At 42.1% G+C, this 102,163-nt stretch overlaps 4 protein-coding genes across 5 annotated transcripts in view; 3 read left to right on the top strand and 1 right to left on the bottom strand.

The window, feature by feature from the left end:
* Positions 1-5,985: 5,985 nt before the first annotated feature.
* Positions 5,986-16,091, top strand: LOC135461776 (cadherin-99C-like). The gene is made up of 25 exons (XM_064739005.1): positions 5,986-6,106; positions 8,085-8,187; positions 8,385-8,462; positions 8,936-9,135; positions 9,309-9,386; positions 9,711-9,800; positions 9,954-10,061; positions 10,308-10,433; positions 10,615-10,782; positions 10,934-11,054; positions 11,240-11,376; positions 11,612-11,815; positions 11,945-12,079; positions 12,226-12,393; positions 12,529-12,734; positions 12,887-13,016; positions 13,231-13,310; positions 13,417-13,510; positions 13,811-13,936; positions 14,051-14,118; positions 14,251-14,493; positions 14,646-14,772; positions 14,982-15,152; positions 15,550-15,696; positions 15,855-16,091. Exons 2-25 carry the CDS (start codon positions 8,115-8,117, stop codon positions 16,089-16,091), a joined length of 3,315 nt encoding a protein of 1,104 aa, XP_064595075.1. The 5' UTR covers positions 5,986-6,106; positions 8,085-8,114.
* Positions 15,907-64,258, top strand: LOC135480856 (uncharacterized). The gene is made up of 131 exons (XM_064760787.1): positions 15,907-16,040; positions 16,268-16,396; positions 16,523-16,705; positions 16,793-16,924; positions 17,041-17,235; positions 17,360-17,488; positions 17,603-17,788; positions 18,386-18,526; positions 18,646-18,831; positions 19,037-19,168; positions 19,337-19,522; positions 19,654-19,797; positions 19,927-20,118; positions 20,238-20,366; positions 20,493-21,668; positions 21,819-21,950; positions 22,093-22,284; positions 22,423-22,563; positions 22,704-22,904; positions 23,172-23,306; positions 23,442-23,633; positions 23,737-23,859; positions 23,988-24,179; positions 24,286-24,414; positions 24,521-24,706; positions 24,825-24,968; positions 25,085-25,276; positions 25,362-25,505; positions 25,617-25,802; positions 25,945-26,073; positions 26,185-26,361; positions 26,501-26,629; positions 26,756-26,947; positions 27,121-27,246; positions 27,424-27,609; positions 28,114-28,236; positions 28,350-28,532; positions 28,676-28,807; positions 28,913-29,104; positions 29,216-29,347; positions 29,626-29,811; positions 30,114-30,263; positions 30,385-30,567; positions 30,793-30,924; positions 31,065-31,250; positions 31,369-31,500; positions 31,621-31,812; positions 31,926-32,060; positions 32,196-32,384; positions 32,577-32,714; positions 32,863-33,054; positions 33,188-33,319; positions 33,549-33,734; positions 33,910-34,044; positions 34,189-34,392; positions 34,504-34,632; positions 34,786-34,968; positions 35,155-35,286; positions 35,430-35,624; positions 35,772-35,909; positions 36,050-36,235; positions 36,358-36,489; positions 36,597-36,785; positions 36,990-37,127; positions 37,246-37,434; positions 37,669-37,800; positions 37,940-38,119; positions 38,231-38,356; positions 38,521-38,703; positions 38,838-38,960; positions 39,185-39,370; positions 39,480-39,608; positions 39,716-39,901; positions 40,013-40,135; positions 40,361-40,546; positions 40,676-40,804; positions 40,976-41,158; positions 41,287-41,409; positions 41,563-41,748; positions 41,877-41,999; positions 42,132-42,317; positions 42,423-42,560; positions 42,678-42,863; positions 43,003-43,128; positions 43,408-43,590; positions 43,840-43,968; positions 44,088-44,273; positions 44,417-44,545; positions 45,281-45,466; positions 45,579-45,719; positions 45,874-46,056; positions 46,175-46,294; positions 46,436-46,615; positions 46,813-46,947; positions 47,198-47,386; positions 47,501-47,629; positions 47,782-47,970; positions 48,112-48,237; positions 48,530-48,706; positions 48,823-48,951; positions 49,066-49,251; positions 49,471-49,605; positions 49,827-50,012; positions 50,168-50,290; positions 50,403-50,585; positions 50,727-50,843; positions 51,295-51,480; positions 51,776-51,898; positions 52,035-52,217; positions 52,464-52,586; positions 52,800-52,982; positions 53,247-53,372; positions 53,548-53,730; positions 53,841-53,978; positions 54,128-54,310; positions 54,439-54,564; positions 54,688-55,182; positions 55,380-58,847; positions 58,962-59,093; positions 59,196-59,317; positions 59,473-59,606; positions 59,740-59,892; positions 60,193-60,371; positions 60,603-60,830; positions 61,101-61,189; positions 61,402-61,470; positions 61,612-61,683; positions 62,060-62,284; positions 62,412-62,520; positions 63,294-63,430; positions 63,609-64,258. Exons 2-131 carry the CDS (start codon positions 16,295-16,297, stop codon positions 63,658-63,660), a joined length of 24,879 nt encoding a protein of 8,292 aa, XP_064616857.1. The 5' UTR covers positions 15,907-16,040; positions 16,268-16,294; the 3' UTR covers positions 63,661-64,258.
* A 25,020-nt stretch (positions 64,259-89,278) lies between these two features.
* On the top strand, positions 89,279-97,267 carry LOC135482260 (bone morphogenetic protein 2-A-like). Its single transcript, XM_064762149.1, has 5 exons — positions 89,279-89,972; positions 92,966-93,108; positions 93,809-93,968; positions 94,787-94,951; positions 95,493-97,267. The coding sequence occupies exons 1-5, from the start codon at positions 89,630-89,632 to the stop codon at positions 96,056-96,058; spliced, it is 1,377 nt and encodes a 458-aa protein (XP_064618219.1). The 5' UTR covers positions 89,279-89,629; the 3' UTR covers positions 96,059-97,267.
* A 2,454-nt stretch (positions 97,268-99,721) lies between these two features.
* Positions 99,722-102,163, bottom strand: part of LOC135461745 (small ribosomal subunit protein mS37-like) — a 14,071-nt gene continuing 11,629 nt past the window's right edge. Inside the window, exons 3-4 of one of the 2 annotated variants that reach the window (XM_064738968.1) lie at positions 100,095-100,228; positions 99,722-99,883 (exon numbers count right to left, since the gene is read on the bottom strand). In XM_064738968.1, coding sequence (XP_064595038.1) covers positions 100,103-100,228 — 126 coding nt within the window. In that variant the 3' untranslated portion in view covers positions 99,722-99,883; positions 100,095-100,102. Of the gene's footprint in view, positions 99,904-100,094; positions 100,229-102,163 lie in introns of both variants that reach the window. The other variant, XM_064738969.1, reaches the window with a different exon arrangement.

Consider the following 102,163-nt stretch of genomic DNA (forward strand, 5'->3'; position numbering starts at 1 on the left):
CGAAGCCTCCTTACACTGACACCGGTCACAGTGGACACCTTTGTCGTGGGTTCCAGTCACAGCCATTCCGTGTCGGAGCACAGTCATCACAGCTCCTTGTGTACGAAGCCTCCTTACACTGACACCGGTCACAGTGGACACCTTTGTCGTGGGTTCCAGTCACAGCCATTCCGTGTCGGAGCACAGTCATCACAGCTCCTTGTGTACGAAGCCTCCTTACACTGACACCGGTCACAGTGGACGCCTTTGTCGTGGGTTCTACTCATTGTCACCTCAATTCCCATACAACAATCTGACGTAATTATGATACTATATAGTGAGTGAGTGCTTGGGGTTTAACGTCGCACTTAACAATTTTTCAGTCATATGACGGCGAAGGAATCCTTAGGGTGCACGTTATGTGCCTCTTTGCTGCAGGACGGATTTATCTAGTGCTCCTAGAAGGCAAGTAAGCCGCTTCACCCGAGCCATTATACTGATACCGGTCAACCAGTCGTTGCACTATCCCCTTTATGCTGAACGCCAAGCGAGAAAGTTACAAATTCCTCTTTTAAGGCTTTAGGTGTGACTCGACCCAGGATTGACCCTGGATCTACCGCTCACGAAGCAGACGCTCTACGATACTATATAATGGACATGGGCCTACATACATACTATTCCAAGAAGTATAGGGGCTAATGCAGTTCGTGTTGATATTTCTCGTCACGACGAGTCAAGATAATCTCCAAAACACACGATTACCATTCAGACATTTGCAGGACATCCAAGTGAATTTCGTCTCGGGTGTGTTTCGAACTTACATTCAAATTTGTCAGTTTGTTGCCCATGACTCGTGTATATATAATATTCCACACTTGTTTCAAATATTTATTTATCCGATTAATGTTTTACGCCGAACTCAAGATTTCACTTATATGATAGCGGCCAGCATTATGGTGGGAGTAAAACACACAACCATCCGCAAGTTGCTGATAGACCTTCCCCCATACGACTGGGGAGAATCCAGCATGTTGGGAATAGTGTATGCACAGGTATTATACATATAGTATGTATACATATATATTGGACCGTAAGTGGGAAGGTCTTCCAGCAACCTGTGGATGGTCGTGGGTTTCCGCCGGCTTCTGCCCGAATTCTTCCCACCATAATGCTGGCCGCTGTCGTATAAGTGAAATATTTTTGAGTACGGCGTAAAACACCAGTCAAATAAATAAACAAATATGTATTGGACACCGCAATCGACGGTTCTTGTCACTGCAATCTCGTGACCATGAATGAACAGTTTTAATCCCCACTTCTCAGCCGTCAAAACAACCGGTTAACCCTGGACACGTAGATTTTGTGCTCTGAATAAGTGTCCCTGCTCTTCGCTAACTTCTAACCTTCCGTTGTCCAACGCACGGTAAATATTTGTCCCGGGAGTATAGCCACCCTCTACTCCCTACACCTAGTGCGCCTTACCGGAACCGGTCTAGTTCTGTATTCTCATCATTGTTATTATTGTATTTCTTGTTCAAAGCCATGCTCAACATTTGATCACTTATACGATGACGGTCGGTTTCATTTAAAATTCTATTTGGGCCATGAAAATCCCGTATATCAACCTACATAACATGGCAGACTCTAAAGTCGAGGTCCAGGTTGAAGATATTATTACTGTATTACTGTATAATTACTGTAGTAAACTGTTGTATCAGACCGCTGAATGTATCACGATCACGGTCCCAAGTTGACGACAGTCATTATCTCTGATATCTACATCAAGTACTTCTTTTGTTTAACGCTCTGTATAGCCAAACTGTGTTTAAAATGTTTTACGCCATCATTGCCAGTTGGAGTAGACGTGTGATTTGTTTGTTTCACTATGGTTTATCGTCGTTTTCAGCATTATTACGGCCATATCATCTCGGTGTCTCCTTGTAGCAGGTCGATCCGAATGTCAACAGGTTGATAGTGCCGCCTCACTCGAACACCATGCGAAAGACACCATACACATTATAATGACACAAGGCAGACCAGTGCAGTGTAAACACCGTTGGAGAATTCCCACAGCTGTGAATCACACCCGAGTGTTTACTCAGATATGCATCTTTGAAATCCAGCACTCATGCCAGACTAAAATGGAAATTCCATTTGCTACATGTATGCTCAAATTTGTGTACGGAATTCATTTAATCTTATTTCATATCAACAACATGCATCCATGACTTTATTCATGAAGTAATTTGATTTGTATTTTACGCCGTACTCAAGAATAATTCACTTATGGTGGGGGGTGTGGGGACCGAGTTTATTCATTGGATTCATGTTTTACGCCGAGCACAAGAATGTTAAATGCAGCGATTTAATATGTTTGTGTAATATAAACTGCTTGTTTAACTTAAACAGTTCAAAATGTTAAACACAGGTTTAATTTTTGGCCTCGAACATCTACCATGTAATGGTAGATAAGCCATGTCTCCGCACACAACTTCATCCATATTCCAACGTCAGGTAATGACTAATGCCGTGGCCTCCAGCACGTCCCACTAGGGTATGGGTTCATTACAGAAGGAAATGTCGGTTACATTATTTGCTCTTAGCCTGGTCTGTAGGCACACATACAAATTTTGGCCACGCCTCAGAAATCCAGGTTAGAGTAACGGTTCTCCTTCCCACCCTTCCCTCGGACGCCCACTCTCCACTAAAACAGGCCCCTGACCCTGAACTCGCAGATTCGGTTGACTGACCTGTTCACTAGACCATGCATGCATGTTGATCTCTTGAGGAATTTCCCCTCTGGGCAGGAGTGGGTGGGTGGGAACGTGTTACTGGCGGTTTAGGTAGCATCTTCAGCTTTATGATGTGCATGAGTTTGTTAGCTCCACTACCGTGGGTGCGTGTATACCTGAGCAGGTCATTCATTTACATGTTTGAACAGCAACAGAAAACATACGCCGCTGTCCACACTTCCAAACTGCACACACATGACGTTACAGGTATATCTACGTGTATATTTCACTCATCCAAATAATAACACCGATCCAAGACTCAATCTGTATGGCCCTGCTGAGTTGTTTGACCCATTGGAACTATATAGCCGACAATAATTACAACAATCTTCATGAATGTTTATTCTCTTCCAAACGGTAAGCGATATACCAGTATACATGTGTACGAGCCGCATGAATCAATACTCCGTATCGTTGATAGATTCTAATTCGATCGAAACGAAATGTCCATTTTTAGTCGTCATTTAACCAGTGAAATGTCAGAAAATAGTTTTAAAATGTGATCGCAAAGTTTGAAATGCAACACATTTATACAGAAGCACGTGCATGTCGCGCAAATTACATGCACGTTACATATTTGTGTGAATGTTTTGACGAGTCTAAAGACACACCCTGACCAGCCTATATAACTACATGCATTGTTCCCGATTCATTTATTCATGCAGTGTTATACAGTCATATTTTCGAGAAGCATGAACACAAACTTGAATATCCCGGCTTCCCTTATACTTTGTTTTTAAAAGTACAGCCTGAATGTATTTACCCAGTCCGTATTTACCTGATCGGTAGTTTACTCTTCTCAGCATTACATCCTTCCCAAAAATGTTCCCAATCGTAGCTCACAAGTTTAATATATCGTCAGTAAGAAAGCAAAATATCTGCTATATTTTTCTCAAGAATTACACAATACATGTAACACAAACTAAATACATTTCGGTCTGTTTACTCGATTATACACTTTCGGTATTTACTGGCTGCTTGCTGTCGGCAAATTCTAGTATAGTATTCTAGTATAGTCGCACTGTTAGCATCTAAATGTATGTACACACATAGGCTAATATGCCCATCGCATAAAGTTTTAATACATACGTAGGCCTATAGACATGACGCATTTCGTGACATGTGTAATGTGGCAGAGGTAATGCGATGTTAGCTCCCGACATAGTAGTCCAATTTTGGTACAAACATGTCTAGGTACACTATTCAGGCTATAGTTTGAACACGTACGCACTTGTAGGCTTACGCACCGTACACAGGTTTTCCGAAATAGCCCATATATAATTGTTAAGCATAGGGTTTGTGGGAATTGTGAATAATTGTATATACAGTGACAAGGAGTACCAAAGAGATGAGAGTAAGCCGGCACAGATCTCGGTTATATATTTGTATAGCAGACCTATACACAATGTGACCTGATTACCGTACGTCTCCAACCGAATCCGGAAATTGCACAAAAGAATAAGAGAGCTGTTCACTTATCCCCACCCTCGATCAAATCATGATGCAAAATTGAATTTTGAATATTAAGTTGAAAATGTTAATATTTGATAATTGTTTGGGGGGTAAACGTTTGTATTAATGCACATGCAGGACGTATGGAGGAAAGGTTATCTTTGTGGAATGATGAGATATTGCCTGGAAATCCCCTAAACAATGTGAGCACGACATAAACCAGAGTTTTCTTCAGATGTATGTATGGCCATGCTGACAAAACATTTCACCATGTGAAACTTTATACAGGGTTGTGTTCGGAGCATTTAGCTCATAAATTTGTGATATTTCTAATACAAGCCTTTCCCGTGCATGCACGGTTGAGGTCCCAAAATTAACGACAGCTAAGTTACATATATGCATTTTAGTGTACAACCATTTTAGGCCTACCCATGCTGGGTGGGAAGGCCGTATCCCGCTGAGCAGGTTGCCTGCTGAGCATTAACTTGTTGAACAACTAAAAACAGAGAATCTCGTCCATCAGTTTCAGAACTCTATATACCCCACATGTTTTATAGCAGTTTAGCGCTAACTATTGTCGCCTATAGACTGTCCCCCAGTTCCGGGTTTAAGGCCACCCTCCCCCTTCACACAAGAGCTATTCAGTCAAGCGGATAGCAGAGAAATGTGTATAATGGTGGGGGTTGGGGCGTGGCTCTGCTCTTTTGGAGTTGTGTAACGGTATACAGAAAGCAAATCTTAGGCCCATTCGTCATAGCGCTTTGAATGTTATTTTGCGTAAAGCCGTGGCTTGTAGCCAAAAGCATGAATCATTCCGTCTTCGGACAAAAATATAAAAAAGTGCGATAAATTCCGTGAATAAGATAGAATCTATATACGCTTAATATACAATTAAAATTGAAGACAAACTCGTGCTGAAGGCACGTACTCTGTGATTGGGATTTATTCGTCACCCTATAGGACATGCGCCCAATACAATATCACGGTTACTTACATGTTGTATTGTACGTATGATAGGCCTGTTGATACCTGTACACACAACCTAGAGGATGGTTTTATCCATATTCCATGCGGTATGCCGTTGTCATGCTCAGGAGCTGTTTGTGAGGTTGTTATATTGTCAGAGATTTGAGGCTTTTAACAAATCGGTTGTTTTATTTGATTTATCTTGTCATTATTGACAAGATGATTCAGTTTACAAAGATGGATATAAATAAGATACACAAAACTATTTGATGGTTGGTTACATTTAGAGACCAACAACATTAATGGACGATAGACGAGTCATAAAATTGACACTCTATATTTGTTAGTCACATAGCTAAAAGTGAAGTGAATTAAATCAGACTACCAACAATGAAATGCCGCAAAAAATGTTTAATTTTCAAGTTGGACAATTCTTTTTTTATATATTTTTCACTTTTAGATAGAAGAAAGGAAAAAATTTTGACGACGTGGTATGGTTTTGCCGTACAAGCTTCTCTGATAGTAGCTATAAACTAGGCTGAAACCTTACCCAGTACATGATGTGCGAACGAGCGGCTGAGAATGGGCGCGTCCCCCGCCGTGCGGGACAACCCACAGACTGACGGCGCACTGGTATCACCCTGGGTCGGACACCTTGCAAAACCGGTTTGGTCACATCGCTCGATTGACAGGCGTGTATTGATATCTAAATGAGAAAAAATCTATTATGGCACTGCCTACTAAGGCTTGGAATAAAAGGTGTATAGACAGTGCGGGTTGCCTAAGGTGTGGTAGACTTCAGTTGTTGCTCAGCACACACGGGCATGACATCGCCTAAGTCAGGAATATACTAGAACTTCATCTGGACTATATTACCACAAAGTCACAAGTCCAAGAACGTTACGTGTTAGCAAAAGGTAAGGGAATCTGTTGACAAGTGTTCAGTAAGTAAAACATGATGTTTAAATTGGTGACTTGGACAATAACACTGTGGAGAATCTTGAATAGGACTCGAGCCTTCCCGATTTGTGTTCGGTTTTTACAGATCGGTAACTACTAATTTTTCACCGAGAAGGCAAAAAATTCCGACACTATATGGCATAAGTTTTCAGTTTCCCCTTTTTTTTTTACGGCTTTATTTTTATTTCCAGTCTCTGGATACAACACATGTATCAATATAATACACACCAGTGTATCGCTAGGCCTATCACTTTTATTTGGGCGATACCAGTAGGTCTACATGTATGTACAGTAGGTTATTGAGCTTGATCAGCATATATAAGCCTATGGGCCTACATATTCTGATTTTACTTTGCCCACATTTGTATAAATACCAGGGTATCGTACAATGTGCTGGTTACATCTTATTTGTAATAATTCGCAGGGAGCTAAATAATACTTCTTGGACAAATTCGTCTGTAGCTGTTTGACGGGGCCATATACCATTACATACAGATCCTTTATTTAAATATTCCCAAGAATATTTCCACCCCCCCTTTTTTTTGTAATATATACATTTAGATATTTCTGTTGTATACATGTAAATCTGGTTTGTAGTCTGTAGTCTATAGGCCTACGTGCCCTGTGCAAATTGTTAATTAAAATATAATAGCTACTGGAATCGCTATTACTTCATCAGGCCTTTGTAAAGTGACTGAGCTGATTAATTCTGGAGAAAAGTGTGAATTTGTTGCCCTGCATGGTCTCTCATTCTGGGAATAACCTGAAACCTTGTGATCGCCCAACCAGGAGCATAAACATGCGATACTCCATTCTCTCGGCTCTACCTTTGTTGGCCAGTAAATATTACGTGTATAAGGATGGTCCGTGAAAAGATACATGTATGTATCACTACATGTATTCTCAATTGATTTGTTTCGGAAGTGATCAAATCTTGGAGAAAGCCAGCAACCTTTCCATAAGTCCATATCCGTGACCTAGCAGGAAATCTCTTTTAAAAACTACCCTATGTATACAAGAGTGTAGGTCACTGACAAGGTAGGCCCGTACACATGTATATTTCTGACGTGTATATACAATAAGACAGTGATATACAATAGGTTTATGTGCACTGGATCCAGAGCTCACTTGCTTAATGTTCCTGGTGTGCTATCTAGGTAGGTATAGGTAGTGAAGAATTAAACCTGTGGAACATGGTTATGAAAACTATCCAGTCACGATTTCCAGATGTTTAGGGTAGTGTCAGGGCATGGAATAGCCGGCCTGCACATGTACATTGCATGGTTCTGTATAATTACCTTATCTGGTAAATATGCTTCGTGGGATGGGGTGGGTGCATGGTGTAGCCGCCTCTATTCAAAGCCCCTTGAAAGCCCCCCCCCCCCCCCCCACAACCACGCACACCCGCTGTTCATATACCTGTCTATCTACTAGCAGATTGACTGGTTACTCAAGTCTTAGGTAGGTGGGCCCATTTGTCAACACCAGTCCAAGTTAAGCTCTCAGTATTCCAGTAAATTTTTGGTGGATGTGATAGCCGTCTGGTATGTTCAGTTATTTATATGTAATGACTGTTATACCCCCAAAATTAAAATGTTGGCCTTGGATAATGTTAATGCTACACAAGTTACCCTGTATTCTTAACTATTTATATTTTCTTTTACAACCACTCTGCCAGTTTAAGATTCGATACCATGTAACTTGCCTGTGCCCTTTTCCACACACCTCAAACAGCCAATTTACCATACTAGGGTCAATGCTGACGGGAACTATTATTAAATATTATGTAATACATCTAAACACGCTAGACTGTATTTTGTATAATGACCATAGTTTTACTAGCCATTGACAAGATGAGCCTCAAGGAACCAAATTAGTGCATTGATGAACATCACTCATGAATCATTTTTAATGTTCTGATTTTTTTGTTTCCAGGGCATTGCGTTGCCCACCCGGAGTCTAAACATGACTCTGCCAGTGTTATCTGTGGTTGGGACCGTCCTGCTGCTGGCGGCATGGACCTCGGCCCAAATTCAGCGTAAGTTCTGTTCTATGTAATTACATCTTCTTTTGTTTATCAAATACATGTATCTCTTAACAATTATTTTAATAATTTTTGCCCAGTTATTTCTAGTACTTGAGACTGTTTAGTTGCCGTGTTTATCGATGTTTTACACATGTTTTTGTTAGTTGTCTCTTGTACATGCTGTAAATCTGACCCTGTTTTCATTGCAGCCTGTGATCCCCTGAACTCCAGCGGCGGGTCAGAGTTTCAAACGTTGTTTGTGTCCGTAGAGGAAGCAAGTGCTTTGGGTAAGATGGCTATTTAATCTAGTCATTAGAACAAAGTGTGATTTTGTCTATTCAACACACGTTAGCACTGACACACAGAATATTGTCTTGAACAACTTTAATCATATTTATGCAATGAATGAAATCCAAGAAAATGTCGTCTAACGAAACGCAAATTGGTGTGCTAAACCCTATCCATGAATTCACTAGTGTATTAGGTCTGGTTAAATTCGTGGCACAGATGGTATCTGATCAATTCCAACCTTGTACTGGAAATCCGAGCACCCCCTTCCCTTCAACTCTACAGTAATAAGCAGTCAAAAAGCACATGTGGGGTTGATTTAATTTATGAAATTCCGTGCCTTCCACCAATATGCTACAACTTGAGCTACTGTGCTCCGCTGGTTTCGCCCAATATCGAATTGACTGCATTGGTAAAATTGAGAAGTCTTAGTCTATGGCTTCGAATTAAAGGTTCATTGTTCATCTTGCAGCTTTAACCCAAGCCCAACAGAGTGGTTCAATGGATAAATATCGAGGGAGAATAGAAATTAGCGGAAGGATAAATGATAACATACAGCTGACTCTGCAAGACCAGAACGGAAGGGTTGGCTGTCTAGACAAATTCAGTATTGTTACTGGTAGTACTCCGGACGTTTTCTACCTCCAGCTTAAGGCAGGCGTGGATCGCGATGTAAGTATATCTGGATTTGGAGTGTGCTAGTTGCAGATTTTTTTCCCCTTCAAAACTATGAACATATTTTCATTTTACATACTTAGAAAGATGACTAAATATTTAAACGATGTGCTTTCCTAGCCTATGGGCATGTTTCATTCCGACTTTATACTTGTTTCTGCTTGTTTCAGGGTGCTACTGCATCAACATTAGACGACTTGGTTGCATATTACTGTACCATTCAGTGCAACACAGCTGGCAGAAACACTGTAAGTCGCCTCCTTGTTTTCATGTTCAGAACACAGCTTCCAGAAAGGTGTTGCATATCATAATTGTAACATTTTCTTAATTAAATTGGAATAGACAGTATCGAGCGGTATAAGACCACGCCAATATAAATTATCACCGGTAGAATAAATCTATTTTTTTTAAATGTTGAAAATTTTGGGAAAATGTGGATTATTCCTGCAGTTTGTCCTGTTGAAATTTACATGATCGGAAAGCCTTAAATACCAATAAAATCGGTGTTACCTAATTAAAAACAATATTTTATCCTCGGCATTTATCTAATATTTTACCTGTGTTTTTTGCAGATCTTCCTACCTGTGACGATTACAATTAAAGATATCAACGACAATCCGCCTGCTTTTGTTGATGCTCCCTACTCCAGAACGGTTAATGAGGTAAGTTGTTACAACAACAAATGATAGCGGTTGAAAGAATGATAAAATAAACGTGAAATTTGTTTTATTTTGATTCTTTTTAAGTATGGCTTTGCGGTGAGATTACCGATGAGGCGTTTTCTTTTAAGCTATGCATGTTTCTGCCTTATTCAGCTGACCCCAATTGGGACAACCGTGTTCAGAAGGATCTCTGCCACAGACAAGGATGGCGAAGGAAACAAAGAAGTGGACTTTACCTTTACCTCTAGTGTTGGAACACCAGTAAGTTCCTTTTTTGAATAGTTTATACATTCTTGATTTAGGTTTTTCTCTCAGACATCACGTAATAAAGTAGCTACTTTTTGACCATCAAGCAGTTTTGAAACAATTCTTATAGATGCTTTGTAATTGTCCATTACAAAGGTTTTTCATGGTTTTTGCCTGAAATCAATTGAAGAAATTTTTATACCAAAATTAATAATGGCATTTGGACAGTTTCTGAAGGATATCTGTATGTGTGTGTTACAGGGGGCGGACAAGTTTGCCATCGATTTGCCAAGGCAGGGATTTGTTACTGTTAGTGCTACTCTGGACTTTGAGACACTCTACTATCAGTACCAGACCGATACGTATAACCTGACCATAATGGGCAAGGTAAGCATGTACATGTGGCATTTGTCAGCTTGTCGCTTCACAAACTTTCCTGGCCACAGCTGTAATCAAGCGGAGGTGATATTAAACCATAATCCTCCATTCAGTCTTCCCCAGGTGTATCTGATGTCTGATCGTTCATTATGAAAACTATCCAGTGAATATTCCATTCCATTCCCTACAGGACACGGGGACACCGTCTCTGTCGGCTACCACACAACTTGTGATCACCCTAGAGGATGGCGATGATCTGGGTCCTATGTTTGTCTACACTGACTGTATCACCCACATCGGTCTCTATCCTATATGCATAGAACCAGAGCTCACAGCCAACGTTATTTCCAACACAGTGGTGAGTGAAATATTCGTAAGGTGTATCGACCAAAAGTATCTCTTTTTTTAATTATTCCTATTTGTATTTTAGCACTGATTACTGTGTATTGCGTGTACAATTGCCTGTGTGTAGTCACTTTAATAACTCGCCCGATCTTCCCGTGTTACAGCCTGCGGGTGGAATTGTCCAAACTTACCCATTAACTGGTAGGGTCACCGATCAACCAGTTGCCATCCGGGCCAGAGACCAAGATACCCTGAATGCAGCGATTGCCTTTTCCCTTGAAAGCAGTAAGTTAGGGGTCCTCTGTTGTGAGTGAGTGAGTGCTTGGGGTTTAACGTCGTACTCAACAATTTTTCAGTCATATGACGACGAGTCCTCTGTTGTGACAAATTGTAACCGTTATATTTACGTACATGGGGAGGGAGGGGGGAAAAGCCAGCACAATTTAACGTGATTTCTATTTTTGTTTCAGCGGACTTTTCCACCTACTTTTCCTTGTCAACACCAACAAAGGACTCTGTAGGCGGTGTAGATTTTTATGAAGTAAACCTGATTCAACAACAAGCAATTGACCGAACGATAACAAAGGAATTCTTTCTGATTATTAGGGTAAGTTTCTGTCAGGAATGCCCCATTCCCAACCCCCCAACGCCCCTCCAAACGACATATAACCAAACTACATATAACCAAACTACATATAACCAAACTACATATAACCAAACTACATATAACCAAACTACATATAACCAAACCACATATAACCAAGCCGATATCCAGTTTTATACTAGAAAATACGTAATGTGTGTGGGCTCAGTTACATTGTACCCATTTGTGTAATTTTTAGGCAGAAGAACAGACGACAAACCGCCGTTTTGCCACCACGAGAATAAGCGTTACTGTGAGTCCATCCAACCGTTTTGCACCCACGCTGAGCACCAACACTATTGCATTTACGGGCTATGTGCAGGAGAATGCCCAAGTTGGGACGATGGTCACTAATCAAGCCAGAGATCAAGTGCTCAAACTGACTGTCCTGGATCAAGATGTGGTAAGCCTTTTTGCCATGAACAACCAAATTTGAACCAGTACATGCATGTAATTGAAATTGACCAAGACATCCAGCGTGTGTTGACCAGGTTTTGATTCACTTGTGCTTTTATTGATTTTCGTTTTTCAGACTGCGGGAGATTCTCCGGGCACATATGACCTCTCAATTGTCGGTCCCTCCCCATTCGCCGTGTCATCCGATGGATTTGTAAGCGTGGCCAGCAGTGTTCTGGATTATGAAACCACCCGGCAGTACACACCTGTGGTGAGCGCATTTGTCTTACCCACTTATAGTTCTACAAGGCTGGCTTATTACAGATTGAACTACCTACCTTGTGCAAGTTATTCATGCTAAAATAGGAAAAAAGTAAGAATATTGTTCTAAAACGAATTTTGGTTCTTTTTTTTCAGGTTATGGTGCGCGAGACGGACACGACTGATCGGCTTAGCTCTTCAGTGACTCTCACCATTAATGTGCTAGATATGAACGATTATGCGCCAGTCTTTCCACAGGGAGGCTACAGTAGTAGCATTCCGGCCCGGGACTACAGCACTGCTGGAAGCCGTCAAGTCACGACAGTGAGTTTTCTTCTAACGTACAATATAATTCCTATGATTTATTTTTATTTTTTTTGACCAGAAGTGAGAAATGCAGTTTAAAGACAAGACCCCGTTGATGAAATTAGATCTGACCACTGTTTGTTACATGTGCAGGTTCTGGCTACAGACTCGGACTCGGGGCTTAATGGTCAGATCACCTATTCCATCACCTCTGTCACTAATGGTGGAGCAGGGAAATTCGCCATCAGTGATATCCCCAACAATAATGGAGCTACAGTCAACGTCATTGGCTCGGTCACTAGGGGTGAACAGTATGCACTTACCATTAGAGCTACAGACAAGGCTACTGTTGGAAAGCTGTAAGTTCTCTTCATATTTTTCCGAAAAGCAAAAAACAAAAAAACTGAAAGTTGCATATGGTCAAAGATTTGTTGAACGTGCTGAAATACCAACGATTTCAACTCCTGATTTGCGTTATAGGTAACAGGTATTTGTATTGTTTTTATGTTAGGAGTGGAGAGACTGTGCTTGTGGTTGATGTGGTTGCTGATGGAAACACTCCTCCTCAGATAGGTGCCAGTCGGTATGATGTCTTTGTCAGCGAAGGTGTCCCTGTTGACTCTCGGATATTCAGTATTCCGGTGGGTGCTAACATATCAGTTTTTGTACTTTAAATGTAATAATTGTAGTTTTGCCGATTATATTTAAATAAACTACATTTAAGAATTCAGTTGGGGCACATATTGAAATCATTAGTATTAGTATTATTAGTATTATTATTATTAGTGCACTTTTTGAAGTTCCAACATTATCATTTGCTTTCCGTGAAAGTACATGCTGCACTTTTCCCCCCAGGCCACTGATGAAGATGGAAACTCTCTCAGCTATCTTATAAGCAGTGGCAATTTGGCGGGAGACTTTGCCATTAGCGCTAGGTAAGATATCAAAACTTTTCTTCATTTGGCAAACTTTATTTCTGATGATTAAATATGTTCATCAGTCATGTGTACAGGTGTCAAAGTACTCTGCTTTTTCCTTCAGTGGAGAAATAACCAACATCGATACTTTGGACCGTGAAACGATTGCATCCTACTCTCTTGTCGTGCTTGTCCGGGATAATGCCTCACCACAAGGGGTAAGTCTGTCTACCATATTTGTCCATTCTCAGTGTTCAGGATGTTAGACACCACAAGGGGTAAGTCTACCATATGTGTCCATTCTCCTTGTTCAGGATGTTCGACACCACAAGGGGTAAGTCTGTCTACCATATTTGTCAATTTTCCTTCAGGATGTTCGACAGTTTTGTGAAACGGGTCCACTTTTAGCACTTTTTTTCATTTTTCCAATTTGCATCTTTTGTTTCAAGTTCTCGTGAATACAGCATTATAAAGATGGTCTTGAAGCATTCATTTGTTCTTTCTCTTCTCTTCTGCAGTCTGCATCGACTACTGTGAGCATATTTGTGACCGACATTAACGACAACAGCCCCAGGTTTAGCCCATCAACATACAGGTTCTCTGTACAGGAAGGACTGGCCGATGTTCTCGTGGGAACAGTTACAGTAAGCCATTACTTCTGCCTGTTACTTTCCCTTCCAGTTTAATACATGTAGATATTGGCTACACATATTTAGATGACAGATGCTTCTTGGTTAATTATTTCCCTTCGTTTTTAGGCGACTGATGCTGATCAGCAGAACACCGATCGTTCAGCCATAACCTACCCGCCCCTGGCATCATCAAAGTAAGTATTTATTCTTTTTGTTTTTCTCGTTTCTTGTTTTCATGAAATACAGTTGTCTTGCTCTCATCATTTATAGTGATAGGAACTACTTGTGATGACCTGTTAAATTTGTTCTCCCTTTCTTTTTGGCAGGTTTCGCATCGAATCCGACACTGGCAATATTTTACACCGTGTTGGTCTGGACTATGAGACCGAGCGTACACACATCCTGACGGTGGTCGCCAGTGACTTGGCCTCAGACGTGCGCTCTTCAACCGTCTCCGTGACGATCAGTGTTGTGGATGTGGCAGACTATGTTCCTAGATTTGTGCCCGTTGTCTACCAGGCGGTTGTGCCGGAGAACCAAGCAAATCTTTTTTGTTACTATGGTGGTCTGTAAGTAAACCCATTCAGCTGGTTGATGTGTGTTAGCTATGTTTTTTTATCTTTAAATCGTACATTATTGCTAGTTTTTTCCTTTTGCATATTTGACAGGCTGGGTTTGAAAACTCCTCTAAATTTATTTTTTTCTCATCTCCTCCTTCCAGGCTGTTGATCAGGACACCCAGAAAAGTGTGGGAGTACAAGTTCTTGACTGGAGATCATCGTTTCTTCAGTCTTCAGTCTGATGGGACAATTCGTACAGCGCAAGCACTTGACTACGAGACCATTAATGTATACGTTTTCCAGGTGGACCACTGTAGATGGGGAGAATTCTAACATAGCCGCAGCTACAGCCACGTCTCCGTCAGAGTACAGGTAGGTTACAAGCTACACGTTAAACGCAGTTAGTCCTTTGTTTTAAATAAGGTATTTATTTTTCTCTTTGCTCGACCTTAATTCTTTTGTTCTGTTTAAACTATTAAGGAGTTGTACACTTTCAGGACCAAACGACTTTTCCACCTGTGATTGGTTCCATACCTGGTGGGATAATTCGTCTGGAGTCGGCACCCGTTGGTAATGAACTTGTTCAGGTGACAGCCACAGATGGTGACCCCACCGGTAAGCTCCCGTTCTTCTGCGACCACCCACCCACCCACATGCAATTCATCTTGGTAATGTATTGCGGAAATATATATATATATATATATGATTATATATATATATACTGAATTGCTCACACTTTGATACACAAGTGGTTAAAGCATCTGTCAACACCGGATTCTTTCATTGTATGACTCCATTATCGGCAGAAAGGTGGTAGGCATACTAGCACACATGTTCCATTGTGTGTAAAGCGTGACATGTATAGGTTCGTTCCGATCTGGGGGCAGTGGAAATAGCTTAAATGTAGTATTGTGCTGCAAAGATCCATCATTTAGGACCCATATAAGGTACGATTTTAACCCCAAAACCCTGCCTTTTATGTGTACGAGATCTCCGTGGGCGAGGTAGTTCTTGTAAAAACACCAAATAAAATTTGTCGCACCGTTTTTGTTTTTTTTTTTAAAGAACACGGACAACAGCAGGATTCGGTACAGCATTGTCAGTGTCAACCCAGTTAGTGGAGGCGACCTGTTCTATATTGGCCCCGAGTCTGGTCGGCTGGTCATCCGCTCTCCACTGACTAGTGATGCCAACAGACCGTCCCAGTATCAGGTGAGCATACTGTCAAAATGTCAAATTTTAATACCAACAATATTCGACCTGGATTCTTTTTTTTCATTCCTACAAAATCGAGTGTTGTAAAACATTGAAGCGATTAACATGCTGTAACATCACCTTGCGTAATTTTATGTATTTCTTATGTCCGACAGATCAGCATTCAGGCTGAAGACTTGGGTACCCCGCCACTAACGGGCAACTCGGTGGTAACTCTTGTGGTCCAGAGAAACCGATACGCCCCAGTTTTCTCGCCATCAAGCTTCTCAAAAACCATTCAACACACCTTTCCAGTAGGAAGTGAAGTACTGTCTGTTAAGGCCTATGACAACGATACTGTGGTAAGACTGGCCTATGCCTTCCACATTAGACACAATGGATTTGATTATTGAGTTTCACGTGAACGTCCTGCAATCTTCATATTCCTCTTAAATACATGTATTATTGCAGCTAAATTTCTGACCTGTTGTGCAAAAAATAAAGCTGGTGCATAACATGAAGTTGAACATATGATCGTGATCGCAAACGAAATTGTTCTCGGATCAGCTGTTAATTTGTTGTATTTTAGACACCATATGGCGATTACGATTTCTCCATGAACCGTGTGGGAAATGGACCAGAGTACTTTGATGTTAGCCAGGCTGGCCAGATCACGTTGAAGAAGGACTTAGTGGCTGATTCCGCTCTGGTCTATACTGTAAGTGACTTTCCCCTATTTGTTATGGCTTTTGATCTGCATCTTTCCCCCAAAGGTTTTCTCAGCAACAGTGCTGAAGTTTTAAAGTTTAGGAATTTATTCCTTCATCTGGCTTTCTCGCTTCAGATGGAGGTTGTGGTTACTGACAAGGGAGGCCTATCGGACACTGCTTCTGTGACAATAACCGTAGAGAGAAATCTGAACTCCCCAGTGTTCGTGGGCAGTGGCCAGTACAGTGTTACTATAGTGGAAAACTTCCCACTGGCAACACCTGTTGTTCAAGTGTCGGCCAGGGACCAGGATTTAACTGTAAGTAGTTTCACAATATGATGCGACTAGTTGAAAATTGCTTCCTTTTTCTGATCATTTGGCTAACCTGTGTCCCCTCTTACATAGGCTCCTCACAATACGGTGGTGTTCAGCATTACATCAGACAGTCGTTCTCAAGAGTACTTCACCATCAACAACCAGGGAGAAGTCATGCTGAAGAAATCACCTACTTTGGACCGCACCATAACCTTCTTCCAGGTCAGTAACAACAAGCACAAACCAATCATTTTGTTGTAGAAATTTTTTGTTTCTTCCAATGCTATGAATTTAATTTGCTGCAATTTGTGCTTATTTCCTTTTTTTTTTTTTTGCAGATGACGATAGGTTTAAGAGATGCGGGTCTTCCAGCCCCACGAATTGCCAACAGCCAAGCTAGTGTCTTGGTGAACATCTCCCGTAATTCTGCATCCCCGCTGTTTTTCAACCAGACGTACGAGGCAACCATCGACGAGAACGTGGCCACGGGGTTTTCTGTAATCAAAGTATCTGCTGTGGACACCGATCAAGATGTAAGTGGGCTTCACTGACCAAAGTTTTTTTGTTGGGGGGGGGGGGGGGGGGTAAATTGTCGTCACCGGAATGTTTTATCCATGGATTATGCCTTCCATATATGTTATGTTTTTTTTTTTCCAGCCTCAGTTCAACCAAGTAAGCTATGAGGTGATTGGGGATGATACAGCTGGTAATTTCTTTGCCGTCGATGCCAATGGTCAAGTCACAACAAAGGCTGATTTGAGACTCGAACCCACAGACGAATATTTTGTAGGTTATTTTTTTCCTTTTTTCCCTAATACTGCATGAAATCTTTCTTAAATTTCCAAAACCATGATTGGATTACATTCAAATATGTATTTTCCTTTGTTTTAATTGTTGTAGCTGCGTATTCGTGCCAATGACAATGGATCTCCACCTCGCAGCGCAGAAGCCGTGGTGAAGATCAACGTGCGCAGGAACTTCCAAGCTCCTCAACTCAATCAGAACAGCTATAGCTTCCAGCTGATGGAGACCTTTCCAGTGGGAAATGTTTTCTTGACCATATCTGCAACAGACACAGATGCCCAGGTACTACCTGGTGTAACGTGCTGACTGAGAAATCTGCAATAATTGTACTGGTTTTTATTTCCTGATTTGCAACATACGGTGTGGACATACGATATATTCATATATATATAATGTTCATCGATCACCTCATTTCCACATATTTCTGGGGCCTCCGTGGCTCAGTTGGTTAGCGGGCTAGCGCAGCGCAATGACCCAGGAGTCTCTCACCAATGCGGTCGCTGTGAGTTCAGCTCATGCTGGCTTCCTCTCCGGCCGTACGTGGGAAGGCCCTCAGCAACCTGCGGATGGTCGTGGGTTTCCCCCCGGGATCTGCCCGATTTCCAACCACCATAATGCTGGTCGCCGTCGTATAAGTGAAATATTCTTGAGTACGGCGTAAAACACCAATCAAATAAATAAATTTCCACATATTTCTGACAACTGACGGAAAATATGCAAAAAGGGGCTTAGTAAATATAAAATATGCCTCCAAAAATTTCTTAACTATGCTGTTCGCTTTATTTTCTTACGTTTCCTTTTAAATGATTTGTATGAACGATTCAAAATGATCTTTCTATTTCTTGCTGTATCATCCCTTTGTTAATTTTTACTTTTCAGCCCCCAAATAATGTTGCTCATTTTGAGATAGTGAGTTTTGTACCCCCAGCTGAGGAATACTTCAGGATAAACAGTGTGACGGGTGAGCTCTCCCTTATCCGTTACCTGTTTGATGATCCTAACGGCACAAACGTATATCAGGTATGTCTATGATTTCCTTTGTCCTCTTTTCCAAATTTTTCTAGGCATGGTATGGTTTAACTTACTTCTAGACCACCCCAAACTACTGGACTGGGAAATTTTCTGTTTTCTTTTTGCAGTTCCGTGTGCGTGCATATGACTTGGGCAGCCCGCGCTTGACCAGCAGCGAGGCGCCCGTCAACATTGAGGCGTTGAGAAACCTGCATGCTCCAGCCTTTGTCAGACCCTACACCCAGGAGATTCCCTATGATGAGGCCGTCGGCACCTCTGTTTTAACCGTATCTGCCTCGGACAGTGACCCCCAGGTTAGTGCTGGCCACACACCTTACACACACTTTTTGAAAAATTGTTATCAGAGTTCATTTGTTCACATATACAATAATATCCAAAGTGAGTTAAAGGATTAAAGATTCTTTTTAAATGTGTGTGTGCTTTTTTTTAAATTTCCACCCCACATGCTCTGAGCTTTTTAGTTTCCATTTCATACATAAACCATTTCTTTTAACCCAGACTCGGTATGGCATCGTGAAGTACAGGATTCTGGGAGATGACACGGCTCCGAACTTCTTCAGCGTTGACCCTACTTCGGGAGAAATTACACTGGGTGCCTCCATTCAGACAGATATATTGACGAATTACAAGGTGCCTATGTTCACACATCTCCTTATACTAAATGAAACACATTTTTCTTGAAACAAGAAACCAGTACCATTGTTTTTATTTTTAAATGAGAATGAAGTCAAATCTTTAAGCTTTAATACAAGGAACTGATTTTCATTTGTAAAGGCGAGTCTTGTTTGTTCTTTCCAGCTGAGGGTTGAAGCCTATGACAATGGACAACCTGCCAAGACGGATGTTACCGTGGTCAACTTCATTGTGAACCGAAATTTGTATTCACCAGTGTTTCAGAATTTGTTTTACTCTGTGAATATTTTTGAGACGCAGAGTTTGGTGGATAATATCCAGACTGTGATTGCTGATGACCAGGATTCTCAGGTCAGTTTTATTATAACAAAAATACGTTATTTTTTTCCTTGCATTTTTGTTTTCTTGCATTTTTGACACAATGCTGTAAGTATTTCGTGGCCTGATTTAAATTTTTCATGATTTCTTCCCAATTTTCACAGGCACCCTTCAATCAAGTGACATACTCCATTGAAGGCATTGGCCAGGCTCCAACATATTTTGGTATTCGGAACACTCTTAACCAAGGTGAAATATTTGTCCGACGGCCACTTACAGAAGACACTCTGTCAACAAGGCAGTACACGGTTAGTTTCATTAAGACATTCTGGAATGTCTGGGGTTTTTTTTTATTTTTTTTGTTTTGTTTTTAGACGTTTCGTGTCTTCCGTGGTCATGCCCAGTGTTCTTACAGCTCGATCTTCTCTTCCTTCCAGTTAACTGTTCGAGCCCGAGATGGTGGAAGTTCCAGCCTTCAGTCTCCTCAGCTGGCCCAGGTTCTGGTCAATGTCACCCGGAACTTGTACGCCCCACGCTTTATACAGCAGACCTTTTCCACAGAAATCTCCCTCACCCATCCCCCACAGTCCAGTGTTTTTACCTTATCCGCTGTCGACGACGACACTGCTGTAAGTCAAAATCTTTTTGTAGTACGTTTCATTTTTATATCCCTTCAGCGTAAACTTTTATTTCTGCAGTCTGCAATACTTGTGCACATTTGAATTCTCCCACGTCTTGCTGTTTACAGCCGATCTATAGTACGGTGTCCTACCAAATAACTGGTGATGATGGTGCCCAGAATCTATTCAGGATCGACGCCACGGGAACCATTTTCCTACTCCAGAGTATACAGTTTTCGGGTGTGACACAGTACAGGGTATGTACAATTTTTTTTACAACTGCATATTGACCCCGACGAGCCTCTACTTTCTAAGACATGATCAAAATTTATATCTTGTATCTAGCTCTTGTATATAGAACCCGGTTTTATAATTGTCCACAGGTCCGTGTGAGAGCTTTTGACGGAGGGTCACCACCAAAAGAGAACTTCCAGGTTGTGACGGTGTTGGTAAACAGGAACTTGTTCCAGCCAGCATTTAACCTGCCCATTGGTCCTGGATATACAGACTCGGTGGCCGTCAGAGAAACCATAGATTTCAGCTATTTGGTGTATGTGGTGAACGCGTCTGATCAAGATGCTTCCTCCCCTTACAACAGCATCCGCTACTCAGTAGTCGGGGACGGAGATGCCACGGATGTGTTTGGTGTGAACTCAGCCACTGGTGCCATCACCCTGAAGAGGCTGTTGCTGCAAGATCGCTCGGTGTCTACGTACGCTGTACGCGTCAACGCAGAGGACGGTGGCTCTCCCCCACTGGCAGCTGCACAGCAGGCACTTATCACTGTCAATGTCATCCGCAATCAGTTCACACCTTACTTTGTTCAGCTGCCGTACGATCGTTCTATCAGCCAGTCGATCGCCCAGGGTGCTCCTATTGTACAGGTTTCGGCTAGAGATGATGACAGCAGCTTTAACAACGTGCGTTATGAAATCATGGGAGATGGACCAGCCACGGTGTATTTTGGCATTAATGAATTCACCGGTGAGGTGAGGACAAAGTCTGTGCTCGCCTCTGATCCCACGACCAGTTACACGATCAGGGTTCGCGCCAGTGATGATGGGAACCCAGCTCTCAGCAACACGACCACCTTCACTGTGATAGTGGATAGGAACCTGAACAAACCGGTATTTACACTGCCCATCCAGGTAACGGTCACTATTCCAGAGACCCAGCAACCAGCAGATAGCTTCTATGTGGTCTCAGCCTCAGATGCTGACACCCAGATACCCTTCAACCAGGTGAATTACGAGATTGTAGGAGATGCTATCGCTCAGGAATACTTCACTGTGGATGCCAGCACGGGAGCAATCTCGGTTAAGAAGACCCTTACCGAGGATGCTCTGAGGAACGGCTACAGCTTAGATATCAATGCTTATGATCTAGGCGATCCCCGTAAAGATTCCGATGTGGACAAGGTGATTGTGGTCCAAGTGGAGCGAAATGCTAATGGTCCAATATTTGCTGGCTCTCCCTACACAAGGGAGCTTAGAGAGGATGCCCCACTGTCAGGAGCCATACCCCTTATTACGGTCACCGCCACTGATGCGGATAGAACGGTATGTCCATTTCGTATTTCCCCCTGATAGTATTCATTTTTCTAAACACCATATTACAACTGTCTTGGGCTCGCACCTCAAGCAGAGTTTCATCAGCATTTCTCAGGACAGCTGTTAAAAACCAGAAAACCTTATTTTTATCTATTTCAGAGCCCCTTCAACAAACTGAGCTACAGCATGGTTGGGGATTCTCCAGCAGAGCGGTACTTCTCCTTCAATGAATCTGATGGTTCAGTGCGTTTGGTTAATGACCTCAGGGATGGCACGGACCTTGCTTATACGGTAAGCACAACTCACCTTTCCATCTGTCCATTATACTGTGTTGGTGCAGGATTTGCATGGTTGCAATTCGTGCAGCAGACCTGTGTGCAAAATAGGGTTGAAGTCTGAGCTACACGATTCTCCTTTTTTTTTCTTTTTACAGCTTCGTATCCAGGCTAGAGATGGTGGGTCCCCACCACGTCTGTCCTATGGGATTGTGAACATTGTTGTGAAGAGAAACCTCTATGCCCCGGCCTTCAACCAGACTAGCTTTACCGGGCAGGTGATGGAGACGTACGACCTGAACTCCAGTCCGGACATCCTCACAGTATTTGGTGCTGACCGTGACTTCAGAGTGAGTACCAACAAGGATTTTTGTACTCCTTGCCTTGTGGCAAGCTGATTTAAACTATTACTAGGATCATGATTACAAATGCAGACATTCTGCGATGTTTTAAATCCCAAGCACTCACTTACTACATGCTTTTTGCAGGCACCTTACAACACAGTGCGTTACTACATAAGTGCTGCTGCGGGCAGTTCGCTGGGTCGTCAATACTTCAGCCTAGATCCGGTGACTGGTGCACTCAAAGTGCGACAACCCCTGACTGGTGATACCACTACAACCTACTCGGTAAATGCATGTGCATTCTTATTGTTTTCTTTTTGTTCAATTGAATTGAATATGGTGGCAATTTCAAATAGATACATTTCGTGGTAGATTTTAAAATAAAATTGTGTAATTAGTATTATAAAATGTCTGCTTAACTTCAGTTTGACGTGACAATCAATGACCTGGGAGACCAAAGAGGCGAGACAAGACTGTCCGGATCCAACTCCAGAGTGACCATCCAAGTGATCCGTAACCTGTTTGCACCGGAGTTCAGCGGCTTGCCCTACGAGACGACTATGAATTACACTGCTAACCAGGGTGACACTATCTTCACTCCGACTGCTTCAGACAGGGACACAGTGGTAAGCCCTTCTGGTCATATCTTGTCTGGTCTAGGCTAGCTGCTTTTGGACGGGTTTCCTCACGCATAGGCTACGTGGCCTACTCATGTGTTACGGGATCTAACATGTAGAACATAAATTGCATAACCTGTTCGGTGATTTTTGTTTTTAAAACACTTAAAAGATGTAAAACAGCTCTTCCTTGAAACTGTTGGCCCTAATTTTGGATGTCCATGTGGCAATTGTTTGAAACCAGTGCCATGTGTGAAGTTTTTGATTGTTTTTCAGGCGCCATTTAATCAATACACATACAGAATGGAACCAGATGGAGTATCATCTTTGTTCTTTAACATGCTGGATGCATCAACAGGCACCATCCGACTGAGGCAGAGCGTTATTGATGACAGTGCCCTTCAATACCGGGTATGCAGCCTTCTCTACTCGTTACTGGCTCTAGCAGTTTTTGCAGTCGTTTGGTTTGTTATTTAATTTTGCTACATTCGTATTTGTGGCCCATGTTTGGTGTCACTTAATGTAAATTTTTGTTCTCCTTTCCAGGTGCGAATTGTGGTGGAAGATGGTGGCACTCCTCCGAAGACGAACACTGCCACAGCCACCATCAGTGTTAACCGGAATCTGTTTGCTCCGGTCTGGGAGGGGTCCCAATCTGTGGTAACGGTCACCGTGGACGAGACCATGAAGCCTGGGTCGGGAGTGTACACTCTACGAGCAACAGATAACGATCTCCGCGTAGGTTTTTACTGTTTTCTTTGACGTTTTAATTTTCACATATCCCATGTAGAAAAACTTCTTCTTTTTCTACGATTGGTATAAACCTATTATATTATTACAGGTCCCAGCTAACATCGTGAGATACCAGCTCCAGGGTCAGTCCGAGCAGTTCAGTGTTGATCAGTACACCGGTCAGGTATCTGTCCGCAGGCCGCTGACAGACTACCCCAGCAGCTCTTACCAGGTAAACAACCTTCCTCTTATTTATAGACTGATCACATTTCAATTGAGAATTTTCATAAATGCTGCTAGAGAAAATGAGGTATCATTTTTCTCTCCTACCTCAATTCCTATCATTTGTCTCGTTCACAGCTGGTGGTTGTAGCCAGAGATGAAGGACTACCAAATTCCTTGAGGAGTACCCCTCTGCAGTTAAACATCAATGTCAACAAGAACAATTTCCCCCCAGTGTTCTACTTGGAACCCTATGCCAAAATTGTTAGAATGGATCTTCCTCAGTTTTCATCAGTCATTGATGTGTATGCCAATGACTCGGATTCTTCCGTAAGTATCTTAACCAGTTGCACTAAATGTTTAAACCTTGATTTGCTTTTTTTAATTTAAAAAAATCATTTTGTCTTAATTGTTTTTTTTTTTTTATTATTATTAGACAACCTTCAACACAGTGGAGTATGCTATCGTGGGCGACAGTCAAGCTATGTCTATGTTCTCAATCGACTCGTCTTCTGGTCAGATTCAACTCCGCCAGCCATTGGTCAATCCCCAGGAAACTTACGATGTAAGTTGCAGTCGTTTAGTCTTTCATTGTCTTGGTTTTGGAGTTTTTTTATTTCTTTTTTATGAAGATATGTGCTGTGAAGTAATGGTTTGTGTTCTTCTTATAGCTTGTGGTTACAGCGTCTGACAAAGGCAGTCCCCCAAAAGAGGATGTAACGCTCGTAACGGTTTCCATCAGTACGAACCTAAACGCCCCGCGCTTTGTCACAGTCTCTCAAACCATTACAATCCTGGAAACGCAGACGCTTGGAGATACATTATTCACACTTCAGGCTGAAGATGCAGACTCTTTGGTAAGAACGATTTTCCAAAATTTGTACTTCTATCTTACCCATCCTCCTCCTCATTGTCGATCCTGTCTAATGGGTACTTTGCTGACCATTTAACTCTGGATTTACCTCCTTTTTTCAGTCTCCTAGTGATCAGGTGTCCTTCTTCCTCACTGGAAACACCGAGGCTCAAAATTACTTTACTGTAAATCAGTTCAGTGGAGAGATATCCCTAACACGCTCTGTGTTAGATGACCCGAACAGATTAACAACCCAGAGCTATACGGTATGTACCTTGTAGAAATAACTGGCCCTATGTATTTGATATCTCGTTTTCTTTATTAGCTAATTTTCTCCGCCATAGGCCATCTATACAGTTAGTCTTTCCTTTTTATCCAACAGCTAAATTTCCGTTGTGAGGACCGAGGCTCCCCAGTTAACCAGTGCACAAATCAGTTAACCCTCAACGTGAATGTCAACAGGAATCTCAACACACCTGAATTCTCCGGTTTGCCTTACCAAAAAACAATCCCAGAGACCTCTCCTACAGGAACGTCTGTTGTCCAAGTCACATTGTCTGACCGCGATACTGTGGTGAGTCACTTATTAGAAATGTTATCGCTCCTGTTCTTTGTTCCTTCATTTTTTTTTTTTTAATAAATCTAAATTTTTTCCGCAGGCACCGTTCAATTCTGTGATTCTGCGATTCATAGGAGATGGCAGTGCAACTTCCTTCTTTGACCTTGACTTTTCTTCTGCAAACCCCATAATCAGAGTCTCCAACCAATCCCAGTTGTTGGCGGACACAGGAGAGTTTTACACAGTGAGTGCATGGTCACATTTTTTACCAACGAAAACCGATTATCACTTTTTATTCATCCTCTGGTATCGTCTTTTTTGCACGTTTGTAATGAAAATGTTTGTTCTTCTGCAGCTTCGATTACTGGCAGAAGATGAAGGAAAGCCACCGCTGTCAGCCACGGTTTTGGTTGAGATAACGGTTGAACGAAACTTGTATGCTCCGGAATTTTTGCATGGAATACTAATTACATCAATCCCCATCAATTCTGTTCCATCTCGACCAATAATCATGGTGAATGCCACAGATCGTGACCGCTCGGTAAGCAAATTACACTTGCACAATACGTTAATACACTCAGACAATAAGAATCTCACTACATGTGAGGACAATAACTCCTTTTTTGTGCACCAACATAAATTGTTTTTGAAGATTATGTATTTGCATTGTAAATATTTTTCAGTCTCCAAACAACGTTGTGACCTATTCCGCTGTTGGCGACGATCGAGCACCCGAATATTTCTTTGTGAGAGGATCGGATGGACAAGTGCTTCTAACAAAGACCCTGCCCAGCACACCACTATTCTACAGGGTAAGTCCTTTTTGATCAAGGCATTTCCAAGAATGAAATAGTTACAAGCTATTATTTATCCGATATTATGTTTTTATTAAGTTTGGTAATTCATTATTTTTCTCCTGACAGTTGAGAGTTAGGGCGACTGATGGCGGTGATCGTCCACGTTCCAGCGAGATGACCGTGGAGATAAGCATTACCACCCGTGGCCAACCTTTAGCGTTCAGTTTGCCCAGCTACGCTGAGACGGTCACCGAGAACGAGCCCGTGGGGAACACCATCAGACCAATCACAGCCAGTCCAGGGGTAAGTTAGCAGCCTGCTGCGGTGCCTAATACATTGTGATGGTTGTCCGAATTCCCGTTATGCCGTGGAAGACTTTTTTTCATGCTGGGACTACAAAAATGTCAGAAAGACTAACATTTCTTTTTGTTTCCCTCTTCAGCCTGGAATCGTGTACAGTTTGAATGGGTACAGCTCTGGACCGGAGTTCTTTCAGATTGAGCCGGTGTCTGGCAATGTTGTTCTGGTGAAAGATCTCAAAGAGGATGCAGCAAAGCTTACACAGTATTTCGTGAGTTTATTTCTTCCATTGTCTTGTCTTTTTAGGAAATTGTTATCCGTTTTTTTAAAGATTGTCAGCATTAGTGTGAATATTTAGTGTGAATATTTCGTGAAAATTTTTGTTGTGCAATTTCAGTTGAATGTCGTTGCCACGAAGACTGGGTCTGTTTTTGGGACGGAGACGGCCACAGCTCAGGTGAACATAACAGTACAGAGAAATGTGAATGGTCCCCAGTTTACGGAGGCGAGCTACTACAGAGAAGTGCCCGAAACGCTGCAGCTGGGCTCCTCCGTGGTGCAAACATCGGCCACAGACAATGATGTCAATGTAAGACACCAGAACATCTCTCCTTAAATTTTAAGCAGTAAAAATCCAAACAGCATCTTTTCTCAATCCAAAAACCCAGCTAGCTACGCTTCCTAAGTATGTCTTACAGAAAACAAAACGCAAGCCAAACAATTGTAAATTGTACGAATATAATTTGTTTTTCTTTTTTTAAGGATAAATTAACGTACAGCATTGTGCCATCAGTGAGTGGGACGGAGAACTTCTTCTACATCAATCCCAACACTGGTTTGGTTTCTCTACAACGCTTGTTGACTGGTACCACAAATTCCCTACTAGAGGTAAGTGTGCTTCCCAAGGAACGCCTCCACTCCCTCTCTCCATCTTCCCGCCCGAGCTAACAGGCTCTAATTTCTTAAATCTGTTTTTAAAATTCAGAGGTTCATTTTTCTTTCCTGTCTCCATGAAGTTTTAATGCAATCATTGATTGTTTTGTTTGTTTTTCTTTTATATTTCAGTTTGATGTTAAAGTCGGTGACAACGGCCAGCCGTCCAGAGAAGCCTTGTCTCGTGTAGTAGTCAACGTGACCAGGGATCGCTTCCCTCCCATCTTCCAGTCGCTGCCATATTCTACCATCGTATCCGAGAAGACTGGCCTAGGTGTCTCTATCTACAATGTGCTGGCTACAGATGAGGATCTCCAGGTAAGTGGTCTCCTCATGTTAGATACTGACATAAGAACTGGGTACTAACAGTTGGGAATATATCCATGACCTTAACCCATCCTATTCCTGTTCGCTTCTATGGCCTAATGGTTAGAGCGTCAAACATGGGTCGAGTCATACCAAAGAAAAACGGTATTTTTTTGCTACCTCGTTGGGCGCTCAGCACTTAGGTTAGAGCTAGGAAGCATGACTGGTCGGTCCGCTGTCAGCATAATGTAACTGTGTGCGGTGTCATGTCTACTGTCTTGGCATGACACTTCATTGGCGGCAGCTATTTGCCGGCATGAACTCTCTCTGCCACAAGAAGACAGTGTATGTAGACTTAACCTCTTACACGCTCCTCGTGGTCATGACTGAAAACTTTATTCATTCATTACTTTCCTACTTTCTGCTGTCGTTATAGTCACCATGACGACCCACACGTATGTTTGTGCATATACTGCTGTTTTTAATGACGTTTTTTTTTGTCTGTTTCCCCCACAGGGTAGGATGATGTACGCCACTGATGGTTACTTCTCTGCTCCTTGGTACTTCTCTGTGAACTCAACCAATGGTTCCATTCGAGTTCGCTCCAATCTTCGTGACGACAGGCTCCAAAGCTACACAGTAAGCAGTCTGACAGATTTTTACAAAGAAAATTTGATTTAAGAATAATTATAAAACATTTTGACTCATTTCCATATGCCTGGCCTTTTTTTACTGATATTTTGTCTTTTCAGCTCGGTCTGTTAGCTTACGACTCTAACAACCCAAATGAAGTCGCCCGAGCAAACGTTACCATCATTGTGCGACGAAACGAAAATTCCCCCCAGTTTACTCCCAATGCCAAAACGACGACTATTCCAGAGACGTTTGGGTTGGGTCGTGTGATAGACACTATGACGGCCACAGATAATGACAATGTAAGTCAGCCTTCAAATTCACCTAATAAGCCATTTGCTCAATTTCATGGTAATTTCATTGTAAACTGAACTGATAACGATTTGAAATTATCTTCTTAACCTATACTAATGTCTTTGTGCTTTTTTTAAAAATTTCCTTGAAGGATGCTATACGTTACTTCCTGGATGGCACAAGTAGCTCAGTAAATGCCAGTCAGTATTTCCTGGTGCTGGAGGGAACTGGGGAAGTCGTTGCCTTTAAATCCCTAACTACTGCTCCACTGGACTCTTACACTGTAAGTACGACAAGCATTTTATATTGTCTGCATCGTCAACCTCATCAGCCTCGACCACTTGAACAAAACCATTTGCATTTATATTTCTTGTTTACCTTTTTGCAGGTGTCCGTAAATGCTCAAGACACGGGTTTTCCTATGAAAACTAGCGTGACCAATGGTCAGTTGACGATAATCATCACCAGGAACCAGTATTCTCCAGATTTCAACTCTAATCGGTACACGGTCACCATAAACGACACACAACCTGTGGACTCGTCCATTCTCCAGGTGTCTGCCACGGACCGCGATGCACCAGTGAGAACATTTACATTTCTCATCTTCATTTACAATATGACACAGTATTTTGTCTCCTCTGCACTTGTACATGTCATTTTCGTGTCTTAACTACTTTATCATCTCCCCCAGGGACCATTCTCGGATGTGCGCTATGACCTGCTAGGAGACGAAACCACACCTGTGTATTTCAGAGTAGATTTGATGACCGGAAACATCTTTGTGAAAAGTGCTCTGAGTACACAAAACACACCTGTCTACAGGGTATGTGTCTTAGTTCCTTTTGTCAGTGTATACAATCACATTCATTTTTCCATTGCTGGCTCGCTCAAATAAGTCATTATCCCACAAGATCACAGCTCTGTTTTATAAGTTCTGTTTATCTATTACTGGCTTCTGTTCCGTTTCCTCTGCTTAAGTCTGTAATATGGAGTACGGCTAAATAATTGGCGTGGTATTTTTTACAATTTCGCCAAAAACTGATTTTAATTACATGGATTTTTTTAAGTCCCCCCTTCCCTCCCCCTTGATTTCTTCTTCAGGCTCGGATCCGTGCCCGTGACTTGGGTAGCCCTGCTCGAAGTGCCACTGTCACTGCCATCATTAATGTCAACCATAACCTCAACACACCAGCTTTTGTGGATAACACTTACGAGCGAACCATCCCCGAGGAACAGGCAGTGGGTGTGTCCATCCTGCAGGTCTCCGCTCGAGACCAAGACGCATTCGTGAGTTACAGTTCTGTCCTACTTCGTCGTGAAACAAGCCTCGATCATGCATGTCAAATATTCATATTACAAACACTTCTGTTAAAGGTTTAAGATCTTAACTCGGTTGGTTTACAAATGCACATGTAATATTCAGTTTCTCGTTCTTCCGAAAGCCCTAATGACGACTGATGCAGTAAAACCCGGCTACTCTCGACGGGTGGAATGCATGCCGAGAGCCCCGCCTACTTTAGTATGTCATACTGATGGTTGATTTCACGTTATATAAATAATGGTGTTTCTTTATTATGTGCTTGTTTTAGTCTCCATATAACACGGTGACCTTTGGCCTGGAGGACCCTCTAAGGGCAGGCTCCAACCCAATCAGCTACTTCCAGCTCGACCCCACCACAGGCATCCTCTCCCTTAAGCAGCCAGTGTCTCTGGACTTAGCGGATACACCAGTCTACCAGGTAAATTGCCATTTTGACTGGATAACATTTTACGACGAAACAGTTAAACAGAGTTCAAACAACTTTTTTTATAATTTTCATTCCGTGCGTTAAAACATTGTCTCGATTTTGTCAATTTCAGTTTCAAGCCACAGTTCGTGACGGAGGGAGCCTAACAGGTCAACCAGCCAATATTATCATCACGGTGAACCGAAACAACTTCTCCCCAGAGTTCATCAACTTACCTAACACAACAGCAGTGAACTTCAACACCAACTTAGGTTTCCAGGTGTTCTCTGTACAGACCAGAGACCAAGATACTGTGGTGAGTTCTGTATATTCTGACGATTATTCAACTAGTTTCGGCACCAATATTTATATTTCGGGAATATTTATACTTTTGAATTATCGTCAAAATCTCGATTTTAATAAGACAACTATAGTATTATACCAAGTTGTGGTATAATTTCTTGAAGTATACAGCTTGTTACACTATCCCATATATTTAATCTTTTCTCTCTCTTTTTTTTTTTTTTTTTTTGACTTCCAGAACCCTTATGATCAAGTTTTTTACAGTATCATTGGTGATGACAAAGCTACTGGGTATTTTGATATTGGACGACAGACTGGGATCATCACTACCAAAGCTAATCTCCGCACGGACAACTCCCAAAGATATACAGTATGCATCATTCATTCTCAGTTTTTGGATTTACACCTCTAATGCATTTAATTATCCAGTCTTTCTTGAGGTAGAGTTTTTTTTATTTTTATTTTTTTTTTATCACGATATCAAAATCTAATATTTGTCTCTAATTTCAGGTGCGTGTGGTCGCACAAGATGGCGGTAGTCCAAGTCGCAGTGCTACAGCAACTCTGGCGGTAACGGTCACCAGGAATTTGTTCACGCCCATCTTCATCCAGCAAAACGAAACCCTGACTGTCCGTGAAAATGAAGATCTGGGAAGAACCCTTGTTACTCTCAGAACGGAAGACAGAGACATCTCCGTAAGTTATTTTCAGTTTACTTCCTACAATTTTCCGTTTGCTTCCTACAATTTTCCGTGAGTACTTACTTTCAGAATTGTCCCCGTAGATAACTGGGCGTATTGTGGATTTATTTCAGGCCCCGTATAACACCCGGATTTTCTCCATTATTGATGACGCGACTGTCCAGGAATACTTCCAAGTCAACAGCCTTGGAGAATTCTCGTTGAAGAAAAGCCTAACCCTTATCCCCAACATCAACAGTTTAATTGTAAGTGTTTTGTAAATTTTTCTGACGCTTCATATTTTTATTGAAGAATCAAGTGTGTGGAGCAGATTTTTACATATTTTCATTTAGCCCTGACCTCATCTGTTCAACTTTATATTTTAGGCCGAGATCAGTCTGAGAGATGGCGGCAGTCCTTCCAGAACATCCCCACTCAATGCCTTCATTTCAATCACCATTCTGCGAAACCGTAATGTCCCCTACTTTGTGGGTGAGCCCTACAGGCGTGACTTGGGCCAGAGCACGACAGCTGGCACCACAGTTCTGACAGTCACCGCAAGGGACAATGACCCTCCAGTAAGTTTGATAACCTATGCATTTTAAAAGATGTTAGATTTGTATCCCCCAGAGCTGTAATGAAGTATACTGATGGTTAAATGGTGTTGATTCCTGGTTTCTTTCTTCCACAGACCACACCCTATGGAACAGTTGTCTTTGACCTGATCGGTGACGATGGAGCTCAGACATTGTTTCAGATTGGACGCACCAGCGGAGTAATCACTATCAGGAATGATCTGGCCAGCAGCTCCACCAATAAATACACGGTATGACCTCTGTTTTTGTTTCTCTGGGGTTCTAATTGGATGTAAGCTACAGTTATCCATTATGCCCTGATGTTGGCTGCCGTGCTTTATTGTTCAGATAGATAATTCTGACCCTTGTCTTGTTTTGATATATAGCTGCGTGTGCGAGCGCAAGATCTTGGGGTTCCCAGTAACTTCAACACGACCCTTGTGACCATTACGGTGTCGACAAACTTCCAGAGTCCGCGTCTGGTAGACACCAATACCTACACTGCTACAATCCCGGAAACCACGAGCCTGGGCAAGGTGCTCATGACCATAAAGGCAGAGGACAATGACCAGTTTGTAAGTTCTCCTTGTTTTATATAAGGCTTTGCTTTTTTTCTGCAAAATACACGGACGTGCTTCCCAGAAACACTGCCCGTAGTTGTCGGGTGGGGCGAGGGGAGACGTAGAGATTTAGTAGCAATAGAAGAATTCGCTGGACTCTCAATGTTTTTTTTTTGTTTTCTTCTCATATCTGATATTTACTTGTAGACTCCAAACAATGAAGTTCGTTACGAGATCACTCAAGGTGCGGACAGCTTGGCGTGTTTGGACATCAATGACGTAACAGGCGAGATCTACCTAAAGAGCTCTTTACTCAAAGATCCATGCAAACAGTCAACATTCAACGTAAGTCCTACATCCTTCCCAAAGATCTTTTTTTTTCTTTTTACAGTTTTAGGTTCACAGCATTGTGAACAGCCAGCACCTGTACATATGCATTCCACATCACGCACAGGTTGGTGTACGTTCATTTTGTATGTTCTTGTTTGTGCAGATGAGAGTGAGAGCCCGAGATCTTGGTACCCCGAGTCTGTCCAGTTCCGAAGCCACAGCCACAGTTATTGTTCAGAGGAACTTGAACGCGCCCAGGTTCCTTAACCCCGCCAACTATGTGACTCTGATTAATGAGACTGTCCCTGTGGAGACCGTTGTGCTGGTCGTATCTGCACAGGATGCGGATATTGTGGTAAGTGAAGTCCTTAACACCTAAGTGTATGGGGGATCATTGCTCAGTATGTGGATTTTTTCCTTACAGATGTTGGAATGAGAATTTGATATATTCTGTTTTAAATATATCTTTTTTGGCCGTTGTGTTACAGGATCCATTCAACAAATTCACGTTCCAAATGGTTGGAGATGATGCAGCTCTGTCTTACTTCCGTGCCAACGAGACCACTGGGGCGATCATATTGACGAACAGTGTGCTTAGCGACACCAGAGTCCAGTATAAGGTAATTTAGCTACCAGTCTAAGCTAGGCATCGAAGCAAAACATTCGTGTACCAGTCGTCAATACATACCAATTCACAAAACTAATATTTAAAACAAACAGGACTAAACACTAATTTGTACAAAAGCATGCGAAGGGAAACAGTCATAGTCATGACCAACTTTACACCAGGTAAGTCTAAAATTGTCGGTTACTGGCTACTTCTCCAGGTGACTGTTTGTCTGTTTGTAGGTTCGCCTCCAGGTAACAGACGGTGGAATTCCCGCTTTGTCTTCCTTTGCTGTGGCCACCATAAATATCCAGCGCAACCTTTATCGCCCTGTAATCTCCCCGACTGAATATAACGTGGTCATCCTGGAGACGGTGGATTTGGGCGTGGAGATTGAGCGCGTTACGGCCACAGATTCGGACTCGCGGGTGATTATATACTCTTTCAGGATTTTAACATTTGTTATATAACTATGAAAGTGTTGCATCTTCTGAAGATGCAACTTAGCTCATAGGTGACATGACATCGTTAAATGTATTGCCATTGACTATCTGGAATGTGTAAGCGAGGTGTTTAATTTTGCCCTCTCTGCTGGTGTTCCAGGCTCCCCAGAACAGCATAACGTTTGAAGCTACAGGCTCAGCCGACGCGCTGGAGTATTTTACCGTTCGCTCTGACGGCAGCATATCCGTCAAGAAACCCCTTACATTGGACAGCAGAGACACACAGCTCTATGAGGTATGCATCACATTTTTATTTCAGTTGAAAGATATATTTGAAAAAGCTGTAGTACCACCGTTTGTTGTGATGTGAAATTGTGAATGTCTTGTATATGATCCACTGATTTGTTATTCAACGTTACGGGTGTATATTTTGTTGCAGCTGACGGTCCGTGCTCGTGACAACGGCATACAGAGGCAACTTACTAGCGCAGACTTTGCTCGTGTCCGCGTCACTGTGGTCAGGAATAACTTCTGCCCCCAGTTTGTAAACAACCCACCGTTTTTGACCATTCCACGCACCCAGCAAACCGGGCAGGTTCTCGTCAACATGACAGCTGTGGATCAAGACAGTCAAGATGTCCAGGTATGCCAAACTGCAGTTGCGTTGTGGCCTAATATTCATCGCTGTTGTATAAATTAGATTATGTTTTGTGTTTCTCCCTTTTTATTTTGTTTTTTTTTCTGTCCCTTCTAGAATGCATTTGGCTCGCTGACCTACAGTATTATAGGTGATGATAATGCCAACCTATACTTTGGTGTGGACAGTATTGGTGGAATTTTCGTTTCTAATTCCCTTGAGGGAGATACCAGCACAACGTACAGGGTAAGTCTCTCATACTCCACAGTAAATTATACATAACTCTACATAATGTCTTCTACGTTATTAGCTTTTTTTCATTTTCACTTTAAAATAATTTATTTTCATTTATTCTATAAAGCTAGATACATGTAACATTTTGATATGGTTCATTTACAGATTCGACTTCAAGTCACTGATGATGTATGCAGCCCGACGGATACTCTAGTGACCGTCTATGTAGAGAGGAGCTTGTTTGCACCTGTCTGGCAACCAAACTCGACCTACGTGACCACAGTGAAGGAAACTCATGATGTTTTGGTCCCCGTCACACGAGTGTCTGCTATTGATCAGGATCTTAAGGTGAATAAAGGTTCCCCTCGCTCACCTGGAATTTTAGATGGAAAAAATCTATAAGAAAATAATTATGGATATATTTTTGGGCTCTTGTGTGTCCACAAAAAGCTATATCAAGAATAGCCTTAACTTTTAGGGTATTTCCTGAACATGTTTAATTATGTGCAACTGTTTGTTGATTCTGTGTTGCAGAGTCCCCATAATGACGTTATCTACGAGGTGGATACGACGTCTCCAAACCAGGGTCTATTCAGAGTAGACGCGGACTCTGGAAATGTCTTCCTCAGACGCTCATTAATTAATTCTGGCGGCAGTTCCTTCATTGTGAGTAAACATTTACTTGATTGCTTATGGTCTCCATTTAAATTGTCCAACACCCTGAATTTTAAGCTTCATCCCCATTGTCTTCATTTCATTGTTTTTTTTCACTCTGCATTGAACATGTTATATTTTTTTGCTCTTTTCAGTTGCGTATGGTAGCTCGTGATAATGGTTTCCCTCAAAAGACTAGTCAAGTAGCGACTTTGGAGGTGTTTGTGCTTAGGAATGACTACTCTCCGTACTTCGTACCCAACCCGGCCTATGTTATCCAGGATATACCACAAAACAGCCAAGTCAACTCTGTGATAGGAACAGTCACTGCTCGGGACAACGATACTGTGGTACGTTCACTTTTTTTTTTTTTTTTTTTTTTTTTTTTTAACTTGAAACATTTCACATGTTTCAGTATTTTCTCGTGTTTTTTTTATGTGGTGTTTGTTTTCGTGATGGTCTAGTACACATGTGGTTTTCTTTCCATGTGTCTGCAGGACCCGTTCAACACAATCCGCTACTCTGTTATTGGTGATGATTCCTCTCCGACCTACTTTGGTGTCAACAATGTCAATGGTGTGGGCCAGGTATTCCTGAGGCAGGCCTTAACCACAGATCCAGCTACAACCTACCATGTAAGTCTCGCTGCTGCTTTATGCCTCGTTGCCATTGCGGTACGAAGCCATAATCATTTCTTCTTTCTGCCTCGTGCTGACGATTTACTGACTGAACGGGCTTGTTGAACTAACACTGATCCTTTTTTCATTCTTTTCAGTTAAGAGTGAGGGCGACTGATGGCGGTAACCCGCAGAAATCTGCGGTTGCTGTGGTTACCATAACAGTAGACAGGAACTTGTTCCGCCCCAGTTTTAGCAACTCCTCTCTGCGTCAGACAATTTTTGAAACCCAAGAGTTGGGATCCCCAATAATCATATTGTCTGCCGAGGACAGAGACATTGTGGTAAGAACCCTGTGACAAGGTCAAATTTCACCAGAAATATTTGTAAATCAGATGCCTTGCCGTCATAGTATTCCGGTACGTTGTCTTTATGTTTATCCTCTGAACCATTGGTTTTGTTGCAGAAGCCCAATGGAGATTTGAGGTACACGATATCTGGCGATACCGAGGTTCTAAAATATTTTACAGTGGCCGAGGAAACCGGGCATATCTACCTACAGCGTTCCATCAACAGACAGAACCCAATGCGGTATCGGGTAAGTCTATGGTCTATCATAACCACACACCCTCAAGTTTAACCTGCAATTCTTCAAATTATTTAAAAGCTAAATGAAATCTAACCTTGGCCATTTATTTTTGACAGTTTCAAGCCACGGCTCATGACCTGGGCATTCCATCCAAGTCCTCTGCAAACATATCAATCACCATTGATGTGATCAGGAACTTGGAGAGTCCAACGTTTGCATCCCCCACTTTCACCATTACGATCCCGGAGACTCAGGCTGCGGGCTCATCTATCTTCAGCATCTCTGCGGTTGACAACGATCTACCGGTGAGTGTGTAAAGTTTGTAACCAACTTTCTTTTTTTTACCTGCGCTCGCACGCACACGTACTGACCTCACATGAATATGGCCAGTTTGTGACTTGTAACCAACACTTGTACATTACGTCCTCGCGAAGATTGATTCATGACTGGTCTCAATTGTAGTCGCTTTCTGAATTAAACCTGTCCATTCACCGGACTTTGTTTTCTAGGGTCCATTCAGCACTGTCAGTTATCGGGCAATAGGAGATGATACTGCTCCGGTCTTCTTCGAGGTGGACGACACAAACGGTGAAGTGAGCGTGAAACCTACTGTTGATCTAAGCACCGACAACACAGATCGTTATGTGGTGAGTTGTACCGCCCTTGTATAATTGCTACCGTTCATTACATCAACTGAAATTTTGTACAAGATGAACGTGTTGCACATACAAGTATTTTGACTGTTTGGCTTGTTTTGTGTCCTAGCTACGAGTTGAGGCAAGAGATGGTGGCCAGCCAGCCCGTACAAATGTGACGACATTGACCATAAACGTTGAAAGGAATCTATTCGCACCAGTCTTTAACACCTCTGGGATCATACGCAAAACAATCCTGGAGACTGAGGCCCCGGGCTTCCCAATTGTACAGCTCTTTGCTCCCGATGCTGATGACTCTGTGAGTAAAAGTTGTTAGCCTTTTAACAAATTCTCAGTTGCGTACATTCCTGTGTATATTTTTGTACACTTTTGTGAATGAGTGGATATGTTAATTGATATGATAGTTACACTGTGTACTGACAATAAAGCTTCTGATGTCCGCAACAAGGATAGATTGTGATTAGAACGAATGATTAGAGCACATCGATGTCGAAGCAAACTTCTGTGATAAAAAACACTTTCTTTTTTCTAGGCTCCAAACAACCAAGTGACCTTTGAAATGGTGGGCGAGGGAGATGCTACTAACTATTTCTTTGTCCATCCGGATAATGGAAAAGTAACCCTTCTGAGCTCAGTGAAAAACACCAATTCCAGTTTTTATCGGGTAGGTAATTAAAAATCCTGCAATATGAATGTGACGTTCACCTTGTGTTTCTTCCCCTTTTTGTTCTTAACGGGTATTTTAGGGGTTTGGTAGCATTGTACGTACAAACATGTGTGTATTTTTTTTTCTCTTTTTATAGTTGAGAGTACTTGCCAGTGATGGCGGCCGACCAACTCCGCGGACAGACCTACAAACCATAGAGGTCACAGTGGCCCGATCAGCGGGAAAGCTGCAATTTGGATTACGTCAATATGAAACGGAAATTCCAGAGAATGAACCGGTCAGCAGTCTTATTTTGACTGCCATTGCTCAGCCAGGGGTAGGTCTAGTTTCTAAGATGTCTTGGTTTTCAGCTGCAGTCTATCATGTCGTACTGTTTAGTTTAGCACTTATACTTTTAACTAACTGGTTTGCTTGTTCCACATTTCAGGCTGCAATTACCTATCGCATCCTGGGTTTTGGATCTGCGGACTCGTATTTTTCTGTGAACAACAATGGTCAGATCCGAGTGAAGACTGACCTACGTACAGACCCTACTCGACTAACTCTCTATCAGGTGAGTACTACGCAACCTATATTGCACGACCTCCAAGCTATTCAACCACTGTACTGCAGTCACGATTTCATCTGTTTGGGCAACTTTCATTAGGCTATTTAGCCATTGTATTGCGTTCAAGAAATTTTGAAGTAACATTTTATTCCTTCTGTATTTTTTTTCAGCTGCAATTGGAAGCTCAAAGCCAGGATGTGGTCAGTCAGTCTGCCACCACCCTTGTCAGCATAACGGTCAGAAGGAACCTAAACGATCCCGTGTTCCAACGAACCCCTTACCAAGAAACCATTGTTGACAATACCCCTACAGGTACCCTGGTCATCACTGTGTCTGCCTCCGATGAAGACCTGGTAAGTATCGTGCACATTAGGTTAATGGAATGGATTTATTTAATTTGTTTTTCCAGTTATCAGTGGTATTTCTTCACTGATATTTTGAAGTAATGTCTTGTCTTCATTGGTTGTTTGAATTTTTTTCTGTACAGGACAAGGTGCAATACACCCTTCTGTCCAATCTGCCAGATTCCGGATATTTCTTTCTGAACCCAACTACAGGACAGATCTATCTGTCCAAGCCAGTGACGGACACAAATGTCACCAGCATGGTGGTAAGTGGACCTAGCACACTACCGTAGCCCACAAGTGTAGAACAGATCGTGTTAAGTGAAGATCACCTCTTCACTGATGCATACATAATTTCACTAAAATATTGACTGGATGCTTTTGTAAATGGATACCGCCTGTGCCTGTTATGCAGTTGTACTGGAGTTATTTTTTTAAGGTCATGAAATGTTTTGATCGGAAAGTTAGATGACTTTTATTTGTATTTTAGTTTCAGGTTCAGGCCACTGACAACCGTGAGCCACCCAGAACCGCCAATGCCACAGTTACGGTGAACATTTTGCGGAACCGGCTCAGTCCAAGGTTTATTGGTGAACCCTATGAGAATGATATCAGCTACACTACAGCCGAATCCACCGTGGTCTCCAGGGTTAATGTAACTGATGGAGATCGACGGGTAAGTTCAGCAAAAAGTACACATTATAACCTAGAACTTCAGTTTAATTTAGTTCCTTCTTGTAGGAACAGTTGGGCATGTGACGTGATTGTTTGTCCCTTTCTTTCAGGGAGTCATGACGTACAAGGTCCTTCCAGGGGGGTTGGCATCTGCTTTCTTCGATGTGGGCCTAACCTCGGGGCAAGTCCGCATCACCAACGCAGCCGAGTTACAAGCTGACCGAGAGTTGCGCTACCTGGTAAGTAGTTTCACTTATTATATTTGTTTTTTCTGTTTTCATTTTTCAGAATTTGCTGTATTATTTAGCATATGCTGTTGCTGACTTTTGTCATCTGTTTTTTGCAGTTGCCTGTGATTGGCTACGACTCGGCCTACCCGACTGACCAAGCTACGGCCACAGTGACGATCAACGTAAACCGGAACCTCTACTCTCCAGTCTTCACAGAGGACCAGTACATCGCCAATGTCTATGACAACACTGGACTCGGAGTGGTCATCAAACAGGTCAATGCTACAGACAGAGATGCTGCGGTGAGTTGGTCATGCAACTTAATGTAATGCTGAAATACTTAAACATATTTTTCCAGTCTTCCATAGTTTTACTACCATGCACACTTGATCATGCCTGCTTTTTGTTTATAGGGCTTGGTTCAGTACAAGATCACCGGACCTGAACTGGCGAAGCAGTTCTACTTTATTGACTCTCTCACTGGTCAGATCTCCATCAAGAAACTCCTCACGCAAGGCGGACTTTTAGCAAACACGGTACGTCCTCGGCTGGATTGAGCTCTGCATCAAATGTACATCTGCATTAAATTACCAAGCTTTCCGTTCATGTTAGTCTATCTTGTCTGTGTATTTAGTGTAACATCTTCAAGCATTTTGAGTGTAGGTCTTGATTTTTTTTCTCCTGCCTCCCTCTTTTTTTGCCATCCATTTATATTCCCGCTTGATTATCAGAAGATTAATAAACCTTGTTCTTGTTTCAAGATATTCATCCAAGCCGTGGACTCTGGGAATCCTTCTCGGGTCACTAACGGACGAGTTGCGGTGAACATCATTCGAGACCAAGGCCCTCCAGTGTTCCAGAGGACACCCTACAGGTCCGACATACTGAAGACTGAGGCTGTTTTGTCCACCACATTAACAGCAGAGGCACGGGACCCTGATCCAAGGGTCAGTACCACCTTTGTAGTAGAATCTTATCATGTAGGCTTGCTCATTCCGGAGAACACTACCATTTCTACTGCAAGGTCCAAATGTTGTGTATATGTATTTTAAATTTGTTTTTTTTTTCTCTATTAGGGAGATATTATATACGAGTTGGATGGAAATTTCCCTGCACCAAACTTCTTTGCTGTGAACTCGACGACTGGTGTGGTGACTTTAATCCGTCCATTGGATCAAGACTCCCTGAGCACCACAGAGTATGAGGTAAGTGAGCCCTACCAATGAAACATTTGGAGAATGTCTTAATGGGATATTATTGATGGAAGTTGCACGGGAGACAACTCCAAATTGTCCGTGTAATGTTCGTTGTATTGGTATTAGACAAGCTTATTTCCTGATATAAAACAGGAGAAAAATTCTGGATATCACTTTCAGCTGAAACTGGTGGCCTATGATACGGAGTACCCCCTGAACCGAGGAGTGACTACAGCCACGGTGACTGTCAATCGCAACCCCAATCTACCCGTATTCAACCCGTCAAGATACACCACAACCATGGGCGAGGAAGCTTTGATTGGCACAAAGATATTCAACATAAACGCTACAGACGCTGATGGGGTAGGACCATTTTGGGTATTTTTGTTCGTTTTTTTTTTTGTTTGTTTGTTTTTAAAGTTTTGAAAAATGGTGCCATTTTTTGTAGTTACTAGTACTAGTGGTACTGATTTCTGGTTTTGGATTTGCAGGATTCCATCACCTACAGCATCCAGGGGGACCCAGAGGACCAGGATTTCTTCTACGTGGAACCTCTCACAGGCGTACTCTCGCTCAAAAAAACCTTCATTGACACCAACTTAAAGATCTTTACGGTAAACAACACAACGTCCTTTGCTCCGTGAATGTTGGATACAGGATAATAATTTATGCTTGATATGCATGTCCTAATTCGTGCCAGATTTGTCCACCAGAATCCCTTGTCCTGTAGTAATCTCGTGCTCACTCATCTCCTTTTTTGTTTTCAGTTTAATGTCGTGGCAGTGGACAGTGTAGGTGGTGTGTCCCCGGATCTCGCTCTCGTCAGCATCAGTGTTAAACGAGACGAGTATCCACCAGCCTGGCAGAACATTCCCTACAGGGAATCCGTGCTGGAGACTGCCAGTCCTGGGGAAATCATTCTAGATACTGAAGCCATTGACAGGGACTCCAGCGTAAGTCTACCTTAGTGCACTTTTTAGCTAACCCTGTCAATTCTGCGGAATCCATTGAAAATAACGCAAAGTATTCCACGACTGCAGTATCAGTTTTTAAAAATGGACTATGTTTTGATTTCTTTCAGAGTCGACTTTTCTACTCCATCGTGGGAGAATTCCAGGCTCCAAGGTACTTCAGCATCGACAACAGAACCGGAGTAGTCAGAGTGAAAGATGACCTTCGTAAGGATCTGGCCACCAGCTACAATGTAAGCATCCAGGTTGCTCAAGCACATTTTATCATTTTTTTTTTTTTTATGAAATGTCTTCGTGGTATCTTTCCTTTTCTCTTTATCATAACTAAATACCAATTCTTACGCATGCATTGTTTTGTTTCACAGCTGATCTTGGAAGTGTTTGATGACCAGGCACCCAGGCAGAAGGTGCGCACTCGCATGATCGTGGACGTTACCCGTAACCCTGGTACGCCCTTCTTTACTGGCTCGCCATACAGGAAGACCATACAGGAGACTTACCCTCTGGCCACTGAAGTCGTCAGCATTACTGCTAGTGATCCAGACGTCGGGGTGAGTCAGTGACAAATTAACAAGTTGTTCCAAAAATGTCAAATCATATTTTGAAACTGTTGTGTAGGTGATTATTACTAAAGCGGGCTTACCTCTCTGTTGCAGGATGTTCTGTACTATGAACTACCCATTGTGAGCAATAATGCGAAGAATCTGGAATATTTCTTCATTTCGAGTGTTTCTGGTGAAATCATGCTGAAGAAGTCACTGACCAGAGATGCAGACAGGGGTGCCTCTTTCACGGTAAGTACTTAAATTCCGATTGCAAATGTTCATTTTTGGCATGGAATTACGACTTGACTGGTGAAAGGAGTTCTTAACATTTGCCTTTAAAAGCTAATTTTTTTTTTTAAATTGCAGTTGGTCGTGACGGCACGAGATCAACAGCAGCCAGAAAAGACTGGCACTGCTACAGTGTTCTTGACTGTTCAGCGAAACAACTTAACTCCTCAGTTCTCCAGTAATGACTTCACAGAGGAAATAGGGGAAAATGCACCTCCTGGGTATTCCATCATTGACCTGGAAGCAACCGATGCTGATCGTTACGTACGTTGCATTGCTATCTAAATACCATTTGCCTTGATGTGTTTTCCTTAAAAAGTATTAAAAATTGCAACCATACCATAAGTAGTTTTTAACATGCCAGTGTACATCTGTTCTGACTTGAATGCTTTTTTTCTTTCAGGGTTCCATGAAATACAGATTGACAGGAGTGGATTCTGGTCCTTATTACTTCAGGGTGAATGAAACCACTGGTCTGATCACGTTGGCAAACAGTGTTCGCAATGACATCACCAGATTCAGATACACGGTAAGAAACATGGTGTGATGCTATTCGTATTTATACAGGCTTAAATTTGGCTTGTTCATCACTAGCCCTTTGCAAGTTCTAAAGTCCGGTGGATGTGTGTGGTTGTAAGAGACGTTCACGTGGTGCGATGTTATATCCACTCGTCAAATTCAAAAGGTTGGTACAAATACCATTTCAGAAGTAACCTTCAAAAACTGCAGTTCATTTCAATACATGTTTTTTGTTTTCTTTTTATATTTGGTTTTTGCTTATATACTTTATTTCCTGTTTTTGTTGCAGCTTGTGGTTGAAGCGTTTGATTCTGCCTATCCTCAAGATTTAGCTACTGCTACAGTATCTGTGAATGTTCTGAGAAACCAAGATCGGCCTTCTCTAATTGGCTCGCCTTACATCACCAGAGTCAATGAGACCATTCCAGTGGGCACAAGTCTGTTGACAGTACAGGCCTCAGATCCTGATGGGGTAGGAGAACGCCATTCCATTTCAGTGCAGCAGAGCTTTTACTAAACTTCATTCTGTACAGATTCACTTAACATTTCGGACTTGTTACCCAGCCTGCCCGTGGCCTTCAGTCTTGATTTTGGAAGAGATTAAAACTAAAATAAGCGTCAAACAGGAACACTTTCTTCGCTTTGATTTTTTTTTTTTTTTGACCTGTTATCCCAAATAATATAAACCTTTTACTTTATGGAATTTTCCAATTCTTTTCAGGACGCATTGTACTACTCGATTGTGGGACCTGCAGATTCCCAGGCCTTGTTTTTCATCAATTCATTGACGGGTGTCATCACTTTGCAATCACCCCTGAATGACGCTGGATTAACTCGTAATTCCTACGTGGTATGTACCTTGTTCTCTTAGCCAATTTTAAGGTTGCGCAGGATTTTGGCCTATTTCTAGATATGGCAAGGGGGATGAACCCGGTATTTAATTTTTTTTTCTTGTTATTTTCTCTCCAGCTGAATGTTCAGATTGCGGACCAGCGTACACCACGACAAGTATTGAATGTAGGAGCCACGGTGAATGTCATTCGGGATGAGTATGCACCTGTCTGGTTGAACGTCCCAAGGGCGTTGACTGTCCTGGAAACCGTAGCTGTCAATTTTGTCATCTTCACTGTCAGTGCCAACGATGATGACAGACAAGTGAGTGCTCTTGTTCGTTTCTGGTAGGATTATTAAGAGACAAAGTTGATTTCTTTATTAGACCTAACTGTCGGGTATACTGCTGTATTAGTCCTTATGAATTCGTGTAGTTGCGGTGTAACTGAATTTTTTTATGCTTACAGGGGGACATGAATTATGGTCTGATTGGAGACTACCCAGCACCCAACTTTTTCTCTCTGAATACCAGCAGTGGAGAAATCTCGATTAAAAGTGACTTGAAGCAAGATGTAGTGCGCAATATGCAGTACACGGTAAGACCGATATTCCTGGTTTGTTACTTTACGCATATTAGCTCGGGTCTCGCAATGCTTAAAGGGGAGGAAAACTTTAAAAATGACACTACAGACTGAAAAGAGCACATTTAAAATTTTTTCAATGCCTGCCGCATAATTTTGCAATTTTTCCTTGCCATACACGTAAAGCCTGAAAACGGCAAAGCTGGCATAAATCTCGTCCTCCATCTTTAACACCCTGTAATTTATGCTTTGGGTGTGTTGCCTCTCAGCCAATGAGTCGTTAAAACTGCCGGCTTGTTCCTGTAAACTCGATAACTACGTCCAACATTCCGGTTTTCCGATCGACAAGAGGAAAACGAACTGCACTGTTCGCTACCTTCTGGGAAGAAGTGAAGAAATGTACGAACTGCACTTCTGCTGTTTCCAGCGGCAATTCTCCGGACACAGACGACTTCAGGACTAGTTCTTAGGCAAAATGGAGTCGCTCACAGCTGATGTTGGTGCTGACTTTATTTATAATTAATCAGCTTGAGGTACACATTAGAATTTTGTTTATGACGTGCACCTGCGAGGAAATGCATACTCTTTTCAATGGTATTTGTTTGATATTTACATTTTCTTATCCTTTAGTGGTTGATAACTATAGAGCAGTACAGTAAGCTCCTTCTGTTCTTCTCCTTGGAAACTACTTGGCTTTGTTTACACCTGTATTCTGGGTTATACTAATTCATACATTGTGTTCGTTGACAGCTACGTGTGACAGCCTACGACAATGCCCGCAAGGACAGAACCATTACTGGCCTGGTGACTGTAAATGTGCAGCGTAACCCGAACACGCCAGCATGGAACAGGACTCAGTATATCGTAGACATCGCCCGTAACAAACCAGCGGGACAACTGGTGACAACGATCGGTGCCACGGACAGGGACGTAGCGGTAAGTCACTTCAAGTTCTTCATCTCCACAATCTTATTCCTTTAGAGTTTCGTTCACTCTTTCATGTGTTTTGTTGAGACGGACTTATCCACCTGCTTTCATTCTGCCTCAGGATAAGATTACCTATGAAATTGTGGCGGAAGATTTGAGATCTCTAACCTCTGGAGCATCCACATATTTCTACATCGACTCTGAGACTGGTGAACTGACGCTGAGGAGAAGCCTCGAGGGTACCGGTCTCAACGAAATAGAGGTAAGTTCCTGGTGGCTATGATGAAAAACATGATGGTATTCTACAACTAAGAATCTTTTTACATTCTAAATATGTCACAGTATTTTCATATTGCTTTTTTAATTATGGCATCAGTGTTGTGGTGATGCAATTTTCCTAATGTTTTTGATTCTAGCTGACCATTCAAGCCTGCGATGATGGCTATCCTCAGAAGTGTGCTAACACCAGTCTCCTCGTCCGTATCTTCGGAGGAACCCAGCCACCGACTTTCTCTGCCAACTCTTACCAGGAAACCATACCAGACACTTCCAGCCCTGGACTACTGATAAAGCAGCTTTCCGCACAAGGCACCAATGGGGTAAGAGTTTTCAGTCTTCCGAAATTGTAGTGAAAAAAGCATGAAAGAGCTGTGCTATAGCAATGCCGAAATTGAATATGCTCATGTTTTAATGTCTTTTTATTTGTTTTTGTTTCAGTCTGCAAACATAGAGTTCGAGATGGTCCCGCCTGGCTATCCATTTTTTTCAGTTGAGCGCAAGACTGGCAGAATCACCTTGGCATACAGTGTCTTTTATGAGACGAGCTCTCGTTATGAAGTAAGTTCTCTGCTCAAGTTCTGGTTGTATGCCAAATTCTAAAATTCCGGCTTTATGCCAAACTGTCATAACCATTTTGTAAATATATTTAACTGTTGCTGTTCAAACAGTTTCGTGTAATGTTAACTTTTAACTTTTCAGTTCCAAGTTCAAGCGTATGATATGAACTTCCCCAATGTGCGTGCCACCGCCAGCATGATAGTCCTGGTGGATCGTAACCCCAATGGCCCGGTGTTCCTGGAGCCTTCCTATAGCACCACAGTGGATGAAGACTTGACACTGGGAGCTCTGATCATCAACACGACTGCCACAGATGCTGATGTAAGTGCATGTACTTCTCCAGGAAACTGGCAACTTGTTTTCCGGCCCATAGCAGTATTGCGCTTTGCGATGAGGATTTGAGGTTAAAATTGTTCATGTAGTCGAACCAACTTGGACTTTTAAAATGCTATACTACATCCTTGTCCAGCATCACAGACTCGAGTTTAAAGATGTGTTTTGACCGTTTTTATTGACAGGGAGATGATGTGAGGTATGAATTGCTGGGAAATCAAGTGGATATGGACGCCTTTTTCGTGAACCCAGCCACGGGCGAAATATCTTTGAAGCAACCGCTCACCATGGCCGCCATCCAAAATCTGCAAGATTTTACCGTAAGTGATGTTCAGTATTTATTGTCTGTGAAAACTGAAACAGGATTGCACTGTTGTTACTGCCTGTGCCATGGCTGTAAAGGCTGTTGGTACCGGAGTTCTGCGCAAAGTGGAATGGCATTGAACAGACCAGACCACAGTGGGGCTCCACTTGCTAACGATCTTGGAATTATATTACACGCAAGTGAAGAACTGCTCATCGTGTTGTATCTGACTAACTGTGATGACTGTGATAATTATGTACTTTCAGTTCACTATTCGAGCGTCTGACCAGAGAAAACCAGTGCCGAAAACGGCTGATGTGAACGTTGTGGTCCGTGTGAACCGCAACACCCATTCCCCAGTGTTTGTACGACGGCCGTATGACCAGGTCATCGCAGAAACCTCCGCAGTTGCTTCTTTCATCGTCAAAGTGTCAGCTGACGACGAAGATAGGGTGGTTAGTAACTTTAGCCGTCATGTCTCGATTTGCAAGAGCCAATTTTGTGATCTTCCAGATATATTGGTTAATATCCTGTGTGATTTTATAACTTATTTATTTTTTTATTTTTAGGGAGACATTCACTACAACCTCCTTGGAATCTACCCAGCCCAAACATTCTTTGCCTTGAATACAACAACAGGTGATTTAACTCTGGCCCGATCACTGATGACGGACTCCCTCAACAGACAGTCCTACAGGGTGAGCTTATCAACGTTGGTCATTCCATTTTGTGAAATAGGCTTTTACTGTCATAACGTTGATCAGCATGGTAATATTTGCCCTTGTATTAAAAGACTGGGTGGTTCATTACATGTACATGTACATATTGTCTAATTTTCCCCTTTCTGTAGGTAAGAGTTGGAGCATACGACACAAGTTATCCAAATGATGTAACAACGGACGAATTTACCATTACGGTGATGAGGAATCAGAATGGCCCAGTGTTCCAGCCAGGTGCTAGTTATGTGAAGACCGTCGACGAAAACCTACCAGTGTTTGCTAAAGTGGAGACTATCGTGGCTACAGATAGAGATCAAGGGGTAAGTGCTTCAGACTAAACCATCAGATTTTGTGGTGTCCAACAGCAACTTTTTAACGCGTGATTAGTTTCACATTTTTGTATTCTAGTTCTTCCAATTCTTTTTCGATTTTTTTTATTCACACTTTGTTAATGTTTACAGGATGTTGTGACCTACAGATTGATCAATGCAACGAGTGACGGATTGCAGTTCTTTTACCTCGATGCAAACACTGGAGAGGTCTTTGTAAAGAAAGATCTTTCTGACGCCAGATTCCAGCCCTATATCGTGAGTTCTGTAGCAATATTATCTGCCAAATTCCAGCTGTATATCATGAGTATTGATAAACCAAATATTGTTTGTTATACTCTATTATATAATATATTAAAGATCAGACCATACTGTGAGTTCTGTACCAGTATCCTGTCAAATTTCATCTCTATAACGGGAGTTCGTAGAATTACTATCAGTCCAATTTCAACGCTATATTGGGAGTTCTGTACGAAAATTCTTCCAGATTCCGAACCTTCATGGTTTGCCAGGCCTGGACAAGACTACAAATGTTTTCCTTTCCTTTCAGCTTACCATAGAGGCGGCGGACTCGCGTGGACAAGTGCAGTATGCAACTCTGCAGGTCAATATCTTGTCCAACCGAGAACCTCGCTTTGTCAACATTCCTTACCAGACTACTGTTGACTATGATCGTCCCATTGGCTCATTTGTCTTCCGAGTGTCTGCCGTGGACCCTGATACCCAGGTGAGCATTGACTCGCACTGACGACTCTTCCACTTGTCTATCATCCACCATGCACGGTTTAAATACTGAGCATTGTGTGTACTACTTCTGAAATAGCTGTGATTAAATTGTTTCAGGTGCCGTTGCAGTACGAGTTGGTTGGTGTACCCCCTGGCACGGACTACTTTTATCTGAACGCTAGCACAGGTGTGATCTCTATTCAGCAGAATCTAACAAACGACCCACGTGTTGGCAGACTCTACACTGTAAGTCTAAACTTTTTGTTTTTCTCTTATGTTTAGATGATTTCGTTTTGAACAAAATCATAAACCTTAATTAACATCTAACATAATTTGATTTGAACATTTTTCTATTTTCAGCTGCGTGTTGAAGCATTCGATCCCAGCTATCCAAACATGCGCGCTAGTGCTGATGTCCTTGTTATTTGTGATCGTAATCCTAACCCACCCGTCATCACTCAGTCAACGTCTACCTCTGCCTCTATCCGTGAAAACTTTCCCGAAGGAGGCTTCGTCATTTCTGTGAATGCCACAGACATTGACCAGGCAAGTCCACATTTTGTCTTTTGTTCAGTGCTTGTTCTATTAAGGTGATTCCATGCTGAAATATACACACACTGTGTAAGGCGTCTGTGAAACAATCTTCTTTTCCATAGTCCTTTTTTCCTGTGTGCCATTTTTTTCATAAGGTAAATGAAATCCAAATATGCTTTTACAAACGTATGTTAATAATTGAGTTTTTACCACGTGTTTTTTGCTATCTAGGGTCAGACCATCCGCTATGAAATTCTCACCAATCAGAATGGCCTTGAAGCGAACCAGTTCTTCTACATTCATCCAATCACTGGCCAGATTTACACCATCGCAGATCTTCGTAAAGCACCCAAGAACATCTACCTGGTGAGATTTACATCTGTTGTGATCAGCGTAGTTTAGTCTGCATGTCTGGTTAGCTGACTAGCTACGGCTGTCGGCTCCTTCACCGGTGAAGTCATGTGGTCAAAATAAACTATTTCTCTTTGATGAAATCGTTAATCACCAAACAAATATTTGTTTCTGCATCTCCCAGTAATAGCTTTGTTTCCGATATGCAGTGATTGTTAACCTGCTTAACTTTCCAGTTTACGGTGATCGCCCGTGATAATGGCATTCCCTCCAAGTCTACCAGCATTACTGTCCAGATAACCATCTACCGCGACGCGTCCAATCCTCGCTTCATCGGCGAGCCATACTCTGTGGACATCCTGGAGACCGCTCCAGTTGACGGGTCCATCTACATGGTGTCTGCCACCGATACAGATCGCCTTGTAAGTATAACTCTCTGTAAAACCTCTCTGCCAGACTTCTCAAATCTTGAATATTGAAACATCTTTTCCCACATTTCCCCTCTTGGTCTGACAACCGAACCAGGTTTATCAATTGGGAATTTTATTGGTTATTTTTTTCATTTTTCCTTGCAAAGGGCCATATTGTGTATGAAGCAGTTGGGGATGGTTCCACTCTGGCATATTTTGATGTCAACACCACCACTGGAGACGTAATTGTCAAACAGGATTTAACCAAGGACAACATCGGTGTTTACTATGTAAGTATCATTAAATTTCTCGCTATTTTTAGTCCTCGGGAACGGTAACAGCTGTGTAATCCGCTGTAATACTTCCTGCTGACCATCACGGCTGGTGTTTGTTCTGTTGCAGCTGAGGATCCAGGCTTATGACAGCGTGTACCCGACAAACAGGGCCGAGGCTGTAGTGAGGATTAATGTCAACCACAACCCATCAGCTCCCGTGTTCAGCCCAGACATTTATGTGGCCAACATCCCAGAGACTTTCCTCGTCTCCAATGTTATAGTGGACATCAACGCAGTGGATAATGATCGGGTAAGTCGCTGTCTCGCTGTCTCTCTCTCTCTTGCTTTGACTTACAAGGGAACTTCCCCCCCCCCACACACACACACACACAATGAATGAATGTGGCAGTAGGATTTTGCTGTTACTAACTGTTCTGGTTTTGTATTGCAGGATCCCATCACCTATACCCTGTTTGGAGATACCTTGGACTACTTCTTCATTGTCCCACAGAGTGGTCAAATTCAGTTGAAGAAAAGCCTGCTAAATTCTGGTGTAACGAGATTTGATGTAAGTAGTGTGCCAGTAGTAAATAATCATGGCCGTAGAAGTTGCACTAAATTCCTCAACCCTCGGTTTTATCTTAGCTGTATACAATAACTGGGTTTGACCGGCCCGGATAACACAGTTGGTAGAGCGTCCGCTTCGGGACCGGTAGATCCAGGATCAATCCTTGATCGAGTCACACCTAAGACTTTAAAAGAGGTAGTTGTAACTTCCTCGCTTGGCGTTCAACATGAAGGGGATAGTGCAACGGTTGACCCGTATCAGTATAATGGCTCGGGCGGGACGGTTTACTTGCCTTCGGTAAGTCGTCTCAGTGAAGCAGCACTAAATAAGAGCGGTGGAAATCCGTCCTGCAACAAGGAGGCACATTACATGCACCCTAAGGATTCCTTCGACTGAGTACGACGTAAAAACCCCAAGCACTCACTAACTGGGTTTGTGCTTTGTGTTGCAGCTTGTTGTGGAGGCCTCTGATAACCGACAGCCCCCTGCCAGGAGAAATGTTTCGGTGACCATCAATGTTCAGCAGTTTAACCAGCGCCCTGCCTTCAACAACTTGCCCTACCGAGCCACAGTGCTGGAATCTGCTGTGGTGTCCAGCTCCGTGTTCAGAGTTGATGCCGAAGATGGTGACAGGCTGGTAAGATTACCTCCCCCTGAGTTCTTTGCATATACTAGTTTCCAGTATTCTGGCGGGCATTTCATCAATTTGTAGTTGCCATTTTACATGGATTAACCTTTTTATCAATTTGTCCATCCCATTTTACACACAGACTAGCCGTTCATGGATTTGCCTTTCCCAATTTGCACGGTCTGACCTTTCTCCAGTTTCTGTCCTCCAGTTTACCCGGCGAGCTTTTCATTAATGTCTGTCCATCCCGTTTTACATCTAAATATTAATAAAATAATATAAATATCTACTTTTGTGTTTCCAGGGTGTCATGAACTATGAGCTTATCGGTGATGGGACGGCCACGAGCTATTTCGGAGTGAACAGAACCAGTGGTGTGATTTCTCCGCGCATTAGCCTCAAGCTAGACACTGTTCCCACTTACAGGGTAAGGGCCTCCTTTTCAGGACTAGCTGTCTTTTTATTTTATAATTCAACCCCATTGACATTTTCCTAGCATTTGCCTACTTAACCAGTGTTCTTAATCACCATTTGACCACTTCCCGGTGATGTTGCTGTTGCAGTTACGTGTGATAGCGTACGACACGGCATTTCCTAATGAACAGACAACAGCTACAGTAGATGTGACTGTGCAGAGGAACCCAGGAACCCCAAGGTTCTCAGAGAACCCTTACCGTATCACCGTGTCGGAAAATCTGCCACTGGGTAACTTTACATACTCGGTTCTTGCAGTGGACCCAGATGGGGTAAGTCTTAACAGGAATGTATTCAACTAAATACATTGTTCCTTCATGTGGTGTGACTTGGTGATCGTGTTTGTCATTATTGGTCAGGTTTCTACATTTTTGATATTCCTTAGACTTATCCATTTCACGAAATGGGCGAACCTTAAGCCCTGGTTTTCACAGTAAAATCCATCGTTCTGTAACAGAACTGGACAGATCTTAATACTCAAACATCTAGTGAGTTTGTAATGTTGCTTCTCTTCTCAGGATGAAGTAGAATACAGCCTTGTACCAAACAACATAGCAGAGAACTTATTCCTGGTGAAGCCTCGCTCTGGTGACATCTTCTTAACTGGAGATCTTCGCAAAACTTCACTCCCAACTGTAACAGTAAGTCTGACCAACCTGTTGGTTTTAGTGTATTTCTTAAGCGTTTTGAGGGAAATCTTTTTATCTGGTAATCTCCTGTAAAATCTTAAAAAATGGAAGTCGGAACATTTGCCGTATACCTTTTTTTCAAACCGGCGGTTTTGGTTTATATATTTTTTAAATTTTTTTAATTAGTAAATTATTAAGAGTGGAATTCATTTTATCTAATTTCAGATCAATGTTCAGGCCTCAGATGGCCGACTCGCATCGCCGAACACTGCAGTGGCTTCTGTCATTGTCACGATACGCCGCAATGCCCTACCCAGGTTTGACGCCACCTACAGCGGTCTGCTGGTAGACACAGATCCAGTAGGCAAAGCCGTTGTCAAAGTGTCTGCGACAGACCCAGACAGCAATGTAAGCATAACAGCAGGCCTTTGTGAGATAAGAAAGCATTAGATTGAACACTCCAGAATTTTTTTATAGACCTTGAACTAATTAAATCACGTTTAGGAGCGAGATGTGCAGGCTGGCACACTCAACATGTCCATACCACATCGAACGACAGGGATTTTACATTACGTGAACTGTATCCCATTTAAAGAAATACGGCGGGGAAAAATCTCAAACCCAATCGCCAGCGTTAAGCTTTCACTGATCATCTTTTTTGTCGTTTTGCAGGTTCCACTGGTATATGAAATTGTTGGGGTGTACCCAGCACCCACTTTCTTTAACATTGTGTCAAACGGAACTATCTACCTTGATCAGAATCTCAAACAGGATTTCCTCGGGCTGACAACTTACACGGTGAGTTACCATACCTGGAGGAAGAAGCTCCACAGTACTCTGTAACCTTCGATATCCTATACTTTTATCGCTATAAAAGTTTATATTTTTATTAAGTTTAGTCCTCAACTATTACAAACATCTAATAGTTCCTTTTCTGCTTCTCGTGTCTAAGTCTACCTATCGCTCTTTTCAGGTGCAAGTAAAGGCGTACGATCCAACCTATCCTGACCAGTACGCCCTAACAAACATCCCAGTGACTGTTACACGTAACAGCCAGGCTCCAGAGTTCAACGAGACTTCATATTCCGTGACGGTGCGCGACAACCACCCAGTCGGTACATCTGTCCTCACCACATACGCTTTTGACAGGAACCAGGTAACAACCGTTTTCCAAACCGTCCAGCTTACACCAATTGGTCATCAAGCTTTTCATGTCATTTATCGTGCGGGAAACTTTGATCTAATGATTGTCCTGTTATTTTCCAGGATCCTCTAACCTATTACCTGGAAAGTGACTCAAGTCCTTCGGGTTTAGAGTCGATGAATTTCTTCCGGATAGAGTCCAAAACAGGAGAGATCTACCTCAGACGCCCTCTTACTGAATCTACTCTCACCAGGTTCACTGTAAGTATAAGAAAACACCTTTCTGTAGTGCTGTACAGAAGTGTTGGAATCTTAAACTTAATTTCTGCTCACTCCTGTAGTTGAGAAACGGAATTGCTCAGTTGAAATATTTTATTTGAATTTCTCTAAATCACGTGATCTGTTTCCAGATGTTTGCCCGTATTGCTGACAAGGGCCCACCTTCTCGGAGTGCCAGGATCGCAGTCACCGTCAATGTGATCCGTGACCAGAAGCCATTCTTTGTCAACCCCCCGTTCCGAGCTTCCACTCAGGAGACACTGAGTGTTGGTGTCAGTGTTATCAGCGTAGAGGCTAGAGACACAGATTCAGCTGTAAGACTCTAACATTATATACATTAGCTCTACATTAACAGCTACTTTTCATCGGGACAACACTTTTCCTATAATACCCTTTTTATTTGTGACTCTAGACATTTCCATGGGTGAGTTTTGTGTTTCAGACTGGTGTTGTGTACCAGGTGACGGGAATTGAACCAGCATCCACCTATTTCGCTATCCAGAACAACCGCTCTGGGTTGATCACTATTGCACAAAACCTCCGCCTGGATAGAGCACTCCAGTACAAGGCAAGTCAACGTCAGCTTTTTGAAATCCTATTTTTTATTCGGATTTTCTGCATTTTTTTTTAATGTTTTTACTTGTTATAAATGTACATTTTCATGGATTGGATTGTGTTTGTTTCATTGTAGTTGAGAGTGGTCGCATTTGATCCGAGCTATCCCAAAGTCCAAGCGTCTGCCACGGTTACCATCGATGTTCAGAGGAACATCAACCCTCCTCAGCTGACCAGCACTACATACAGAGCAACTGTGAGTGATACAGCCAAACTTGGCACCATGGTTGTCAGCCAGATCAACGCCACAGATCGCGACGGAGATGATTTATCGTATCGCTTGACGGGTTCTAGCCAATGCCAGCAATACCTATACATGGACTCTTCCACAGGCAAAGTTTCTCTCAAACAGCTGCTCCGTGGGGTCAACATTAACCAATTGATCTGTACTGTAGAGGTGTCTGACAACGCCTACCCCACCCCCAAGACGGACACTGCCCAGCTGGTCATTGACGTCACGGGCATGGCTCCGCCCACATTCAACCCAGTCCAGTACAACGCAAATGAGCAGGAAACTAGTCCAGTGAACAAGACCATACTGACAGTCAGTGCAACCAAACCTAACATTACGGTGAGTTTCCATGCGAACTGTACGAGTTAGGGTAATCAAACCATACCCTCTTTCTTGTAAACTATTTTGCTATTGTAATCAAGCCCCTACATTGAGTTTAACTACATACGTAAAGCATATTTTTCCTTTTTGTGGATGAATTTCATTTCTGAAAAATGTGTAACTACATCTTATGTTTTTATGTTCTTCGCCCCCAGGGTCAAATTGCCTATGAACTGGTTGGTGATTACTCTGCTGAGGCCTTCTTCCGAGTGGATCCGTCATCTGGAGAGGTTAAGATCAAGCAGGACCTTAGGAATGACAACCTCCAACAGCTGACCTATACGGCATACATCGCTGCCTACGACACGGCTTACCCCGAGGTGCAGCGCACAGCCACCGTGGTAGTCCAGGTGGGACGCAACCCCAACTCCCCACAGTTCACCCCAAACAGTTACCAGACAACCCTCAACGAGAGTGTGGCGGTGGGACACCCCGTCAAGGACCTGGTTGTCGCAGACCCAGACGGAGGAGCTGTCACATGTGCCATCATCGGTGATGCCAAGTCACAAGAGTACTTTGAAGTAGACAGGACAACGTGTGTTCTGAGGGTGAAGAAACCCCTTACAGGAGACCCGGACAGATCCACACAGTATGATATATCCATTCAGGCCACAGACAGCGATAAACCCCCCAGCAACTCGTTAGCCACGGTCACTGTGAGAGTTAATAGAGACCTGTCCGCTCCCATTTTCCAAAACCTCCCCAATGCTGTTCAGGTCAGAGAGGCTACCATCGCAGGCTCACAAGTTTTCATCGCCATTGCAACTGATAATGACAGAAAGGGTTCGATGCATTATGAGATGATTGGGGACTATCCAGCAAATATCTTCTTCATGGTGAACAAAACCACAGGTCAAGTGACCATCAGAAATGCCATTAAGACAGACTCTTCTGCTGTCCCAGTGTACAATGTTAGGATACAGGCCTATGACTCTGCATACCCAAACAACAGGGTCACTGCTGTACTCTCTGTAACCGCTCTGCGGAACCCCAGCACCCCGGCATTCAGCAGTTCCACATACACAAAGACCATTTCAGATACATTTACCCCAGGAACCACTGCCGTCCAGCTCACAGCCACCGATGCCGATCTCGATAAACTTCTGTTCGTGATGGAAGCCGATGCGTTTGTCAAGCAGTACTTCTATGTCGTCCCTGACACGGGATCCATCAGTTTACTCAAGCCTCTTGTGGGCCTTCAAGCAAACCAGCGACAGTTTGATTTCAATGTCCTCGTGACTGACCAGAGAACACCAGCCAAGACAAACCGTGCACGTGTTGTTATAACGGTCGATGCTGACTTCCCTCCAGCTTTCCAGGGCCTTCCATACACGCCCACAGTTGATGTGAACAGCGCAGTCAACGCAACAGTCTTCACTGTCACCGCCACAGATACCAACATCAATGGACAGGTTCGTTATCGACTCGATGGCTTCGAACCAGGAATCCAGTACTTCTTTATCGATCAGGTCAGCGGCCAACTTAAAGTGAAGAACAGTCTTAGTGCGGATATATCTGGAACAAGAACGTACACATTGGGAGTAAAGGCATACAACACACTCAACCCCAACCTGGAGTCCACAACCACCATCACCATGACGGTCAACAGGAATCTCTACGCCCCGGAGTTCTCACCTAGGTCTTATTTTGGGAATGCTAATGACTACGACCCTATTGGCAAGAGTCTGTTGAGCATATCTGCCAGCGATGGTGATATCGTCTCCCCAGAGAACTATTTCACCTATTCTCTTGCCACAACAGCACAAACTGAATATTTCACTGTGAATCCAGTGACTGGTATTCTTACCATCAAGAAACCCTTCGCCATGGACACCAGCAACAGGGGTCAGTATAATATTCAAGTTTTGGCTACTGATCAAGGAAGGCCCAGCAGAACTGCTACAGCCAATGTACAAATTACTGTAGCACGTAATTTAAATGCTCCAGAGTTTTTGACCAGCCCCACAGGCTACAGAAGGACTGTGCGAGAAGATTTCAACATCAGCGAACCCCTGATCGTCTTGTCGGCCAGAGACCTCGATTCGTCGTCTTCTCTAAACGGTCAGTTCTCCTTCAGTATTACTGGACCATCATCGGCCACCAATGTCTTCATGATCGACCCTGTCTCTGGCGTACTGAAGCCTCGCTTCAGCCTGGTCTATGCGGACCTAGATCAGTACACTATGACAGTGGAGGTGCGAGACAAGGGCAACCCATCCAAGGCTCAACAACAGACGGTTGTCATTGACATCACCAGAGGCAGTAACCCGTCCTTTGGTTCATCAGAGTACATAGTTCAACTGGAAGACACTACTTTGCCTGGTACTGTTATCAAACAGCTGACTGCCATTGACCCTGTACCTAGTGGCCGGTTGCAGTACAGTATCACTGGCCAAGGGAAAGCACCGGAAATTTTCGATATCAACCCCAACAATGGTAATGTGACCCTGAAAAAGAGCTTGAGAAATGACACCTCTGTGTCCACCTATCTTATCCTGGTGGAAGCCCACAGAGAAGGCGCCCCGAGTGAAAAGGGGATGACCAGTATCCGGGTAATCATCAGTCGTAATGGCAACTTCCCCGTGTTTACTCTTGCTTACCTCAACTTCACCTTACCTGAGGACTATCCAATTAGTAAGGTGTTTGGCCAGGTGAATGCCACAGATGCCGATATAGGTGAAGGTGCTCGTATAACGTACACCATGCAGTCGGCTCACAACTTGTTCTATGTGAATCCCAACTCTGGACAGCTCAGTGTGATCTCGCCTTTGACACAAGACACTGCTCCGGACTATCGCTTCTACATCCGTGCTGAAGACCATGGCCTCCCACCCAAGTCGGCAACTGCCACAATCCATGTCAAAGTGAACAGGAACTCTAACGCTCCAGTGTTTACACAAACCAGATACTTTGCTAATATATCAGAAACTGATTTGAAAGATAAATCAGTGATAAAGGTGTCTGCTAAGGATACCGACACCCAAACCGTGAGTTACAGCATCCGTAGGAACCCACCAGATTCCCTTTACTTCAAAATTGACCCCAGTAGCGGAGAGATCAAACTAGCAGCCCGGGTCAATGATATAACAACCTCCATGTTTACCTTCACTGTGGAGGCCAGTGACAACCAGACTCCTGTCAAATATGGGGAAGCTCAAGTGGAAGTGACGGTAATCCGCAATGCTAACGCGCCATTCTTCCCTCAGACTAGCTACAGAGTCACCATCGGGGAGTACACCCCAATACAACGCTCCTTAATAAACGTGTCTGCTACAGATGGGGACAGCCCTGATACGGCAAGCGGCCAACTCGAATACACATTCATTGAGAGCTCGAAATACTTTTACATCTCGCGTAGCAATGGTATTGTCTACCTTACCAACCCCCTGGCCAATCCAGACTCTCAGAGCCAGTATAACTACACAGTACGTGTGACGGACAACGGCTCCCCGCAAAAAACAGCAACTGTGCCGCTCACCATCAACATCGTGCGCAACGAGCATACTCCAACATTCATCTTAACAAGCTATAATACCACGGTTCCGGACACGTTGGCGATTGGCAGTACTGTTCTCTCTGTTGGGGCTTATGACGCTGACCAGGACAGTCCCTACAACAGAGATGTGAGTACAAATATTCAAGCGTTTCACTTCTTCCATTATGCCTATCTCAAATTAGTATTCCGTTGCTTGTTTTCTTTGCATTCTTTTCATTTTTGACCAATTGCTCTCTTGCAGACTCCAAATGCCAAGCTGAGGTTTACTGTTGACAATCCTAATGCTGCAAGCTACTTCAGTGTTGTTGGCAATGGAACAGTGGTAGTTAACAACTATCTGGCTTACGATCCCGAGAAGAACCCCAAGTACACAGTAAGTGATTTTGTCACCATCTTTCTGAGATACATGTATTTACTTTGTTCATGAAATTCGTCTGAGTTTATTTTTTACAAATCCGTGTTTTTTGTATTTCAGTTTAATGTAACGATCAGTGATAGTGGCTGGAACCCGAAATATGCCAAAGTTACGGTCACTGTGAATGTGAGGCGTACAGCAGTCACGCCAGGGCAGCTCCACTTCAGTCAGAAACAATACTAGTAAGTACCATACACAAGACTGCATTACTGCCAGAAAAGCTGGGGTCGAAAATACTAAAAAAACAAACAAAAAAAAAAAAAACAAAATACTATAATTATCATTTTAAAGTATCTTTATTGCCAGTCTTAATGATACATATTTTTTTTCTTTCTAGTTTGGAAGTTCCTGAGAACCACGAGGTTGGTGGCAAATCAATCAATGACAAAGGTTTTCTGTACCAACTGGACGCTGTTGATCAGCAGGTCAGCCTGCAGGTTTCGTGTTCCATTGAAGAGGGAGATCCAGAAGGTAGGTGGAAGGGACCCTGCGTTTAAGAATGCAAAAACTGAATTTGTATTTGCACCTAAAGTTGACAAGTAAATGTCATGTAACGCAAATTTCAGAATAAAGTTGCTGATGTTTCCTTTTCTCTCCATTCCAGATTTGTTCATTACACTACCAGATAATTTCAAGAAAAACTGTAACCTGTACCTAAAAGGGTCGCTTAACCGCGAGAGTGTGAGTCGTCATGAACTGACCGTGTCCGTCGTTCACGTGGCCGATGCACAGCGCAGACGAAAGCGGCAAGATAATGGTAAGATGTCAGATGAATCACGTAGCCTTCTTGAACTGCGCAAGCGTTTATCCATGAATAAATTGTTGGTAGTCCCCACTGGCTGACTCGGTCTCCTTGTTACAAACGATTATCCCCCCTCCTCCCATCACCATGCCCAATAATTGATAGCGGGTCTAGAGCAGTGGTTTACTCGCCACCCTGTTTTGTCTACGCGCACGTTAGACTTTCATCATATGAATTTTGACAGAACCTAATCAAACGTAGTATTTCAAATGATGAAAATGAGCACGGTTGTTAATATGCTGTGTTTCATTTCAGTGTTTGCCAAGGATTACACGACTGTGGTGATTGTCGTGTTGGATATCAACGACAATGATCCAAAGTTCGTGTACCCGGTATACCCTAAACAGACCAGTGTACCACAGGGAACGCTGTCTAATTATTACGGGATTGTAGACCGCAATGCTGACGCTGGTATCACCATCCTCAGACTCAACGTAAGTATGGCTTCAAATGTAGTAGTGCAACGATCCAGTACATAAAACTGCAAGGAGACGCATGTGTAAATGGTACATGCTTTTGTTCTATATCCTCACCATCATAAAACAGTAACTAAATCAGTTCCACTGTACTGAGCCATACGTTTGTTTTTTTTTTGTTTTTTTTTTTGTTTTTTTTTTTTTTAGTTTATACATTGTATCAGTGTTCAAACCTTCTATTTTTTTCAGGCAACGGACATTGATTTGAAGGAGAATGGAACTCTAGGAGTGATCTTCCAGAAGGAGGCTGACCGTGATGCTCGGACTCCATTCATGGTCCTGGAAAATGGGGAGGTAATCCTTGATGATAAGGTAGATCAGGTGACAGACACTGATCTGGAGCCCTACAGATTCACGGTGATAGCCGAAGATCGTTATGGCCAGGTCGCCTCCAGGACTTCCTCGTCAAATGTTATCGTAAGTAGTGACTTCCATCGAAAGTACATGCAGCTGTTGACTTACATATATTCCCATGTTCTATTGATCTATCGGTTACAAATTGTCAAACTAAAGTTTCAACACTCCTTTCAAACATTTTAGAACAATGAGAAAATATTAACAGCATAGTTATAGACGAAATTTTTAGTGTCACATTTGAAGAAAAATTGAACTCAAAATGTAATAAGCTGGCTGATCAGCCTTCCTTGTTTTTAACACCCCCTCACCACATTTATTGACATCTTCCAGGTAAACGTTGTGGAGAACAAGAACCGCTACCTTCTGGAGATAGATGGTGCCCTAATGGATCTCGTTCCAAGGGAGGAAACCATCAGGAGGTGAGTTAAACCCTCTACATTCTGCCGTCACACTGACCAAATATTCAGTACCTTGATCAAACTATAAATATGATAAGGTGAGGTAAACCTTTCTGGTAATGTGGAGATCACTTCCTGGTATTCCTGTTCTATAAGGAGCTTAGATATACTCGCCGTCCATAGGGAGGACTGGGGGACGTATTAATGAAATGGCTGACATCTTTAATTTACAGGGTTCTACAAAACAGCTTGGACAGAGTTATCCTGATTGAAGGCATGGAGAAATCTGCCACAGATGGAAAGTGAGTACAACAGAAAGTCAATGTTAAAATGAAAAATCCTTTCGCAAAGTCATTTTTATTTTTATTTTTTTTTTTTTTATTCTTTTCAAACTTCATGTTCCATTGATTTACCTTGATTTTTGGTCATTTTGTTTCGCCTAGGACCAGTGTAAACTTTGTACAGATCGATCCAGTATCAGATGAGATACTTGTGAGAAGCTCCGACTTGACTGTGTAAGTACAGCCATCTTCCTGCTCTCTTCACTACTGTGTCATCTTTTTGTGCTCGGTTGTTGGAGAGTTAACTAAGACACCCTATGCTATTTACTCAGGGAGTCCGTCACTGTGGTTAGAGCAGGAGTGCCTTTTGTGTCCTTGTCCATGTGAACTTTTCCCCTCTTTAATCCCCGCTAACTGGCATTTAGCAGTGTAAGCCGTCTTCATTTTAACAGCCATGTTTGCTCAGCCTAAATAAGGTGTAGCTGTAGAGTCTGCCATTGGCCTCACCACAGCCTAACTGCATTTCCTCACCAGCTCACCTGTTTATAGCAGTGCTGTTCATCTCCAAACCAAGTCTTACCTTATCTATACCTTATACCTTCACTTCCAGTGAGTTTACGAATGAGATAGAGGACAATATCCAAGCCGGCTTGAATGACAACGGCATTGTGTATCAGAAGATTTACGAACCGAGCGTAAGCGCCTTAGCAACCCGGCCGATGAAGTCCTATGTGTGGTGGATGGACGATCCCTGGGCGGCTCTCATTGCCCTGGCCGCCATCATCATTCTCCTCTGCATCATTGGAATTATCATTATCATCTTCACATGGTCCAGGTAAGGCTTTCCCTTTTTAATTCTTCTTTACAACTATTCACCCATAAAAACTACTTGTTAAACTTTTAACAACATTTAAATCAAAATAGGCTGTAGTAGTTAACTCTCTTTAATGTTGACTTCACAGGTACACCAAATACCAGCATCAGTTCCGCACGTTCTACGGCGCTGGTGCATATGAAACCCAGCCAGAGTTCCAGGAGCCACCCAGCTTCCTGCGGGAGTATGAAACACAGGTGAGTGATGAATTCACACCAGACTACACAATGGACGGCTGTCGGTGGTACATTAGACTTGTCATCAAAACAAGTTCTATGTCAGACATGGCTATAGTTGGTTAGAAGGGCAGTTTATAACTTTTAATAATTTGGAATGCTTATGAAGCTAGCATGTGTCTTTACAACCAGGCGTTAACTGGTATTTGGGAGTGGGCTGACCAACCGCAGCCTGATACAGAGCTCTCTTCCATCAGACTAAATAAAACACAGTAGAGTTATTGATTGTCTTGACAGGTCATAGCAGTAGTTATGGTAAGGAAGATGGTAGCTTGGACTTGCCGCTCCTGTATGTTGCGATGGGCGAGTTGTATACATTTACAGCATTGTCTGATGTAGCAGTGTCCGGGAAGCCCTGTATAGAACTGTTACAGTATAGATTGTGTGTGCTGTTGCTCCCGTCAGGAGAGGGTACGGTGTTTACTCTTCCCTACCTGTGATATTTGTTTTGCCTGATGAGTAGCATTCCTTTTCAGTGAGTCAGCCACACACTGTCCCTCCAGTGCTAAGGCATGCTTTGTATTCATAATAGGACTGCTTTTTATTTTCCAGTTTTGTCACCTATTTGGTAGACAGCACATCGAAAGCCTTCCTACACCTACACTGTTTGTCGCACATGACGGAATTTGATTAAACCCTGCCATCTACTCTTCCTTTCTGCATGATTTCTATAACATGATTTAAATATTGCTGAGTGTAAAGTTTAATCTCCTTTTCTTGTGTTTCCCCCTCAGTCACTGAATATGTACGTGCCCCCTGATGAAGCCGTACAGGAGCAGGGTGAGATTAACATGATCTTTGAAGGGGACAACCCTCCCAAAATAGTCACGGACCCGGGTGTGTCCGCAGCCATTAACCCCATATACCAAAGGTAAGCTCAGGCAGGCACGGGATTTGCACTTAATATTTGAGAGCTTGTAACAAAAATTGAACCCTTACTCCAAACTCCTGTCTGGTTATACAAAAGACTTCGACAGAAATCTTCATTGTACTCAAAATGGTGGGATCCAGGATGTATAATGAAGAATGTGTATGTTTTCTGTTAACAGTAATGACCAAGGTCAGAAGACTGGATACTCTGAAAGCACGACCATCCTCTGATGTAACTGCATTGAGATACGAACCAGATGCGACGCAAAAATCAAAACGTTTCCCATCTTGTAACTGCAATAATAATCGAACTGTGTTGTGATTGTCTTTTTAAATGTTAAACTATGGCGTGAATCAAATGTTTCCAAGCCTTGATGTGTATATTGGGACCATGCCTAATTAAATATCAATTTTGTATATAAATTCATGTATATCAAAGGCAAATTCGGTCAAATTTTAATAAGGCTGATCTTGTGATGCTTTGTGTTTTTTGTTTTTTGTTTTTTTTTTAACATCTTTCTGCTTTTAATCTGTTGAAGAGTTGTCAGTTTACTGACATTGAAGGTTAATTAGCTTGTTAATCCTGGAGCAGAGGGACTTTGTTAAGGTTTAATTATAATTGTTACATTTGTCAAAGTCGATCACAAAGTTTATTGCTAGCGTTTAAAGGAAGCGCAGAATTTTCTGTGCAGTTTGTATGCATGTAATACATTTTTCTTTACGTTTTTCCTCGTCCTTTTTTTATAGGTTACAATTGTCCAAAGAATGTCTGCAGTAGTTCACAAGTCCCACTTCTTCTTAATAAAACTTATTTTCAAATGTGTTTTTTTATAAAAGACAGATGTCCCCATATTTTTATATAAACCTCGCAACGCTCCATTTTCTATCGCTGCATTCCATGAAAGATTTGTATATTTTGACAAAAATTTGTATTTTTATACCCATCAAATAAATTTTATCACATTTAAGAATAGTGTTTTTAGCTGAATCCTGGTGACTGTTAGGCTGAACAGAGCTGAAAATCTTCACTTGTCGAATCTCGGACGTGCAGCCGGCTCAGTAGCGAGATCATCTCCATGGCAACGTAATTAGCATACCTGAAATGGTGGGTGTCTTAAGAGGACTGCTGGATCGTGTCTTCGTGGAGCTGTCCACCTTCAAGGTTTATTTTAAAGTATCTCCGGGTGTAAATTTCAGTTTTAGGCGAGGTATGGGCCGGGCACCGCTGCGCCGGATGAGACTGTCGTGTAGTCAGGAAAGCGTATAACGGGGAATGGGGAAATCCATTTACCTCGTGACACAGGACTATCAGCCACAATTTCTGTACATGTAGTACATCATTTAGATGGCACAAGTTCGTCATGGCCGCTAAGTACTCGTGGCGTTTTAAGAGGGCTTGGTGAATCCGGGACCCAGTGTCAAGAGTCGGTCGTATGCTTAGCATGAACATTAAGAACGGACTACAGTCAAAATCTGAAATCGGATCTTAAAGTTTATTATGGGGCGTTGAAAATTAAACGCTCAACCTCATCATAGTTATTTTGACATGTCCACGACCCACGAGCATCCGCAGGCTGCTAGACATTCCCACGTACACCAGGGTTAAGATGCAATCCTAAATTTAGCATGGCCAAAATCAATCTTATCTCGATCTTTAAGGCTCTGTAAATCCAATGTTCGAAACTTAGATTCTATACCAATGATTTTGGGCCAAAAAATTGTATTCGCTGATCAAATCACATTTTGTGTATGTGGCAAGAATTGCTCAAATTCTGACCTTTTTGGTAAATATCAGGCCCGTAACTGTACTACTTGGAGTGTTGAAATGAGCTTAAAGTTTGAAAAAGTAGCGCTACTTGCATAAGTCAAACTTTAGTCCAGAGCCCAAAGTGTGGGTGTGACTGGTTGGGCTGGTAATGACACTAGGGCAGAGCGGTCCGCCTTGTCCCTCCATGCACGCATTTTACCCGACGGGTTTGACCGAGTTATGATGCCTTGCATGACGGGGCCTCGTTAAACTGCTCAGCGGCTTTTATTTCTTTATTTATTTGACTGGTGATTTACGCCGTTCCCAAGAATATTTCACTTATACGACGGAGGCCAGCATTATGGTCGGTGGAAACCCACGACCATCCGTAGGTTGCTGGCAGACCTTCCCACTTACGGCCGGAGACTTGAACTCACAGCGACCGCATTGGTGAGAGACTCCTGGGTCATTACGCTGCGCTAGAGCGCTAACCAACTGACCCACGGAGGCCACCCTCACAGCGGCTTTTCGCTTCTTCATAGAAATGCTATCAAGCTGAGTCAAAACTAAATATCCTGGAAAAACTGTACGAGAGTGTCAAAATATTTTGTTAGACAAAAGTTACTGTCAGGTGGCTTTATGGGCCAGAGTTTTGTGGAATGAAATTTCGTTAAGTAATTGTTTTCCACTGTAATGCTTCAAATTCGTTATTGTTTTGGCTTCTTACCTGTATCACTTGAATAACGCAAGTTGCATGAATGAAGAATGTGTTTTTACCACCGTACGATCTGAGCCCTCAGAAATCATGTTGACAAGTGATCCCACAATATCGTGAATATCTGCATGCAATTCTAAACACACGGCTGTCTATGCCTATGTCCTTCTGTTGTGTACGTACATTGGTATTCCAATCGTTAGGACACTAGATGCGGGTTCAAGGCCCGGCTCTGGAACAGAATTTGTGGATTTCGCCACTCTGACTGCATGCTTGTGGAGCCGTTTGTGACAGAAAGCGGTGGCCGACACTACTGCGACTGTAAGCGCAGTGCAAATTTGAACGTCACACATCGGAGCCAGGTTCCCACCACCTATAAAATCTGTACGTCACACGGCGGAGCCAGGTTCCCACCACCTATAAAATCTGTACGTCACACGCCGGAGCCAGGTTCCCACCACCTATAAAATCTGTACGTGAGGTGAATGAATGACGATGGCGTAACTGAATGCTTGCACTTCTGTTGATTAGGGAAGTGTATACTCCGCCCAGACCGCCTAGAGGAGCCGTTTATATACAGTTTAGACCAAGAGAAGCATGTAGACTCGGTCCGGACCAACGAGGAGCCGTTTGGTCCAAATCAACAGGAAGAGCCATGTAAACTATGTCTAGACCACTTAGAGGAGCCGTTTATACACCGTTCAGACCACCAGGAGGAGCCATGTAGATTACGTTCAGACCACCAGAACGAGCTGTTTACACCACGAAGAGGTGCGATGTGGCCTCCGTTCAGACCACCAAGACGTGTCGTGTAGGCTAGCAGCCCCTCGTCCTCAAATTCAGGCCTTGTTTGTCATTTTGCAGCCTTATGTCAAATACCTGGCGCGCTGCGATGTTTCTTCGCCTGGTTTCCACCGGATTTCCTGTCCTGGCCACCAGAAGGAAAACCCGTGGGGGTCTCCAGGTCTAGCCACTTACCTTTCTACGCTTGACTTGCCAAACTAGTGAAAACTGTTTATGATCTAACTCTACAAGGCGGGTATAGATTAATGGAGAAGACTGTTTATGGTCTAACTCTACCTGGCGAGTACAGATTAATAGTAAAGGCTGTTTATGATCTAACTCTTTCCGCCGAGCATAGATTAATAGAGAAGACTGTGCATGATCTAACTCTACCTGACGAGTATAGATTATTGGAGCAGACTGTTTATGACCTAACTCTACCTGGCGACTATAGATCAATGGTAAAAACTTTATGATCTAACTCTTCCTGGCGAGTAAAGATTAATGGAGAAGACTGTTTATGATCTAACCCTATCCGGCGAGTATAGATTAATGGTGAAGACTATTTATTTCTTTCTTTCTCTCTTTATGTATTTATTTGATTGGTGTTTTACACCGTACTCAAGAACATTTCACTTATACGACGGCGGCCAGCATTATGGTCGGTGGAAACCAGGCAGAGCCGGGGGAAACCCACGACCATCCGCTGGTTGCTAGAAGACCTGCCCACTTACGGCTGGAGAGGAAGCCAGCATGAGCTGGACTTGAACTCACAGCGACCGCATTGGTGAGAGACTCCTGGGTCATAACGCTACGCTAGCGCGCTAACCAACTAAGCCACTGAAGGCTGTTTATGACCTAACTCTATCCGCCGAACATAGATTAATGGAGGAAACTGTGTATGATCTAACTCTACCGAGCGAGTATTGATGAAAGGTAAACACTGTTTATGATTTAACTCTGCCTGACGAGTACAGATTAATGAAGAAGACTGTTTATGATCTAACTCTATCCGGGCGAGTATAGATTAATGGTGAAGACTGTGTATGATCTAGCTCTACCTGGCAAGTAAAGATTAATGGTGAGGACTGTTTATCATCTAACCGTATCCGGCGAATATAGATTAATGGAGAAGACTGTTTATGATCCAACTCTATCCGGCGAGTAGAGATTATTGGAGAAGACTGTTTATGATCTAGCTCTACCTGGCAAGTACAGATTAATGGTGAAGACTGTTTATCATCTAACCGTATCCGGCGAATATAGATTAATGGAGAAGACTGTTTATGATCTAACCGTATCCGGCGAGTAGAGATTATTGGAGAAGACTGTTTATGATCTAGCTCTACCTGTCAAGTGCAGATTAATGGTGAAGACTGTGCATGATCTAACTCTAACTGGCGAGTACAGATTAATGGAGAAGACTGTTTATCACCTAATTCTACCTGGCAAGTAAAGATTAAAGGTGAAGACTGTTTATGATCTAAGTCTATCTGTCGAGTATAGATTAATGGTGAAGACTGTGCATGATCTAACTCTAACTGGCGAGTACAGATTAATGGAGAAGACTGTTTATGATCTAACTCTACATGGTGAGTGTAGATTAATTGAGAAGACTGTTTATGATCTAACGCTACCTGTCGAGTACAGATTAATGGAGAAGACTGTTTATGATTTAACTCTACCTGTCGAGTACAGATTAATGGAGAAGACTGTTTATGATTTAACTCTATCCGGCGAGTACAGATTAATGGTAAAGACTGATTAGATGGCGTGACATTCATGTAACGCGAAATTATGTTTTAAAGCGAGATTGGTGTGGTATCAGATAGACCAGAATTCACGTGTCAGCGTACCATTTGGAAGACCATTTCTTTGACGAGCGGGATTTCGCAGGACCTGATCTGTTTACAATTGAAAGTTTAAACGTAAGTATAGAAAAGGCAAGGCTGCCGCCTCAAAATGTAAACTGAGCCTTATATATGTAAAACGCAACTGAAAAAGTGAAAACTTTAAGGCTATGTATGTATAAAATGCCACCTTACCACCCAAAGTAAAAGGGTCAACAGCAACCATTAAGCAAAACCTAAATTCTAAATTTAAAGCCTTTAACTGCTAAAGAAAAACTTGACCGAATAAATCATCAGATGACGGATTCGACATGTTCATCCTCGGGAGAGTATCATTATTGTCAATCTGACACGCAGTTATACACGCAGTATAACATTCAAATTACATTCAAATAAATTTTTAGACAATCATCACATCTTTATTTAGAACATTATTATGTAACAACAATAAATACCAAAAGTTGGTCCCAAATACCCACCATACAAAAATATTTCAAATATCCTTTTCTCTTGAAAAAAAATCCCCAAACATATTAAGGATCATATTTGCAAATATGTTTTGACGCTCCTTCATCTGATATTGGCACTATTTTTATAATTTCTTCTCCTTTAAAAATAAGACAGATTGTAAATATGAAATGACGTCACCTGATGACATAAAATGATACTTTTTGTGAAAGTATTATTACGTTTTTCCATGTACTGCGAATTGTTCCTACCGTCGACAACAACACTAAAAACCTTGAACAAATCATACGAATTTTTGCTTTTAGGCCAGAAAGCATTGATCTCTTCGTTACAGGCGACTCTAGATGGCAAAACACACTCAAATGGGATAAGCAAGATTTTACCAGTTGGCGTTTACTTTTGGCATTGATGATTTACTTTTAAATCAAAGACATTCTGACAGTCCTCGTTCCATCTCAATCAGTGCCACATAATGTCAACAAGTAAAACACGACCCCAACAAGTAGCAAGTAATGACAACCACAAAACACGATCTCACCAGTATCATGTAATGTCAACCAGCAAAGCATGGTCCCAACAAGTACCACCCAAATCCAACACTGAACATGTAAATCCTAACAACACCTCACAGCTGTTTATGATCTAACCCTATCCGGCGAGTATAGATTAATGGTGAAGACTATTTATTTCTTTCTTTCTCTCTTTATGTATTTATTTGATTGGTGTTTTACACCGTACTCAAGAACATTTCACTTATACGACGGCGGCCAGCATTATGGTCGGTGGAAACCAGGCAGAGCCCGGGGGAAACCCACGACCATCCGCTGGTTGCTAGAAGACCTGCCCACTTACGGCTGGAGAGGAAGCCAGCATGAGCTGGACTTGAACTCACAGCGACCGCATTGGTGAGAGACTCCTGGGTCATAACGCTACGCTAGCGCGCTAACCAACTAAGCCACTGAAGGCTGTTTATGACCTAACTCTATCCGCCGAACATAGATTAATGGAGGAAACTGTGTATGATCTAACTCTACCGAGCGAGTATTGATGAAAGGTAAACACTGTTTATGATTTAACTCTGCCTGACGAGTACAGACGAGTTACAGGCGACTCTAGATGGCAAAACACACTCAAATGGGATAAGCAAGATTTTACCAGTTGGCGTTTACTTTTGGCATTGATGATTTACTTTTAAATCAAAGACATTCTGACAGTCCTCGTTCCGTCTCAATCAGTGCCACATAATGTCAACAAGTAAAACACGACCCCAACAAGTAGCAAGTAATGACAACCACAAAACACGATCTCACCAGTATCATGTAATGTCAACCAGCAAAGCATGGTCCCAACAAGTACCACCCAAATCCAACACTGAACATGTAAATCCTAACAACACCTCACAGCAGTAACTATAGCCTATGTTGTTTAGCCAATTGTCTATCAGCAGCTCTCTGTAAACTTATTCATGCCTGCTACCAAAATTGTCTTTAGCCAATGACATGTGACAGCACAGGCTCTGCGCAAGGTTTAGCTTACGCTGTGACTTAGGACCTTTAGTTTATTTATTTGTTTGTTTGTTTATTTGTGTCTTACGTCGTAATCAAGATTATTTCACTTATATGACGGCGGCCAGTATTGTGGTGGGACAGGACATTGGATGAAACGGGGCAGACTGTGTCAAATGTGTACGACTCGTTACTCGGAATGTCAGACAACTCATTTGCCGTGTACATAACATAACTATGGAAATATTGCTTCTGCGGCTGTACCTGCCAACAGGCTTATGATGCAGGAGCACAGTACGACATTTTGGGCTTTAGTTCCGCACAGATAATTTCATTTTTCCCGGTTACAAAGAAACAATGTCTGCTTTCAGAATTTGAGAGAGATAGATCTCTGAAAGCTAGATCTAGGCTAAAAAAAAGTATTTTTTTCTTTAGTCTTGCATAGCTGATCTTTTTTCATTTTTTCCGATCTACACTTACATAACACCTACCCTATACGTGACTTCTGTATGTACACTGACATACATGTACACTGATAAACTAATATACATGTACACTGATACACTGATACACATGTACATTGCCACAATAAACATGTAATTTGTACCTATTTTGCTTCTGAATTTCCCTAAAGCTGAGCAATGTAAGTGCTAAAATTTGAAAATACCGATATACCGATATACATGTACACTATACATATACATGTTCATTGATATTCACTTACACTCGTACACTGGTATACACGTATACCGACATATCTGTACACTGAGATGCATGTACACTAATATACATTTACAACGATACACTTATGTACATGTACACTGATGTAAATGTACACTGATGCTCTGGCATACATATACACTGATACTCATGTACACTGACATACATATACACTGATATACATGTACACTGACATCCACGTACACTGACACACTGATATACATGCACACTGACACACTGATATACATGTACACTAACATACTGATATATATGTACACTGACACACTGATATACATGTACACTGACACATTGATATGCATGTACACTGACACACTGATATATATGTACACTCACACACTGATACACATGTGTATTGCCACAATATACATATACTTTGTATGTATTTTAGAATAGCTGTGATATTATTGTGTTTGTGGTTGCTTCTGAATTTCCCTTAAGCTGGGCACTGTAAGTGCTAAAATTTGAAACACATGATACACTGATATACATGTACACTGATGCTCTGGCATACATATACACTGATGCTCATGTACACTGACATACATATACACTGATATACATATAGGCCTACACTGATATCCACGTACACTGACTCACTGATATACATGTACACATATACACTGATATACATATACACTGAAACTGATATATATGTACACTCACACACTGATACACATGTACATGACCACAATATACATATACTTTTTATGTATTTTAGAATAGCTGTGATAATATTGTGTTGGCGGTTGTTTCTGAATTTCCCTAAAGCTGGGCACTGTAAGTGCTAAAATTTGAAATAAAAATACCGATATACATGTACACTGATATACATGCTCAGTGATATTCACATACGCTCGTGCACTATGTACACTTACATACATGCACACAGATACACTAATATACACGTATGCAAATGCAATGATATGCATGTACACTGATGCTACGGCATACATATACACATGATACACTGATACACAGACATACATGTACACTGATACACAGATATACATGTACATTGCACTGATACACAGACATACATGTACACTGATACACTGATACACAGATATACATGTACACTGATACACTGATACACAGACCTACATGTACACTGACACACTGACACACTGATACACTGATACACAGACATACATGTACACTGATACACTGATACACAGACATACATGTACACTGACACACTGATACACAGACATACATGTACACTGACACACTGATACACAGACATACATGTACACTGATACACTGATACACTGATACACAGACATACATGTACACTGACACACTGATACACAGACATACATGTACACTGATACACTGATACACTGATACACAGACATACATGTACACTGATACACTGATACACAGACATACATGTACACTGACACACTGATACACAGATATACATGTACGCTGATACACTGATACACTGATACACAGACATACATGTACACTGATACACAGATATACATGTACACTGATACACAGACATACATGTACACTGACACACTGATACACAGACATACATGTACACTGACACACTGATACACAGACATACATGTACACTGATACACTGATACACTGATACACAGACATACATGTACACTGATACACTGATACACAGATATACATGTACATTGCACTGATACACATGCAGGCTACTTTGTACATTGACTAAGTTTAGATTAGCTGTAATAATAATGTTGGCAGTTGCTTTTGTATTTCCCTAAAACCGGGTATTTTAAGTGCTAAAATAAACAGGAGATTTGATAAAAATAGAAAGTCAACAACAAAATACATGCATATGTGCAGGATGAAATTTCTCACATAACATTTTCTCAACTATAACATTTTAGGTAGCTAGACAATTTAGTATTCTGTTCTTTGTGGCCTATTTTCCAGTCAGTTTTTTTCCATTTTGTTTGAAAAACGTCAATAGATCAGTTACTCTTCAAGCAGAAATTTAGGGTTTAGTGTTTTATTCTAGCTCGTACAGAAAAGGTCTAAAGTGTGGATTTGTATCCCATAGTTTACACTGATAAATATACCATCTGACAAAGAATAGTATAGGTTAACAATGCATTGTATCATTGGACCTCCATACCAAATATAACATTATTTTTGGAAAGTATTCTGTCTCTAATAGCAAACAGATCAAACAGATCGACAGACCACCAGCTAACAAACTGACACCAGCATTCTGTCTGTAATAACAAACAGATCGACAGACCACCAGCTAACAAACTGACACCAGCATTCTGTCTGAAATAGCAAACAGATCGACAGACCACCAGCTAACAAACTGACACCAGCATTCTGTCTGTAATAACAAACAGATCGACAGACCACCAGCTAACAAACTGACACCAGCATTCTGTCTCTAATAGCAAACAGATCAAACAGATCGACAGACCACCAGCTAACAAACTGACACCAGCATTCTGTCTCTAATAGCGAACAGATCAAACAGATCGACAGACCACCAGCTAACAAACTGACACCAGCATTCTGTCTGAAATAGCAAACAGATCGACAGACCACCAGCTAACAAACTGACACCAGCATTCTGTCTGTAATAACAAACAGATCGACAGACCACCAGCTAACAAACTGACACCAGCATTCTGTCTGTAGTAGCAAACAGATCGACAGACCACCAGCTAACAAACTGACACCAGCATTCTGTCTGTAATAACAAACAGATCAACACACCACCAGCTAACAAACTGACACCAAAATTCAGTAACAATTCTGTAACCATATGGCATGCAACATAATGACTCTTATTATTGACAGACTTTACTGAGTATTATCATGTATATCTGTCTGTTACACGGAATATATGATGTAACAGTCTAAAATGAAATGATCTTAAGTTTACTAACATCGCAAGTCTTACTGAAGAAGGAACAGCTTTCATTTATAACTTCAATGCCGATTAATAATACACGTATTTCCTCCCACTTTTGAAGCATCTTGGCACAACCGCCATTTTATTCACCAAATACTACCCATAACATGAACTCTGTAAACCCGAAAAGCGCAATGCTACCCTATTAGACTACAACCCAAATCCAACCCAGAGCTTACAGGTTCAGTAACCACCACACAACAGTGTAACTACCACTCGTACTCAACATGGAACCTGTAAACCGGAAAAAGCACAATGCAACACTATTAGACTAAAACCCAAACAGATCCTGAGCGAACTGTATTGACAAGTAATCCACAACAATATAATTAAGACCTATATTAATCACGGGGGTTGTGGAGGGGGATGGGTGCTCCGTGGCTCAGTTGGTTAGTGCGCTAGCGCAGCGTAATGCCCCAGGAGCCAATGCGGTCGCTGTGAGTTCAAGTCCAGCTCATGCTGGCTTCTTCTCCGGGCCGTAAGTGGGAAGGTCTTCCAGCAACTTGCGGTTCCCGGTTTTCTCCCACCATAATGCTGGCCGCTGTGGTATAAGTGAAATATTCTTGGTACGGCGTAAAACACAAATCAAACAAATATAGAAAATAAATATACTGAGCACGGAACCTGTAAACCTAAAAAAATAACAATGCAATCCAATCAAACTACAGAACAAAACCATTCCTGTGTGTACAGGCATGATAACCACTACATAACAATATAACTAAAACATATGCTGACCACGGAACCTGTAAATCCTAAAAGCGCCTCACCCCTCTAACTAGAGGTCAAGCTCAACCCAGAGTTTACACGCTCGGTATCCAGCACACAACTGCAACTACCACTCGTACACAGCACGGAACCTGTAAATCCTAAAAGCACCACACGACCGTAACTACAAGTCAAGCCCAATGTAGAGTTTACAGGCTCAGTATCCACCACACACAATCGTAACTACCACACACACCCAGCACGGAACCTGAAAATCCTAAAAGCACCTCACGACTCTAACTACAAGTCAAGCCCAACCCAGAGTTTACAGGCTCAGTATCCACCACACAACCGTAACTACCACACATACCCAGCACCGAACCTGAAAATCCCAAAAGCACCTCACGACTCTAACTACAAGTCAAGCCCAACCCAGAGTTTACAGGCTCAGTATCCACCACACAACCGTATTTACCACACATACCCAGCACGGAACCTGAAAATCCTAAAAGCAACTCACCACCCTAACTATAAGTCAAGCCCAACTCAAAGTTTACACGCTCAGCACCCACCACACAACCGTAACTACCACACATACCCAGCACGGAACCCGTAAATCCTAAAAGTACCTCACCACCCTAACTACAAGTCAAGCCCAATGTAGTTTACACCCTCAGTATTCTCCACACAACCGTAACTACCACACATACCCAGCACGGAACCCGTAAATCCTTAAAGCACCTCACCACCCTAACTACAAGTCAATCCCAACCCAGAGTTTACAGGCTCAGTATCCACCACACAACCGTAACTACCACACATACCCAGCACGGAACCTGTAAATCCTAAAAGCACCTCAGCACCCTAACTACAAGTCAAGCCCAACCCAGAGTTTACAGGCTCAGTATCCACCACACAACCGTAACTACCACACATACCCAGCACGGAACCCGTAAATCCTAAAAGTACCTCACCACCCTAACTACAAGTCAAGTCCAACCCAGAGTTTACCCGCTCAGTATCCACCACACAACCGTATCTACCACACATACCCAGCACCGAACCTGTAAATCCTAAAAGCACCTCAGCACCCTAACTACAAGTCAAGCCCAACCCAGAGTTTACAGGCTCAGTATCCACCACACAACCGTAACTACCACACATACCCAGCACGGAACCCGTAAATCCTAAAAGCACCTCAGCACCCTAACTACAAGTCAAGCCCAACCCAGAGTTTACCCGCTCAGTATCCACCACACAACCGTAACTACCACACATACCCAGCACGGAACCTGTAAATCCTAAAAGCACCTCAGCACCCTAACTACAAGTCAAGCCCAACCCAGAGTTTACAGGCTCAGTATCCACCACACAACCGTAACTACCACACATACCCAGCACGGAACCTGTAAATCCTAAAAGCACCACACCACCCTAACTGCAAGTCAAGCCCAACGCAGAGTTTGCATGCTCAGTATCCACCACACAACCGTCACCACACGACCATAACTACAAGTCAAGCCCAATCACAACCGTAGCTATCATATACACCCAGCACCGTACAAGTAAAACCAAAAAGCACCTCAGCACCCTAACTACAAGTCAGGCCCAACCCAGAGTTTACACGCTCAGTATCCATCACACAACCGTAACTACTACACATACCCAGCACCGAACCTGAAAATCCTAAAAGCACCACACGACCGTAACTACAAGTCAAGCCCAATCTAGAGTTTACACGCTCAGTATCCACACACAACTGTAACTACCACACATACCCAGCACGGAAACTGAAAATCCTAAAAGCACCTTACGACTCTACAAGTCAAGCCCAACCCAGAGTTTACAGACTCAGTATCCACCACACAACTGTAACTACCACACATACCCAGCACCGAGCCTGAAAATCCTAAAAGCACCACACGACCATAACTACAAGTCAGGCCCAACGCAGAGTTTACAGGCTAAGTATCCACCACACAACCGTAACTACCACACATACCCAGCACGGAACCTGAAAATCCTAAAAGCACCTCACCACCCTAACTTCAAGTCAAGCCCAACGCAGAGTTTGCACGCTCAGTACCCACCACACAACCGTAACTACCACACATAACCAGCACCGAACCTGTAAATCCTAAAAGCACTTCACCACCCTAACTACAAGTCAAGCCCAACCAAGAATTTACAGGCTCAGTATCCACCACACAACCGTAACTACCACACATACCCAGTACGGAACCTGAAAATCCCAAAGCACCTCACCACCCTAACTTCAAGTCAAGCCCAACGCAGAGTTTGCACGCTCAGTATCCACCACACAACCGTAACTACCACACATAACCAGCACCGAACCTGTAAATTCCAAAGGCACTACACGACTCTAACTACAAGTCAACCCCACCCAGAGCTAACAGGTTTAGTTTCCACCACACATCTACCACACATACCCAGCAAGGAACCTGTAAACCCGAGACACACCACAGGACCAACCTCCACCTCACAGGACCAAACTACACCTCACAGGACCAACCTCCACCTCACAGGACCAACCTCCACCTCACAGGACCAACCTCCCCCTCACAGGACCAACCCCCACCTCACAGGACCAACCACCTCACAGGACCAACCTACACCTCACAGGACCAACCTCCACCTCAATGGACCAACCTCCACCTCACAGGACCAACCTCCACCTCACAGGTCCAGCCTACACCTCACCATCCCAAGATGTGAAAACATAGTCTAAACGCATTTCTTCAATATAAATACGGTTAATACCTACGCAACAGAAAGAAAAGAAAGTTTCCTGCAATGCCCCTCACCGGCTCAGAAGTCTGGTTCGGCATGTTGAGGCTAGCAGGCCCTCAGGTTAAGTGTTTGAATCCAACTCTCGCAGCTTGGGCTGCGGCTTAAAGTCAGGGTGTATGTTAGGTACCTAGAAAAGGGCAAATTGTTTCTGGGCAACTTGTTTTTCCCACACCCATAAAAATAACTGCGATCATATAACTGCGAAGCAAAGGATTTGCGACTGGTCAAATTAGTAGCCAAGAAATTCTTTCACTCCAGGGGAAGTAACTCTGTGAGATCTAAACCAGACCATCAGTCGTGTACAACTCGTTACTCGGAATGTCAGACAACTCATTTGCCGTGAGCGTAACATAACTAAAGAAATTTTGCTGCTGCGACTGTACCAGTCATGCAGACTTATGATGCAGGAGCACAGTACGACATTTTGGGCTTTAACAAAGCAGGGGCGACAATGTGATTGGTCGACAACTCCTTCCCCACAGACGATTTTATTTTTTCTCGGTTACAGAGAAAGAATTTCTGCTTTTAGAATTTGGGAGTGATAGAGCGCTGAAAGCTATAAGTATTTTACTTTCTTTTCATTCTTCTGACATACATGTACACTGATACAGTGATATATATGTACACTGATATGCATGTAAACTGACATACATGTGCACTGATACACTGATATATATGCACACTGTTATACATGTACACTTATTCACTGATATATATGTACACTGATATGCATGTACACTGATACATATGTACACTGTTACATATGTATACTGATACACTGATATATATGTACACTGATATGCATGTACACTGATATACATGTACACTGATACACTGATATATATGTACACTGTTATACATGTACACTGATACACTGATATATATGTACACTGTTATACATGTACACTGATACACTGATATATATGTACACTGATATGCATGTACACTGATATACATGTACACTGATACACTGATATATATGTTCACTGTTATACATGTACACTGATACACTGATATATATGTACACTGATATGCTTGTACACTGATATACATGTACACTGATACACTGATATATATGTACACTGATATACATGTACACTGACATACATGTACACTGATACACTGACATACATGTACACTGATATACATGTACACTGATACAGTGTAATGTACATGTACACTGATACATTGATATACATCATGTACACCGATACATTGTCAGTGTTCATTATCATGTATATCTATTTGTTACACGGAATATATGATGCAACAGTCTAAACTGAAATGATCTAAGTTTACTTAGCTTGCAAGTCTTACTGAGGAAGGAACAGCTTTCATTTATAGCTGAACTATTTATTAATAATATTTTCTTTCACTTCTTATAGCATGTTGGCTCAATCGCCATTTTATTCACCAAGCACCGGTAAACGTTCCTACATTCCCATCCAAAGTTTTCCTAGTTCTCCCTCTGATAAATGCAGTGAAATCCAGATTAACCTCTCTTGTTACATCATTCCCACTAATGAGGTTTTTCCAGGCGTATAGGATGGCCTAACAATGGCTATAAAAAGACAGAAAATCCATATCTGCCCGAACGTTTTTTTTTTTTTTTCTCGTATCACGTTACCATTCTCATCGATGGGCTGGTACAAATCTAGATATATAATCCCTGCTTCGTACCACTCTTTTCAAAATATTGTTTTTCTTCTGATAGTGATATATTACCTTAACAAAATACATTGTTAGTCTACAGGTAAACTGATACCGTGATCTTTAATAACGCATTTCCAGCTTTGTAATACTTCTTTATAAAAAAAAAGATGACAAACAAGGTTGAATATCAGATTAAGCAAAGTTACACCACAGCGAGATAAGTTAAGTTTATATTGTAAAATAGGACTGCGGAATGATACTCCAGGTTTGCCTTCAGATTTACACAGTCGTTACACACATACTGCCTGTGCCTCTCTTAACAACAAAAGTAAATGCAAAAGTCACATACCTCCCATACTTTGGTCATTAACAATGGCATTTTAATTCTGTGTAAAATAAATCTGTTTAAACATGTAATTCTTTCTTTTCAAGTTCCATGACTACACATCTTGGGGTTTCAAAAACTGAGAATAGAGGCATCAGTTTGGAGACAGCTAAAGACATAATTACTAATACTTTACCTTGAACATAATAAGATATAAGATGCCTTATAAGATATAAGATAAGTAAGGTATATCTTAATCTTTTTAGTCTATCATGAAAATTGCGTGTAAGAATGTCCCGTGTCCCACACGAAAATGATTCACTTAATGTACCTAGGAGAATTAGAGGACATAAGGCATACTATGTCTTCAGTATTTCTCTGTTTGTTAATACCTCCTAACAACAAGCACTGTGATTTTCCCATATTTAGCTTCAGTCCAGGGTATATGAAGAACTCTTGAACAACCCAGACAATAGGTTTGGTTGATGAATAAGGACATCTTGGCTTCTTTGTTTTCCTTCGTTATCCTTTTTATGTCAGTATTACCTCTGATTTTGTTTTTCTTCGTTATCCCTTTTATGTCAGTATTACCTCTGATTTTGTTTTTCTTCGTTATCCTTTTTATGTCAGTATTACCTCTGATTTTGTTTTCCTTCGTTATCCTTTTTATGTCAGTATTACCTCTGATTTTGTTTTCCTTCGTTATCCTTTTTATGTCAGTATTACCTCTGATTTTGTTTTCCTTCGTTATCCTTTTTATGTCAGTATTACCTCTGATTTTGTTTTCCTTCGTTATCCTTTTTATGTCAGTATTACCTCTGATTTTGTTTTTCTTCGGTATCCCTTTTATGTCAGTATTACATCTGATTTTGTTTTCCTTCGTTATCCTTTTTATGTCAGTATTACATCTGATTTTGTTTTCCTTCGTTATCCCTTTTATGTCAGTATTACCTCTGATTTTGTTTTCCTTCGTTATCCCTTTTATGTCAGTATTACCTCTGATTTTGTTTTCCTTCGTTATCCTTTTTATGTCAGTATTACCTCTGATTTTGTTTTCCTTCGTTATCCTTTTTATGTCAGTATTACCTCTGATTTTGTTTTTCTTCGTTATCCCTTTTATGTCAGTATTACCTCTGATTTTGTTTTCCTTCGTTATCCTTTTTATGTCAGTATTACCTCTGATTTTGTTTTTCTTCGGTATCACTTTTATGTCAGTATTACCTCTGATTTTGTTTTTCTTCGTTATCGCTTTTATGTCAGTATTACCTCTGATTTTGTTTTCCTTCGTTATCCCTTTTATGTCAGTATTACCTCTGATTTTGTTTTTCTTCGTTATCGCTTTTATGTCAGTATTACCTCTGATTTTGTTTTCCTTCGTTATCCCTTTTATGTCAGTATTACCTCTGATTTTGTTTTCCTTCGTTATCGCTTTTATTTCAGTATTACATCTGATTTTGTTTTCCTTCGTTATCCCTTTTATGTCAGTATTACATGTGATTTTGTTTTCCTTCGTTATCGCTTTTATTTCAGTATTACATGTGATTTTGTTTTCCTTCGTTATCGCTTTTATTTCAGTATTACATGTGATTTTGTTTTTCTTCGGTATCGCTTTTATGTCAGTAGTATTACATGTGATTTTGTTTTTCTTCGGTAATGCTTTTATGTCAGTAGTATTACATGTGATTTTGTTTTTCTTCGTTATCGCTTTTATGTCAGTAATATTACATGTGATTTTGTTTTTCTTCGGTATTGCTTTTATGTCAGTAGTATTACATGTGATTTTGTTTTTCTTCGTTATCGCTTTTATGTCATTATTACATCTGATTTTGTTTTTCTTCGTTATCCCTTTTATATCAGTATTACATCTGATTTTGTTTTCCTTCGTTATCGCTTTTATTTCAGTATTACATCTGATTTTGTTTTCCTTCGTTATCGCTTTTATTTCAGTATTACATGTGATTTTGTTTTTCTTCGGTATCGCTTTTATGTCAGTAGTATTACATGTGATTTTGTTTTTCTTCGTTATCCCTTTTATGTCAGTATTACATCTGATTTTCTTTTTTTCGGTATCGCTTTGATGTCAGTGTTACATGTGATTTTGTTTTTCTTCGGTATCGCTTTTATGTCAGTAGTATTACATGTGATTTTGTTTTTCTTCGTTATCGCTTTTATGTCATTATTACATGTGATTTTGTTTTTCTTTGGTATCGCTTTTATGTCATTACTACTTCTGAATTTAATGGTCATTGGTCCTACAACTACAGTGAAAGGATGCGGAAACAGGGGACTCCCCTGCCTTCATGCAAGGAACGCTGAACTGTACATGTAGCCGTTATTTACGGTACAACAACGACTTTGGTCTGGCGAGTCTGGATCTAAATAGTTTAAGGACCTTCACGAATTAATTTCTGTTCAAGTTCTCACACACTTTCTCAAAGTCAAGAAACGCTACAATTTTTCTTTCATTATACTTTTCTGTATCTTCAGCGATATCAAGAACTAGCCTTACACTTGCCCAGTAAATCTGTTCTTCACAAACCATCCTTGGTCACTGTGAATCATATTGACTAGTTTGTTATTTAACTTATTTGCTAAGAGCTTGCTTATTGTTATCCAATCAATAGTTAAAATGATCATGGGTCTCCAGTTCGTGGATTTGGTTATGTTATTATATTTTTTACAAATGAGGGTTTCAGGCCTCTTATTTCGTTAATAAACAATCAACTCTTTAACAACGTTCCATACGATAGTTATAGAACTCTGCTGGAAGACCATCACATCCTGTACACTTACGAAGTTTTTAACTCTTTTAAAGCTTCTCTACACACTGTCTCCATTATTGCTTTATCACAGTTATTTTCGCTCTCTCCTTTCTTTTAGCAACTGTGTTTTCATTTATAAAACTCCTGATTTTTTTCGGGAATGCAGTCTGGGTTTTTACCATAGAGAAATTTATATAAAAATTTCTCCACTTCCATAATTTCTGTTGTGTTGCGGATATATTAACCCTTTTCACTATCAAATTTTCACCATCACACTGTGGTGCCCTGAGTCTAAAGATAATTTTATTAGTTTTTATTCCGCATTAATTTCATTCCCGCTTTTGTGTGTTACACGACATGGGCTCTCACCCTGTTGTTTCTATAGCTCTATTAAGATCACTCAGCTCGTTTTCTTCTTCATATTGTGACAGTTATATGTACGTTCTGACGACAATACTCTGTAGAAAGTAGAGCATATAATGTGTTGATGGTAAAACTTAGCTTTGCGCGAATGAAATGGATCTGTGATCGGAGAAGTACCAAGCAAGAAAAATACATGCACAACAGGCATTTTATGTGCCCAGAGATAATCAGTCTTGATCCGAGGGAAACAATGCACTTCGGGGACGGAAATATGATCGTAATAAAGCAAAATCAGCTCAGACGCCAAGCAAATTGGTATAAAATAGGGTTAGGGTCATAGGGAGTCCGACTATTCCGAGATTAACAATAAAAAGAAGGAAAGTACCACTGCTAGACTAATTCATCTCTGGGCTTTCTTCCACCTAAAACCAAGGTGTGTCCAGCTGAACCAAGACAATGTTCACCCGAAACCAAGCTCTGTCAGGCTGAAATCAAGCAGCTCCCGACTTAAAGCAAGCTATATACGACTGAAAGCAAGCTATGCACAGCTGAAATCAAGTTGCGTCCAGCTTAAACCAAGCTATGTACGGCTGAAACCAAGTTGCGTCTGGTCTAAACCAAGCTATGTACGGCTGAAACCAAGTTGCGTCCGGCTTAAGCCAAGCTATGTACTGCTGAAACCAAGTTGCGTCCGGCTGAAACCAAGATATGTTCGCCTGAAATAAAGCTGTGACCAACTAAAACCAATTTATTTTCATAAGCTTACTGAGGAATTTTTTAATTATGCGATGGCTCTCAGATGTATGGGCAGTTTTTAGGCGGGGAAGACCCGCAGTTCGCGGTAAATTACGGACCTGCAGCTGTAGCTAACGAGTAAACAGTATTTGTCAGCTGTTTGCTACTACCTAATTTATCTATATAGCTGTGTTATTCCTACTTACCATCACATGTTAAAGTTGTTTGTAACCTTTTGGGAGCCTCCGTGGCCCAGGGGGTTAGCACCGTCCAAGACCCAGAAGCCTCCCAAGGCGGTCGCTGTGCGTTCAAGTGCAGTTCATGATGGCTTTCTTCCCAGGCCTACCTGCATGGGAGGGTCTGCCAACAACCTGCGGTTTCCTCCCTACATAAGGTTGGCCGCCGTCGTATAAGTGAAATATTCTTGAGTACGGCGTAAAGCACAAAATCAAATAAATAAATTAATTAATTAATCTTCGACTAGTGTGTGGACAATTACAATGTAGCGACAGAATGTTCAATTTAAGTTCGCGTTTATTTATTTCTCGGAAGAGACTATGTATGAAGGAAAACAACAACTCTGCAGTATGGATTACGTCAATAATTTTGGTAAATGTAGCATGCTGCGTGGAGACATATTATACGCAAACACATAATCGTTTGTTCATGGTACAACACGCACGAATGGCCATAATTTCACTCACTTGTAATTAACTGGGACTTGTACAGTGCATAAATCGACTTTTAACGAACACCAGACGAGATTAACGGATTAAGAAACCGGAGTGAGACGGAGGAAACCATTCATCGGGAGAGCTTCACGTTATGCCCGTCAGTCATGCAAGGTTGATTTGGACATTTCACATGATTATCCAATGGTCAAGAGATATTGAATTTGAGCGATACATACTGGGGAAGTCCGGATATGACTTCTGAACTACACGGCGTCGTAAACCCTATATGAGTTATTGTAAAAACCTTATAGCATCATACTTTCGGATATTTTAAATTTTATTTTTTTCTTCACGTTTGGAAAGTATGCCTACACAGGTGTAAGGTTGAATAACTTATGGAATGCCATATGATACAATAAACCCTGAGTTTATAATCGCGCAGGTACAGGTTGACAGCCCACGTGCGCTGTTAATGTACATTGAAACATACACCGCAAAGATGAACGTGCCTTTGCCTTAATCGTGAACATAACCTTCTGTCTAACATGTTCAATTCTTAATGTTAATCGCACAAAACGTCTTTTTTAAAATTATGGCTAAACCTGTTGCCCGACTGAATTACCAGTTGCTTTGACCACCCATTTGAAACGTTTTTCATTTTTAATACTTCTGTTTGGCAATCTCCAGGAGAATATGTTCCTCTCAAGTCTGGAGACAAAGGGACTTTATTACCGTCAGGTGTTCCTCTTTTCTCTAGGTGTATTTGTTTGGGTTTTTCACTCACAATTTTAATTTGTCCGCCTGTCAAAGGTGTGATATCCGGACAGTCACAGATGAAATGCAACATCACGTTCTCTACCTACCAGAATTTACTGCTATTATTTCACCATAGAATGAAGCTATAGTTAACTTGTTTTGATGTTTTAATATCACATTTTATGTCACAATTTGTTGGTCTATAATATTTCTGTATTTTATTCTTTGCGTTTATATCCACTGTCTACCTGTCGTTCTATCTTCCTGTCTCCGGCCTTTTATCGCCGATGGGTTTGTGAACTGAGGACACCTGCAGCTCTCACGTACTGCGCCTACTGCGCCTACTCCCTCACAGCAGTATGTATATAGGTAACTCAGACACTCTACCGAAAAAAAAGCACACACAGGTTAATCTTTACGTTGATACCAGCAAGATCACACATATCAGCTGGTTGATATCACAAAGGATAGGCCACATTCTGGTCGAATCAGCTGGTTGATATCACAAAGGACAGGCCACATTCTGGTCGAATCAGCTGGTTGATATCACAAAGGATAGGCCACATTCTCAACGATTACGCTGGTTCATATCAGCAAAGATAGGCGGCATTCCGAATGTATTTGCTGCTTGATATCATCAGGAATAGGCCACATTCTGAACGCTTCAGCTGGAGTGGGTGAGTCAGTGTTTGGGGTTTAACATGGACTTAACAATTTTTCAGTCATATGACGACGAAGGAATCCTTAGAGTGAATGTAATGTGCCTCCTTGTTGGAGGACGATTTTCCACCACTCTTTTATCCTATGCTGAGACGACTTACCGAAGATAAGTAAACCGCCCCGCCCGAGCCATTATACTGATCCTGGTCAACCAGTCATTGCATTGTCCCCTTAATACTGAACGCTAAGCGAGAAAGTTACAACTTCCTCTTTTTTAAGGTCTTAGGTGTGATCCGACCCAGGCTTGACCCGACCCAGACTTGCTATCCGGTCAGCTGGATGACACCAGCACATATAGGCCACATTCTGAACGAATCAGCTGGTTGATATCAGTAATGATAGGCCACAGTAATAATAGGCCACATTCCGGATGTATCAGCTGGTTGATATCACAAAGGATAGGCCACATTCTGAACGAATCAGCTGGTTGAAACTAGTATAGATACGCAACATTCTGGACGAATGAGTTACTTGATATCGCCAAGAATAAGCCACATTCTGAACACATCAGCTGGTTGATAAAATCAAGAATAGGCTACCTTCTGAACACATCAGCTGGTTGATAAAATCAAGAATAGGCTACCTTCTGAATGCATCAGCTGGTTGATATCACGACAGACAGACCACATTCTGAATAACACAACTGGAAACGACGTTTCAATGTTTGAAAACGGCATTAGTATCTATACCGAAACGTCGCTTTCAAATAAACAGAAGTTGTTATCCATATATCTCGTTATGTTATCCAACTCAACTTCTAACAGCCTCTCAATGATGTCACATTCTGAATGGATTAGCTGGTTGATGCTAGCAAAGTGGTCACACTTGGAATGGCAATCACTGGCACATCAGATTTTGCGTTTAACTTGGATTGAACTACGTTAATTGCGCCATTAGACGAACAATGGATAGCCCTGTTCCGCACTTGTTAGGCCTACAGTCATTGTTTTGTTTTACTTGACATATTGCCTCGTGGTGGAAGAAAGAGCTATGGGACTGAAACAAGTATACGCGTTTCATTTTATGACATTTGCTTTTAAAAAAAAAACGAAAATATATAGCATTCCCGTCTTTCCATCAGACATGACCCCCTCCAACCTCTCCCCTCTTCCACCCTCTACCACCCCTGGTTTAACACATAATTCATTTGATCTAGCTATAGCCAAATATCATCGGGGTACCAAATAAACATCTCCCATGCTGCCTTTGGAAATGAACTCACGATGCGTTTAGCTAGAACGCATTAGACCACTCGTCCAGTAAACTTGGGCACATGTATACATTGTATACCGCGATCTGGAACCAGACTCGAGAAAAACCACTGAAACGCAGTTTCACGGAAGCTGAGATGTTTCAGAATCTTTCGTTGTAATTAATTAAATGTTCAATTTTCTTTCAGGTAGAAGGCTAGTAATTATAGCAGTTCTATACTACGCAAGGAGTTGTGGAAACAATAAACTGAACAAACAATTTATTTGTAATTAATTAACAACTTAAGATTTAGTTTCCATTGTTATACAGGTCAGTGTGTGTTTAGCGTCTTAGCTGTGTCAAGCAGGTAAAATATCAATTGACGTGATTCGGGATTGATTAGGTATCAAAGCTGAACCGGTAATGGCTGATCAATACTGGAGGACGTGGTGGCCTAGGGTGCGCACGCTATCCCCAACTGTGCCGGGGGTGTGCCGCAAAAATCAGGATTTAAAGTGTTTTCATTGTTAAACAGTTTATTTCAAACATTATTTAGTAGCACTTTCCAGTCCTACAAAGTTTAAAGGCATATAGTCATATGGTATTATTCACTGAGTTGTCATATACCCCAGCCTGCACCCCCCCCCCTCCCCCAACACGGAACCCCCTTGACCTAACATTCATCATAACGAATACCCCGTGAATCCACCCCAAGCCTTACAATATTTCACCTGGAAACACAGTTAATAATTTCCCAAAAATCAATAACAAAAAAACACAGCATACCATCACCTGCAGGTAGCTAATCTCAGAGCGGATATTGCAAGTTGTTTCAAGGTGGACTATTTTATTATTTGCTAAATTCTGCACCAGCATTGTAACAATGCCGGTATATACGTGTGTATATACCAGGTGTATATTACCAGGTGTATATTACCGTGTATATTAGGTGTATATAAGACTTGATGGGATAAAGTGGTTTGTCAGACATTGGGAGGGATACCGGGAGATACCGTGCTTTCCCAGAAAACAGATACAGTGGCGCTCTGCGAAGTAGGACACCGTTTCAGAATAAAATATTAATAAAAGATTTATTTTTTAAATGACGGTGGCTGATTTAGGTACGTTTATTTTATACCAGTAACGGACAACACATGATGAGGTACAGTGGCCTTTATACACCATATAAATGGTCCTGTTGACAGTACAGATTCAGTTTCAAAATTTCTACGGGAAAAGGCATATCAAAGGAGGAAAGCGGTGGGTGTCTGGTGATTTGGGTGCATGTCTGGGTAATGGACGACATGACCTCTAGTATCATTGCTACCTGTCTGTCACATCACAGAAATAAGTGGTTTGGTTTATGTGACGATTACTTCAAGTTTAGCTCAATTTAGACGTCCACAAAAGCCGTCGATACAGCGATGGTATGACATTAATCTGGTATAGTTCAAAACGACAAAATGGCTATCGTGTCCCTTTACATCTTTTCCCTGCTGCAACAAATACCTTGATCTCGGGTATACACGGCGTTACTCAGATTCTCGGGGATACAGCAGTTGTCTTGTAACCAGAGTGTCAGATTGATTCGGGATTCATTCACTCTCAGGTCTATGTAACTGCTGTCTATAACGCACGAGTTCTATATTAAAAAAAAGATATTTTACTTCTTTGTAAGCGTTGGGGTCAAGGAGTTCTCATATCCCGAGGACAGGCAGAGTGCACCTTAGACGTGGCCCGTAAAATTTTATGCTGAAATTTAGAGTAACTCGAGCATATTTTAATACATGTCTTCTTGTATAGTTATATCCTAGCTATTTCATAGATCAGATCTGTTTTTTATTTCTCGCCATTCGTATTGCTTGTTGTTTAAAATTTCTCAACATTAAGGAGTCTGGACTGAATGAGTTAATTTGTCATACTATGTTTGAATTAGACAGGTGACTTTTTTCTCTACTGCATCTCATTTAAAATGTTTTCAAGCATGACGGTGTGTAGCCTATATGAACCAGGGGCAAGCTACAGTCGTGGGTTAAATGGTTCTCTCACTGTGAACGTATACGCGCACGGCATGCTCAGCTACAATCTCTTAGATTTTGTATATATATCTAACAGCAAGTGTAAATGTTTAGTTGAATTTTTTCACCGAAAGTTTTTTGAATAGTATCCTGTGTTTGTTTATGAGGTAATGCAGTAGGCTTTGTCCCGCGCTAGCCACAGGTAGCAGAGAGGGTCGGGCTGTGGGAACGTCAATCCGGAGCTATCGTGCGACCCGTCACTTCACTCGAGTGTGTGCAGGTGGACTCACTACAGCACGGCATACACCAGCGCTCTGCCCAATCCTGAAGCACCTTCTTTAGGTGGCCACTCTCATAATAGAGATGGGTGATTAAAGAAAACAGGAGATAATATGGAAGGTAACAATGTGTGAAAGTTGGAGGACGTGCAGTCTGAAAACATGGCGCTAATGGCAGGGAAAGGCTTTTACCTTGTGGCCACAAAAGAGCAATCAAGCTCGGCTTCACTTCTGAATTGCTCCCCGTTTCGGTTCCCCATGCAGTCGGCTGATTACCTTTGACACCTTGTCGTGTACCCACTTGCCTTCTTCAATAAGATTAGGCTGATTTTTCAGGCTTGAGTGACAAAGAACTAGTTGGTGGATTGGGGGCCAGTGTCTGGGGCACTCGGCACTGTCGTTCCAGCACATTGTGTCGTTTATTAACAGACGTCATCGAGGCTTTTCCCTTTCAATGTGTTATCCGCCAAGATGATAGTCACCATTCGCTCCAGACATCCTGGCGCCAGGGCTTTCCCGTGTATTTATATGAGCAGTGTTGTATTAGTGGCCTTAGTTTTGCTGAGTTTGTGTGGTCAGACAGATAGCAGACAACATGAGAAACCATCAGCTACAAGAGAAGAACATTTCGACACGGATGCCATTGACAGGCTGTCTCGAGTTTTTGGAATCTCTCGTGTTCCCGCAGACTTTCACCACCGGGCTCCGCCTCAGTACATGGTGGAGCTATTTGACAGTATCACAGACGAAGGGGGCTTGGTGAAAAGCAAAACGCCGTTCGATGCTGATGTAGTCAGAAGCTTTCCAGACCGCGGTAAGTTCACCACAAGTTTCTTTTCCGATACCAGACCTGCGGAGCATGTCTTTAGATCTTAACATTAGTTTTCGTTTAGTTTTCAGCACATCGGATATTTTTCGTAGAAAGGTGTTATGACACCAGAGTAACTCAGATTTGCAGTGTCCACTCGCCATGATTCTTTTGGGTGTATTTCTGGAGTTAATTATTCAGTAAATTACGGGATATATTTAATACATCCAGTTCAGTCATTTCTTTGATTAATAAAACATTGAATAAAGAAAGTGATCGCCTCCGTGTCGATCTAGTTACCAGGAATAAAGTTTAGGGTGCACGTGAAGACATATACGTACCACCCACAGTACTATACTGCGAATGGAAATGTCTCGTGTTTCATACTTTATTGTATCAGTAAACGTTCTACAGGATAAGTGACGAATGTGAGATTGAAATGCCAATAGGTTAGCCAGTCGTATCATTTGGCCTTGTGCTAATGTGCGTGAAATATCGCATGGGCAGGGAATTCGTATGACTTTTATATACACTATGTTGATATCTCTTATGCACCATCGTTATGAGGAAATTGAATATAGTGTCGTTTACCTATCGTATGATATACCTAACAACTTTACAGCCGGAATGTGCTGAATTAGTTTGGACAAATCCCCACCCCACACATTTTCTGATGGTCCGGCCCCGTGCTGCCACCCGCGGCTCTTATATCGCCCAGAGTCACAGCTCTGGGTGGCAAAGACAAGACAGAACTCGCTCAGGCTTAGTGATTCAATTAAACTGCCCACAGAAAGCGCTAGATATCAACTGACATTTAGTAAAGCTCTAATATGCAAGACCACTTTGGTCTCCCGTGCGCCCAGCCTAACACTGAATGTGAAACTTGCTCCTACATACCCTTTTAATGAAAATACTTCAGTGTTGTTATTACCCCTGATAACATCCGTGATATATAGCTTGAATCGTTGTACAAACTTCGTTATTTTGGTGTATCGAGACATAGTAATAGGAACAATGAACAGAGTATAGGGTGGACTTGGGATATAAGTGAGCTGTGAAAACTATTATAATATACATCCAGCGAGTGATAAACCCTGCAAACATGACAGGCACGTCCGAACAGACGAACGTCCTTTCTCGGAGATTTTTAATTAGAGTCGAGAATAGAACTACTCATCGAGGGTAGAATTTGCGGTGTTGCCGTGTAACGCTTCACTTGAGCTAACACATAAATAGTACACGTAAGGCCGTGGGTGGGTAAAATTAACTGGAAAAAAGCATTTCTGACACTACACTAAGCCGCACAGCTGATAGTGTTTTTATGTCACCCCGTATAATGAAGGCTTGTGCGGGATAAGGACGGGATCCGATAACACTGCATGTCACACAAGCCCACACGACGCGTCCTGGTCCAGGAGATAGATAGCGGCCACTCCAAATTCATCGTCAACTACGGGCCCCCTATTCAAATATACCACACTATCAAGTAACCCGGAATTGTCTCACACATGGTTAAGCTACAATTATAAGGTGCTTATATGATCTCTCCACCTCTAATATTGCTGAGACTCTTTATCTTCACAACCCAACAAATTTGATCAGTCCAACCCTACAGTATGCTTCCGAGATAAATGTTCTAAACCCGGCAAACAACACGCTAGTATAGTATATTATGCAATATATATTTCTTCAATAATGGATGCACCGATTGATGTATATGTAAATGTTGTACAAAACCTTGTAACGCTCCACAACGGACGCGTGGTTATTTCATTGTTATTTACCGCCATACTTGAAGAAATTTTCACTTCCACGGCAGCTTTCACGCTTACGGGTGGAGGAAACCAGAGTACTTGGCCTAAACCACACCCATTTGGCATGTACCTGACGAATCCCAAGTCGAACCAAGCGAAATCTGATTTTTAGCCAAATTGTGCAAATGCCGGGTAGACGTTACAAGCGCTATGTTTTGAGCCTGTGTTTTAACTATACGATATTGTGACATAAAGTGTTCCCAACTCTGCCGTACGAGTAATGCAGGTGTCTTTCATGTGCGACATTGTGTAACCATACCATATGTCACTGTGCCGTACCAGTATCGCTGGAGTGTAACCATGCCATATGTCACTGTGTCGTACAGGTATCACGTCTTAACGTGATAAACATCTGTAGGGGCTTAAGATGTTTGTTCGCAGTATACCGCTGTAATGTAGGCCTACCGATATCATACGTTTAACTACGACCGTTTCTTTCCGTGCAAAATATACACTGAAAAAATTAATCTATTAATTTTAACAGAAAGACTGTTGTTTGAGTGATGCTAAAATGTATTCTGTTATTACACATGTTTTATTAATTCAACTTAAAGATTCTGTTCCGTAAGTGGGAAGGTCTCCCAGTAACCTGCAGATGGTCGTGGGTTTCCCCCGGGCTCTGTCCGGTTTCCTCCCACCAAAGTGCTGACCGCCATCGTATAAGTGAAATATTCTTGAGTACGGCGTAAACCACCAATCAAATAAATAAATAAATAAATAAATAAAGATTCTATTAAATTAACACGATATTGTGTTGAACATACTTCCTGTAACGGATATCCTCAAATTCTGTTAGGAAAATGCCGTTTTCCTCTACCTTAAAATTAGCTGTCACCACATAAATGAATAAATCGAAAGTATATATCACGTTAAGTAATGATCAAATATTGTTCAAAAACGTCTACTAACAAGCCATAACAAGCCTGTTGGAGTGCTAACAACAGTGCTAACAAGCCTGTTGGAGTGCTAACACGTCTACTGGAGGCGATAACACGTCTCTTAAAGGTAGCTGTGGTTTAGAAGTCTAGAGATATTTAGTCCTGAATGCATGCCACAATTTAGATGCAAACCTCTTTCGGTTTCCTGTCAGAAGGGAGCTATCCTCCACATGCAGTGATCCAACAGCACACCCGAACAGGTAACTTCGTGTGAAGGCTTTGCTCAGGTTCTTGTTTCTTCTTACAGCTACGACAGAGCGCATGCAGTACCGCTATAACGTCAGTCATCTGGAAGACGAGGAGCAGATTCTACAGGCTGAGTTTCATCTCTTCAAAATGCGCCCTAAACCATCCCAGGCACATGAAAGCAGACCGCCCCACGTGGTCGAGGTAAGGTCGATCTTCCAACGGTCACACGCACTGACGTCTCACACCTGAATTAACATCATGTGTGACTAAGTACCCATCGATTGTGACTGTCGGGACATTAAAAATGTCCCCCTCTTCAATATTGTTGTAGTGAATAAAAATAATGTTGGCGTTCCACCGCGACACCAAACAGAACGTCAGAAAATATATAACCATTATTAATGATTTCCCATTTAAAAAAAAAAAAAAAAACAAAAAAAAAAACAGCAGTGAGTCGGGTTCTAAGTAGTAGAGAAGCAGTCGTGAGTTACCTTTGCGGTCAGGGAGACACGTGTCCAGATTTTGGACAAGAAAGCCACATCAAATTCCAAAGTCGGAAATCGCTATCTGAGCAAGTTGCAAAATAAATGTCTCGGACACATTTAATCGTTGACATAAACATGATTTCTTTGGTCAACCGCCGACGCTTCAGCACATTTGACCTGGGATAAGTCTTCCAGGAGCACAATTGGAAAAGAATTGATCAAAGGCAGAGCTGCACAGTGCAAAACCCACTCACTGTCGAGCAACAGTACTCATCCCTAGACCCACCGTCCGTGACTTGTAGCCTGAGCCATTGCCCACTGTTTTGACAACATCCTACACACTTTTAACGCTCCAGTCATATGTGTGTATCATATAACAACAACAATGTAACCCATTCCGATCTTGATTGTTTCAGATGAAGGTGTTTCAGATTCTGGACCCGTCCGCCCTGACTTCTCGCGCCGGAGTGCGTCTGCTTGACGCCAAGAGGGTTAGTTCTCACATACACGGCTGGCTAGTGTTCAAAGTCCTCAGGGCAGTAGAGGAATGGACTAACGGGACAAGGCCCAACCACGGTAAGCTCTTCTGAAAGGACACAAGCTTCACAAGTTCTTACAGAAGCGATCAGTTTTTCAGACAACACTGTAATTCCTAGGGGAGGATATTTTTCTGTTAAATTGTCAATTGCTGTGCTATGTTATTTGGCAGATGACTAAATGGTTATTCTCGTAAACTCTCGTAGCAGATGATCAATGTAACAGATAAACTACGGATTTTTAAAGACACGTAATTTAGTAGTTAAATCAGCAATACATATGTTTGATTTTCAACGTCAAATGTCAATTGGGTCCTGGCTGAAGATCTCAACGGCTGGAGATCTTAATTGCTACATACTGACTAGGTCAGTTACATTCCGACGTAAAAGTAATATAGGAAACGAAAGTTTTAGGGTAGACAAGCCATAGATCGGGACATTCAAATCTGAAATGCTCACGCAATGAATCCGGCAGCATTGGGCCGATTCCATCAAGTAATTTCTGATTTTGTCAAAATTAAATAGCTTGTCACAATGCCTAGATTTTAGAACTTCAAACTGAAATTCTAACTCATATATCTTAAAATAGCATTTATGAACATTTTAAGTCCCCAAAGCACGCCCCGAAAAAGTAAATTATCTGAATTAAGTCAGAAATGGCTTTGTGGAATTAGCCCCCGATTTTCAATCCGGCTTAAAATGATGAATTATCCAACGGCTCTTTTAGAAGTACCGTGCCATAAAAGTATATCTCCTATATTAAATACATCCCTTTGAGATTTCACAGCCATGATATTTACAATGTTTATAAGGAGGTATACATCCATCCCAATTTATTTGTAACTGTCTCCTCTGTAGGCTTCCTCGTCACGGCCACGTCACTCAAAGGAGTCCATGTCAACGGAAGTTACATCCGGTTTGCGCAGCGCAATGAGCATCACGACAGCAAGCAGCCAGCTCTGGTGGTCTTCACGGATGACGGCACAGCCAAACATAGGAATTACATCTCACCGGATGACGAAGGTAAACTTATCCTTATGGCCAGCTGGATGTAGCCAGTTTAATGCATAACAATACTGAACAGTGGTGTTTATTGTAATTCGCTGAGTTCTGAATGTATCAAAAATCACCAAGACTCAGACTCTGTTGTTTATAAATTAGACAAGTGGATCGGTACATAATACCATTTGCAAAACGATCGGGAAAAAATGAACCATCAGGCTATTCGGGACGAATCCGAGTCCGAAAAAGTGATATCATCAGCATTGGAAGAGTGGTCTTTATGAGGTTCTCTATATACCCCTCGGTCAGAGAACCTTAAGGTACAAACAGCAATCAGTTAGAAACAATAAACCAAGATACTATGCATCTGGTGCAGACTTTTACTGCAGCCTGTATAATCATATACGTTCTGATTAATACATTTCTAGTACTAACTTTTCTATAACCATATTTTTTTTATTCCTAGCTTTCTTTATAAAAACTTATAATAAGTATTTGCAATTCGGTAGTTGTCAATATATAAGGGTAAAAATGACCGACTTGTTGTTCTCTTTTGTTGCAGATTATGTTCAGATAAAGGAAGACATCCGCAGGCGGGAGCAACAGGCTGTGCAGACGAAAACTCAGCAATTTAAGGATGCGATCAGGCTATTGAACGAGAGACACCGCGCCGAGGCCTCCAACAGTAGAATCCTCCAAGATATCGGCTACCAAGGAGGCATGCGGCGAAAACGAGAAACGAGAAGGGCTAGCCCTCGTCGGCGAGATTCCCGTCGTCGGCGTGCCTTGGACTACAAACGACGTCACCGGAAGTCGTGTTCTCGGTACGACATGTTCGTTAACTTTGAGGAAATAGGTTGGTCTGGCTGGATCATCTCCCCTAAAAGATATAACGCTTATCACTGTAGTGGGGATTGTCCATTTCCGCTGGGACAGAATCAGAAACCTACAAACCACGCCACTGTACAGAGTATAGTTCACGCTCTCCACGTCGGCAAGGATGTGTCTACGCCATGCTGTGTCCCCAACAAACTTTACTCTTTCAGTCTTCTTTATTTTGATGACGAAGAAAACGTGATATTAAAACAATATGACGACATGGTCGCTGCGACATGCGGATGTCACTGATTGTGCTCAACAAACAGGTTTATGTGTGGCGTTTACAGGTATTAGCTGAGGAAATATCTCCATCGTGTTTGTAACGGGCGTGTTCATGTGAAGATGTGTTTGCGAGTTCTGCTAACACGGGGACTTGCTTATCAGTGTCGCTTGGTGATTTGTCAGAGATTAAATGGACCTCATAATCGTTCACCACTGTCCAGTTATATCCAAGTTAAAGGGTCTTGGTGGAAACCGTTTAGACACGACTTTCATTTGAATCCTGTCCATTCATGAGCAGGTGTGCAAGAGAAAAGACTGAAGCCAGCTTGAGTGTGACGAGGAAAAAGTGAAGGGGAGAGGGGAAACTGTGTCGATATACGTGGTCACGTGATCGACTGGCTGACAAAGGCCGTACAATGTACAATTACTGAAAGTGCTGAAAAAAAGAGAAGAAAACACATTGACTTTGTAACGTGTGAGGGAAAGATCTGGTCACCATAAGCACAAAACTCCGTCTTTCATGGCCATTTCGTAGTGTTCATTTTCCAGGCGATGCAAAGTTTTGGCATACTATGTTGTAAAATGGCCATGGCGATAATCGTCTAAGTATATGCAGGGTCACATCGAGGAGGAAGCCTGTGAACAGGTGTATTCAGGACGTGTGAAGGTAAGGGCGAACACCTGCACAAGAGTGGGGAGAACAATCTATACCCGCCCTTAACTAGGTCCGCTCTCTGAAGGAGCTACGTACACCCTTTGTGATGGTGCGTCTTGTCAAGCTCCGAATGATCGCTAAGTGGAACTTCAATGAATATCAACCTTATGTAATCCTCCGCGCTCGCTGTAATACTGCCAGAGAACTTGACCAAGCGAATGTGCTTTAAGTATGGTGCAATTTACTACTGAAACTTAACCGACAACAATACCAGTCCCGTCTTATCAAGCTGTATACTGAATAATACACTTCGTTGCATCAGTACCGGTAACACGTTGACTTCTGGAAATCTTAAACAATAGGTCTAACAACCAATGGACTTCCTTTAAAGTTAACTTGTGATAACTGGATTTGTATATTTGCGTTTATTACATTGTAAATATGAGTATGAAAGATTTTATAAAATATTGTTCATTTCATGCATCGGTGTGCTCCTTCCAGTTAACTACGAATGTTACATATGTATTCACATTCTATATAATAAACCATGCAACTATAGATATGATGTAAATATGTCAATAAAGGAGAAAAACAACGGCATGGTTTTACGGTTGATTTTGTGTGTTTACAGAAGTCTTGTTTGGACAATTTGACTTGTGAACATAATCGGTAGAAAAGGCCACATATTTGAGGTTGTTCCCTCTTTTTATCTCGTGCTGACAGTCATCCTTACATACATTCATCTCCACACAAATGTGACGATCCAATTTCCACTATCATTGATGGGAAAATCCACAGAAATGATAATAAACCTTCTCACTACAATCACTTTTATGGACTGTCCATGAATGGCTGGCGCGGGTACATACTTGTGACAGGGGACCCTATAGTTCAACATGGACCCACATTGAGCCCAATCCGCCAGCGTGATCCACAGACCGTGGGCCGACGTGTGCTAGCTCATTTACTGCGCAGTCCGGGTGGCGTGCTGCACACCTCTCCGTGACGGGATGGCCAATAAATAATTACTATGTTAATCATGTAGAGTGTACACTTGCTGCCTTGTAATTAGCCTCTCTACACTCAATAATTTGATACCAGATGAAAGTTCTCAACAGCCCGAAGGGGACGGCCGACCTCGAAATTTATGAACAGAGTAAAGAATTGGTGAGTGCGAGGTTTTATATCAGTCGTCTGAGCAAGACACATAATAGTGCAGGGTTTGGATGTATCACGTAAACCAGACGTCCATGGCTCGGCACCTCATAAAAAATTAACCCGAGTCCAAACGAAAAGGCTTTAATAGCAGAATAGAACGGGAATTAATGCAACTGATGATCTCCGCACACTATTGTATACACGGCAACACGTACGGAGCCCTGCCTGCTACCTGCAGGCCTCGGAGAAAAACCAAGCAACTCTCTACTATATTCAAGACGGATGTATTCAGTCATGAAAGCGATCATCCATCATGTGGTCCAATACAAGCGCAGTCCTTGCTCGGTGACGGGCGTGGGTGACATCAACACAGAAAACATACCTTACAGCCAATAACCGCCACGTACTAAACAAGGAGTATACAGCGGAATTCCGGGCTTGGGACTTTGCTGCTGAATGCAGAATTTCTTTACTTGCGACATTTCAAATCAATGTGTCAGAAGTCTGGTCAACCACACGTCTTGATAAAAGACTGGCTTTGCTCAGTATAGACAGAGTAGTGTTTCCACACGGTACAACATACACGTACTGTATACCATCACAGAGGCCGCAGCGTGCATACATGTGCGCTGTTCACTAAGCACGGTGTTGAAGGTTGATAATGTACAATTTGGTGGTGGTGGAGGGGGGGCGGGTAGTACTGTAGTGTCTGTTGAAGGAGACATGTGACTGGGTATAAACAACAAGTCGTGTTTTAGACTGCTTTCCAACCACTTGTTGTCTTTGTTGTATGTTGCCTTTTGCATTGATTTTTGGAGATGGAGATGGGGCCGGGTTGGGCGGTGGTGGAAGTAATAATGGGCGTCCCTATTTCAAATGTCATTTGAAGAGTAAGCATACGTGTTTCTGTATCGACCTAAATGGGACCAGCTGGACTGTTTATAGCACTTGCCGGACACTTGGCCTATACCCTTATCTTGGGCTGACCAACACCTGGCCAATATCCCTAAGTCAGACTGACCAACATTTGGCTTATACTCCTTTGTGTTGGGCTGACCATTGGGCCTATACCCCTATATTTGGCTGACCAGCACATGATCTATGCCTCGATGTTGGACTGACTAACACTTGGCCTACACCATTAAGCTGAACTGACCAACACTTGGCCAATACCCCTATGTCAGACTGACTAACACTTGGCCTATTCCTTTGTGTTGGACTGACCAATACCTGTTGAACTGACCAATACTTGGCTTATACCCCTATGTTTGGCTGACCAGCACATGATCTATGCCTCGATGCTGGACTGACCAACACTTGTCCTATACCCCTATGTACACGAAGGACTAACCAGCTCTTGGCCTATACCCTGTGTAGGACTGACCAGCATTTTGTCTATACTAGTATGTTGGGACTGACCAACATGACGTTATCTTTATGTGGGTTAGCGTGTCAGCACGTCGCAATGATCCAGGAGCCTGTCATCAATGCGGTCACTCTGAGTTCAAGTTCAGCTTATGCTGGCTTCCACTTGTGGGAAGGTCTGCCAGCAACCTGCGGATGATCGTTGGCTTTCCCCTGACTACCCTCCACCATAATACTGGCCACTGTCATATATGTGAATATCCTTGAGTACACCAATCAAATGAATAACTAATGTACCCCTGGGTTGGGCTCTTCAAAATTGATTTATTTATTTATTTGATTGGTGTTTTATCCTGTACTCAAGAAGATTTCACTTACATTGAAAAAGCCCGGAGAAAACCTACGACCATCCGCAGGTTACTGGCAGACCTTCCCACGCAACTCTTCAAAACTGAATGTCTGCAAGTATTAAGGTCATGCCAAAGCTAAATAAAAAAAAGTATACAAAAAACTATCATCTGCACACATTTTTATTTAAAAATATTGCATTCCCTGCTTGGGACATACACTAAGGCTTGGAAATTATTGTCACTGGAACAGTCTCATGTAACACTTCTGGTGGCTCATAAGCAACTGTTCACATCTGCAATCATCTGTACGCTGTACACCGGATTCTGCAACAACAACATGGTATCTACAAAGCAATGGTCATACATGAACATCACTATATTAATCACACTGTCATGAACACTTCAACAAATCCAAATCCTATCAAATAGCCATTGAAGCAGGATTGGATGGTGGCGATGTAGTTTCAGATTATTGTGAAGACAGCCTAACGTAAAGAGGAAAGACAGCCTAACGTAAAGAGGAAAATGTACTTACCTTACAGCTCAGTAACGATGAGGTGGCTGTGGGAAACGTGCCAGCAGTTTGTTCACATATTGTGACGGCATCTTGCCCCCATCATTGCTAAACACGCCCTTTTTCTCCAGTTCCCGTTTCTTTGCTAATGCAGCCTGTGTGGTACAAATCTCAAAATCAGGACATGTACTGCAATTCAGATATAACTATATTATAAATCTAGAGATCACAGAGATCAGTAGTGTTTATGATTAAAGACTACAAGGTGCTTCAAGAAGTTGTGATATCTCACAATTCACTACAAGCTGAAGCTATGATCATTGGCAGATAGCAGTGTCCACAGATCACAGCTTCAGCCACTTTCGGTGAAAATCTAAAAGAGGCTCCTGAGAAAACAAAGGACAAGGTAAAACTGTCCTTCATTATGCACGTCATTTATTAGTCTTCTGGCGAAATATTCAGTTCAGGTCAGATCAAAAAAATTACCTGATGTAGATAGCTTGTCACAACATGGAATGTAAGATGTATTCTACCATGGTAAGGTACATTTGTAATAGGACAATTTGCCCTTGTAAGGAACTTATGATAGGGACATTCTGCGACAACAAGGCACATGTGATGGGGACATTCTGTCACAGTAAGGCACATGTGATGGGGACATTCTGCCACAGTAAGGCACATATGATGGGGACATTCTGCCACAGTAAGACACATGTGATGGGGACATTCTGCCACAGTAAGGCACATATGATGGGGACATTCTGCCACAGTAAGACACATATGATGGGAACATTCTGTCACAATAAGACACATATGATGGGGACATTCTGTCACAGTAAGACACATCTGATGGGGACATTCTGTCACGGTAAGACACATGTGATGGGGACATTCTGTCCCGGTAAGACACATGTGATGGGGACATTCTGTCACAGTAAGGCACATATCATGGGGACATTCTGTCACAGTAAGACACATGTGATGGGGACATTCTGTCACAGTAAGGCACATATGATGGGGACATTCTGCCACAGTAAGGCATATATGATGGGGGCATTCTGCATCAGTAAGCCACATATGATGGGGACATTCTGCCACAGTAAGACACATGTGATGGGGACATTCTGTCACGGTAAGACACATGTGATGGGGACATTCTGTCACAGTAAGGCACATGTGATGGGGACATTCTGCCACAGTAAGGCACATATGATGGGGACATTCTGTCACAGTAAGGCACATATGATGGGGACATTCTGCCACAGTAAGGCATATATGATGGGGGCATTCTGCATCAGTAAGGCACATATGATGGGGACATTCTGTCACAGTAAGGCATATATGATGGGGGCATTCTGCATCAGTAAGGCACATATGATGGGGACATTCTGTCACAGCAAGGCATATATGATGGGGACATTCTGTCCCGGTAAGACACATGTGATGGGGACATTCTGTCACGGTAAGACACATATGATGGGGACATTCTGTCACAGTACGGCACATGTGATAGGGACATTCTGTCACGGTAAGACACATATGATGGGGGCATTCTGTCACAGTAAGACACATGTGATGGGGACATTCTGTCACGGTAAGACACATGTGATGGGGACATTCTGTCCCGGTAAGACACATGTGATAGGGACATTCTGTCACGGTAAGACACATATGATGGGGACATTCTGTCACAGTAAGACACATGTGATCGGGACATTCTGTCACAGTAAGGCACATGTGATAGGGACATTCTGTCACGGTAAGACACATATGATGGGAACATTCTGTCACAGTAAGACACATGTGATGGGGACATTCTGTCACAGTAAGGCACATATGATAGGGACATTCTGTCACGGTAAGACACATATGATGGGGACATTCTGTCACAGTAAGGCACATATCATGGGGACTTCCTGTCATAGTGAGGCACATATCATGGGGACATTCTGCCACAGTAAGGCACACATGATGGGGACATTCTGCCACAGTAAGGCACATATGATGGGGGCATTCTGCATCAGTAAGGCACATATGATGGGGACATTCTGTCACAGTAAGGCACATATAATGGGGACATTCTGCCACAG

Source organism: Liolophura sinensis, chromosome 1, assembly GCF_032854445.1.
Source record: "Liolophura sinensis isolate JHLJ2023 chromosome 1, CUHK_Ljap_v2, whole genome shotgun sequence".
Taxonomy (NCBI): domain Eukaryota; kingdom Metazoa; phylum Mollusca; class Polyplacophora; order Chitonida; family Chitonidae; genus Liolophura; species Liolophura sinensis.

Coding starts and splice junctions, on each gene's coding strand:
- LOC135461776 (XM_064739005.1), top strand. CDS start 8,115: ATGACTCTGCCAGTGTTATCTGTGGTTGGGACCGTCCTGCTGCTGGCG. Junction 10,783..10,933: donor ACGTTATTTCCAACACAGTG/GTGAGTGAAATA, acceptor CCCGTGTTACAG/CCTGCGGGTGGAATTGTCCA. Junction 14,773..14,981: donor TTGACTACGAGACCATTAAT/GTATACGTTTTC, acceptor GTACACTTTCAG/GACCAAACGACTTTTCCACC.
- LOC135480856 (XM_064760787.1), top strand. CDS start 16,295: ATGAACCGTGTGGGAAATGGACCAGAGTACTTTGATGTTAGCCAGGCT. Junction 27,247..27,423: donor CCACAAATTCCCTACTAGAG/GTAAGTGTGCTT, acceptor TTTATATTTCAG/TTTGATGTTAAAGTCGGTGA. Junction 33,320..33,548: donor ACACCAGAGTCCAGTATAAG/GTAATTTAGCTA, acceptor GTCTGTTTGTAG/GTTCGCCTCCAGGTAACAGA.
- LOC135482260 (XM_064762149.1), top strand. CDS start 89,630: ATGATAGTCACCATTCGCTCCAGACATCCTGGCGCCAGGGCTTTCCCG. Junction 89,973..92,965: donor CAGAAGCTTTCCAGACCGCG/GTAAGTTCACCA, acceptor TTCTTCTTACAG/CTACGACAGAGCGCATGCAG. Junction 93,109..93,808: donor GACCGCCCCACGTGGTCGAG/GTAAGGTCGATC, acceptor TGATTGTTTCAG/ATGAAGGTGTTTCAGATTCT.